The sequence below is a fragment of the Phoenix dactylifera genome, chromosome 11 (genome assembly GCF_009389715.1).
Source record: "Phoenix dactylifera cultivar Barhee BC4 chromosome 11, palm_55x_up_171113_PBpolish2nd_filt_p, whole genome shotgun sequence".
Lineage (NCBI taxonomy): Eukaryota > Viridiplantae > Streptophyta > Magnoliopsida > Arecales > Arecaceae > Phoenix > Phoenix dactylifera.
In genome coordinates, this window is record NC_052402.1 from 4,860,029 (window position 1) to 4,969,143 (window position 109,115).

Genomic DNA, 109,115 nt, shown 5'->3' on the forward strand with positions numbered 1-109,115 from the left:
GCCTTGTATCTCGCCCGTGCGTGGACTCGTGATATTTTAACCTTTTTCGGACTTAGTTGGGTCCGTCGGACTCGTTCGCCAGTGTCTCAACCATGTGAGGTTGAGGTGATGAGAATGAGCCATCCTGATATACGCCCTGGCCTTTGTTTTTGCCCAATAAATGATTAATTTTTATTTTTGTTGCATGCGTAGGATCTGGATTTGCTCAAGTGAAGCAATTCATGAGACTGCTCAATTTAAATATACAAATATATATTAAAAAAACTATGCCTATATTTGAAACAAGTCTTAGATTTTTTTATCAAAAAAAAAAAGAAAAAGAAAAAGAAAAAACTCATATGATCAATCTGATGGTCAAGATAAGGTTGTAGATGCCACATGTGACTCACATGGGAGGTCTGCTAATTGAATATTGATCCAATTGCTCCTTGAAAGCTGAGCTTCCAATTGCAAGAAAGTGATACTCCTGTGCTGCATTGAGTGCATTCCTACTAGTTGTAAACAATCTCTGCTCTTCATTTTTAATTTAAGGGACTCATTTTGAGGTGGCTAATCTTGTAAGTTCGAGGAACCACCAGGGTTTACATTGAAGGGAGAAATAGGTCATCGGCCGGCAGGAGAGGGAACAGTCATAGTCATGGATGCCCTCTCGATCCTCCCCACATCCCGCTCCATGCATCCCTCAACCGTTCGTTCTCCTACGACCCCCAACACCCCATCCTCGATCGGCATCCCCAAACTAACCTTTAGTGTAATTACCATATTGCCCTTGAAATTTTCTCATACACCCCCCCTTCCTCCTCCTCCGTTTCGTTTTGAAAAGAAAAAAAAAAACACCCCTCAAACCCCCCTTAAACCCCTCGATCCATTTACATCGTTTAGGCGATCTTTGAAGGAGATTTAAGCCCCATTCGAAGCATGGACAAGCAACTAGTGATTTGGGACGAAGAATCGGCCGCAAAGGTACGTGTTCCACCTTGTTTCGAAATTTTTTTTTTTTCACGGTTCGTGCTCCGTTCGGCACTGGATCGCCGAACAAAAGGCTTCTGTTCGGCTGAACAGTGCCGAACAGAAGCCTTCTGTTCGGCAACCCTCAACCGAACAGATCTGTTCGGCTGCACAGTGCCGAACAGAAGGCTTCTGTCCGGCACTGTTCAGCCGAACAGAAGCCTTTTGTTCGGCGATCCAGTGCCGAACGGAGCACGAACCGTGAAAAAAAAAATTTCGGAAGAAGCCGGCGAGGTGGTTCCGGGAGAAGCCGGCGAGGTGGTCGGAGATCGGGAGAATGCCGGCGACGAGAGGGAGAAGGGGGAACGGGAGGGTTTTGGGCGTTGGCGAGGTGTTTTGGAGGGGAAGAGCGGGGTGGGGGGGGGGGGGTTTGGGGGGTGTAGAGAGCAATTTAGGTGAGGGGGTGGGGAGGGTGGGGGGTAATTTAGGAATTTTTAATTTTTTAGGGGTGTCCTTAGCAAATGGGGGGGTGTAGAGAGTATTTAATTTTTTTTTAATTTTTGGGGGGTGTCCTGAGCAATAGGGGGGGTGTATATAGAACCACCCTCCACGGCCTCCTCAACAGCTTACCACAATGTCCTCCCTGCCCTTTGTCGCGACTTCCGCTATGTCTAAAAACTTTTATCATAGAATACTTGTAGTGTTAGCAATGCTTACGGTGACAAACCTGACGATGAAAATTTTTCATCTCCAAAAGTTTTAGGCAACAAAATTTGTTGTTAGAGATGATTTTTTTTATAGCTAAAGCTAAAATTGTTGTAATGTACATACTTCACCCCACTTAGAGTGCACATTGTTGTATCAAACATCTAGATATCTTCAATTTCTAGGTCACTAGTCTCACATATTGTACACTGACTAATTGAATAGTGCCTTTCTTTGACAAGGAATTAAATCAATCCCTTTTGGAGCAAATATTGTAAGAACTATCCAGATTCAAAATCCATGTATCATCATAAGTGCCTATATGTTCAGCAACTATGAGAATTTCTCCAACATTACAATCATCGATATGCTTAGAAGCTATCATCGCATCCAAAGAACCATCTCTTCTGTGCATATATACTGCGATATGCATATCTTTCTAATATAAATATGCTTCTTATAGTGATAGAACTGCACCTTTCCTCATCTTTAGATGTATATCTTGATCGTGCACCAATACTACATCCCTTCTCTTATAATTCTTCTCTTGCTGCCAACAAACTACTTGAACACCCGACTACTTTAAGAGTCTCCTTAGCGAATAATACCGATACCACTAAATTCAAGCTAAGAGTCCTCGAATAATTAAAGTTCGTGATTAAACCATTCCATGAATTGCCATTGAACTAAGTAACAATCGACTTTTTCCTCCTCTTTTATCATGATCATAGCCACCGCTAACTAGCTAGCAGTGTATTAAACTAATTCAGTTCATATTGCAATGATACTCCCTCCTACATTCTCAAAATAAACAAATGCCGAAAATCTAATTCAGCATAAACTTTATCCTGCACATTCTCATTAAATTATGCGAGTATCCTTTAGCAATAATCTTTAAGAAAATGGTCAAAAGAATAAACTCGTCAAGCACTAGTCGAAGATCAACCATCGCTATGTTGTCTTTTTTGCAAAACTCTCCATCCATCATAATATTAGATCTCTTTTATTTGCCTATAAGTTCCATATCACATCCATCCTTTCCCAAGACGGCCTACATTATTAACTTCTATAATGCAAAGTTGGCGCTATTAAATCTTGGAATTTTAGATTTCGTCGAACATCCTGCCATCTCAAATAATTTGTTACTTCTTCTCTATCTTAGTTTTTTGCTCTGTTATTGGTTGTTATAACCTTAGGAACAGATGAATAAATTACCACCAAAATAATAAAGAATAAAAAAGGTATGATACACTAAGATTTGACACGATTAATTTAAAATTTGTGTTATGTCTATTTGAGGAGCGAGAGATCCACTATATGATCAAACATATTATATGACTTCTTCCAAAATTCTAGCATATGATCAATAGTATTATAGGATTTCTTACAAGTATCCAATTATATATATAAAAAAACAACAAAATAAAGTCCCCGAGAGAGATCTGCACAAAAAAAAAACTACGTAGAGAACTATCATAAAAGAAACGCTGTACCGAGAAGACGCTGAAATATCAAGACTTAAAGCACGAAATATTTTTCTTCTCTTCTGTTGACCCCCTAATAGATTTTGATGAATACAAAACACTAGAGTAAAATTCCATTATATCTTAACAATTTAATTGAGGAATTCATGTGTCTTATTAAGAATATTGTTAAGAAATGTCTAGGCAAGTTCCCATAATTTTTATGAATTTATTGAAGAATATTTTGAGTTAAAGAAAACAGATCAGGGACAGCCGAGACGTCTCCGGATAGTTTCAGAGACGTCTCTGGCACAAACAGGAAGAACCGGCACACTTGGAGACGTCCCCGACACCTGCCGAGTCGTCCCCGCGTTAGCGGAGTCGACTCTCTCAGTAGCGGAGTCGACTCTCTCAGTGGCGGCAGAAAGGCAGTTTTCAAGAGATATGCGCGAGACGTCCCCACAGTAAGCCGAGTCGTCCCCGCAAGTAAAAAGGAGACTTCCCGAGTCGTTCCCAAGATAGCGGAGACGGCTCTCTCAGGGTTTTTCAGAGAATGGTTTTTTGGGTGATAAGGAAGCGGAGTCGACCCTGAGACAGCGGAGTCGTCCCCATGCATAAAGTGCAGACAACCCGAGACGTCCCCTGAAGGAGCGGAGTCGACTCTCTCAGGAAATACCAGAGGACATGTTCTTCGGAGATAAAGAAGAGGAGTCGTCCCCAGATCAGCGGAGTCGTCCCCATTCAAAAAGTGCAAACAAGCCGAGACGTCCCCTGAAAGTGCCGAGTCGACCCCAGACAACGGAAAAAGTAAAATCTTGTAGCCGAGACGTCTCCCGTTGAAGCGGAGACGTCCCCGGAGTGACTGGGACGCGACTGACAGCTTTTCAGGTTTGGTTTGAATTTCAAATCCTTCTTTCTTTGTCTCTAACGGCTATATTTGCTTTTTGGGCTATAAAAGGGACCTCTTAAGTGCTTCTCAACAACTCTTCACCAACCCAAAGCTAGATCATTCAAGAGAGAAGTAAGAAAGAAAAGTTCAAGGGAGTGAGTGCATTCAAGTGAAGAAATCAAGTGTTTTCAAGCTTCCCAAGTGATTTCAAGCTCAATCACTCTCGTGCGCTTGGGATTCAAAGCTCACACTCAATCCTACGCGCTCCACATCGGAAGAATCAATATCTCCCACGCTTCCAACGGCAAAAGGATTCTTCCGGGTTCTATTGTTCATAATTGCAATATTTGCTTTTTAGAGCTTTTCCTTTCTTTTGTAAACTCTTTTCGTTGTGGTGCTTGTTCCAGTCAAGAGACTTGGAACAAGGGAAAGGCGTCCCAAGCCTAAGTGAAATTGGGGGTTTTAGGGTTTGTTGTGAGCCCGGTGTAAAACAACGAGTTGGGTAGTGAACTCGCAAAACTACCGTACTGTAATCGTGGATTATAGTGAAAATTCCCAAAGGTGATTTGGGGAGTGGATGTAGGAGCAGTGGAAGCTCCGAACCACTATAAAACCTTGTGTTTGCGATTGACCTTTCTCATTCCTCCTTCTTTACTTTAGTGCATATATTCGTGTGTTTTATTTTAATTAGTCAAAAGTTTTTAAAACACCCAATTCACCCCCCTCTTGGGTGACCATCTCTGGGCAACAAGTGGTATCAGAGCTGGTGCTCTGTGTATTTCTTGAAAGACCTAACCGTTTTAGCCAAAGATCTAGATGGCAACACCCTTTAACAATGTCCCTGCCGAGGGGCAAGCAACCAATAGACCTCCACTCTTCAATGGGACAAATTATACCTATTGGAAGACTAGAATGAGAATCTTCATTCAAGCACAAGACTATGCCTTGTGGAGGGTTATAGTCAAGGGACCACAAGAACCATCACATGTGGTTAATGGCATTCGAGTTCCCAAACCTGAGGAGGATTGGGATGAGAATGATGATAGGATGGCTCAACTCAATTCTAGAGCCATGAACTCACTATTTTGTTCTTTAGATGTAAATGAGTTCAATAGAGTCTCTACATGTAGTTCCGCTAAGGAAGTATGGGATAGGCTTGAAGTTACCCACGAGGGTACAAATCAAGTCAAAGAGTCCAAAGTGAACATTCTAGTTCACAAATATGAATTGTTTAAGATGGAACCTAATGAAACCATCACATGCATGTTTACACGTTTTACCGAAATTATTAATGGCCTAAAAAGCTTGGGCAAATCTTACACTAACCCCGAACTTGTGAGTAAAATTCTCAGGTCACTGCCAAAAGCATGGGAAGCAAAGGTCACGGCGATTGTAGAAGCCAAAGACCTCAACACTTTGGGGCTAGACAACTCTTGGGCTCATTGATGACGCATGAGCTCACGATGAAGCAGCATGAAGAAGAGTTGCCAAAGAAAAAGACAATCGCACTCAAGGCTACCTCAAGTGTATGTGAAGAAGAGAGCAGTGAGAGTGAAGAAGAAAGTCAAGATGAGGACTTGGGTTTGATAGTAAGGAAGTTTAAAAAATTCATGAGAAGAAAGAAATCCTTTCCAAGAAAGAAATTTGGAGGGAGAAATGATTGGGAAAAAGAAAAGGAAAAAGAAAGAGACCCAATCGTATGCTATGATTGCAAGAGACCGGGACACATTCGTTCCGAATGCCCTCAACAAAAGAAGTATTTTGGAAAGAAGAAGAAGAAGGCATTGAAGGCAACGTGGGATGATAGTGACACATCATCCTCCGAGGAAGAGAAGGAAGAGACCGCCAATCTATGCTTCATGGCGTTCGAAGACGACGAGGTATGTCAAAACCCAACCATAAATTTTACTTTAGAAGAATTATATGAGGCTTTTCAAGAACTTATGGGTGATTGTAGTATGTTAGGAGCTAAGAATAAAGAATTAAAAGCCTCCAATCAAAAACTAAAGAAAAATATTGAAAACCTATTAATTGAAAAGGAGAGCGTTAAAAATATTCACACTACTAATCTAGAAATCAAAAATTCAAAACTAAGCATTGAAAATGAAAAGGCAAAAACACTAATTAAGGAATTAAGTCTAAAAGTAAAATCCCTACTCGACAATAATACCTCACTTGCTCAAAATGTTGAATCTCTTAAAAAAGATATGGAAGAACTAGTTAAAGAAAATTTGAATCTTAAGAATGAGGTACATAAGTACAAACCAATTGTTGAAAAATTCACACAAAGCTCTGAAAAATTAAATCTTATTCTTTCAAATCAAAGAGTTGTTTTTAATAAAGCCGGATTAGGATATAAAACTAATAAGCAACAAAAATATCTAAAGAATTTCTTTGTAAAAGCAAAAGACGTAAAAACTGAAAAACCAACATGCTTTCTTTGTAGAAAGAATGGACATAAAGCCTACTCTTGTATTCAAAGAAAAATCCAAACTAACAAGAGTACATTTGTAAAAGCTAAAAACATAACTAAAGTATGGGTGCCTAAGGGAACCAACTACACTAACCACGAAGGACCCAAGAAAACTTGGGTACCTAAGAGCTTCACATGATCATTTTGCAGGTATGCCTTGCAGCCGGAAATAAAAAGAGAATGTGGTATCTTGATAGTGGTTGCTCAAGGCATATGACCGGCGACAAGAGTCTCTTCGTCACCTTGGAATCAAAAGAAGGAGGAGTAGTCACATTTGGAGACAATGCTAAAGGCCGAATTATTGGTGTTGGTAAAATCTCCATATCACCCTCCTCATTTATTGACAATGTATTGTTAGTTAATGGACTAAAACATAATTTGTTAAGTATAAGTCAATTTTGTGACAAGGGCTTTAAAGTATCATTTGAATCATCACTATGCATAATTAGTAGTCCATTTGACAATGAGATCATACTCACAGGACATAGGCATGGAAATGTTTACACGGTAGATCTTGATGATCTCACTATGAAGGATGGCCAAAGTCTTGTAGCCATGAATCCCAAAGTCAATGAGACTAGTTGGTTATGGCATCGTAGGTTAGGGCATGCTAGCATGGATTTAATCTCAAAATTAATTGCAAAGGATCTAGTCAAAGGACTACCAAAAATAGACTTTGAAAAGAATAAAATTTGTGCTGCATGTCAATTAGGGAAACAAACAAGAAGTTCTTTCAAGTCTAAGAACATAGTTTCAACATCAAAACCCTTAGAACTAATTCACATGGATTTGTTTGGACCCACTAGAACTGCTAGTCTAGGGGGTAAGAAATTTGGTCTTGTAATTGTTGATGATTTTTCACGTTTTACATAGGTTTCATTTCTTGCACACAAAGATGAGTCCTTTCCCGCTTTTATCAAGTTTCATAATAGGATTTCAAATGAACTCAATCTTAAACTAAAAGCAATTAGGAGTGATCATGGTACCGAGTTTGAAAATCAGTATTTTGAAAAATTTTGTGAAGAAAATGGTATCAATCACAACTTCTCGGCACCTAGGACACCCCAACAAAATGGGGTGGTAGAAAGGAAGAATCGCACACTAGCAGATATGGCTCGTACCATGTTGTGCGAATCGGATCTACCAAAGTATTTTTGGGCTGAAGCAATAAATACTTCATGTTATATCTTAAATCGTGCTTTAGTTAGATCCATCTTAAAGAAAACACCTTATGAGTTGATAAAAAGTAAGAAACCTAATATAAGTTATTTTCATGTTTTCGGTTGTCGATGCTTTATTTTGAACAATGGAAAGGACAATCTAAGTAAATTTAGTGCTAAATCAGATGAGGGGATCTTCTTAGGTTATTCCTCATCTAGTAGAGCATACAGGGTCTTCAACAAGAGAACTCTCGTTGTTGAAGAATCCATTCATGTTGTTTTTGATGAAACTAATGGAGATTCTTCTAGAAAAGAAGAAGATGGTGATGTAGGTATACTTGAAGACCAAATGAAGAAACTCTCCACTCAAGACAAACAACATGAGGATGAGATCAAAGAAGATACAAATCAGCGAGATGAAGAAGACCAACCTCCATCAAGAAATCAAGATCTTCCTAAAGAATGGAGGTATGCACATGGTCATCCAAAGGATCTAATCCTTGGTGATCCTTCACAAGGTATAAGAACTAGATCCTCCTTAAGAAACACTAGTAATTATCTTGCTTTCGTTTCGCAAATAGAGCCTAAATCACTAGAAGAAGCTGAAAAAGATGGTAATTAGATGAATGCTATGCAAGAGGAATTAAACCAATTCGAAAGAAATGAAGTTTGGACTCTAATGAAAAGACCCCCTAATGTTTCAATTATAGGCACCAAGTGGGTGTATAGAAATAAATTAGATGAAGATGGAATAGTAATAAGAAACAAAGCTAGGCTAGTGGCCAAAGGATATAATCAGGAGGAAGGAATAGATTTTGATGAAACTTTTGCTCCTGTTGCTAGGTTAGAGGCTATTAGACTGCTTTTAGCATATGCATGCTTCATGGATTTTAAACTCTATCAAATGGATGTAAAAAGTGCATTCTTAAATGGCTATATAATGGAGGAAGTTTATGTAGGACAACCTCCAGGTTTTGAAAATCACTTACATCCAGATTATGTGTATAAATTGCATAAAGCATTGTATGGACTTAAGCAAGCTCCTAGGGCATGGTATGAAAGATTAAGCAATTTCCTAATTGAGAACAAATTTAAGAGAGGAAATGTAGACAAAACCCTCTTTATTAAAAGAAAAAAAAATGACTTATTGCTTGTACAAATTTATGTGGATGATATAATTTTTGGTGCTACTAATGATAGTCTTTGTCAAGAGTTTGCCAAGCTTATGCAGGGAGAATTTGAAATGAGCATGATGGGTGAGCTCAACTTCTTCCTTGGGCTACAAATAAAACAATCAGAGGAAGGCATCTTCATCAGTCAGTCCAAATACATCAAGGAAATGCTGGAAAAATTCAAGATGAAGGATGCAAAGGAAATCAGCACACCCATGAGCTCAAGTTGCAAGCTTGACAAAGATGAAAAAGGTAAAAGTATAGACTGCAAATTGTACAGAGGTATGATAGGCTCTCTACTTTATCTTACTGCTAGCAGACCAGATATATTATTCAGTGTTTGTATGTGTGCTAGATACCAAGCATGTCCTAAGGAATCACACTTGCAAGCTGTTAAAAGAATATTTAGATATCTAGTAGGGACATCTAATGTAGGTTTATGGTATTCTAAACAATCTGACATAAACTTAATTGCTTATTCCGATGCTGATTTTGCCGGGTGCAAACTCGACAGAAAAAGCACAAGTGGCACATGTCAACTCTTGGGTGCCAATTTGGTTTCTTGGTTTAGCAAGAAACAAAATTCAGTTGCCTTGTCCACAGCTGAGGCTGAGTACATTGCAGCTGGAAGCTGTTGTGCCCAAGTTCTTTGGATTAAGCAACAACTTGAAGACTTCGGTATCAAAATGGATAATATACCAATTAAATGTGATAATACAAGTGCAATTAACTTAACAAAAAAACCTGTCCAACACTCTAAGTCAAAGCATATAGAGATTAGGCATCATTTTATTAGGGATCATGTGCTGAAAAATGATGTGATGATTGAATATGTATGTACTGAAAATCAATTAGCTGATATCTTTACAAAGCCCCTTTGTAAAGAAAGATTCAATTTCTTAAGGAATGCCTTGAGCTTGTATGATCCTAGCAAATGAGTTGAATTTGTATTGCATTGCTTTGCTACTCAAACTAATAATCAACCTCAAGGTAAACATAAGTGAAAACATGAATTCATCTAAGCTAAATGACGAACTGTTTGACTTTCCGGAGGATGGTTACCCTCCCTTGGACTCTTCATGGAGATATTTTCAGAGCCTATTTCATAGGTATTCGAAATTTGGTCAAACACTCCTCATTTCAATATTAATAATTCAAAAATCATTATCAGATTATTATAGGATGTATCATTAAGGGGGAGGATCACAAACAAATTCACTCTAAGTTTATCAAAAAAAATCATGTTGATTAGGGTGATTAAACAAAAATTGGGAGAAGATAGAATTCAGTCTGAAATTTTTCAGTGCCGGAGACGTCTCTGGCAAATCGCAGAGACGTCCCCCCAGGGGAGACGTCTCGCCTTAGTCGCGGAGACGTCTCGGGGACCGAAGGAGGGCTTTTTAAATAGGTCGAAATCGCTCGAGCCGACTCGAGCTTTCTCCTTCATTCCCGACCAAAACGAAAAACCCTAGCCTCCATTTGCTCTCCACCTCAAATCCTAGCCTCCGTTTGCTCTACATCACAAACCCTAGCATCCATGGCACCAAAGAAGGCTAGGACGACCCGTGGAAGGCGACCTAGGGTAGCGGCCGACGGTGAGGAACGACGGAAAGAACCCTCCGCGCCGTCTCCTCCGGTTGCTCCGCCAACCACGACTATTTCCTGTGCAAATCGCACAGTCACGACAGGAAGGTACATAGATTTCTCCTTTTTAGATCATGAGGGGTTCTCTATTGGAGAGAGACTCCGAGCCCAAGGGTGGGAACACTTTTGTACCCTCAATACCTCGACCTACCCCGGCCTAGTTAGAGAACTTTTTAGCAATATGGCCTTAGGGGACCTAGGGTACACTGGATATGTCCAAGGGACATTAGTAGAAGTCAATGAAGATGTCCTATCCACTGTCTTACAAATTTCTAGGGACGGTGAGGCTCCAACCTCACATCCCCAAAGGGAGTCAGCCCTAAATTTACTTTTAGGAAGAGAGGACTGCGGCCCTCTTGATGTTGTCAATTCCCAGGACCTAAATGCAGAGATGAGACTTCTCTTAAGTATTGTCAACCGGGTCCTATTTCCTAAAACCGGTCGCTTCGATTTTGATTCGGAGCGAGACTTAGTTATAATGCACCACATCCTACTAGGGATCCCTCTAAACCTCCCTAGACTCATGCTAAATTACATTGCCCTATGTCATAGGTATTCTAGGTTTAGTATACCCTATGGCATGATCTTTACCTTAATCTTTAAACACTTCAAGGTTCCCATTCCAACAAATGAACCTGCAAAGCCCTTGAGAAACACCGACTATTACAATGAGGGCACAATGAGAAGAATGAAATTTCATAAGATAGATGGATCGTGGGTCAAGGTACCAAAGAGAAAAACCCAAATCCTAGAGCCTGAGATCCCACATCATGAGTCTGACCATCACTCTCCTCCACCTAGCCACATGGATATCCCTGATATTCCCTCCAGCTCAGCTGGACCTTCCACATCCATGCCACCACCTCCTCCAGTTAGTGGGCCCTCCTTTCTGTCAGAAGATCAGATGCGCACCTTAGCATCTGCCATTTGCCAGCAGATGAGGGAGGAGATGAGATCCATGATCTCCACAGAGTTGGCCCCCATCAGAGCTTCACATGAAGGGCTTCTACAAGAGATGAAGGATATTAGAAGTCAAATTGAAGCTACAACACAAGAAATAATTGGTGTGGGTGCCACCCAAACCATCAGATCATTAGAGCTCAAGGACAGCTTGAAGAGCATTTCCAAGAGTCTTAACGAGCTAACAAAACCAGATGGCAATGTGAGCACCTTAGTTGCCCAACTCAGAGGAAGAATTGAAATGGCAACTATAGAGTTTGAGGCACTTGTGGCAGGTTTCCACAAGTCACAGGGAGATCAATTTAAGACCCTCATGGATTCCATCAACACATTCATAGATGCAGCTTGTAAGGTTTATGAACAAAATACAGCTGGTAGGGCCCATGAGCAACGTCGCCGATGATGGATATCTTGTAGGATCTTCTTTTTGTAAATCCTAGGCTATTTTTGAAACACTTTTGTATTAGAAATCAATACTTGTAATGATTTCTTCTTTTTGACTATGACTGACTTCAAAGGTTCACAATGATACATGAATACAATCCCTTTTGAAAACTGTGTACATTGCCAACTCTATGTATGTGTTTCTATGAATGTGAATGTGCCTCTTGATGTGTCATAAGAATCTCATAACATACATTAAGTATTCAGATTTGGCACAACGTATCAAAGCATATGAAACAGGGGGAGCACAACCTGAATATCAAAGGGGGAGTAAAATGAACACTGAATATATTGAATATAGAGATAATTTGTCCCCTTCATTGTTGATGACAAAAAGGGGGAGTAGATATTGAATGTAGAGATAGTGAAAGGGGGGAGCAGTTATATATATGGATATTGAATATGGAATGCAAAATTCATAATCATACTCCAAAGTTGATTTAGAAAAGATAAAATTGAAGAATATTGACCTTAAGATAATTGCCCTTCTGGAAAAGAAAGGAGGAGTCAAAAAGAATCTAGCTTTCAATTATCCTCAGCATCAATACTTCATTTTAACTTGATTCAAATTCAGTTGATATGCTAAAATCATTTAAGAACTATAAAGATCAATCTTATGCACAAGGAAAGAACTGAAAATTGAATACTTTGAGTGATGCACATTGTATCTAGTTCTAATCAAAACATTATACTTGTACATCTGATCAAATACTGTGTATATGTTTAAATCTCAAATTTTGCATATACTCAGTGTTTTGTCATCATCAAAAAGGGGAGATTGTTGACCCCCTAATAGATTTTGATGAATACAAAACACTAGAGTAAAATTCTATTATATCTTAACAATTTAATTGAGGAATTCATGTGTCTTATTAAGAATATTGTTAAGAAATGTCTAGGCAAGTTCCCATAATTTTTATGAATTTATTGAAGAATATTTTGAGTTAAAGAAAACAGATCAGGGACAGCCGAGACGTCTCCGGATAGTTTCAGAGACGTCTCTGGCACAAACAGGAAGAACCGGCACACTTGGAGACGTCCCCGACACCTGCCGAGTCGTCCCCGCGTTAGCGGAGTCGACTCTCTCAGTAGCGGAGTCGACTCTCTCAGTGGCGGCAGAAAGGCAGTTTTCAAAAGATATGCGCGAGACGTCCCAACAGTAAGCCGAGTCGTCCCCGCAAGTAAAAAGGAGACTTCCCGAGTCGTCCCCAAGATAGCGGAGACGGCTCTCTCAGGGTTTTCCAGAGAATGGTTTTTTGGGTGATAAGGAAGCGGAGTCGACCCTGAGACAGCGGAGTCGTCCCCATGCATAAAGTGCAGACAACCCGAGACGTCCCCTGAAGGAGCGGAGTCGACTCTCTCAGGAAATACCAGAGGACATGTTCTTCGGAGATAAAGAAGAGGAGTCGTCTCCAGATCAGCGGAGTCGTCCCCATTCAAAAAGTGCAAACAAGCCGAGACGTCCCCTGAAAGTGCCGAGTCGACCCCAGACAACGGAAAAAGTAAAATCTTGTAGCCGAGACGTCTCCCGTTGAAGCGGAGACGTCCCCGGAGTGACTGGGACGCGACTGACAGCTTTTCAGGTTTGGTTTGAATTTCAAATCCTTCTTTCTTTGTCTCTAACGGCTATATTTGCTTTTTGGGCTATAAAAGGGACCTCTTAAGTGCTTCTCAACAACTCTTCACCAACCCAAAGCTAGATCATTCAAGAGAGAAGTAAGAAAGAAAAGTTCAAGGGAGTGAGTGCATTCAAGTGAAGAAATCAAATGTTTTCAAGCTTCCCAAGTGATTTCAAGCTCAATCACTCTCGTGCGCTTGGGATTCAAAGCTCACACTCAATCCTACGCGCTCCACATCGGAAGAATCAATATCTCCCACGCTTCCAACGGCAAAAGGATTCTTCCGGGTTCTATTGTTCATAATTGCAATATTTGCTTTTTAGAGCTTTTCCTTTCTTTTGTAAACTCTTTTCGTTGTGGTGCTTGTTCCAGTCAAGAGACTTGGAACAAGGGAAAGGCGTCCCAAGCCTAAGTGAAATTGGGGGTTTTAGGGTTTGTTGTGAGCCCGGTGTAAAACAACGAGTTGGGTAGTGAACTCGCAAAACTACCGTACTGTAATCGTGGATTATAGTGAAAATTCCCAAAGGTGATTTGGGGAGTGGATGTAGGAGCAGTGGAAGCTCCGAACCACTATAAAACCTTGTGTTTGCGATTGACCTTTCTCATTCCTCCTTCTTTACTTTAGTGCATATATTCGTGTGTTTTATTTTAATTAGTCAAAAGTTTTTAAAACACCCAATTCACCCCCCTCTTGGGTGACCATCTCTGGGCAACATCTTCTCCTCTCTTTCTTCTTCTTTTCCTCTCACTCTCTCTATCTCTCTCTTCTCTCCTGTGGAACATTTTATTCACGCCTCTAAAAGAAGCCTCAAGACCATCATTGACCTTGTTGCCCCTGGGAATCGATTCAACTCAATTGTTGAGTTGGTGGTGGTCATTGAAGTTTCTTGCTCGTCTGCCGCCTAGATCAGAGAGATTGGATAGCTTCGTTGCATGCTTTCGTGGTGATACTTCGGTGGAGTTGGATGACAGAGAAAGAGCTTCGAACGGCACCTCGATGTTGGGTCTAATCTAAAATAGAAAAAATAAACAAGCCCACCCATCGAAGTATGTCCGACGGAGGATCCTTCAATGCCTAAGTCAAGCATAACTCTCAGAGAATAGGAGGGGCCTGAAAGGGGTAGAAAGGTAGCGCATAAGAGTCAAAAAAAACTTACTTGAGAGCCCTCAGAAACACAATATATAGGTGACGACCGAAACTCGTTGCCGAGTAGTTTGGAGGCTATACACTAGTTGATAATGTAACAAACTATGTATCTCGCCTGTACATCTCTTCCACATTTCTTGATAGTAGGATTTGCTTGAGAATTGCATTTATTAGGAAACAGTTACCGATATAACCAAATTGTTGCTAATTATGGAGAAAGTTTGAGATACATAGGACTTTTCGTACGCCTTTCGATGGGCCACATGGCAAACTTCGAATGGTCAACCGCGATTAAGTGGTAAGCTTCCATTGGTTGGTTCGCCTCGTTAGAATAGGTTGGTTCCAAGGTGTATCACTTGTCTCTACTTTCGAGGTCGAGGTAACTTGTCCGATTCAGACGAAAGAAGTAGCTTTTCTCGAGCGAAATTGATCAACCAAGACGAGTTGCAAAGTCGATCATATGGGGTTGTCTTGTCAATTTTGAAAGTCCTTAGGAGACTACATTTATGATGGAGTGTTGTGCTTGCCTTCCCGACGCGACATCATGAGTGAGAATTTTCAAAGTGACGATTGGATGTTTTGTCGATAGCGATCCTGGAGATAATTCGGAATCGAATGCCTAATTGAGACGTGGTGGAGATTGGATTGATGCCTCAAATGGCCGCATCAATTTGCACCACCCGAGTCTCTATACAATACCTGCAATCTGCATTTATTCTTCGTATCAAAGCATCTGCAACTAGTCGTCTTGAGAGTGGCGAAGGGTGAACCAACGTCGCATCCCCGAACTCCTCCTTCTGCGTCATCTTTGACCAAAGTTTCCTTCAAGGATGGGATCAAGACCCTTCCACTAGCGGTAATCTATTGCCTCTGAAAATTGGTCCGACCCAAGAACCAAGTTGGTGGTTGCCGGAGTTTTCAGCTCGTCTGCTGTCTAGATCGGAGAGATCGGATAGGATTGATTTACGCCTCTGCTTGGCAATACTATGGTGGAGTTGGATGGTGGAGGAACAATTTTGGGCAATGCTCTGACGGCGGCTGAGACTTGAAATAGCAAAACTAAAGAAGTCTACCCATCGGATCATGTCCGACGAGGGATCCTCCAATGTCTAAGTCGAACACAACTCTTAAAGAGCAGAAAGAGATCCCTGAGAGGGGCAGAGGGGTAGCGCACGAGAGTCAAAAAAAGAACTTATCTGGAGGGCTTCAGAGAACGCAATATATAGGCAATGGTCGGAACCCATTGCCGAGTAGTTTTGGGGCTATACATTGGTTGATAAGGCAAAAAATTACCTATCTCGTCCATAAATCTCTCCTGCATTTGTTAGAAAATATTTAGCAAGGTATATGACATCTCTTTCTTCTCTTAACAGGAAATGGGAAGTGCGAACTTTCCCCCTCGAACTTTGTTTATGTGACACGGCAATAAAACAATAATCCCAACACAGATTTACAGCATGACCGATTAATGGTTTGGAAAAAAGATCACACGTTCTATTATCTATGTAAAGATGGCTTTAGTAATTGTATTTGTGGCTCGACCTGAAATTTTTGTTGGAGGATGTTGGTGTAGCAACCCAAATTTAGATTACAATGATCCAATTTTCGTTTTGGGATATGATTAAAAAGAACAATGGTAGTAAGCATGTGAAGTCTGATGAAATGAGTTGTTTGAGCTTGTTAAGTAGCAGTGGCCGTTATAGGACTGCCCAATCAATAAAGTTAAATGATTCGAGGTCGTTGACGGATGTGGGATTGCTGTTGGAGTTGGTTTTGGTTTAATTTCAGAGGACTACAGTTGAACTTAAGGATACAATTGGTGTATGTATAGGTCTTTTGCTTGAGTTGGTGTTGCATGGGAATCTGGTTGGAGTTTAGTATTGGGTATATTACATGGAAGCTATATATTATCAGATGGATATTATACCTTGGCATCACCATGGGACGAGGTGGTAAGTGATCCTCTTATCTCTCTCGCCTGGAAAACCAAAGAGATGATTAGTTTAAATCGAAGTATTAATTGCTTATAAATAGCGTTGAGGACCCCATCAAGAAAGGCTTTCAGAATTTGAGAGATCTTGCTAAAGCGGAATTCTGATTTGACTCGTCGCGCCTTCAAAATTTCCATCGACCTGAAGATGTGGTGCCACCATGATTGATCGATCACTTCCACCTCACGGTTTTCTTGGAGATCCCACAGTCGACGTGTGCATCATCAGAAATGGCTCTCTTGTTGCAGCATGGTGGTCAATTTGGGCCACAGGAATAGGTTACTTCTGCACTTGATCGGAAATGGTAAATAGATTTCAAACTTCAATAATAAGCCTGTTCTATGCGTAATCTAGCGCACCTAGACTCTAGCTAGATATATCTTGTTTACACTAATTTGAGTGTGTGGAAGTTGGAATAGTATACCGTAAATTAGTACTAGATGAAGGAAGGAGGGAGGGAGAGAAGTTTGGCTCTGCATAAGGTCATCACACAATTTGTTTGTTTCAGTTGTCCCATCAACAGCTTGCCCCATATATATGTAGGAATTCAAATCATATTACACAATTACTTGTTGCATCCATTATTCCATCCTCAATAAAGTAGTAGTCGAATAGATGAATAGAAGCTGCAAATGCTTAATTTCTCCATACCCCTTCTTCATCAGTTGTGTATGGGCGATTTCTTTCTTGGAGGGTTGTAATCCACGTCATCTATGCCCTCTCCGTCATTGAAGCTCCGATGCTTTCCTTGATGGGCTTCATCAGGGACCATCCGGGCAAGGCCTATTTTTCCTCCTATCAGTTAACTTCTATTATCGCTGATGCAAATATATGAAAAAATGTATACGAAGCAAATGAACCAATGATCTATTTAGCACAAGTATGAACTTTTCCTTGGTGTCCTTACCTTGAGCTGCGAGCAAACACAAGAAGAGGAAAGCAGCAAGAAGATGACGCATCCTCGTGAGCCTCATCATCCTCATTTCCTATGCAGAGCTTGCTTCCTTCATGCACAAGCGATCGATCGGTCCATATGTCAATTGTCAGATGTGTGCTGAGACTGCTAATCGCCCCACGCTAAATGCCCATCACAGGCCAATATTAATGATCCTCTATAACTACCGTGCTTCCTCGACAACGTCAGTGGTTACGATTGGACGTGACTCGACGGCGATTCTACCCACCCAAGGAAGAGCAGCCAAGCCTGGCCACCTCACCATGACGGTCGGAGTTGGGAGGAAGAGACGGTTGTTTGTAACGACGAAAGCAACGTGCCGTCCTCCGGAACGGGAAATTAGATGGGCTTGCAAGGTCATCTTCGAAGGTGGCATGATCAGATGGAAGCCATGCGGGACGTAGCTAGCTAGCAGAGTCACTCCACCAGGGGGGGCTGCGCGTACTTGTTCTCCTCCCTAACCCTCCCACCATACCGTTGATTGATCCAACGCGTATATATATATACACGCGTGTGTTTGCATGCGTGGGTGAGAGAAACACACACACACACACACACACACACAGAGAGAGAGAGAGAGAGAGAGAGAGAGAGAGAGAGAGAGAGAGCTAATGTAAGACAGAATTATTACATCCTATATAAGAAAGCGAATTGCTTGATTTCTGGCCGGGGAAAGGTGGCAAACTAACCGACCGTGCCGGAACATTACATGCGAATTCTTCAGTACATGAGGCGCTGCATCAGAACCGCCCCTAACGTCGACATATATGCGAGAGCCATGCAGCTAAAATCTCTCGAGAGATTATTAGACTCCGGAAACATGGGTTTGTCTCCCTCTGGATTCCGGTATTGACGCTACCATGCATGCCTAGCTTGTGATCTTTACCGCTATGTAGGCACGTTCCGTGATCGGTGATCCGCTGCTGATCACTGGATCACTACCATAGATGATGTTCCGCACTTCGAACAGGATAATACATGCTGTGCTGTCGTGCTGATTGGATGGTCACATATACTCACACCGAGGTTACCTGTACGTACGACTCCGCTAAGAGACCACGAGCACATGCATGTTATTGTGTGTGCAGTAGTACTGGGACTGTGATGCGGCAAACTGTAATGGCATAAACCATCCCTAGCATATATACTTGATCATCTGGAACGAACTTAAGTATGTATGTATGTCGTCATATATTATTATTTGGTGTACATGCACACAACTCCTTTGATCATATCATATATGCAGGCTGGACAATTGGGCCTATGACTGGATCGAGGGAATACTGGGCCCAGCGCATCTACCGGTTTTAGAGTTGGCCCACCACCAAGTTGGATATCTATATATCTATATCTATATATATATATATATATATATATATATATATATATATATATATATATATATATATATATATATATATATATATATATATAGGCTGGTCGCGACGTCGGGGCCGGTACGGCCGGTTGTCTTCCCTCCAACTCCAAGCGCATACCGTCATCTTGGATCCTCCACCATTCTCAATTTCTCCGCGTACGAAAGAAAACGACCGAGAAAGCAAGCGGGAGAGCAAAGATTTGGCAGCCGGAGGAATAGAAAATCACACGCATCACACTCAAGCAAAGGGAAAGGAAAGAAAAGGAGGGGAAAAAGAAAAGAAATGGGAGATTTTTTCAAGGCCGTCTTGGGACGGCCGAATTTCCATGCTATCGTCTACCCCGCCCCCATGATCATCAACTCCTTTCTTTGGCGTTTCCCCCACACTCCTCCTTCGACGGTCGAAGAAGCCATGGGCTGCGTCCAGGCCAAACCCTCCTCTCCCAGCTCTCCCTCCCACCTCGAGGCGAGGAAACACGTCTACGGGTACGACGCCGGCGGCGGGCCGGCGGCGAAGAGGCAGCAGCACAGGGCCGCCCCGCACCGCCCATACATCAGGGGAAGGGAGGAAAGGACCCTCACGAGGGAAGGGGAGAAGGAAAGCAAGAGCGAGGCAGTCCCGCCTCCGTCGAAGCCGGCCGGCAGGGGCGGTGGGCCGACGGACGAGCAGGTGGACGGCTGGCCTCGCTGGCTCACGGACAATATCCCCCGGGCGGTGCTGGCCGGGTTGGTGCCCAGGAGCGCCGACTCCTACGAGAAGCTCGATAAGGTTTTCCATTTCTTGATCGATTTCCTTTCTTTGTCCGCATCGTTTAACTCTAGTTTGGTAGAATGCTTCTTTTTAAGAATGCTATAATCCGAAAATGATAATTACTTTTGGAGCTACTGATCACGGAGTTTAATTATAGCGTTTCTTTTTTCAGCTATTCATTGATGAAAGAAAAAATTAATGGACTGCTTAAGGCGTTTGCTACTTCATGTTACCTCTCTTTTTGATTTATTGGTTTTTGGCGGACTAACTTCTTTTGATATGGAGCGATTCATATAATTTTCCTCAAAAATTTTGGCATAGTTCTCGTGACATTTCTTTTTTTAAAAGAAGAAGAAGAAGAAGAAGAAGAAGAAGAAGAAAAATAAACCTGCACAGGGAGGGGTATGTCCTGATGTCCGTACATCCTAGAGATCTTTGATTTTTGGGCCTTGTTCTTGTTGGGGCGTGGTCCAGCTCTTCATGAATCATTTTCTTGAAGGTTCTATTAATGATGAATCAAAGATTCTTTATTAAAGGGCGGCTGTTATTGCAGCTTCTGTCCAAGTTTTCAAATTTTCATGCATATCTGCCTCCTCTTTTCAGACACTCGCGCAAAACTGATTTGCTCTTCATACCATAGTGTTTTCCGTCCATACGCACGAAGTAGATGGTGTCAATTCACTTTTTATCTCTTGTTTGTTACTCCCAGATTTGGTAATCTTCAGCACTGCATCTTGGATCCATCCATCATATGCTTATTTATAAATTTTGTCACTTGTAATTGTACTAGCTTATGCTTTCTGCATCTAAGATGAGCAGTTCCTTATGCATGTCATCTTCTCATTTTATCCAGACTCTTTCAAAGCACGTTAGAATTTCAAAGGGTTGTTTCTTGGTTGCATGAACTTGTGTCCATGAAGATGGCCCTACCTGCTTGTGAGCTGGCCTTTGGTGTTTCATGGCAGGTCCCTCTCTTGCCCAATGTCGCGTTGTGTTCATCACCGATTTGTGAGGGTTGGCATCAATTGATTGCTAGTCCTAAAATTCTGCTCAATCATCCAATGTAGCCTTTCCATTTTAGAGCTAAGCTCCATTTATAACCCTGTTTTGATGGAAAAGAAGGCTTAGATGATGATGATGATGATGATGATGATGAGTTTTAGTAGACCGCTTCCTGAAGCTCTGTGAACAATTACGACCACCATCAGTTTGTAGGGTCTCATATTTGAGTTACAATTGGATATAGCTTTTATGATGAGCTTTTTGTATCTCTTTGTAAAACACCCTTACTTTATTAATATAGACCTTGGCTATATAAGAACAACAATTGTTGATATATGTATCATTTCATACCTTTTTTAAAATTTTTCAAAAACAAATACACATGCCATCTGTTACTGTTATTGTTTTTGAATGGACTTTATTGTGCATTTGCTTTTTTAGATGCTGCTTGTTTAAATTAGAACACTGCTCTTGCTGGTTTAGGTAGGCCAGGGGACCTATAGCAACGTGTATAAAGCTCGAGACCGTGATACTGGAAAAATTGTCGCTCTGAAAAAGGTTCGTTTTGATACATCAGAATCTGAGAGTGTGAAATTTATGGCAAGAGAAATTAGGATATTGCAAAAGCTGGATCATCCCAATGTCATTAAGCTTGAAGGGCTGGCTACTTCAAGAATGCAGTATAGCCTTTACTTGGTCTTTGACTTTATGCAATATGACTTGGCAAGGGTTATCTCTCGCACTGGTGGGAGGCTCACTGAACCACAGGTTCTTACATTATCCCAGTTAAAAGTAAATTTTTAATTTTCTTAATCTTACTAGGAGATTTGCTTTATTTTTTCTCAAAAACTTTAATGGAGTTTGCCCTTTTGTGTCCTTGATACACTGAACTCATTTTCACTCAATCTTGTCTCCTTGTCTTTTTTTCCCAATTTTTCTTGCAAAATTATTTCTGAACTTGTATCTTTGAGCTTCTTCTTCAGAAATTCAAGTGATTTTTTTGTTGGATTTTTCTCTATTAACTAGGAAGATGTTGCCTTTTTGAGTGTCTTTCTTATACTTTAAATTTTTTCCTTAAATCATTTTTTCTCTCATGTTTTTACTTTTATTTTTTTCTTGTGAAATTAATCCTGAACTTGCATTATAGGTATCTTTTCTGAAGATTAGTATGTCTTTACTGTTGGATTTTTTCTCAAAATTCTGGATTTTTTTTTTCGAATGCCATTATCTACTTCACCTTCCCAAGCCTTTTCTTCTTATCATTTTACATTTGCTTTTTAAAAAAAAATTGTATCTTGCAAATTTTATCCTGGAATTGCACTTTATGACAATGCTTGCATTTATTGCCTGGTCACTTTCCCTTTAGCTGAATTAAAATTTTAAATCCAAGACAAGTGATAGGTTGCTCTTATATGCTTGATCATTTCTTTGCAGGTTAAGTGCTACATGCAGCAGTTGTTGTCGGGTCTACTGCACTGCCATGAGAGGGGAATTCTACACCGAGATATTAAGGGTTCCAACTTGTTAATAGACAAGCATGGAGTGCTGAAAATTGCTGACTTTGGCCTTGCAAACTATTTCAATCCAAACAACAAACAGCCACTTACAAGCAGAGTAGTGACACTCTGGTATAGGGCACCAGAACTGCTTCTGGGCACTACGGATTATGGCATTGGTATTGATCTCTGGAGTGCAGGTTGCCTTCTTGCTGAGATGTTTGCTGGGAGGCCAATTTTGCCTGGTAGGTCTGAGGTGAGATACCTATCTACTCTTATTAATTATTTGTGTTGATGAATCATTTTCTTTTAGTTATAGTACTTGACAACAAGGCACAAGCAACAAAAGCTTGTTTACACTGCATGTTTATAATTTTTGTTCATGTGGTTTTTGTTCTTAGCATTCGCCATTCCTCAAATTCTCATAACCACAACTAACATTGTCTAAAGTATTTGCATGGGGTTAAATTTATGAATGTTTCTCCACAATTTATGATCCAAACAATCACATGATTACCTTATTATCCATCATCGAAAGCCTTCGCAATTTTTGTGAGAAAAAACTTTTCCTTATTCAGGAGGGAGAGGTTTGAACCTCAGTAAATAGATTTATCATGTCAATGTTACATTGTTTGCTTGACCGAGGCACTAGGTGCTTTCACAATCAGTTTCTTGAAAGCCACGAATAGGGTTCTGTTCTGCTTTGTGAGATGAGAAGACTGATTGTGGAAGATGATAAGTAGGAGATTGGTAGAAGGTGTCTGGATTGAGTGATGAGTAGAATGTGATTGTGATTAGGAAAACTTTACCAATCTGGGAAGATGTTACCAATGTCTTTGATGGTTTTAAAATGCAAATGCTTCAACAAGTAAAGATGATAAAATTAGATTCATGCTCAATTATTGGTGGATACCACTCTCTTGTTCACTTGTCCTTTTTAATTTGTTTGTACCTATGGACTAAAGTTGCCTAGGTTTGGAATGAATGTATGGGGTAATTGAAAATAAGATTCAAGTTCTTGCATTCACCATCTTTGTCCTGATCTTCCCCCCAGTTTATGTTGATTAAGGGTTGGTTATTAGCTCATCACTTGTTATACATTCCATTTTTTGTGTGGGAAATGGTGATATATGGAGGAGTGGGCTTTGTCTTTTTATTTTGTTTCTTAATCGATATTCCTGTTGTTATTTTGATATGCTTTGGGATGTTGTAGAAAACAAGTCTTGGAAAAGCATATCAAAGCACCTCAGTGAGGGGATATTTTGATTAGTAAGTTATACTACATTCTTCTAAGCATTGAGAAAATGCCAGCATTCTTTGTCTTAACAACATTATATATTTTGGCTTTTTTTGTTGGTAGAATGTTATTTATCAGGGAAGTACTGCAAGATATTCATGATATATTTGTAGGTTGTAGTGACTTTTCAGCTTGCAATTTGCATTAGTTCCTTGTTCTTCTATATTCATGGAACTTATGATGTAATAATATGCATGAATAAATTAGGACTTCTGAATACCATGGCTGAGAAAATACCATCAAGTCTTTGTTATATACTATGAACTGGTTCATATGATGATCAAGTATTATAGAATTTCTCTTGATCAATATTTTACCACATTTAGGGTGAGCAACTCGATAGGATATTTAAGCTCTGTGGATCCCCACCAGAGGACTACTCGAGAAAGCTAAAGTTGTCTACTAGCTTCCGACCTGCACAAACTTACAAACCGACTGTCTTGGAAACTTTTAAAGATTTCCCTTCTTCTGCCTTGCGTTTGCTGACCATACTTCTTGCACTGGACCCCTCATGTCGTGGTACTGCAGCTTCTGCTTTGCAAAGTGAGGTAAATTAAAAAGTATAATTCTCAAACTCACTTTTCCTATATATTATACTGTAAAACTGCATTGATAAGTATGAATACATAAACTATTGGACTTTTATCGGGAATTATTTTGCAAGCTCGTCTTTTTTGATAGTGCCGTTGTTGCACATTTCTCATTGACTTGACTATTTGCTGAGCATTTTCTCAGCAATTAAATGCCATCTTCAATCATATCCCAGTTATCTAAGGATAATTGAGCCATATAAACAAATTGATTTCCAATATGTATTATGTTTTATTAGCATTTGGCTACTTGTGTTTCTCTGATTACTGTGCTTAGTGTTTCAAAGAAAGCATGATATTTTGTGTATTAGGCTGATTTTGGTCATACTCACCATGGCACAGCACAGTGTATCTTACTGCACATTGCGAGGTATGGGTGCATAGGATTATGTCACGTATGTTGATAATATAAGGCTTTGCCAATCATTAGATACATCTGAAAATTATTTTAGATTGATTTCTATGATAAATAGAAGTGTTAAAATTTAAAACATATAGACCATAAGTTTGACTCATCTGGTTGATTCAAACACTTATGCCTATGTTAGATTGCTTTACAGGCTGGTGCTCTATTTAGAGAAACATATTTCCATACATTTTTTACAATTTTTAGCAATGAATTCGTCTCTATGTCTCCCACGTGGTTTGCCGAACTGCCCGGTTCGGGCAGTGCCGAGCCGACCCAGTGCGCAACCGGGTTGATTCGCCTTCTATTTTCGATTCTGGCCCGTTGCCGAACTGCCCGGTTCGGACAGTGCAGAGCCGACCTAGTGCGAAACCGGGTCGATTCGCCTTTTATTTTCAGTTTTGGTCCCATATCGGTCAGAACCTGTCCCGAACCTCCCGGAACCCATCCCGAACTCTCCGGAATCCATCCCGAACCGGCCGAAACCTGTCTCGAACCAGTCCCGAACCGACCAAAACCAATTCTAAACCAACCGAAACAAGTCGGAACTGGCCAGTTCAGTCCAGACTTGGTGCAAACTAGCCGGTTCATGCCGAGTCAACTCGCTTTTGAGCCGAGTTATCACTGTGGACTAATCTGATGCTTTTAAAGCATCAAATTCGGGCCTTCCCAACAGCAAATGAAAGCGGTAGAGAGATTTTTGCCGCTTTCCCTTCCCAAACATCAAAAACTCGCCGATTCAGCAGCCTAAAAAAAAGATTCAAGCCTAAATCAGGTGCGCTTCCTCTTCTCTATGCCATTCCCTCAATTTTTTTGGGAGGGCTTGGAAAAATAATTCGAAATTTACAAAATAAAGAGAAATCATGCCAAAATTTTTGATTTGGGATTGATTTTATTATATGCTGTAGATCTATAGACGATTTACACGAAGACATAAAAATTTTTAATTTTCGGATTATATATCATTTTTAAAAATTAAAAATATATTTTTGGATTAAAAAAATAAAAAAATAAAATTAATAAAAATTAAAAAACTGTAAAATCAGAAATGTATTTAAGGGCATGCGACCTATTTTTCATAAAAATTTGGTGTCCATTCATTTAAATTTCTATGCGATTATGTGTACAGTGGCCTATGCCTAAATTTAGAAAAAATTGAAAAATAAAAGCCTTTGATGTATGCTCAAGGGCTTAGAAAAATATATGTATCATCCATTGTTGGGTTCTACATGGATCTTAGCTGAATCAATTTTTTAAAATATTAATATTTAAATATTATTTTTAAATTTAGAAAATAATTAAAAATATATAAACAATACGAAAATTATGAAAAATTAGTAGTATATATTACATAATTCAGAAGTAATTTCTGAGCTAAAAAATCTTATGTTTTTGAATTTATAATATTTAAACATATTTTTAATTTAAAAATTATTAAAAATATATAAATAAATAATATGAAAAATTAGTATTATGTATTAGATAAACCAGATATATTTTTTGAGGTAAAAAAAATATCTTCATCATAACAAAATTTTGTATTTTTTAAATAATTGATAAACTAACGTTCTTGATAAACTTACAAGAATTGAGTCATCAAGAAAAAAGAAGCCAAAGCATGACATTGGCTGGGATTATGGGCAAATACTCTCAGGTCGGCACCATTGGAAGTGCCACTAGTGCAACACAAAATTTAAGAAGGCGTAATTAGGTTGAAGCAGCACTTAGCCGGCAGTTACTCTGATGTATCTATGTGTCGAAATGCCGACAGGAGGTTCGATAGTTAATAAATAAGTATTTCGCTTATTTCAGAGTAGCGAAGAAGAGAATTGCCAAGAAGAAGGCGGAGGTAGACCGCTGAGCTGCAGAGCCACTTTTCTATCACTCTAGAAAGTCAGAGGAGGCATCCGCTCCAAATGATGATGAGGCATAGATCCAAGCAATGTAGGCAGACCTGGATGATCAGTGACAACAGGATGAGGTGGCAAGGCATAGGGCTCAATTTGGATCCTCGTACTACGAGTCGGACGTCGATTCTACGAGCATCAGGGTAGATTCAGAGTTTAGGAGGATCTCTTTAGTCAGGAAGGCCGTCAGTAGAGGCGCTGGCCGAATTGCATCTATATTGGAAGCTTTTGGTGGCAAAAAAATTCATCCAGAGAGATTCCATCAGGAGCAACAATCTATGATTTAGATCTACATGCCTTTGCCAACAGAGATTCGAAGCAGAAGAGGGTTGACTCAATGTTGAAGAAGGATATGTGGCGAGCTATTGGACCCTAGTTCTACTTCAGTCATATCTCAGTGAATGTGGCCGACAATACGTACTATAGGTCTGCCATTTTCACCATCCAGACTGCCAGTCTCAGTATTGATCCTCCAGGCCCGAAGGACATTTACGGTGAGCTTCTTGACAGTAATAAAAAGGAGCTAGAGAAATAAATTGCCTCCTACAAGAGCAAGTGGCCCATATATAGACTGACGGTGTTGTGTAATGGTTAGACTGGTCCTATCAGGTGGAGCATCATCGACTTTCTGATAAATTGTGATACAAAAACTTTCTTTCATAAGTTGATTGATGCTTCTGATCAAGTGCACGACGCCATGTACATCCTTAAACTGATGGAGGAGGTGATTGATCAGGTAGGAGAGGAGAATGTCGTGCAGGTCATTACTGATAATAGTCCACAATATAAGGCTGCCGGAAAGATCTTGATGGAACGGCGGCCACATTTTTTAAACTCCATAAGCTGCAAATTGTATCGACCTCATGTTGACGGACATTACGAAAATTCGTAGGGTGTAACAGACAGTGAAGACAACCCAAACCATCACCAAGTATATTTATAATCATATGTGGGTCCTTTCACTGATGAGGAGGTATGCAAAGAAAGAGAATCTTGAGACCAGGAGATATATAGTTTGCTACCAACTACGTTGTACTTGATAGCCTTCTTGAGAAGAAAGCAGCCCTACGTCAGATGTTTGTCAGTTCCGAGTGACAAAAAAGTAGATATACGAGGGCCGACACTGCTAAAGGGAGCAGTGTCGAGGACTTGGTGATAAGGTAAATATTCTGGTAGCGGGCCACTGCGATAGTGAAGGCTATTAGACACGATGCAGCTGCATATAATATCGCACGTGGAGTAGGATCCATAGTCGTATCAGATTTCGAGTCGTATACTGGATCCTATTATCCATAATCACAGATAGCCTATGACCCATACGGATACGGATATAGTGCGTATGAAACATCTTTCGATGGCTACTATCCTACTCAGCCCGAAGCATCTCACTTGTTGCATTTTGTTGTCAGCATATTCGGATGGGCTCCTCCACAGCCGTATTATCAGCCAAAGAATACCTCTCAAATCCAGAGCTTCAATGAGTGATCTGAAAGTGCTTATAAACTGGCGTGCATTCTTTATGAGATGAATATATAAGACTACAATGCCGCTCGGTTAGAGGAGTGGGTTGATGTACCTTCTAACTATGCTGATGATCTAGATATCTAGGAGAGTCATTGCCACTCGATCTGATTTTAGATATACTTTAAATGTATATAATTGATTGTATTATTTTATAATTTTTATGTCACTACTTGATTTGAGAATATTTTATGTTGTTCTTTGTTAGAATAAGTGACTCATATTAAGTGATATTCTTATTTGAGGGGTACACTGGTATTCTAACGGAGCGGAGCGAAGCGACGGGATATTTTATTTTACCAGAGATGTTGATAGGGATTGGGACTCTAGGGTTAGAGTTTAGCTATAAATATCTTGTAACCCTTGTTATTTGGTGAAAGTGAAAGTTACGGTCGTTTCGCTCCCGTGGACGTAGGCACATTGCCGAACCACGTAAATTCCTGTGTTCAATTTCTTCTTCCTCCCTCTCTTTCAATTCTGTGCATTGTTCTGTTCGCCATTTGGATCCTGTATTCTGCGCAACAATTGGTATCAGAGCTGCAAGGTGTTCACGTCGGTGCCGCGAAGAAAGGAAAAGAGATCTCCCATTGGTGCTGCGGGCGATTTCTGATCCACGTGAAGGAAGGGGGGATTTGTTTTCTCTCTGTTTCACGTGGGGGGCTGAGGGGTTTGTGTCCTCTCTCCCAAGGCTCTCTTCCCAAGCCGTGGGTGTTAATTCTTGTGGGATCTCAGGGTTGTTCCCAAGCCGAGAACAACACAGAACCAAAAAAAAAAAATGAGGAACTTCTTCTTCCCATCGCGTGGGTTCTTTTGGGCGTCTTCTTCCCAAGACAAAATCCCCACGGTGCTGTGGGTGATTTCTGCTTTACGTGAAGGGGGAAACTTTGCTTCACGTGGAAGGCTTATATTTTTTGGGTGTCTTCTCTTCCCAAAACGAGAAGAAGAATAGAGGAAGGAGCGTGAGAGAAGGAACGAAGGTCCAGTGGTTTCTTTTTTGGGCGTTCTGTTTCACAGGAGGGGTTGTTCCAAGCCATGGGAGGTTTGCTTCCCGTGGTGGGTTGTCTCTCCCAAGGCGTCTTCTTCCCAAAATTGAAACCCAAGTTTCTTCTCCCTGTGGTTCTTCCTTGTTTGCGGCGGCTTCCGCGTGGAAGGAAGGAAAAACTCCCTGTTGCAGTCCACGAGCAAGGAAGAAGAAGCCCCTATGCGCCTATGTCTGCCCGCGTCCTTCGGTTGCTGCGCCGTCGTGCACCCACGCCCGTGACCGCGCCGCCTCTGCCGCGTCTCCAACGCCGCGCGTGACAGATCCGGAAGAGGAGTCTCTCCCGTGCGCGCGTTCTGACCTAAGAAGAGGGGCATTTCTGGTATTTTTTATTTTTCATCAGATCCTATTTTTTTCTCTATTTTATTTTGCAAAAAGATAAGGTTGTAGGGATGTCTTCTGCGAAGTTCGATGTGATAAATTTCGATAGAACTGGGAATTTCGGGCTATGACAAAGGAGGGTGAAGGATCTGTTAGTATCGCAGGGTATGGTAAAGGCCCTGTACGGAAAGAAACCAGATGACATGGGTAATGCAGAGTGGAAGGAATTGGAGGCTAAGGCTGTTTCAAATATACGACTTTGTCTGATTGATGACGTGATGTATCATGTCATGAACGAGGAATCGCCGGCAGTAATTTGATCAAAATTGGAGAGTCGGTACATGTCCAAGTTGTTGACGAACAAGCTCTATCTTAAGCAGAAACTGTACGGTCTTAAGATGACAAAGGGTGCTGATTTAAGCCAACATATCAACGTGTTCAATCAGATTATCAGTGATCTGCAGCGAGTTGATGTGAAGTTCGAAGACGAAGACAAAGCGTTGATGTTATTGCATTCTTTACCCGCTTCTCCTACGTACGAAAATTTGGTTACAACTCTGACATGGGAAAAGGAGACCCTAGAGTTAGAGGACGTCATTGGAGCCCTGTTAGGTTTTCATCAGAGGAAGAAAGCCAATGCTGAGAGTTCTCAGGGAGAAGGCTTAGTGGTGAAGGGTAACCAGGAGCGTGGAAGAAGCAACACAAGGAATGGATCAAATCGCAGTAAATCTCGGTCTAAATCCAGAAAAAAGAAGAGCATAACGTGCTACAAGTGTGGAAAACAGGGTCACATAAAACGGAATTGTCCTGAGAAAAAGAAGGGTAAAGATGATGACAGATCTGAAGGGTCCAAGTCTGCAAATATAGTAAAAGAAGACACAGAGAGCAGTGACGATGACATACTTTCAGTTTCGTCCAGTTCAGATCATCCGCTGATTCTTGGATTCTGGATTCAGCATGTTCCTATCACATGATGCCCAATAAAAATTGGTTTGACACCTATAGGTTAGTTAATTCTGGTTCTGTTTTGATGGGTAATGATGCATCTTGCAAAGTCATTAAAATAGGGAATATCAGAATTACTATGTTTGATGGTGTGGTTAGAACGTTGTGTGATGTTAGACATGTTCCAGATTTGAGAAAGAATCTAATTTGATTGGGTACCTTAGACTCTAACAGGTGTTGTTACAAGTCTCAAGGTGGAGTAATGAAGGTTAGTAGAGGTGCTATGACAGTGATGAAGGGGCAGAAAGTAGCAGAGAACATCTACAGGTTGATAGGGACTACTGTTGTAGGTGGAGTTGCTGCTGCAGAGTCTGAGTCTGATAATACAGTCTTGTGGTATATGCGTTTGGGTCATATGAGTGAACGTGGTATGCTGGAATTGCATAAAAGAAATTTTCTGAAGGGTGTTAAAATTTGCAAACTGGATTTCTGCAAGTATTGTGTTCTTGGAAAACAGAACAAGGTTCAATTCAAAACTGCCACGCACAAGACAGAGGGTATTCTTGACTATGTTCATACAGATGTTTGGGGACCAGTCAGAGTAGCATCACGAGGCGGACATACATATTTCGTAACTTTCATTAATGATTTTTTGAGAAAGGTCTAGTTGTACTTCATGCAGCACAAGTCAGAAACGTTTGCCAAGTTTAAGCTGTGGAAAGCTGAAGTAGAGAATCAGACAGGGACAAAGGTCAAATGTCTTATATCAGACAATGGGACTGAGTACACAGACTCAAAGTTCATAGAGTTTTGTGAGCAACATGGGATTAAGAAACACTTCACAGTACGCAAGACACCTCAGCAGAACGGTGTGGCGGAAAGGACAAACAGGACTATAGCTGAAAGAGCACGGTGTCTCAGGTTAAATGCATGGCTTGCAAAGAACTTCTGGGCAGAGGCAGTGAATATGGCATGCTTCTTGATTAACAAGTCACCGAGGGCAGCAGTAGATGGTAAGGTTGCAGAGAAGGTATGGACAGGTAATGAGGTAGACTACTCAGGTTTGAGAGTATTTGGATGTCCTGCCTATGTGCATATTCCCAGTGAGGAGAGGTCAAAGCTAGACCCGAAGTCTAGACAGTGTATCTTTCTGGGATATCAGAAAGGGGTGAAAGGGTACAAACTTTGGGATCCGAAGGCAAACAAGGTGGTGATCAGTAGAGATGTGGTTTTTGATGAGAAAGCCATATTGAAGAGTACTCAGGAAGAAGAGAAGCAGGTGCCAGAAAGTTGCAGCAGCAATAAGCAGGTGATGCAGGTGGAGTTAGAGAGTTCTGTCAAGGAAAGTAAAGTTCAGGATACAGAGACTTCTACCTCAGTAGATCAAGAGCATCACAATATATCCACAGACAGACCCAAGCGCACTATCAAGCCACCAACCAGGTATGGTTTTGAAGATTTGGTTTCCTATGCATTAATCACTAGCAGTGGAGATCCTACTACTTTTTAGGAGGCAGTACACAGCCAGGAGAAGAGTAGATGGATGGGTGCTATGACGGAGGAGATGACATCTTTAAATAAAAATCAGACATGGGAGTTGGTGGAGCTTCCGGAGGGGAAGAGAGCGATAGGATGCAAGTGGGTGTTCAAGAAAAAGAAAGCAGTATTAGAAAAAGAAGGAAAAAAGTTCAAAGTACGTCTGGTAGCAAAGGGATACTCACAGAGAGCTGGGATTGACTATGATGAGATTTTCTCCCCAGTGGTCAGACACACTTCCATCAGGGTAGTGTTGGCATTGGTAACACATTACGATATGGAGTTAGAACAGATGGATGTAAAGACAGCTTTTCTTCATGGTGAGTTGGAGGAGCAGATTTACATGCAGCAGCCAAAAGGGTTTTCAGAACCTGGACAAGAGCACTTAGTCTGTAAATTGAGGAAGTCACTCTATGGGCTAAAGCAGTCTCCGAGGCAGTGGTACAAGCTTTTTGATTCTTACATGATTCGGATTGGCTACAGGAGATGTGAGTGTGACTGTTGTGTTTATGTGAGGAGCCTTGATGATGGTTTTTTTATTTTTCTGTTACTGTATGTGGATGATATGCTGATTGCTGCAAAGAGTATAAATGAAGTTAACAAGTTGAAGACTTTGTTAAGTAGAGAGTTTGACATGAAGGATTTGGGCGCGGCCAAGAAGATTCTTGGGACAGAGATTCCAGAAAATTGTGGTTATCTCAGGGTAGTTATATACAAAAGGTGTTGGAGAGGTTCAGCATGGGTAATGCGAAGCCAGGAAGCACACCTTTAGTGAATCATTTCAGATTGTCTACCTCACAGTGCCCAAAGACAGAAAAAGAAATTGAAGACATGTCAAAGGTTCCATATGCTAGTGCAGTGGGGTGTCTGATGTATGCTATGGTTTGTATTAGGCCAGATTTGGCGCATGCAGTTAGCGCAGTAAGCAAGTTTATGACGAATCCAGGGAGACAGCATTGGGATGCAGTCAAGTGGATTTTCAGATACTTGAGGAGTACTACAGACCATGGTATCATGTTTGTCAGACAGCAAGATGATCCTTCAGTCGTGGGATATGTTGATGCAGATTATGCAGGGGACTTGGATGACAGGAGGTCGACTACAGGCTATGTATTCACTCTTGCAGGAGGGCCTATCAGTTGGAGGTTTATGGTTCAGTCTCTAGTTACACTATCTACGACTGAGTCCGAGTATATGGTAGTGGCTGAGGCTGCCAAGGAAGCATTGTGGTTGACGGGATTAGTCAAAGAGCTGGGTGTTCCGCAAGGTGGAGTTCAGTTGCATTGTGACAGTCAGAGTGCGATGTATTTGGCAAAGAACCAGGTGTATCATGCAAGAACCAAGCACATAGATGTGAGGTATCACAAGATCAGGGAGTTGGTTTCTTCCGGTGACATATTGCTTGAGAAAGTTCATACTTCTGAAAATGCAGCAGACATGTTGACAAAATCCGTTACTGCAGACAAGTTCAAGCATTGCTTGGACTTGGTTAACATCTCTAGGTGCTAGAGAGGATGTGTTCCAACCTATCAGCGTCAGGTGGTGTCCCAGGTTATTTTTTCTCCTAAGGGATGAATATTGGCCAAGGTGGAGATTGTTAGAATAAGTGGCTCATATTAAGTGGTATTCTTATTTGAGTGGTACACTGGTATTCTAACGGAGTGGAGCGAAGCGACGAGATATATTTTTCTTTGGGATAATTATGTAATATTTTATTTTACCAGGGATGCTGATAGGGATTGAGACTCTAGGGTTAGGTTTTAGCTATAAATATCCTGTAACCCTTGTTATTTGGTGAAAGTTACGGTCGTTTCGCTCCCGTGGACGTAGGCACATTGCCGAACCACGTAAATTCCTGTGTTCAATTTCTTCTTCCTCTCTCTCTTTCAATTCTGTGCATTATTCTGTTCGCCGTTTGGATCCTGTATTCTGCGCAACATTCTTTATAGCATGCAACATCTCATTAATTATTTTATAATTTATATTATTTTAAAACAGTAAGATACAACATTTAGGCTAAACCGGGATCATAGAAACATCATAAAAAAAAGTCAAGAAAACATTAAAAAAATCAAATTAGATTTAAAATTAATGAAAAATTTCAAAAAGAGTGATTACCAATTAAATATTACAGAAAACTCTAAAAAAAAATTGGATGTGCCGATACGGAACTAGCATGCCCTACCTGTACCGGGCATGGTATGGTACTAAACTGATACTGAACCATACTGTCCGCCGACCGGTACGGGCCAGTATCAATTCAGCGAAACTTAGTCTCACATGTATTTAGGTTCGAGCATTCATAACTAACTCATGTATAAATATGCACATCTAATTGTTGTTTGATAATCTTGATTTTTTTCCATGTGGTATGATGTTTTTTTTTTTAATTGCAGTTCTTTACCTCAAGCCCGTTGGCTTGTGACATTTCAGGCCTCCCTGTAATTTATAATGAAGAAAATGATGAACCAGCTCAACCACGTGAAAGGCAAAAGTAAGTTACATATTTACTCTTTGATGGTTAAATCAATATTCCTTAATAAGGTAATATTATAATTATATTTTAAAGTCAACATTCTACTTGTGGTAATTATCTAGAAGTTATCATAATATTAAGGTGTGTTAGGTCTGAACAGAGCATTTGTATATCCTATCTTGGTTGTGAAGGAAATTATTGCTATGGTGACACATAAAGAGGAAGCTCCACCTTAGCACAAAAAACAAAAGGTTATCCACTTGATATATATGCGTTTGTATCTAAGATGGAATATGCTCCTTTGAAAGAAGAGAGATAGTGCAAAAGTCCCTTATACTTTTCATTCATATCAAATTTTTTTGTAATTTTTATTTTTATAATGCTCATTCTTTAATATTATAAAAAGAACTCTATCATCTATCTAGCATCCTGATCAAAGTTGTGCTCATCATATGCTGTTGCTACTTGTTAGTGCTTGACATTCCGATCCATTCAATAAGCAGATGCTTGTCTAGATTTCAGATTTTCTTAGTTTCAATTGCATCCATTGATTCAACAACACTGAGAAGTACTGTCTCCTACTTTATCAACTTTTCTATCAAGTGATCCTTTGGACCTCCCGGGACACCCCCCACCCACCCCCAACAAACCAATCAGAAAAAAAAAATTCTCACACTTTGCCCTCAGATTTCATTCTCATCTGTAGAATCTTCATCATAGGATTACAGTTCCCTACTCCCAACATTCCAAAAGGTGCAAGATTGCTGTTCATTTTAAACAACAGAGTTAATAGCCAATTTCATAACATAGAAATTTTAGGTATGAAAAAGTATTTTTTCAACATAAAAATTTTGCAGACAATGGTATCGGCTGCATTAACTTGTCACTTGGCAAGGCCCATGTTAGTTGTGCATATGATTAGTTGCTTACAGTCTGTCTTGTAAAAATTTTAGACTATCATTGCTGCTTCAATTTTGAGTATTTACTTCTATATGTGACAAATACCTTAATTTTGTTATTTGACCAAGTGTGTCCATGTGTTTGATAAATCTAGTTATCCTTCTTATAGGCGCAAAGGTTCCAAACTGAACCATCGGTCTCGCACACAAAAAGACAACCAAAAAAATATGGAACAAACTATTGTCAAAACAAAAGCGGATTCTGGATCTTCCAAAGAGGTATAAGTCTTGTCCAAGATCAATTTGGTGCTTGTTGGTAAGTTAATTTAGTTTAGCATTTTCATTTTGCTTTTTAGCCAGTAGTTTTATTTTTGATTCGATAGCCAGTGAACACTCTACAACTTCTAGCTCAAAATCTTGAGCTTATGGCTCAAACGGAGGCCCTTATATTCTGTACTGTATTAAAAATTTAACCATATTATCACTCATTTTCACTTATAGAACATGCATTTGAATCTTTTTTGGTACAAACTTATGGTCAATGAGTTATAGTTTGTAAAAGGATATAAGAGGTCTCAAAGGTCTAAACCTACCACTCCAATGTGCCAGAAGTCCAGCAGAAATCAGCAAGATTTCCCATTGTAGCAATTAAAAAAACAATATAAAAGAACCTTGTTAAGGAAATAAATATTGGAAAGAAATAAAACAAAAAGGAATGCACTGATTGAAAATTCTGACCATGCTTTTATTTATTTATTTATTTTCTCTGTCCATGGCTGATTTCTTATTTATTTGGTTAGGGCATTCCTTATTTTAATAATCAGCAGTCCAGGATTGGGATCAGAGTGGGACTGGGAACGAAATCTAATTGAGGGACCATTGAATTTTATATTTTTTAAAGCTCAAAATGGTATAGTGAACAGAAGCAATGGAGCAGGGTTTCCAAAATTAGGTTTGCATTAGTTTTGGCTGCGCTTGTTTTGGTATGCCTCCAGAAGTTTTTGCCAGAAAAAATTTAAATATAAAATAAAAATCCAATATATAGAATAATTCCACAAACGAGTTAATCGAATGTACTCCAAATTGTATGTCAATTCGATAGTATATAATGGATGAGTCAGCATGTAACTGTGATTGATCAATAAAAATAAAATAATTTTTACATTGTTTTATAGTGGATATGTTCTTGAGTTGCATGATTACAATCTAAAACAGGACCATATAGAAAAAGGAAATCCATACTTTTCATAAACACTGCAATTCTTTGAGGTACCTTTTCTACTCTTATTAGAATAGTTGGAACTCTCTGATCCATGAGAAGGTGATATTTTTCAATATCTTCTTATATGTATAAGCACAGAATTCTTACTGCTGCGAATTTAAAGAAAAGAAACTGAGTAGAAGCAGATAATTGTGCTCTTTATGAACAGGAAGAAGAAAGTATAGATCACCCATTTTTATCCTCTTCTTCAGAAAACTGATTTGGTTGCACTTCCTCCAGGTTGTTAATATCTATTCTCTACCAGCTGAGATGAATGAACTTTGATTAACTTGGATGGACACCAATATTAGAAGAAAATATCATTTTGGTTAGATAACTTTTATGTCCTCATTTTATTGGTTAATTTGGCTCCAGAGAAATGGGAGACTTCAACAGTATTTTATTTCCTCATAAGCGAGTGGGTCTCTCATTTATTAGACTTTAAGAAACTTGCAACCTCTCTTTGTTTTGTTAAAACTTTTTTTAGATCTTTTGGTCTTGTCTGCTGATTATTCTATGTTCTTTTTCCTTTTTTCTTCTTATTAATCCTCTTTGGATCTTTTGTATGTTTCTCTCTTCCATTTGCTGAATGAAAGTGATTAGACTCTTAGGAAGCGTTTGATGTGGGGTGATCATTCCAAGATCAAGGATGATGTAGGTGGAGGCAACAAGATCACTGCATTTAGTTGCACCATAGTGATTCTACATGGCAGTGATCACAAATCACCCCCACTCCTCAAATCACCGCCCAACCTAGTGATGGAATATCTGTCCTTGAGGTCAAGTATCCAAGATCACCCCATAGCAGTGATCTTGGACTAAAAATTTGAGACAAAAACGCCCCTTAGTCTAGCAAAAATTATATTAATATTATATATATTATATTATATTCATATATTGTATTTATGCTATGTATTATATTATAATATATTATTAATCATATTATTGTCGTATTATTACTCTATGATAATTTAAAATTCTAATAGAAATATATTATTGTATTTTATTCATATAATAAATTTTTTAATATATCACTTCTATTTGCCTTATTTTTCTAATCAAAATAAGTATTAATAATAAAATAATATATTATAAGTATAAATAAAAATATTAGTTCTATAATAACAATTAATGTATCTTTATAGGATTGATAAATATATATTTTTATGGAATATATTAATAATTAATATATTAACAAATATGTTAATATTTATTATAATATATTTTTATATGTTAATAAATATTTTTTTATGAAATATATTAGGGGTAGTTTTGGTATTACATGGTTAGTGTTAATGGATTCTTATGGAATACCAAATAGGTTACTCGTGGATATCTAAAAATTCTTAATCCTTAGAATATAGAATAGCAAATGCAATGATCTTAGATCACCAGAGGTCAGATTACTTTGAGATAAGAATTACCAGTGATTTAAGATTATTTTGGTGATCCCATTTGAGTCACCAAATGCCAGCTAATCTTTTCTTAAAAAGAAAATAAAAAAAAAGCTGCAAGATTTTCTCTAAAAAAATGAATTTTGCATGTATATTCTTGAAAAATTGCCTTTTTGCATTTTGTTCTTTAGCAAATTAATATTTGCATGAACACCCCTAGACCTTTTTCTTGAGAAAATTGAGGATGTTTCTTCATTTAACTTAGATGGTTGCTATTTAACTGACTTACAGTTTCGTTACCAAGGCAAGATGGACCATGACAATAAGTATAATGTTGCCAAATAACCCAAAAGTCAAGGGTTTGAAAAACCCATTTGAAACTTTTCATTGTAGATCCAAAAAATTTGTAGAAAAATATTATTGATATACAAATTTTATGGAAAGAAACTAAGAAATAAATATAACTTATAAAATTTTCAAGCATGACTTGTTACAAAAGAGACTTGAGCTCAAATGTCACAAATCCAAGTTTAGATCTTGCAAAACAACTGTTTAGGAGCTCTGATCTGTTTTCTTAACCTCAATTTTCTTTCCCTCTGAAGAACTATCATAAAACATAAAAAAATCTCTTGAAACTTGAAAAGAAAATATATTCTCCTAAATTTCTTACCACCAAACATTAACGTTCTTCAAGTTTTTCTGGAAACTTGCAAAACCCAAGTCTACTGTTAATAGAATACCGTAAATAAATTAATGACTCAAACAAAAATTGCCATATATTCATTGCATGTGGCCTTAGGTCAGTTTTGATAGAAACTTCGAAATTGATGTCATTTTTGAATAGGTTGCCAGCAAAATTAAAAAGTTCTGGTTTTGGTTCGAGGGTTTCAGCTGAAACTTAAGATCATGAGACAGAGGCAGAGTTCAATTATGGGTTCCATATCATAATTTTGTAGTTCCTGCTTTTAAGATTCTGTTTCATTCTTTCCATGATGTGCATGCGTTTGCATGTTTGTGCATATGTTGATGAATTATGTTGTATGTTTTGGCTTCTGAATAAACTATCATTTCAGTGTGTGATTCAAGATGAGTTGTGTTTTAGGAGAAAGAGAACTAGGGTGCTTCATGTTCTGAACCCCATGCACGATCTTTAAACGCCACAGATGCTCCAAGTATGCTGTGTCTTTTTGTTCGTAAATAAAGATGGGCATTGTTGGCACCCATCTCTCTAAGTGAGAGGTCTCACATTCAAACCTAAGGCGGCGAAAAACCACCATATTTTTTTAAGAAAGAAGTATATGATATGTTTTTGAGGATACCATATTATCATATCCACCTCAAAGTCTGCTGAAAGTGAATGAATTAGAATAACGATAAACTGAAAGCTTGGCATGTTGAGCACATGTGCTACATTTTGAATGACCATTTGTTTACTTTTTGTTTATAGAGATGGAATGGGCATCTCCCTCCTACAGTACTTAAGGATTTGTTTTGCAGTGTCTATGAAATCTGTAGAAAGGCCATCTAAAAAAGAAGTGATCTTTGTGACTGTACTTAAGCATTCCATAAAGCTTAGTCTAATATTACTTTCCACAAAAGGATGATGAGAATTCCCTCAATATTCAATCCTCCACACTGTTACAATTTGGCTATGGGTTCACAAAGATAATGATTGTCAAAAAATAATTATAATCTTTGAATATAGGAGGAGAAGGCTGCAGATCGGACAACACGTAGCCAAGAATTGGATTACAGTACAGGAAGCACTTCCTCTGGTGTAAAGCCCAGAGTCTCTGTGGCTCCACCTGCATCCCTATCACCAGTGACATCGTCAGTCCAAGGACAATCATGCAGAACAGAGGGCCATCCTTCAGCCTCTGGGATTACCAGGAACTTGCCTCCACCACCATCCATGAAGGCAAATGCTGGAGGCGAGAAAGAATGCATTGATGGCATGCACCCATATGGTTCAGAAAAGAGGTCTGCCTCCACTTCAGAATTCCGCAGGTTGGATGGACAAGATACAGCTAAACATTATGTTCTTGTTGATTAGAATGGTGCTACAAAATTTTTCTTGTTTTGCTGCTTCTATGTCATTTCCCTGAGGCAATCTCCCTTATGTGTCATTGCTCAATTGTAGAGACTGGGTTAATAGCAATTAATATGATGTCCAATTAGCATAATTCATTTCCCTAGTAGTTTAGAGGTTGTCCTTAAACTGGAAACGCAAGCAGAATCAGATAAATGATGTATTTAGCAGGATGTTTGCATATCCTCTGATAGGGGTATTCCAGGGAAAAGAAAACGCGCAAACGCAGGGATAAAAATTGGGCAATTTGGAGTTACTAATCAAAGAGCTAATTACTTTGAACTGTTTTGAAAAGATGACCATGGTATGCATGCATCTGCCATGACAATATTTAACACCCCAAGTCATTCATTAGTATAAAAAAATTCTTATGTCAAATTCAGAGCAATCTATAATTATTATTTTCTTTGAACATGCTCACTCTTATAGATTCATTATGCGCTGCATATACTTTTATAAAAATTGATGTTCGCATGAGTGGGTTTAACATCACACGGATGCGGCAGAAAGATGATGGTTCTTTTCCGTGTGAGTATGTCAAATACCTCTCTGGGCTTCGGCACAAACCCTCCGTGTGAGTATGTCAAACCTAGCACCACCGAGGCTACCAGCGGACCAGTAGCCCTTCCAAATTCCGTGTCCGAGTAAGGAGCATCCGGTCTTCACAATTTAATCGACGCCCGCGCGTTTCGAACTCGGAATCATTTGAATGGAAGTAAGGCTCTGTTCCACTGAGCTACCATCTCAATGGCAAGATGATGATAATGATGGTTCTTTTCGGCTGAGTATAGAACACTAGAAAACAAAACAGTTTTTATTATTGGTTACAGAGGGGAAAAAAGGGATACAAAATTATTTGAAAATAAATGGTAGGAATCTACCAAAAAAAATTGAAGAAAAACAATCCTTGAAAAGAAGATGGACCACGATCAAAGGGATTGGCACATATCATGATCTAAGAGTTCTGCGGCAAACCAATTAGATCGTCCATGTTACTTTTACACAGTTTTTGTTTTAAATCATTTTGTGCCATTAAGTCCTTAATACTTTCTACCTTCCAGAGCCCGTGGTATCTTATACTCTTAATTTTGGCATGGATCCTTTTCCGCAGCTGGAGAAGGCTTGCATAAAAAAGGTGCTAGCAGCACTTCCAGTTTTTAATTCAATCCAAAAACCTTTATCAGGGCCGCGAGGAATTTGTGAATTTTGGAGGAAGGCTAAGATATCGGGCAGTCCATATTTTATTTGCTTAGATGTTCTAGTTCATGAAGCTTCAACAGGAAAAAGAAAAAAAGAAGAGAAAAAAAAGAGCCAAAACCTTTGATCCAAAGATATAATCTCACATATGGCATATGCATGCATGATCCTCCAATATTGCAAATTACCGAAACAGATCATTTGATTCACACACACACACACAATTCTATCATCACCATGTCCTGCCGCCACCGTCATCTGAGATCAAGCAAGCACGACTTTAATTAATAAGACCGAGACGGCTGGCTAGCTGGCCTTTGCACCTTCTAAGCATTATTACGGGACAAAGAGCAGCGGCACACGTCACCTCGATATTATGTGAATCCAATTATTTAATTCAAGCCATGTCCGACGAGCACCTGATTCCCTTCAATCAGGAGCCAGCCTCACGACCCCAAAACCATGCACGGACCCCTTCGACAAGAGACAAACACCATATATAGCTAGATTTTAAGACACAAGAGAGAGAGAGAGGCGTAGCTCAGAGGCCGGAGCCGATGTTGGTGAACTTGCTTTTGATCCACTTGAAGCTGTTCCTGACGGAGGACTTGAGCTTAGCCTCCGTGGTGAAGACGTTGTAGGCCGCCACCCGGCGTTTGCGTTTGAGCTCGGGATCGCTGGAGCCGGCGAAGCAGTCGCTCTTCCCGCTCGGCCCGTTGAAGCTGTAGGAGTTGCAGCGGCCCTCGTAGCCGAACCCACCGGAATTCGAGGACGAGTACGAATACTCGGGGATGGACCTGCTCTTCTCCATACGTTTGAGAGAGAGAGAGAGTGTGTGTGTGTGTGTGTGTGTGTGTGTTGAGATCGAGCAAGAGATGGCTTAATTTGAGGTTGCAAGGAAGAATGATGGATGGCTCAATGTGGAGCCTGGACATCGATCGTTAGTGGGGTCGTCCCACGCGCAATGCTGGAAGGGGCTCGCTCTCTTTATATTTCTACTTTCCCCTCGCTGGACCTAGGGTTTTCTTTTCTTTCTTTTTGTTTCCCAGACCACATGCCACCCCTTGATATTTATGTCCGCAGACGTGGGTTCTAACTCAGCATTTAATCTTCAATATTTTTTTTTTCATAAAAAAATATCGACGTCGAGCTTGTAAATCCGGGGTCCCCTTTCATTACCTCAGTAAATTTTGGTGGGGTCCCCTTGCATTACACCTTGAAGATTTTCCAGGTAGAAGCTAGCATTATTGTTCATCGAGAGTAAAGCACCAGGCATCCACCCGTTGGCATGTCATTTCACATGTATGGTGCGCGACATGACTGGCTACCTACTCCACATTCTCTCTCTCTCTCTCTCTCTCTCTAGTCGACCTCCTCAGTTTTTTTTTTTTTGCTGAAGGACCTCTCAGTTCTTCGACACAAAAGACTGTAGAGGAGAGATGGCCCTCACGTTATATTATATAGATATATATATATATATAGTCTGTTCTGAGTACATCGGAGGAATTTTTTTTAAGAAAAGGAAGGAAGAAAGAAAAAAAAATCACCTTTGAGGTCTCGTTGCGAAAAGCCTTATCCAGCCACATTTTGTTTCGCGATCTGCAATGCGTCGCATTATCTAATGCAAGGCGTTGTATGTATTCCGCGAGTTAAAGTATGCAGCAGTAAAGTGGTGGAGGAAAGGAGAATAAGGAAGCGAGGGGGGTGGGGTTTGATGTGATAAGGAACGCATTCAGGATTATCCGAGGAAAAAGAGAGCCTGCCGTATCCCCACCATGCAAGAGAGCTCGATCGGCAGCTGAGGGGGGGCACTGATTGCTTGTCAATTGGCGATGCATGAGTGCGTTCACATGGTGGCGGGCCCTGCACGCATCATCATTTCTTTCTCAATCTCGCACGCACCCACTCCTTCTCCTGCAGATATATATCCGCTCGTATGCATGCGATATCGGACATATTTGGATTAAAATTCTGCTGCCTTTCCTCTCGGTCTTTTGGTGGTGGTGGTGGTGCCCGCTGCCCAGTATCTCAGGCCGAAAAGGAGCACGGATTTAATAACTCGGCGAGTGAGGTCTCCAGCGGCCCACCCCCCGGGGTCCCAACCCAATCGTACCCAACACCCGCACTTCTCTTAGCGATCCCACCAGCGCATGGTCCTCTTTCTAAAATTCTCACCTCTCTCCTAATGGCGTCTAGCTCGCCGGAATCAAGTGACCAAAACTACCAAGATGGACCGCTCCAGACCTGTCATAGTTCCAACATTAGAAGGAGTGTCGCATGGGTCGATAACCCCCAGGTCGATCCTCTCTACCTAGCAGCAGCTTAAGCTTTTGAGTTGAGCATGATACGGGCTTCCAAACACAGGGTCCCACGCACGTTGCCTCCGCTACAAGATTTTATAATTTACGCCGCCTATCTATCAATCTATCTAATGTTTCATCATCAACACAGAAAGAAACCTTTTTAAGGTTCATTATTATCCATTATAATATCTGCAAAATAAAGTTTCGAGGAATACTTTACATTTAAATTGTAACATTTTGTAATACAATACAATAATGTAGATCTTTTTTAAATATTCATGATTAAGAATTAAGTTGCTAGGGCCTAAGCCAAAGCCCTATCATTATATTACCCCTATCATGATTATATTCATGATCCTTTTAACCAACACGTTCTCGTTCATTATGCCCACTGAAATGAACTAGAATACCCACCCAAAGTCCCAAACTCTAACCACCAATGCTGTCAATCAAGGGCTTGAAATGAGGTTGAAATGTTGGGCTTCAATGCATATAAATGAGGTTGAAATGTTGGAAACTACGATTTCAATTATAGGCTTCAAAATGTATAAATCCATTTGGGCATATGTAAGAAATGGAACAACTGAGAAATTGGTCGATTATGGCATGAAATATCTGGCAAGGCTTAGCATCAAAATACAATACGTGGAAAGTCGTTCAATTTAAGCTGTAGCAGAGATTAAAAATGGCCAAATTCCCTAATTTTGGCGTTGTTTGCGAACCATTACTAAGATCCTCTCGTGAATGATGAAAAATCTAGCCTAATATCTATTCTAGGGGAAAGGTAGAAGGCTACTAGCTTGATGGCTACGCAATTTGCCCTATATTTAACAATTCACATGTTCCAAAAGTTCATGAACAGTGGAATGTGCAGTTTGTTAGGTCCCTAGCGCTAGATCCTAGTTGATGTTTCCCTTTACTTTTCCAATTATTGTCAGCAAAAATTGAATTTTTCTTTCTTTTATTATTTTTAAAAATCTGCCAATCAAGGTTGTCGCATTAGTCAAGATGTTTTCTTCTCACCAATAGTTTGAAGATCTTCAATTACAGATTAATTCAAGGACCAAAAACCATTAGGAACACTAGCAACAATTCAAACAAGCCAGCATGAAGCTCAAACTTTTAAGAATTCAATTTTAAAATTACTTTTATCTATAAAACAACTGTTAATTTACTGAATATACCCAGCATATGATACCCTGTGACAGCAATAACTTTTTTGGATTAAAATAAAATAGTTAGTTTTATTCCATAAAGTCTTAATTCTGAAAACAGTTAAAAGGCTAATAGAGATCATTATTATGATCATAATATGTATGATGATCATTATGTACATTCAATTAAACATGTTCATGGCATTGACATTTTGAAGGTAGGAAAAAATTATCACCTGTAATGCAAACCACAGCAAAAACCTGGTCCATTCAATTTAGATCCCATGACAGCCCAGTATCAGCAGCAAAACTGTCATTCATAAATAGAAATACAAAATGACAACACCGAGAAATAATCATGTCTCATAGGCAGGCAGACAAGCAGATAATAGTTAACATCACATTATTAATGGATTTTCGATATTAGTACCTGTTGAAACCTCTCACATGGGAAAAAAACTAGTATTGCTTACAAAGATCTCACAAAGGTACAATTGTCACTTGCCGCGTAATGTGCAGCTCACCATCAGATATGAGCCCAATTATATTTGATATAAAATTTAGCAACAAAGATGTTATGCATCATAATCTCTTCCAGTCAAATATCAGTCAGCAAATGCATTCTTCTAGTAATAGACAGTATAAAACATTGGATCGTAATCGTAAAGGTTGCTTCAGATCAAAATGGAGATACGAAATTAATTAAATAACTCATACTACAATGTTCTTTCCAACAACAAAATGAACGAACAACATCTATGTCTCAGTATTCTAATGGTGACGAGCTATTCATTTTGTCTGTCATTCATAGACAGTTAGCAGCCAAAAAAGTCAGCTCCTTCCTCAACATCTTCAGTTTTGATGCCTCCACTTTGTGCCATGAGTATTCTATACACTCTCTTAGAACAGATCTCACCTAACCTCCTGTCTTCCTTGCCTAAAAGCCCTTCAATCATCAAATCTTTAAGAAGGAATTCTTTCTCGTGCACCTGTTAAATGCAGAGGAAGAGTTCAGCATATTTTCAGTGTAATGCCATTTCTTGTCTTCAAATGGCACTTACCGATTTATTTGGATCCATGTATACATTCAAAAGAGATCTCATAGTTGGATACTTTTTCCAAATGGCAATTGCATATCTTGGTTGCACTTTAGGAATGGATATTAGGGCCTTCAACCTACGTAAGAAGCAGCTGAAAAATGAGCATCATCCTTTATGCTAAGCATTTGGTCGGTAACAAAGAAAATTTACTGGTGCATCAATATGAAGAAACAGTGAACTGAAACGGAAGTATTAACAAAAACAAAATTAAATTGCAAACATTTTGCCAAAGAAGAAAAAAAGGAAGGGCCAAAAAATATTCACTGCTATGTTGACTCCAGTTAGGACATATACAATGATTACCACAATGACAAACTTGAAAGCTGCAGCATTTTATTCATAAATATGAAAGGTGCAGCTTTTAGGCTGAACGTACAAACATAGCCAGAACTCCGAAAAGCATACAACAATGAATGCTGAAGCTGTAGAATTCAAAAATCTTCCAATTTCACAAAGAACTCTGGATACATGATGACAAAATCAATTATTAGGACTTTTAAAAAAAAAAGGAACAGTAAAGACTCTAAAACTGTCAAAAATAAGATGGCATGTTATCATGCCCTCTTACTACAACGATTAAATATGCACCAACAAATACTTTTGATACATGTAAACATGCAAACCTGTATGCATACATCTCAATTTTCAGCCGTCGTCAAGATGTACATGTCTAATAGCACACACCCACATAAATTAACACATACATGTGCATATGCATAGAAAATACATGTCTCTGCATATAGTTGCGCAGACAACCATGCACATACTATATAATTGTACACAAATCTTATACTATCTTATTTTCAGTTTGATATGTTATCAAACTGAAAATAAGATAGTAATTCTGCACTTTTTGGGATCTTTCATTAGAAAAACAATATGACTTCATCCATGAGAAGTTCCAACTCTTATTTAAATTATTTCTGGAAGTTGCCAATTCTTGTCATCTGCATTCTTTCCGTATATATTTAAGCAGACAGAGAGAGGGAGAGAGAGAGACTATATGCTTTTTTGTGGTATAAAAATAGGAGCGTGTTATAAAAAAGTTGTTGCACATCAAAGTTGGCAGACAATTTAAATATTTCACTGCATTTGGAATTTCTTCACAACCTTAACTTTTCTCACGTGGGTGTGCTATTTGTTTTTTATGGGGTTAGTGACTAATTAATATCTTTTTTGAAGAAAAGGATTTTAGTGACTAAATATCAATCAGAACAAATTAACCCTTTGTGTCTCTTTAAAACATCGTTTAAGCATTGCTGCCACTTGAAGGACCTGGTTTGGTACTGTATGCTTACTTTCACTTTGATATCTGTTTGTTGATCTTTCTAATGAATAAACTTATGTCATGGACCTTAGATTTGTACAGGTCTTATAACTGCATTATTTTATCCACAAGTTCACATGACACCCTGATCTTTTCTTTAAAGCACATTTAGAGAAACATACAACCCTATTTTGGTAGGGGGGCCCTCAACTTAGCACGAACAAAATTACACCCAAGGATTGTTGAACCGAGCCGAACCGACCGGTTCAGCACAAATTCGCTATTAGAAAATGGTTTTGGCCACCTAGAGGCTAGAACCTGATTGGATCTGGCCACCTTCCTATCACTTCAGGGAGTCAAAGGAGATATCCGCTCTAGATGACAAGGAGGCACAGATCCAGGCTGCCATGCAGGCGAGCCAGGATGATCAGTGGCAGTAGAAGAAGGTGGCTAGGCATAGGGCTCGATTTGGGTTCTCGTTCTACGAGCAGTAGGACAAATTCAGAGTTTACGAGGACCTCCTCAATCAGAGAGGGCGTCAGCAGAGGCGGTGGCCGGATTGCATCTATACTGGAGGCTTTTGATAGCAAAAAAATGTCATCCAGAGAGATTTCACCAGGAGCGGCAACCCATGATTTAGATTTGCATGCCTTTTCCAGTAAAGAATTGAAGCAGCAAAGGGTTGACTCAACGCTGAAGAAGGATAAGAAGAAGGATATGTGGCGAGTTATTGAATTCCGATTCCACTTTAGCCACATTCCAGCGAATGTGGCAGACAATACATACTACAGGTCTGTCATTTCCTCCATACAGACTGTTAGTCCCGGTGTACATCCTCCAAACCCGAAGAACATTTATGGTGAGCTTATTGACAGCAATAAGAAGCTAGAGAAATAGATTGCTTCCTCCTTTCTTTCTCTCTCTCTCCCTCCCTCTCCCCTAGTTCTAATATGCTTCAAGTCGGTACGATACGTGCTAGTTCTATATGAACCGATGTCAGCTGGTACAATCCCCAATACCAATTCAATGAACCTTGATATATATAGGTAGTTTAATTATCTTCTACCGGCACAAACCCCTTAAGATATAAATGAGAGGCAAGAAAGGTTAGATTCAACGATCGCCAAACCAAACTAACACTAAGCTGAGACGGTTCAACAAGTCAGGTCGATTTAGTTATAATATCCCTCCTTGATTTGATGATTCGAGAACCTCAAGGGCTCTCTCGTTTGCTCTCTCTCTTCTCCACTAGACGCCACTTGCTCCCTCCATCTTTCATGCCACAAAGCCATCACCGGTAAGCCTCCCTCCTCTCTCTCTCTCTCTCCCATCCTCTCTTTCTCAAAAGCTAGGGTTTCTTCTTGTCAAGCAATCAAGGAGGATAAATCCCTCGAATTGTCCAATCCCCTGCAGTGGAGTGCTCTAAGGCCCTACCTGATCGAAGAGGGGTGCTGCGATTCACATTCGGATTCTCCATGATGTCTTACTAGGAGAAGAAGCTCATCAATGGACCCATAACCAATAAGCCTCCCCCCCTCTCTCAACCTTCCTCCCTCCCTCCCTTCCCCTCCCCCCCCTCTCTCTCTCTCTCTCGCCTCCCTCTCTATGTTTCGGTATGCCCCGACATGGCACAATATGAACCCATACTGTACTGAATTGATTGCCAGCCAGAATGAGCCCTGATACCAGTCCGGTGGACCTTGGTTAAACTAATATCAAAAAGAAAAAATTCCTAGCTTCAGAACTAGGTTAACATGTCTCATTATTAGCAGTATGTCAATAGCTATCGCTTAAATGTTCTAGCAACAAACAAAACATTAGACTTTCTTATTCTAATTTAGCAAAAATCCTTTGAGATGATGGAGGTCTAAAAGATAGGAAAATAGAAACAAGGGCAAGTGAAAAGACAAAGCCATCGCCCCTTGGTTATGTGGACCACTTAACCACATTGGGAAGGTTTATCACCTAAAGGAGAAATATTAAACAACTCTCAAGTGTTCATAACTATATGAACCTCACATCCACGCTTGAGCTCCTAAAGTACAATCTCAATTTGATGAACATTTATCCACTTCAAGATAAAGATTAATCAACCGTAAAGTATATATTAACTATATTAACTAATATCCATCCTTGAGTCGTTAATTACAGCCTATTGCATATTAAGAGTTCCCACCTGTAAGCAACACCAAACTAAAAGGTGTTTAGAGAAGGTTGACACTCAAAGTACATAACTAAATAAGAGTCTAGCTGAAATAATTTAGGTACTCAAAAAGACAAAACATTAATTGTCCCTGGCTATTCAGTCATGTACATTCATATATATAAACCGAGACACTTTTTAAGCGTGCATTTATGGTCTATGGATTTGAGCCACCATAATCCTACAGTTGCAAACACACAACATGGCCATGTACATTGAAAATGAACACCATTCATCATGACAAAACAGTCCAAATTGCCCCAAAACCCAAAATCAAATGTCAAAGGTTTATAACCTGTACTTATAATGACCAGAAATGGATAGTTGTCAATCATAGAATAAAAAATTTAAGCTATTTGCGATTTAGAAATGCATGAAATGAGTAAGTTTTGGGGGCTTAAGGGGCAATACTAGTTTCAAACCCTCAATCTGGCCTTCACAAGATAAAGCATGTGGCACTGAAACAGGCTGAAACCAATATTAGATGACTAACTTTTTATCTGTAAGCATTTCACAATGTTGATCATGTTCTACAGAGTACATTCTCAAATTGTAGGACTTACAATGCATTTTCGAATGCCAGCAATGAGTAGAATTTGACTCAATGCTGCATATGCTGAAGAAAAATACATGCACACACACACACAGGAAAAATTTAGATCCCGCATATGTATAAAGGAGTTGACCTATGCACTTTACCCAAATGAATGGATCTTAAATTTTCAAATGCCTCAAATTTTAGTGTAAAATTTAAGGTGCTCAATGATAGTTGAATTGGCTGCAATCATTCCCACCCTTTTCTCTGAAAAAAGAGGCTAGATAATGGTATCTATACACCAGACAATGATGATCATCAGGTAATGTCCAATCTCCATATTTCAAATCCATTAAAAGTTTAATGAACAGACCAACTTTACAAAGTTTACCCTCTTCAGATGTTGCTAAAGCAACAAACAACTAGAACTAATTATTAATATCAAAAGTTGATTATTCAGATACTAGATAAAGATTGACTCACCAGATATTTTTCTTAACAAGATTCCTGTCAATGAAATCCTTAGGAATGATGGACCCATTTGCATTTACAGTTAGCCATGTCAATTTCTTCCTGCAAGTATTGCACAAACAGTCAGGACACAGATAAAATTCAATAAAAAAGGTCAAATTAAAATATTTTCACTTAAAAATATTTTCTCCTTCTCTTGGATTTCTAGTCCAAGTACCCAACTTTGTACTAGTTGGTGTTTGTTGGTAAGTCTTTTTTTTTTTGAACTGCATGTTTGTTGATAGGGCATTTACATAATGCAATACATATGTTTAGATTTCATTCACCAGCAATAATATGTCTTCATTTTCCCTAAGCTACAAAACCAAAGAGTCAAAATTCCTGCTAAGTGTTCAAAAGATTCATACTACGAATACAAAGTAATTACAAGTAGCGCAAATGCCAAAAAGAATCATCAAATCCATTTCCCAATTGATACAAATTTCGGAAATGATTTGTTACAATTTGAGTTTTTGTTTCTGTATCTTAAAGTATCACAGGGTACTTTTCAATAATATTGAATGTCCTTCCACACCGAATCATGCCAAGAATCAATATTGAAATACGCCAGACACGTGTCCCAGTTTCCCTCTCTTCCAATTGGGTGCACAGATGCCCCTTAGAAATCCCCCCTCTCATGTCCTCTCCACGACCCTCCTCTCAGCAATCCCTAATGGGCTCCCAACTCTCACTCTATCTCCCCTCCCCCACCCCCTCTCTCTCACTCATTCATCTCTCTGTCTCTTCTCTCAGCTGGGAACTAAGGCTGGCTTTTGTGAAGAAGAAGAAGAAGGAGATAGGGCCTTAGCAATTGGATATGCCATCTTCAAGGTAAGCTCTTTTTCAATCAAGCAAGGCACAATCCATGCAACTTAAAGCACGGAGCAACTAAAAGGACAAGCTCACAATGCAAAGAATAAACTGAAAAGCTTAGAGTCTTTTGCACCGCTGCCAGTGATCAGTACAAAATCCTTCTCACAGCCCTTGGTGATGATTAGAAGCTGTACATTCATGGATCTCAAATCCTTCCATTTCTTCATTTGACCTCTCGTATGAAAGCTCAATTAAGTCTCTAGCTATCATGATTTGGTGAAGCCCTAATTTTCAAAGATATAGCAAAGGGAGGAAGAGGCAAAATATCATAGAACTTATGGAGGTAATCAAGGTCATAGTCTTCAATTTCAGAACAAAAGAACATGGTTGACAGTTTTCCCACTTCCCAATTTTCCACCATTTTTTTGCACAAGGACCCTCTATTTTTCAGTAAGGTCGTGATGGTGGAAACCTTAATCCTATTGCTTCATATATATAAGAGAAAGAACCACGATACAATGACATGGGACTATCATGACCATGATGATAGAAAAACTGGAGTAGCAACAACCTGTCCTTGGTCATTTGTACAATAACATGCAATTTCCTCTACTTAGACTCAAAGATGAATAGTTAGAGAACACACCAAAAAAATAGGAAATGCAAGTAATCTTTGCTCTTACATTGTTATGGGGGCAAAGAATCTAATGTTAGTTTGTTACTGCAGATATAGCTTTTGGTTCTAGCCAAGGTTCACAACCCCATACCAATACCATGCTGGTACAATATCAGTATGCTGGATGTAGGGGTCAATTCGGCGTACCGAGACTTAGGCCACCCCCCATACCAAAGTCTCGGTTCGGTACCGGCACTGCATGGTATGCCCAGTATGTGATATGCACCGATATGGCAAACCTTAGTTCTATCAAAACCTGATTAGTTTTTTTTTTCATATCAATACATAAAATTTAATGTAATTTAAATTGTCATCCAATTGCCTAAAGAACAATATTTGAACTCTTGAGCATCTTTTGGGTATTTTTTGTTGACAGGCCTAGAAACAGCTGCAAGGTTGTTGGTTCTTATTGCAGTGAACTCTTCGCAAGCACCAACCATAAACCTACAAAGTATAAGAAAAGACTTGGCCACCTAACAACAGTATACAAATTGTTATGCTAGTATATTTTGCAAACATACTTGTACCTTCAATTATATAAAGTGATCTGTGTAGGCAATTCATAGCAATGCCAACTTTAAAAGGTAGATATTCATGTAGTTTAAATAACACTCTACTTCTTACTGAGTATTGCAATATGTATCGGATATCTTCTTCTTCACATATAGAGAAAGTTACACTAAATTTATGGCCAAGAATTACCAATCCTATCAAGTGGTGAACATAAGTTTAACTTTTTACACATGTTAAGAAAATGACTAAAAAGGTTTCAAGGAAAAGCATAATAGAAGCAAATCCATCATATGAACTTAAAAGGTAGCCAGGCAGATCAACAACACTTAAAACATCTTAATTTGCTTTTCACTTGTATCAAGATTCCTCATAGTAATTTTCAGTAGAAAAAAAGCACATGCGCTTGAAAACTAGGTTCAAAAATGTCAGATGGTCAAACTTACTCACCTAAATTGGCAACTGGCAAGGCTAGATGTCAAACCAACAACATGTTCAGCTAGGTCAGCTTCATCTATGCATTGCCTTGAGTGCACTCTAGTATAATGAGTTGTCAATTTTGACAGAATCTGCAAAAGACCAAGTATTAGATATCTATCATATAACTTACTACATTGTGAGCAATTCAGGAGCCAAGATTTCCATAAAGAAACAAACCTCCTCAATTGGTGGACGTTTCCAACAACTAACATTTGATGGATTCTTGTACTGACTTTGTTCACTTAAAAATGAAAACAACTGGTGTTCAAATGACTGTAGCACTCAGACTGAGATCAGGGAAATAAATATAATAGCGCTGTGTAGAACGTGGAATGACGATAAAAGGAAAATTGACATACGTGCAGCTCAGAAAATGGATATCTTTACAAAAATTAAAGACATAGATGATTATTAGATTCGATCTTGCAGCTCATAGAAACAACCAAAATCAATATGAAGCAGTAGATCACAAATGTATTGACTTTCTTACTTCAAAAATCTGAATTATACAGGCACAGGTGACTCTATGTAGCTAGGTACTTTAAAGAAAGAATATTCTATGAAGCATCAGATACTCATAACATGGTATGAATAATACAAAGAATTTCATTAGAAAGTCATTCCATTCCATGACTTAAACATGCATGTGAAGGAGATTAGACGTGAGTTACCGGAATTAATAAAATGTAGGAAAAGTAAATCCATCTTAATTCCTGTAAAATGCACACGGTATGAATTCTGGAGTCAAGAAAGTACTGCTTCAATGGGCTTAGGTGATTCATAAATAAAAACACTAGAAAATTGATATATCAAAAAAAAGAAACCTTAAAAAATCAATATTTTATGCATGCGCACATGCATGTGCGTGCGTACGCATTTGTGTGTGTAGGCATGCATGCATCTGTCTTTGCATGCAGGCAGGCACACACGTGTACAAATATCTGAGTGTGTGTTTAAATATCTATTATGAGTATCTTACCTTGGCACTCCTTTAGATTTATACAGTCCAAAGTTGTTGCCATAACCAAGACAGACAAAGAAACAGATGCGAGAGAGAGAGAGAGAGAGATCGCTAATAAAATTCCACATGTACAAAACAAAAAATATGACAAATTGTACAACATTCTAATTTAAATTACATCAAAGAGGCAGACTGATCTAACTGATACGTTACACATGCAACAAATGAAATAATAATGTTGAGCATATATAAATACCAATGCAAGGTCAAAAATCATAAGCTGCAAAAAGAGAAAGAACAAAATTATAGACAAGTGAACCAAGAATGACTGACCGCTTATTGATGTAACTCATCAATTTGTTTGTCAGGTAGCAAATTGTGAATGATGGATAGTGACTTCGTACTCTATGGATGTGATCAATAAGAGACTCACTAATTACAAGATCACAAAATTCCTCTGCTTGATATACAAATAGTATGTAGGGCACTTCCGATTGCGCCGATGAAATCTGCAATTTATAGTCAGTGCCAAATAAGTGAAAAATGATGTAGTGTGAAATAATTGGCTTCTAAGCCAGGATAATTTAAAAAAAGAAATAGGAAGAAGAATGTAAAGTGTCCAATACCTACTAGAGATAATACTTGGAGAACATAACAACAGTAAGAAAAAAGAGGAATCATTTTTGCAATGTTAAATAATGAATGACTCTATTGGTACCAGGATAAAGCATATGTAAATATGAGATATCAACACAATGAAACAATCAAACATCAAACTAACTAAATAAAATAAATGATTAGTGCAATACAAGCTGCTACCTGATCCGCAAACACAAGGATAATGCAATAAAAGCAGGGTGGAGTACAAAAGCAACTAAATCTACCTGATATTGCTTGCTAAGTTTATTGTAAAAAAAGAAAAAAGAAAAGAAAATCCTAGGTAACCGTAACATATCACTTAATCAAATTTCATTTCAAATAATTGTATTATCAATGCTGCTATTCTAAAAATTCATCAAAGAAAAAGGAAATGATGGTAGAAGAAAGTATAACCAGATATCATGCAAGCAGCAATTTAAGATACACACGAAGCCAAACATCAGCGAGTCCCACTTCATACCAAACCTGTCCCCTTGTATCAACACCAGTCACAATCAGTCCAGTATTTCCTTGCTTATCAATATATATAACAATATAAACTCTTTGTTAAAAAAAAAAAAAATCAGTTCCCAGATGATAACAGAATCTCAGAAAAACCTATAGCCGACCAAGGAATTTACCAGATATAATGCAAACAAAAGTACCACACGATGGAACTAAACACTGGCCAGGATGGCTTCATACAAGTTTGCATTAATACCGATCGTATCCAATCCAGTATTTCACCATGAACCAAAGTTTGACTGATTCATGGGGAAAGGGGGTGTTTAGCTGTGTATGCTGGTCAAAAGACGCTATGAAGGGGTGGTATGGGCCATTTTGACCTGGTATGTATCGGTATAAACTGTTCCAAGCTAATCAGAGTCATTTGAGTGCTATAAGACTCATCTAAGCATATCATTTGAATTTAAAAGTACATATAAAGATTTATGTTAAAATGACTTCTTCACCAGCACTCAAATTCCTCTTTCCAAACCAGTCTCGAAAGTAGAGAGAGAAAGAAAAAGAGAAGAATAGGGAGATATAGTAGAAGACAAATTTAGTAAGGTTCACTTGAAAATGTATTAGCTTTTTCATACCGCCAAGAAGGTATTTTTACGTGTTTATGCATGTGTAACACAATAATCAGAAAAAAATGTTTGTGAAATTGATCATACAAGAACAGTTGATCAAAGGACATCTTAAACGAAGTCAATTTTTTTCATTTTTCCTGATACTTTTCCTCTTCTGTTTTTATTATTTTCAGCTTAACACAAGATGCCCAAACTTGGTTCATAGACTAACGTAACTGACCCATGTACCAGCAAGTACTAGTGCAGGTATTGCAAACCAGCCATGACTGATGCAGCAGCCAGAACTGCATATATATTTATTGGACAAATGATTTCTACGCATGCACAGATGTGCACATAAAGAACATGTAACAGAAAAAAAATAATTAAATAAGATCTAAAAGGTTCAAACTAGCTTGTTCTGCAGCAAAATGGAATCCATTTAGTAGCTAGAAGATGAAATAAAACAAGGTAGAACACAAGCAACTTAGCAAGCTTTTAAGATCAAGTACCTGAGCAATTTTGTCAGGCACATTCATTTTCCACATAATTGACCTTTCGATTGGATTAGAGGTTATACGAAAAGAAAGACCTTTTTCCGCAAACCTGGTGAGAAGATGTCCTGAAGTACACCAAGATAACTAACTTGATGAAATTCATGCAAACATTCAGAGAAGTATCTGATAGTTAAAGGATTTGCCGTACCTCCAACTAGCCCATTTTCAACAACTTTAGCATCAAAATCAGCTACAACAGATTTTAGCGCATATTTCCCCCTTTCCCATTTCTGCTTTTCCTTCACCCATTTTTTCGTCTCCGCCTCTTCAGCTTTCAAAGCTTCTTTCTGTAATTTATCTTGCTGTACAATAAAATCAGCAGTCACTTACCTTGAGCTATGTGATTCATATTCATAATTCCATAGTTCAGCAACAATGCTTAGTCTGCCCGACCTGCCTCTTTCTTTTTCGTTCTTCAATTAAACGAGCTTTTTCTTCTTTCAGTTGCTTCTTCCTCGCAGCTGGTTCATTCTTATTATCTTTAGCAGCACCAACTGCTGCATGATTTCCTTTCCGCTTTGCAGTACTATCTAATTGCCCCAACAAGTTGTGCTCCTCCTCATAGCTTGCAGCCTGCTATAGAGACTCAAGATTCCATGTTGCTTTATTATGTATTATAACTAGGATGTGCTTCCATATGGGGGGAAAACAATCTTTAATTAATAATAATATTTAGAATAATTGATCTAGTCAAACAACAGGTTCGTACACAACCAAGATTCATAATCAATGTGTGCAATTCATAGTCAAGATCCACTAAATGCAAAGGAATTAGGGACATCTTTAAAAAGCGTCCGAGATACACAACCATGACCCACCAAGATCAATGCCAATGAACTCAGAAATATGGTGCCCTATTGATACTAAGAAAAAGGCTGATAGAAAGATAAATTCAGAACTAGTAGCAGGAAACATCTACCTAGCGCAACGCAACTGCTTCAAAAACTCCTTGGAAATTTAAACCTTCGCCTGCTTCCTAAGCGCTTCCCTGCTTCTTCAAGAGTGCTTAAATTAAACACTTCCCTACACCAGCAACCCGCTCCTGATCGCACTCTCAATTCTGGCAACTAAGGTTAAGATTTCGGATGGCCTAAGTGCTTAACTTAAAGTAACATCTGATTCCTTGAATCTTCCAATGGGCTAACTAGTTAGATACCATTTAATGTTGCTTATTTGTTCTCACCTTGATTCATCACCTTTTTGTGAGATTTTTATGGTTCTTTTCTACTAATGCAATACTCACCGTTTGATATATCTCAGTGAAATTTATTCAGTTGACAAAAAAGAAGAAAATTCAAACACCTACATCATTTTGTTTTATGGCTAATATATGCTGTCGAACAGTATTTAACATGTAACGTCATCAGATATTTGTTCATGGTGATGCATATATGTCATAAGAGAAACAAACCAAAATTATCTATCAACATAAGAATCCAAGGTAGAAAATTCTTGAAACCCAAAATTCTGGAGATTTTATAATACTTTCAGCCACTTCTACCATGTTGATCTTGTCCTCTAGCATGCAACTCAACTGAGCTTAAACCCTCAGCACCAAATACACACATGCATGTTTGTGTGTGTGCATGCACGCGCGTGCAGCACAGCCCACAGCAATTGAGTAATTAACTTACCACAATTTTATGCAAGCTGGAGTCTGCTTCATAAGCCTTGGTCACATGCTGCATTTCCTGACTATGAGTGCTGCAAAGGATAAAGATACATCTAACAATTTTCCCTTCAAATGATATATTGAATGGACCTGTGGCTTCCTCGTGATCTTGAATGAAATACTGGCATGATAACATAATATTTATGAAGACCAACAAGAAAGTATCTCAATATGCTCAAAGATTTGTATTCGCGGGTGGGATGTTTAATTGCAGATGTGTATGAGACCCCCCAAAAACCATGTAGTTTCTCAGCCATATTGCAGGCCTGAATAACCTAATGAATCACCAGGTTGCACTTCAAATGTAATTGAATCGTCGACTTATGAATGATAATCTTAATCTAAATACTCAACCTAAAAACACAAATTTGCAACAGGGTGTGACCAAGGGGTTAGTGTTTTCAAAGTCATGAGTTTGTAGGTTGAGTTGAGTCAAACCTAGCTACGTTGGGACAGGTCATCTAATGTACGACTCATTTTAGATCTAAGTTAATACAGGGTATGTTAAACTAGCTGGTAGGCAGAAAATGGCCCAAAACCAACCTAGTTTTTGAAATAATCCATTTTCAAATCTGGACCCAAACTGCTGGTCTGAAAAACTGAGTCAGGTTGGGCCTAAATGGATTTGTCATGTGTTGACATGACTCATTTGGATCAATTTTATAGCTTGACATACTTTTCTTTACCTAATGACCCTCCACTCTTTCTAGAATGACCTAGGATTGGCATTGGCAGTGCTAAAGTGTTAATGCCAGCCCTTGACCCAACTGTGATAAATCAACAGATCATCCATCAAAATTCAAAAAAGTTGACCGATGACTGTTCATGAAGGCGAAGACATCAACTCTCAAATGCAAAGATTTTGATGGTTGCTCAGATAGATTCATAATCGGTATGCTGAATTTGTTGATCAGAACTCACAACCAGCTTTCTAGGTCACTAGGATTCCTTGGCTCCTCCTAACCTCCTTTCTCACACACCATTCTTCCAACGGGATCCACCGACATCTAGAATGTTAAATTCAATTTCGATGGCTCAGTAAGGCAGGGTTCATCCAATGCAAGCTTCATTATTTGTGACAAGCGCAGTCGAATTGTGGTTTGCTGAAGCTGTGCTGCTAACAACTTTGTTCTGAACTCATTATTTACTTGGTTTGAGGGGGGGCTCTGCCATGATTAGTTCTTGGATACTCACCAGAAAAAACCATGAGATACCAACAATCACTTCTTGACTTGCAGCAGGGGTCCTAGCTTGTATCTCCCACAATAGTAGGGAGGGTAACCAACCAAGTGGCTGGCTAGCCTAGGTACCAATGATTGAGGCGAAACCCACAATCTGGATCCACCACTTCCCTCTACGCCTCCTAACCCTGGCAAAGGCTGATGCCATTGTATTTTTGTTCATTCTGCTTAGGGTGCTTAATTTCTAGCCAAGGCAAAACTAGCATCAACCATCTATCTTGGTGACCAGTTACTAGTCAAGGGCAACTCTAGAAAGAAGAACTTGACATGTACCTAGAAGGCCAGTTGATTGATACCTTATTGAACATCCATTTGAAGTTTATATACCCTAGGAGAATCAAATAGAACAGTATTCTGAATCCAAAATAAATGAACTCACAACCAAAATGTTCCTTGTCATATTACGGGACTCAGCTTAGTAAAGTCAATCTAAATGAATGGAAAGAAAAATTATGTGAACAACACCTCCAATGGCCTCATCTCATCATTCAACATCATAATTATAAAGAATGAAGTTTACAGGGACCAGTGAACCCTAACTATAAAGGTCAATTAGTAACTGAATCTGAAATTGGGTGTGTAAATTGGAATCAATTAATAATCCTACCTAAACTCCTTACAACAAATATAATCAATATTTGATGACCAAAATGTCTTATCAGGCATCAACTTACATATACTTAATCGAACAATACAGATAAACATAAATTTCAACATACCAAGCATATGTTTGATCAATGCATAGATTTAGGAAACAACAGAAGTTAATGCAATCAAAAGTGAGATGAGTTGCTAATGCTATTATTGAAAAAGAGAATCTACGCATGGACCATTAATGGAATTATTTAATAGTAGGAATCAGATAGTACTATTCATTAAGATCTTGATATTTCTTTTACAGAACTAGTGTTTCACATTAATGTCTCAGTCTAGCAAAACGAGAGAAGAGAAGCTTCTTATCACTAGCTAAAAAGCAAATACTGAACAATGAACGAAAATGCATTCTCCTAAGTAGTAAACTCTCACTCATGTGAACTCGTTTTTGGGGAAGGGTTTTCAGGGAGAGAAGCAATGCTAGGAGAAGTTATCATTCTTGTAAGTAGTAAAATGGCATAATTATAGCTGTCAGTGATATCATTATTCATTTACTTTTCTTCAATACACAGCTTATACATTCAAAGAGGACAAAATTAACATAAAATTACCTGGAGAGTAGAATCTTCTGCCAAGGTATGACCATGTGGAGGGCTGTCTCCAAGAATCTGTATGAAGTTTGTGGCACCTGACAATTTACAGACCATCGCTAAATCAAAATAACCACCAAGAGACATGATTGAACTACCATTTGCTTTCATCTCAAAACATTTTAGAAAGCTCTAATTTCTAGATTACATACCTCTGCTACCATCAAACGATCCATGGTTAGTAATTCTAGGAATAACTTCATCATTTGTATCATTTCTGCCTGAAACAGCTTCATCTATTGTCAAATACAATCTGGAATGGTCTTTTCCGGAGCCTGTACCTACTGGACTTTCCACCACAGGGAAGTCAGAATTATCTCTGAGTGCTCTGCCACTTCACAAGCTGCAGTCATGGTTCTTAAATTTTTTGGACTTCCCTCATGGGCATTGCCTTCTGACTCATTGTCTGACTCCAAACATATTAAACCAGTAATTCCTGTCAAACATAGTGATGAACGAAGACTGCAAATCAAACAGGGTAATCATCTTTAGATAGAATGGGGCAGAGATATCAAACAAAACATAGAGGGGAACAAGTCTTGTCACCACATGATAATTGATTTACAACCTGATGACATGGGATGCTTCACAACATATAAGTTTTAAGTCTCATTACAGGACCCCGTACCAGTAATGTAGATGTACGGGCCACGTCGATACAGAATATCCCCATATTGACAAATGGTATGCTGTTGGAGTTAGCATAATAGTTGCACCATGTGTCAGTATGCACCACAGTTGGCATGGTATACCCATATTGGGGTGTCATTACACCCCATACCAGATAGATACGGTATGCCCCTAACCAACCAGTACAGGTCAGTACTTAAAACCATGCCAAGAACAATGATCCCCAATGAGGAATGACAACCATCACTATGCTGTAGGGTGCATATCTTGATTTTTTTTTAAAAAAAAAGAATAACTACACTAGAGGAGGAAAACCAAAACGAAGAATGGCATTATTACAATCGTGAGATGGGTCAGTGAGGAAATGAGAACAGCGGCTTACACCGTTTAAGGGTAGGTGGAGATCAAGGTTGTCAATATGGCTACATGGTTTCTAGGCACCTCCACCTCTGATGCAATCAAGTAGACTTTTGTCTAGACAAAGCATGTCATAATTCTAAAAGCATGGAATTTGTAAAGGAATAATTTACTAGTGCATTCATGTCAAAGAAAAAAATATTGTAAACATAAGAAGAAGCATATGCACATTGATTTTAAGAGTAACGCGTTGCATTCTCTGCAGCGCTAAACCATTACAAAACAGTAATATAATGATATTATTTCTTTTAAAGCTGATACATGCTCACTGAGATATTTCTTTGAATGAAATTCCATTTCAGCAGATAACAGTAAAGAAGAGGGGTTAAAATAACAAGTTTTGAAAATATTCAAAAAAGCATTATAACATGGCCATCCTCATGCATGTCAAATTTAAATAAACATCAAATTTTCAGTTAATATAGTCCTAACTTAGCCAGCTAATTATGCATCGCAACAATGCCAAACATTGCTTTTTACACCATACTAAATGGAGGGGAACAAAGAAAAGAAACATATATCAGAGCTAGCCAATGCAGAAAGACCCTTCACACATCCACATGAGTTACCCTTAATGCAAATGCTGACCAACAAATACGCATTGTCTACAAAATTTCAGGTATCATGGTTCTTCCATCAAAGCTTCATATATCAAACCACACTATTAAATGATTGCATATACTTGTGAGCTTAGGCAACCTCGACATCCTCACTGAAGGAAACGGTTCTGCCATGACTATCCTGCTAAAGAACAGCACATGACACCAAAAGAGTAAAGAAAACATCACGATTCTAGGGTGGAAATCTCAATGTGTTTAAAAAGAAAAAAAAGGAAGGAAAGAAAAACATTCTGTAATTATCATGCAACTCTAAGAATTTGGACTTGCCCTGGCTAGCCTATTGCTTAGTGTCCCTAGCATTTTGCAGAGAAGGATTGTCTAAGAAACCATAAGCGTGCACAGACAAGCAAAGCTTGAACGAAATTTTTCTAAAAGTCTGGTATCATTCTGAACACCCGTATGGTCATACTCCAACTTAGATGATTTCTTTCCTCATATTTTCTAACCCAAACCCTTTCTTGGAGGACATGATCTTGGCTAGAAATCACATCCACATCTGAATGCATCAGTGAAAGGAAGATTTAAAAAGAAAAAAGAAACATCAAAATTCTAGATATATTCAATCTTGCCCAAATACTGGCATCTTACTCCAAGAAGTATCCACAGAGCATAAATCTTCAACAAAAACAAATATCGCTACAAGAAAAGAAGATGCGAGCAAGAGGTCCAAGATGTGATCGTTTTCCCAGCACAAACATCGCGTTTGATTCAAACAAGCATAGAGAAGAGAAAAGAGCAGGTCGGTGGACTAACCGGAGAATTTCCCCGACGAACCGCTTGCTGGATTGGAGCGAGCAAGGGTACACCGAACGATGGAGGCATCGGAGTCGAAGTCGTGATCGGCTGGAGAGGGTTTCGGCTACGAAGGAGGGCGTGGGGTCCCGATTGGGCTTCCGAGGGGTGGGATCGTCGTCGATCACAAGAAGGAGTGGAGGCACTCCTCCTCCAACTCCACGGCCACCGGCGCCGCTGCCATGGTCCAACTCTAGCCTCTTCTTGAGAGGAGGAGGGGATGGAGAGAAGATGGTCGCGTCGTCGTCGCGGTCATTGTGGTCGTCATCGGATGGGATCTTGACGGCGAAGGGCGGCGGGCAGTGGTGGCCCATCCCATTCCGACGCTCTGGAACTCTAAAGGGAGTCCCTTGGGGACGGCAACGGGAACGGGAAAAGGGAGGAAGGAAGAGGACTGGCAGAGAGAGAGAGGGAGAGAGGGAGGCGAGCGCCGTTTTAATTTTTCCTTGAAGGCGGTTTAGGGCGGACCCGATTAAGAAAATAAATACCCATCATTATAAATAAATAAATAACACCTATAAATCAAGAACTTTCGTACCAACATAACCGTCAATTTTGTGGATAAAAAAAACAAAAAAAAAAACGCACAATATCATCCTTTTTTTCGGTCCAAGCCTATTCATACGTCCTCTTTCTGTCAAGTAGTCTCTCCCATCTATAAGATCTTTCTTCTTCTTTTCACTGCTCTTTCTCATCCAAAATTTTTCTCTTTTTTAGAATTTTGTACCTACAAGTTCAATGTTATATATATAATTTTTTATATAGAAAAAGCTAGAAAATTATACATTATGTATTAGTATTGATGAACATTATGTTTTATAAATTGTGTATCGATTTACCTAAAAATGTGTATTAGTTTGCCTAAATGACTAATTTACTTATTGTATATCATTGTGATCATATAGTGTGTAGTGGTAAAAAGTATGTTTTTGAAAAATATATATTTGATTTATTCTAGAGGTGTATATTGAATAGCTGATGAATGAATATCAAATAAGCTTGCAGTAATGCATCAGCAAGTCGACAAGTATGTATCATCTAGCCATGTAGTGTGTAATAGGGTTATGATGAAATGCTTAGATTATACTAAAAAAATGGTTGAGCATAGATTGTCAATCAAACTACAAGAAATATGGATTATGGGACCAAGATCATGGGTCGTAGTTGTGCTTTTGGATTCTTGACTTATTGGTATTTTGCCGGAAAAAACTTATAGTTAAGAAGTCTTTCAGTTTTTTTTTTTCATATCCCAATTAAAAATTTTATTTCTTAAAACAATTATTTTTAGGGCACAACTTTAGATCTAGTCCTCTTGTCCTATGCCCAACAGGGTCGAACGAGATGGAGATCGAGATGGGTTAGGTAATTAGGTTTTGAGAAGCACATGGGTACTAGCATCAACACCCTCAACTATTCAATTATGAAGAGTGCTATCAAGTTAGGTTAGGTCTGGGTTTTTTGCTCCACCCAACCAATACTCAAGGTTTTAGGCTTCGACTTTTGTTCCAAACACAGTCTGTTGAATGATCGGATAAAATTCAAGGTTGGGTCATTAAATGTATATTGGTTCGAGTGAGATGGTGATAAGATCTAGGTACCCATTGAGGTATTAAATATTATATTTTTAAAGAGTTTAATCAACCCAAAATAATTTATTTTTTGAGAAATCTATTAATGAAACATCTAATATACACTATAGAAATTAAATCATAGAAACAAGCATTCGATGGTTTACTTAGAAAATAATTGACAAAAATTAAAAAGATACATTTACTTAAGAGTCAAGTGTAACCATCCCAAACATATTCTAGCAGACCATTACCTTTTATTAATAGAACAAAATTTCATATACTAATATAATATGTAGGTATGTACATATGCCTATGCATGCAAGTACATTTATCCCCATATGCTTCACGTGCTCATACTTACCGGACTGGTTTAATTCGTGTTCACGTTGTTCTTGGTTCGGGGATCAGATTTAAACCTTTCAGCGCGAGGGCTTGCTTAGGCGGATTACGTAGGCACCGGGGTTCATTAAGTCTGCGGCCCACCACGCCCGCCCAAAAACCCCATCCCCTGCGGCTGGCGTTACAAAGAGAGGCGGTGCGAAAGCCTCGCTGCCAAATTCCAATACGGTTCGACGCGCACGCCCCCTTCTCCTCTTTGTCCCTCGCGCCTGGAAAAGAGAGAATCTTCTCTCTCCGATGGCATCGTGGTGGTGCCTCTCCGCCGTCGGCCGCCACCCCCCTCGCCTACCCGTCGCCGGCGGCGTTCGGGATCCTGGGCGTTTCGCCGCCAGAGGAGCGGAGGTGGCCTCCCTCTCTCCCCGCTTCTCCAGAGGGTTCAAGAGGAGTCTCGTGGTCTGCATGGCCCCAGAGGAAGAGAAGATAACCCGCCGTTCCCCTCTCGATTTCCCCATCGTACGTCTTCCCCTTCAATTATTCTCACCTTAATCCATTCCATCATTTCAGTTGTTGAAAGTCTTTAAAATTCCATCTTTTATGCCATCATGACATTGATTCTGCTTCTCCTTGGCGAGTATTTTGAAAGTTATTTAGATTTTATTTGCTGAGTTTCTTTTTCCTCCTCTGGACAACTCGTTGCTTGATATTCTGGGAGAATTAACTCCCAGACGTACTGCGTTAGTGAACAATCGGTCAGATTTCTGATTCATTGCCATCACAAATTTAATAGGTCCAATTTATATCGTGGTTGAAGCTGGAGTCCATCTAGTTAGAGTTGTCTTTTTACAATTTCCTTTCTTCTCTTTTGGGCTTTATATATCGACGCTATAATTTGAGTCTTTGCTTTAATTTCACCAAGGAAAGAGATTTATCTATAGTTAGGGTTTTGGGTCAAGAAGAGATTTGTGGTCCTGGGGTTGGATATGCAAGGAATTATGCGGCTTTCATTCCTGACCTGCTCGTAGCTAATGTGAGAGGGCTTCCTCTGCCACTGGACTAACCAGTCTGATGCAGTTAAGAATGCACAGGTTTGATATGGAGATGCAGATTCAAAGAGGAAAGAGAAAAAGGAGTCAAGAGAAAGATCTGGTTTTTAAAGTTTAGTTTATGAGGACTGGATTTCAGGCTTGATATTTTGTCCTTTATCAAAATAACGAAGTCCAAAGAAAAAAAATTCTGAAAGACCATGAGATGCATGGAGTAGTAGGGGGATGCAGTCAGTTTGCCTCAAAGAAATGAAAAAAAGAAGAATTTTACATTCCCTTTACCACCAAGTTTATATGATGCAAGCCAGAATTGATAGAGACTAAAATCTGGCTGTGCAAGATTAGAGTGCACCTGGCGAAGCAAAGGGGTTTGCCTAATTCAAATGTGCAAGCGACCAGGTCAAGGATGCCTGTGAGTGGCACAAGGAGATCCAAGTAGGACCTGAACAATCCTTTCTAGGGTAGGAATTAGGTTTCTTTAATACCGCAAAAAATATAATAAATTATTTTATTATTTTATGATAAACTTTGGAAGCAAGAAAATAAGATAATTCAACTAGAAGGCTAATCTAGAAGCAAAAAGCAACGACAAAAAGCTAAAATAGGATAACTAGCTGGAGTCTCCAACCGATCGATCCTCTCGATACGTCTAGTCGCACTGATCTTTCTTGAGCTTCTCACATATCCATCGACATCTCACATGCTTGTTGCACGGTCTTCCAGAATCATAGAAGAAGGAAGATATCCTTTAAGTTGCATGAAGGTTATCATGGAGTCGCATCACAGCAAGACGAAGTCACACCAGCAAAGAGAACACTCAATGAAAGCTTCAAAATTCAGTAGTACTCAATATAATCCAAAAAAGGAGAATATGATAGAGTGGTACTCTACTAAAGCCTCAGAGTAAAATGCGTTGAGTAGTAGGTCGGTGGGCTTTGACTCAACTCTTCTCAGAGAGCTAAAAAGTTAAGACTATTTTTATAAATGGAGTAAATGGGCCCAAGAAGAGCATTCAAGTGAGATTTCCACTTTAGGGAAAGCTTACTCGCTTATACAAAAAAGGAGACTCTGCATGAACTGAAGGAGTGATGGGATCCACCATTTGCAAGTGAAAAATGGTGCACAAGGACAAAGTAAGATAGGAAGAAATGATAGCGATCACTTGTAGTCCTAGTCTAGATTGACTTCTTCCAGAATCTACAAGGGGTATTTACAATGTATTCTAGGGTTGGTACATTGATAGAAACTCGTGGAATCTCTTGGAACTCAACTAGGACTCAAAAAAATTGCAAAAGAATGTTTCAAGAAACAAAATCTTTGTCTTAAGGGTGTTTTGGATGCTAAAAATCAACCACGAGTGATCTATCTGCCATTGGTTGGGCACACATGGCATACTTGTTATCCAAAGACTCTTAGGTCAACTTAGACTCAAAAGTCATCGATGGTGCACTTGTCACTGTCTATACCCTAATGATGGTAGATTCTGGCCATCAGTTAACAATTTTGGACATACTAGCATAGCTTCAATTTTCTAGGCATAACTTTGTCATCCAATCTCCATTGATGTGATTCAGGATGCGGTGCAAAGCTTGCTTGATGCAGGATGCACTGAAAGTGATTTCATGCTAAAACTTTGTCTATGCGAATTATGGTGATCTTTTGACTAATGTACACTTAACTGCTACTAAAGCTGCAAGTTGACTCAACTTTTAAAACTATAAGCTTGTTGGACACTTGTGAGTCAAGCGTCACCTTCTATCCTTCCCTTAACTAGACTAAGGATGGTCTGAAGGTCATCCAGGGGTCTTATGACAATGAGGGTGTAGGTTCAGCCTTTAGTCGTGTTCTAGTATAATTTTCGTTGTATCTATGTCATCTTCCACCTCCATGTTGATATTTGACCTTGTTCATCCATCCATTGAGGTCCTTTATTTTGAAATTTGATACAATAGGGACTAGGTCTTGTAGCCTTATGATATTGGGTTTCCAACTTGTATCATTATGCTATCATGTTATTGAATTGATTAGAACTAAACTCTAAATGCTTATTTGGAATTTGAATGATTAGCTTCATTAGATTTTGATCCATCCATAAATCACCCTAACGAAACAATTCGCCACCTATATTAATAATTGCTATCTTCTCAACTCAACCTTTTTGAAAGTTGCTTTTTACAACTGCCATTGATGTTACATCTTTTTGTGTAAAATAGTAGGAGATAAGCAGAAGATTGCCCACCCAAACCCTTGTTAAGGAAATGAAAACATTACAACACATTACACGAGGGTGGGACAAAGATGCATCACAAAATATGACCATGTTTACGAACACCAATTTTAACCCTTTGGCCTAGAAATTGAACATCTATTCTTACTTGTTAACATTTGTTGTTTCTCCTTCGCTTAAGCTTTCGTTCATAAAAGTGACATTATTCTCTCTTCTACTTATTTTTAATTGCATACGTCATGGCTTTAGCAAAAAACAACATAAATCCATCATTTTGTAATATATTAGACATTTGATTTGCTTTGGCACTATCTATGCCTATAACAGCCCAATCCATATGACATTGTATGTCTAAATGCACTACTAAAAGCTCATCATCTAGATTGTGTGCAACAACCAGTGACACCCCTTGGTTTTTATCTACTCATTGCTATTCTATTAAACTTGATTTGGTTTGTCTTTTTGTTATTTCTGAAGAATGTGCTCACATATCTAAAATTATCACACTATGGCATTCTTTTGCTTCAATTTGTTGTTGCTTGCTTCCTTTTTAAAGTATGCATGGTTTTTGTCCTTTACCTAATTTTAGCACTTGTTAAGGAAGAAGTAAATCATATTTGCCACTTTGATCACTGGACTCTTAGTATCAGATGATCTAGATAATTTCGATGATGTGGTAACGGAAGTTGAAATGCCATATCACTTACTTATTGCGGGTTCCTCCACTTGAGCTGATCAACAAGAGTGTAATAGTGATCATGTGGTGGACCCCCCCATAGTGATCATGTGGTGACCCACCCCCTCTCTACCGCATCTCTACTATTTCACTGTTATTCCAAAAGATTTACTTTTCTGGCTTTTGGAAAGGTGTCTTTGGGTGAGCAGTGACTTTAGGGATACTTTAGGAATATTGTTAGAGTTCTAATTGTAGAAATTTCTTCTGTTTTATTTGATTATACGATAACTGTTCTTCTTTGCTTGCTTAGCATCTGTCATCTTTGTCTACATTAGGCTCCAGCATGTCTATGATGTTATGGTCATGTCATGACTCTTACTCGACCAAGAAAATTGTCAGGATGAGGATTCTTCATTTTTGAGCTTCATATTGGTGACAATTTCCCATATATCATGTCTTGTAACTCCCAGTGTCGATAATGACCTTGTGAACCTTCTTTATATGGCATACACGGTCCAAAATATCCACTTTTCAATGGTTCTTCTGTGTAATTTTTTTTTTTTTTCTGTTGAAGGCTCTTCCACATCACCAAGTGTATATGGTGTTAAATTATAACCTGCTTTCTCCTTGACCAAAAGTTGTTTGCATCTGTTGTGGCTGGCAGAACACTTCGACAATCTATTTGATATGCATATCTCTTTGCATTTGAGAAGAAATTAAGATCCGTGCTATTGCTTGTTCTCATTAGTTTTGGATAAGTTGTAGACTCCAAAATAAAAGGACAATCCCTCAATATTTGTACCCTTTGATCACATCTGTATTTGAGAGATTCCTATATGAGGCCTAATTTCTACTTCTGGCACAACCCTGTTCCTCCTGCTGATTTATCACCTTTCTCCATTCAAAGCATACCTGTAAGTCCGAGGACATCTAGGACAAATTCTACCTTGGATAAGTTGTCCCAAGCAATTTAATTGGCAAAACTGGTCAGTCTAAATTATAACTAGATCATCCCTTTTGCAAAAGGTGCGAAGATATATTGGATTAAATTGGTTTACTAGCCTATTTATTGAAATTATAAACACTAACAAAATGCTAGATGGTTGGAGAAGTATTGTAGTACCTTTCTATAAGTATAAATGTGATGTACGAAACTTTTCTAATTATCTAAGAATTAAGCTTTTGAGTCACTATACAATTATGGGAAAGTGTAATTGAACAAAGATCAAGAAAAGTAATAACTGTTCCAAGTAACCAATTTGTATGCATGTCTAAAAGATCAACAATAAAAGCTATCTTTTTACTTAGACGATAGAAAAATATAGAAGAAAAGGGAAAAACATTATACATGGTCTTTATTAATTTAGAGAAAGCTTATGATAGGGTGCCAATAAAAGTGATTTGGTAGGCTAGAATTATGTATATAAATGGTACATTGGAATAACCTAGGACATGTATGCTCGGGCAATAACAACTGTTGAGAGTTGTATTTTCCAGTCACAAAATGTTTTACATCAAGGGTCAGCAATATCTCTATCTTTTTGCATTAGTTATAGATGAACTCACAGCTAATATTCAAGAAGGTGTACCATGATGTATGTTATTTGCAGACAATATAGTGTTGCTTGCTGAAAAGAAAATTGGATTAAATATTAAATTGGACTTTCGGAGGAAAACTTTTAAAAGGTAAAGGCTTGAAAATCAGTCAAACAAAGATAGAATATATGGAATGTAAATTTAATGAGAATGAAAATGAAGAAGTAATATTAATTAAGATTGATGGACAAGAGATACCATAGAGTGACCTATCTCATTATTTAGGATCTATGTATAAAATAATCAGGAGATAGATGAAGATATATGTAATGGAACTAGAGCTGGTTCGACAGAGATGAGAGGTGTATTGGGAATATTGTGTGATTGGTGCGTACCTTGGAGACTCAAGGAAAAATTTTATAAAATAATAGTATGGCCTGCAATGTTGTAAGTGTAGGGCAACAAAGAAGCTACATGAAAACAAATTGAGTATGGTAGAAATGAGAATATTAAGATGAATGTTTAGTAAAACTAAAAGGGTAGACTAAGGAAGAATATATTAAAGGAGCTGTAGGGTGCACAAATTAAGGACAAATTGATGGAAAATTGATTGAGATAGTATATGGACATCTAGAATGAAGATCTGTGGATGCTTCTGTAAGAAAAGGTACTTTAGTTTATGTTGAAGGATGTAATAAAAGAGGAGGTAGAACTAAATTAATATTGATGGAGATTGTGAAGAATAATATAGAAAAACTTAAAATAACGTCAGAGATAATTCTAAATAGGAATACTGATGCGGGACAGCTAATTTAGAGAAGAAATTAAGAAGGGGAAGGAGGAGGGAGGAGTTTGGAGTCCACCAGATGCCAAAGCAAAAGTCCTTTTTTAATCCAAAATATTCTGCCCAACAGTAGATAAGGGGGTGCCATATATAGCCCCAATACAACTACCCATGATTCCCACAAATGAGATCATGTAACTACCCATGATCCAACGACATCATGGGCCACTACACTAGCTAAATACAATCAAACAAGCCAGCAACTAATAAAATACGAAAATACATAAGAAATAAATGAAAATACGCATGAAAAATAAAACTAGGGTGGTCAAAGTGCTATGCACGCCGGCGACGCCTGTATACATGCTGGAAACGGTGGTTTGTGTCCCCACCAACTCCCCTCAGCGGAGAAGAGTTCGCCTCTGGCGAAACGGATGTCTGGTAATGCTCCAACAGGTCTGAAGCAAGTCGCTGAAGCTCATCTCTGCTAATCCAAGTATCATCTGACGGAGGTCGACCATGCCATCTGACCAGGTATCGCTGATAACCACCGTTCTGCGTGCTAACAATCTGATCATCCAAAATCTGTTCCACTGTGTCTGTGATCTGCGGAGAAGAAGGTACAGGAGGCAAGGCAGTAGCAGGAGATATGTTCTCAAAATTGGATGTGCAGTCAGTGTCAGGCTCATTGAGTGGGTCTGTAGGAATAGTTGTCGGACCTCGGTAGGCAACTAAGTCTTCTACGTTAAAAACTGGATTAATCCCAAAATCACTTGGAATATCCACCACATATGCATTAGATCCAACCCGTTTCAGAATTTTGTATGGACCCATACTTCGGGCGTGCAATTTCCTAACGGCTCCTGGTGGAAAACCGTTCAGGTCTGATTCTGATCATTACATCATCACCCGCTCGAAATTCTTGTTAACGTCGACGTAAGTCAACGGCCGTTTTATATCTCGCATTGTTGATTTCAATTTTCTTCTTAATCTCTTTATGTAAATTTTGCATGTGTTGCGCAAAGGATTTAGCGGTCTCAGAGATTCTATTGTTAGGGGCTACTGGGATAAGATCAACAGGTTTTCGCGGTACATAGCCTAAGACAATTTCAAAAGGGCTCAAGCCAGTGGTCCTGTTTACAGAGCTATTGTAGGCGAATTCAGCTATGGATAGAAGAAGGTCCCAATTACCGGGGTGGTCACCTACCAAACATCGTAGAAGGTTTCCTAGACTGCGGTTGACCACCTCAGTTTGCCCGTCTGTTTGAGGGTGATAGGCTGTGGAATATTTAAGCTTAGTACCCATAAAGTTCCAGAGGGTCTTCCAAAAATAACTAACAAATTTGACATCTCTATCAGTCACTATCGAAGTTGGAAGCCCGTGGAGCCTAACAACCTCATCAAAGATAATCCTCGCAACTTTGGAGGCATCAGAAGTCTTGGAAGTGGGTAGAAAATGTGCCATCTTAGAGAACCGATCCACTACCACGAGAATGGAATCATGCTTACTTCTAGTCTTTGGCAATCCTAGCACGAAATTCATACTAATGTCCTGCCAAGGACGATCTGGGACAGGAAGGGGAGTATATAAACCAGTGTTTTGTTTGCGCTGTTTGGATAGTTGACAAGTACGACACTGACTAACAATTTTTGCAACATCCCGTTTTAAACTAGGCCAATAAAATCTTTGTTCGACCATATCAATGGTCTTATTTCTACCAAAATAGCCAGCTATTCCTCCCGCATGAAGTTCCCAAACAAGAAAATCTCTAAGGGATGTTTGAGGGATACATAGCTTGTTTCCTCGGAACAGAAAGGCATCAACCACAAGGTAATCACTATTGTCCCTGGTGCGACCATCTAAGACGCTTGCATAGATCTCAGCGAAGTCTGGACAAGTTGCATAGTCGTCAATTATACGTTCAAAACCAGTAACATTTATGCTTACCGACAAAAGTAATGCTACACGTCGGCTTAAGGCATCAGTTGCTTTGTTGTCAATACCTGCTTTGTGACACAACACGAAGGTATATTCTTGAAGAAATTCAGCCCACTTTCCGTGTCGTGAATTCAATCGCTTTTGGGAATTTAAGTACCTCAAAGCTTCATGGTCGGAATATAATACGAATTCCTGAGGTAGCAAATAGTGACGCCAGTGACGCAGCGCTTGTATAACTGCATAAAATTCTTTGTCATAGGTGGAATATTTTCGTTTGGCATCATTCAGCTTTTCACTGAAGTATGCGATAGGATGCTTTTCTTGGCTTAAGACACCACCTATACCTATACCAGATGCATCACAAGAAACTTCGAAAACCTTAGTAAAATCTGGGAGGCGCATCACCGGGGCTTCAGTCATTCTAGTCTTGATCTCTTGGAATGCCCATGAGGCCGCAATGGTCCAATGAAATTCACCTTTCTGGATACAATCCGTAATCGGTGCAGTGATCGTACTAAAATTCTTGATGAACCTTCTATAAAAGGTGGCTAGGCCGTGGAAGCTTCGCACCTCAAATAATGTAGTGGGTTCGGGCCATTCAAGAATAGCTTGGACCTTCTGTGGGTCTGCTGAAACACCCTCAGAAGAAACAACGAATCCTAAGAAGATTACACGATCAGTCATAAATGAACACTTCTTAAGATTCGCATATAGGCTTTCTTTTCTTAGTGAATTGCAAACCAAACGTAGGTGCTCAAGGTGTTGTTCCTTGTTTTTGCTGTAAATTAAGATATCGTCAAAGTAGACTACAAGGAATTTACCCATGAAAGGTCTTAGTACTTTGGGTCATAATTCGCATAAATGTACTAGGTGCATTTGTTAATCCAAAGGGCATGACTTGCCACTCGTATAACCCATCCTTGGTTTTGAAAGCTGTTTTCCATTCATCACCTGGGCGGATACGGATTTGGTGGTAACCACTCTTAAGGTCAATTTTGGAAAAGATAGTGGCACCTGCCATCATATCAAGCATGTCATCCAATCGTGGTATTGGAAACCGATATTTAACCGTTATCTTATTAATTGCCCTGCTATCCACACACATTCTCCAAGTGCCGTCTTTTTTGGGCGTTAGAAGCGCCGGCACCGCACACGGGCTAAGACTTTCTCAGATGAACCCCTTTTGGAGCAGCTCATCAACTTGCCGTTTCAATTCAGCGTGTTCAATCGGATTTAGTCTATAATGAGGCAAGTTCGGGAGAGTCGCCCCTGGAACCAAGTCTATGGCGTGCTGAATGTCACGCATAGGGGGGAGCTCATCAGGAAGGTCCTCAGGAAAGAGATCCTTAAATTCTTCCAGAACATGATGAACTTCCTTCGGAAAATCTATTTGAAAATCAGGAGCAACTTCTTTGGACACTAACACAAGGACTAGGGATCCTTGGGATGCTGCTTTCTCAAATTCCTTAGGGCTAATGATTTGAAGGCGCTTTTCAACCTTCACATCCTTCTTTCCAGCATTAGAAGGTCTAGGTGGTAGAGGGTTTAGTCGAATTTTCTTTCCTTGGTGAACAAAAGAACAGGAATTGGATTTGCCATAAATGGTCACATCCAAATCATAAAGCCATGGTCGACCAAGGATGATGTGTCCAACGTCCATGGGAATAACATCACACCAGACCTTATCATTATATTCAGAAAAGTTGATTTGAACTAGACAACGCTCAGTGACTGGTATAGCAGTTTTATCCACCCATGACACATTATAAGGGTTAGGATGAGGCACTGTCTTTAACTGTAGCTTCTTGACAGTTCTTGTGGATATAACATTGACACTACTCCCACTGTCGATGATTAACCTTACAGCTATGTTCGCCACATTTGATATAAGTGTGAAATATGGATCGACGTCTCCAGTCATCATCTTCTTGCTTAGGTTGTGTAAGGACACACCTAACTACGCCTAAAGGAGTGGAACCCTCAAGTGAGCCGGGTTCCTCACCTTCATCTGACTCTTCGGGTCTATCTCTGGTTCATAGACCAACTCATTTTCTTCATCATTTCTATCTTCTTCGATGACCAGTGTTTTCTTAGTAGGGACATTGACTAGCTCTATGCCCAAAACCAAAACATCTGTAACATGATCTCTAGAAATTTTGGGTGGTTCACTTAAAATTCCCTTATTCTTTTGATCATTATTTTTGGGGGACTCCGGTCGCTTGATTTCTAATATTAGGCTTACTCCAAGTATTAGTTTGACTACCGTGGGTTCTTATAATTGGTCTCCTTAAGATCAAATCGCCTAAAGGTTGTCTTATTAGTATACGCTCAATGTCTTGGACAAGTTGATAAGCATGTTCTAATGAATTGACCTCACGCAGAATAAGCTCTTTTTGTAAATCATCTCGCAATCCGGACCTAAACCTAGAAAGGGTCAATTCCACACTCTCACGTGCATCACATCGCATGAAGAACTCATCAAAGCGAGCGATGTACTCAGACACAGGTTTGTTTCCTTGAATCAGTCGTTGCCACTGATCTAACAGGCGACTCTTATAGGATGTTGGGAGATATTTTTCTTTTAACTTCTCCTTCATTTCATCCCAATGTACCACAGGGGGTTGTCTAGCTCTAGCAAGCATATTTTCTATTGTGTTCCAATGTAATTTTGCAGGACCAATGAGCTTCATTTTTGCAAAACGAACTCTGCGATCGTCAGACAAGCTATACCATTCAAAGTAATGGTCCATATCAGCGAGCCAATCGATGAAGACTTTTGGGTCAAGACGACCATCATAACTTGGTGCATCGATCTTAATACTGCGCATTACATGCTCATCTGGTGTCTCACGTGCTCTTAGATAGTCCCTTTGGTGTTGTGGCCCAAGGCCTCTGGGGCGGGACGGTTCAATCTCACCAAGTTCAGATTCTCCATCGTTGTGAGTCACTTGGAGGTTGGTGATTGAATTTTCAGCTATAGTCAAGCGAGTATTCAGCCTAGTTTCAAGGTCAGTGATTCTTGCTCCTAATCTGGTTTCTAATGCTGCTATGGCATCTAATACCTGTTGGTTTGGGTTGGTCGACATCTCATGTGAGTAAGATGTACCGCTGCGAGTTGTCATACTCTAGAATTCAAAATTCCTAGATATATAATTAACATTCAGAATAAAATCAACAATGTTGAATAAAAGACGACTTTTGACGTAGTCTCGGTTACCTTCGAATTAGCACAGGTGATAACAAAATATCAGGACCTTAGGTACTGCTAACCTTGGTTTGGATCATGCAAAATCTTTGCAGGTTAATCTAATGAAAGTGGGGTCCTTCAAATTGATTTGGGTTTCACCAGATTCAAGTAAAATTTCCTAGTTGCCTTTCGAGGATTTGAAAATAATTTGTAAGGCTCAATATGTGTTTTCAAGGGGCATAGGCTTTTTAAAAGTAAGGTCCTATCTCAAACCGACAACATGAAGTGAAACAATAATAATCTAAAGATAAGCTAGTTTATAGGGAAAGGCTGAAAAATAATTATTTAAAGGAAAGATACGACCTCTTCTTGCAGATCTGAATCAGTGGATGAGTTTGGATGTCAAATGTAGATGCAGAACCGGAACCCGACGATTTGTAGAAAATGCTGCTGGAAGATGGCTGACTGCAGCGTCGTTGTAGAAGTCCAACTCACGGCAGGGTCTGGATCCAGGTGCAGGGCCTTGAAAGCTGGGCCCGCAAGATACTGGGCCAGAGGATTAGCTGGGTCCGCAAGACGCTGAACCGGCCCACTCACCCGAAAGATTAGCTGGGCCCGCAAGGCGCTGAACCGGCCCACTCGCCCGAATGCAGAAGGGACCCGAAGCTTCTGGATGGCTTCGGTCCTTCGGATCCCTCTGTGTGATCGGGAGGGGAGTTGAGGGAGACACCGGGTGAGTCGGAAAGGGAAGGAGCGATGTCGGAGGGTGGATCCCTCGTTCTGGGGAGCGAGGGGGTCGGCGAAGGCGGAGGATGGGTCGGCAGCGGAAGTCGGAGGTGGCGGCACAGAAGAAGAAGGGGTCTTGGTGAGATGAAAGGGAGAAAAAATGGGAGAACTCGAGGGTTGAGGAAACGGAGAAGATGAAAGAGGGGGAAAGGGGAGGGTGGCGGTGTGATTGAAGCAGCGGTGCGTGGTCGCAGAGGAAAGCAGCGGCGGCGAGCGAGAAGGACCTGGCTGCGGAAGGGAGAGGCGGCTCGGCGGCAGCAACAGGGAGCGGCGACAGTGGCGGTGGAGGCGTGGCAGCGAAGCGTCGACGGCGGCAGTGGTGGCGGAACCCTAGATCTAGGGTTCTTCTCCGTCGAGCAACAGGTACGATCTGGTATCTTTCTTCTTTTTTTTTTTTTTTTTTTGCTTGAACAGCACGTGCAAGTCACGTGCTGCGTCTGGGGCGGTCACGTGTGAAATCACGTGCGAGGCTCACGTGAGAGTCATGTGACCTTTTTTTTTTTTTTTTTTGTGGGGCGGATCCGGCTAATGAACTGGTAACGGGTGAGGGACTTACCCGTTAACTGGTGTTTCTGCAACCTCCCGGCGGTTTCGGGAGGTGGTACCGGGCTCTGCGGCTACGGTTGTCAAGTGGTCCCTGTGACCTGCTGCAGTGGATGGCAATTGGTTACAAACCCCCTGACTGGTTGGAGAGATCAGAGGAGAAGAAATTTCTCCTTGCTCCTTCTGGTGATAGCCGATCGAGAGGGAGGTGAACAGAGACGTAAGACTCTTCCTCTTCTTCACACTGCGCGCTGGTCGTCGGCACTCATCATGCTCCGGCGTCCGTGGTGCAAAGTCTTCCGTGAAGAACTCGTGCGGCATACGAAGCAGGGGCAGCCTGTCCATACACCAGGTCTTTGGGGATTAGGACGGCTACTGGTGTACCGAGAGGGAGTCAGGAAGGAAATAGACTGACAGGATCAGGGCGTTGGCACAGAGGCAAAGCCCTGGCTGGCTCTGATACCAAACTGATGCGGGACAGCTAATTTAGAGAAGAAATTAAGAAGGGGAAGGAGGAGGGAGGAGTCTGGAGTCCACCAGATGCCAAAGCAAAAGTCCTTTTTTAATCCAAAATATTCTGCCCAACAGTAGATAAGGGGGTGCCATATATAGCCCCAATACAACTACCCATGATCCCCACAAATGAGATCATGTAACTACCCATGATCCAACGACATCATGGGCCACTACACTAGCTAAATACAATCAAACAAGCCAGCAACTAATAAAATACGAAAATACATAAGAAATAAATGAAAATACGCATGAAAATAAAACTAGGGTGGTCAAAGTGCTATGCACGCCGGCGACGCCTGTATACATGCTGGAAACGGTGGTTTGTTGTCCCCACCAAATACTAGCAAATAAGAATCCATAGTGCCGATCCTAAGTTCGTTAGGGAATGGCTAGATGATTGTGATTGTGACATGTGATGTGCTATATATTTCTAAGAAGAGATAATATAATAGTATATAGGATGGAGGGTAATGCTTCATAAAGGGGCGCCATTGCTATTTCTGCTGCTTCTCTGGAGAACTTAGGACCACTTCAGAGAGAGGCATCTTAACCTTGAATGATACAGCTAAACTTCGACTTCTCCAGTAATGCTGAATGTCCATGAGTCTGTGGTCTGTTAATTTGCTAGTACCCAGCTCTCTGTGATTGTGCTGACATGTCAGAATGTCTATCTTTTCATGATACAATTTAATGGAAATGCTTATATCAACTTCGTTGGCTCAGTGTGCCAATCAAGAAAGCGATTTGTTTGGGCAGCCTTTTCTGTTTATGCTACTTCATTGCAGAACTTAGGATTACTTCAGGTAACCTTGAATGATGCAGCTAAACTTTGGCTTCTCTAGTAATGCTGAAAGTACATGGGTTTGGAATCTGTTAATTTGCCTCAGTAAACCAGATCTATGTGATTAAGCTGACATGCCAGAATGTTATCATTTCATGAGACAATTTAATGGAAAACACTCATATCCTGAACTTTGTTGGCTCAAGGTGCAAAGGTGCTAATCAAACAAGTTATTGTTTCAAGTCTAACAACATTTTATGTGTACTTTGTATAAACAAAATTGATTCTTTATTACCTTCTACAATGTTTTGTTCGTTCATGGGATGGACAATCATCTATTTGTTTGAATACATAATGCAGGAGTGGGAAAGGCCAAAGCCTGGAAGGAGACCCGATATATTCCCCCAATTTAGCCCAATGAAAACTCCATTGCCACCTCCCTTGCCGGCAGACCCTCCTGAAGAGGATGAGGAAGAGGAAGAAGAAAAGAAAGAGGAAGAAGAGGAAGATCCTGATAAGGAAGATCCTGATAAACCGGAGAGCAGCAGCCTTAGAAATAATAGGATATTGGTGCCCAGCAATAGAGTCAGTTTGTGAGGAAGGTTACTTCAAATGTCAATCGGAGGGGAATGCTACATCCGCACCCTTGCACTAGCCAGCCATCTAGTTGCCGACTTTCGGCAATTGTTGGCTATTATTGTGGGTGAAAGTATATTAATATCAAAATTTTGAGGTTATGCTGGTTGACTAAAGATGTATCTTTATAGATTAGATCGATGATGATTTGTTATTTTTTTTTCAGTTTAAATTTTCTTTTTGTCATTACGAGTTGTGTTAAAAGGGCTGCTACCATAACAGACGGTAGTGAATATATTCTGCTTACAATAACTGTGCAACAACTGATCAGGTACAGTCAAATCACAGCAATCTCAGTGGAGACGATACCTAAATGAATCATGCTGTTGGTTTATCACAGTTTAATGTGGAAGGGCTGAACTTCAAAAGTGATTGATATTTTGCTTACCCTCAGAAATATTGAGATACTTGCATTGGGCTATGCATGTTGACCGAGATATATAGAAAGGAGATTGCTTATTGTGTGTGTGTCGGTTTTTGACATCGAGCTATTTAAGAACTCACAGTACGATAGTAAAAATGATAGATCTCAACAGGTAAGCCAATTTCTGTTTTTTGGATGTCAGTTTTATGCCATATTTGCGATCTCCTAATGCTGACAGACACGGTTGTCTAGCAAAAATGAAAGCTTTTGTGCGTGCACATGTATGTGTGTGTTGTTGGGGGTGGGGTTGGGAGGGGGAGGGTGTTGGCTTCAGAGTGAGTGATTTAGATGATGCTTGGTTACCTAATATTATTAGTACATGAAATAACCTGTGATGGTTATGTCATGTTCGCAGGTGATTTTCCAGGTTTCAGTCATACAGAAAATACCTAGCTGGGTAAATTTTTAGCAAACGCAACTCCATAGTTGTTGGCAACATGTTACCAAAGAGTTGTTCCAACCATGCATGACTTTCAAGCAGACACAAACCCAAGCAACCACGCTCTGCTATTAAGACCACCAGATTCTCAGCTATCATACGTTTTACCATCCATGCTATTAAATGCAACTAGCTGAGCCAATATATATCTGAATACCTACCAATCCTATAGCAATAAAGACGTCATCTTCCGGTCATGGAAAAGCAGCACAGTTTCGATTCGATTCTGACCATGAGCTTTGTCGAGTAGGCTGCTAAGAAGAAAGAGCATATAGCCTCATGTCCATACATCGTCTGGCACTTGTATAAAACGTGCGAGGCTTCTAAACCAATCCTGGAGGAATATCTCTTTGATTTGGTTTCTCACTTTCTTTCTTTTGGTGGTAAAGTCTGTCGATCTGCTTGGAAAACAAAAGATTTGATAATACTACGGTCTCCGCAATATTACATATCGGACGAAGCCAATCTTTAGAATTTTAATGTTATTGCAAATTTTCCACAGAAACATGAGTCACCTCCTCACAGGTCGTATCAGCCACACACATCTTAGAGAAGATAATCGGGTACTAGCATTGTTGCATATTACATGACGAGGGAACAGATCTTATTTCTTTCCGCTCTTCTTGAGACCTGCGCCTCCAAATGCTCCCTTCTGAGATGCCTTGGCCCTCATTTCCTTCAGTGCCTGCTTGGGGAAAAGAGGAAACAAAAGAGAGAGGAAAAACAATGATGCCAAATCAATTACCTGTTCTTTCCCGGTGGGCAAGGAAGAAGAGAAATCAGTGCACATCAAATGGTAGAATGCCATTACCTTTTCCTCTTCTTTCTTCTTCTGAAAGATTTGCACGATCCGCCTAAAGAAAGCAGGAAAAAAAAAGAGAAGAAAAATTCAATACAGACATCTGGGCCGAAACAAACAGATAGATAAAACAGCAAATTGTGCCAACTAAGAGCAAGAATGTTGCTCCAGAAGCAGAGAAATCTACATGGCCTAACTTTCTGAAACTACGGAATGATTAAACCAGCCAAACATATTATCAGAACAATGTGTATTCCCACCAAAAACACTGATTCTTCCTCATCTGCTTATGTTTAACAACAAATTACATATCAACCCAGTGCGCAATAAAAAATCTTAATGATCCGAAGGTTTCATAAAGACAACCTGTAAATTGAGTCCTGCTGCAATAACACAAACAATTTCGCACTTTGATTACAAGACCAAAATGACCCTCACAGGAAATTTGTCATCACTTTGACATTAGCAACTAAACCAAGTATCTCATCAGCAAAGTTTTCTACCTGAACCAACAACATTATGTAGGGACATAGAATGAAGCATGAACACCTGCAATACATCTACTCAACAAATGAAGAGCAGCAAAGCAGAATTGACATCATCTGATGTAACCTATAACTCATGTAGGTTGATATTTATCAACTAAATATACCTTCAACTTTTTTTCCTCTCTCGAGAATCCGGTCTAAGATCACTCAATATGACTGCAGCAAATCACCGCAAATCAAATTTGACAATTTTAATAGAACCCAAAAAGGATCACATAGGAGAGCCAAGAACAGATGGTATGTGTTCCAAAATTCTTTAAGGCTCTCACCCTGCAGAATTTAACGGTTAATGATGCCTCATCTCTGTTTGTGCATCATGCGTGGCGCGCAGAGAAAGCACAATCACTTGGTAGAATTTTCATTGGCACAATAGGCTCAAAACACATCCATTTCCCTAAAAGCATAAACATTGGAAGGAAGAAACAAGTTCAAAAACCATCACAAAATAATTCTACATTCTAGAGTGATTCTATGAGTGTCAGGGTTACATTCTTATTATCTATTTCATATTATCTATTTCATGAGGTTTAATGAAAGTCCTCAAGGGATTTTGGTCCACCATTTGGATCGAGAATCAGCAAGAGTCCTGGGTGTTTTGGTTTGAGCCATAACCTATTCCAGCAAACAAATTAATGTCCTATTGCCTAGTGAGGTGCACTGTTTGAGAACTAAGAGAGGTGCACAACCTACTACTCTGATGTGCATAAAGTTTTGGGAACAACAACAGTCGACACTCGAGTGATTCTGTAAGTATCCAGGTCTATATTCCTATGATTTTATGGGGTTTAATGAACCCTGTGTTTTTGGTCAGCCATCTGCGACAGCAGCAACAGCGACAGCACAACAATAAGCAAGAATCGTGGTCTTCATTTGATTTTAGGGGTGGGGGAAGGTGAGGGCAAGGGACAGGGGAAGGAAGTGGGGAGGGGGTTTAGCAGAAACTAGAGAACATAAGAAGCTTGTGTCATCAGTTACCCATAACTAACTACAAGATTATAATGATCTATCTAGGGCATCGTCTGAAATCTAGCAAGTCACTCTGCCCTTTATGAAATGATGTACATTTCAGTTCAACTCTTGTTTTCCAAACCCCAAAATCAAGTCGATTAGCAAATGAGAATTTACATAAACCCCAGACAGATATGGAAGACATGAAAGGACAATATGATGCGAGATCAGAGAGAAGGAGGTCCAGCCAGAGTCAGCCCTGGCAGTAGTTCCACTTTTCTTTCTCATAATTTCCTTCTTGTTTCTTCTTTCTTTTCCTTTCTCTTCTCTGTCTCACTCTTCTACTATCTCTATCTTCTTGTGCTCAATCATCCCATTGCCCATATACCTCTAGGCTGTGATCATAGAAAGGGGAACACAGAATTCTTCTCATCTAAAACCATGGTGATAGTGACCCCTTCATGTAGTTATCACCAATATTCAAAACCCGTTGACCTGGAAAAAGCCCATTTTGGTTGCCAGGTCATAGGTCAGCGATTTGACCACAGGTTGATTGCAAGTTCTACCTAATGATCATAACATCATACAGAAAATAAATAAATAAATATTGTAACACAGTAAATTAAAAAATATATAGGTATAATAAATTCTTATAATAAGACAGTGAAAGTATCCTGGTGGCTGGAGAGGGGCTGCTATGTTAAAGCTTTAGTTTTCTTTTTAAGGCTTTTTATCCAGACCCTGAATGAGTCAAACCGCGTTGACCCAGCTGGGTCGAATGGTTAACCATTCGACAAGATTGGTCAAACTACCCAACCATTTAACACGGCTGGGTCAAATGGTTCAAACCGTTCTACCCCAATATTGTTCTTTCCAAATTCCAGGTCGGTTACTGATCCGACACATCAAGGCTCTTAGGTTGCGGGTCGGGGCAGGTCAACCAGGTCGACCCGTCGGGAATTTTCTCCAAATTTCGGTCATTACCGATCCGACTTGCCAAGGCTCTCGGGTTGCAGGTTAGGCAGGTCAACATGGTTGATTTCGGCTAGGTCATTGGAACACTGATTATCCTAGTCTTGGTTGACTTGGACAGGCTATTACCTCCACAACTTACAGACTACAATAAATTTCTAATCCCAAAACATTTGAGCATCAAGCAAATGTAAACTTACAATTAATCCCCCAGCTCCTAGCTTGCAAAACCTTTTCTTTTCATCACATAAAGAAACATGTAAGGTTCATAAACTTGGAGCCAAGGACAGCTACAAAGCAGAAAAAAGTGACCCTAAAATTATCTAGTCAAAACCATTTCAAAACCTAGGATGTCAACTTGTTTCTACTCCATGGATCTCATCTCGAAAAATCGTCCCTTATTTTATGCTCTGCTATTGGATTGGCAAAATCACATGGCATCATCCAAAATAACTTTTCTTTTCTCCCTTGCAGATGATATGGCAAATAGATGTACTAGTTATTCTGAATCTGATAATATGACAGATCTGATCAACTTTAGGCAAGGCTAATTTAGTCTTGGAAGATGTGATCACACGATACATAAATTGTACATCCAAACCAACAAGTAGACCTTGTGATAGGTGCTTGCAGACTTCATAGGTAGACCTTTCACCAACCAAACTGCAAAATCAACATTTGATTGAAGGGATTTTGTGACCTCTCATCAACGGATCTTTGGATGGTCAATTCTTAAGTCCTCATGTCATCTTCTATGTGATGAAAAGGCAAACAGGTTGCCCATGCTCAAATCTTCAATAGTTTCTTCACTCGATGCCTGAAAGTAAGTCATTCTTCTACAAAACCGCCAAGAAATTATGAAGGTCATTGCATCACTCATTCCATCAATCTTATAAATGAAATCAAATCAAGCAACTAATACATTTCAGGTTGCATCACCTTCTTGAGATATCCAATATGTGCTTCCACACCGAACATTTCCTTCTGAAACCAATTTAATACAGATATCGATCTTGCAATGGGCTAAAAGATCAACAATTTACTTCAGATCTAAAAATAAGGTAGAGGCATGCATATTTTTCAGATTTTATGTAGAAAATTTTGATTCCACTATGAACAGCCATGTTTTTTTTTTGCTGCAAGAACAGCCATGTTTTCACCATGAATCAATTTCAAGTCTTCCAGTCAACTAGATCAGATACACATCAAATTGCCATTAGAGTGAAGCACGACTTCGATATTGTTTCAGAAACAGTACAACAAAATAGAAATGACATATAATCAAGGGACAAATTAGGAAGAACATCTGAAGAACTCAACTTCATCATTTTCTTCCTTATCAGTTAATATAGATTTCATACTTGCCAGTCTAGATCTCCTTGAAAAGAAGGGAGTATAAAGCACTTCAATGAAAGTTGCCCACTCAATGTCAAAAGTAGTCACTTCAATCAACCAAGTGGCAATTAAACTGACCAAGGACCCTAAAAGGGGCTAAAAACAGGGTACATAATCTAAGGGTAACAGTCAGCTTAAATAATTGTCATGAAGAACTATGCTAAAAAAATAAAAGTAAATAATGATATTTTGTTTTCTTGGTTTAAAATTTTCATTAGACCTATTTTCATTTTTTCTTTGGTTTATTTTTGGATTTGAACAATGGCCCGAATGGCCCCTAGTACATGCCAAGGCCTCCCTCACTGCCCTTGAGCACAGGCCAAGGCCAAGTAGCTGGAGAGGGCAGAGCCCAGCTACCAACCACCCAACCATAAAGGACACAAGCACAAGTCCACATACATGGGGCAACATAACAACCCATGACAGAAACTATCAATCAAGTGGAGCAAGACACCAAAGCCTAGCCCAGAGAAACAGAGTGCATCCTGCAAAGGCCCACACAAATGGTCCGCAGAACTGATACCCAAAACCATACCTTCACGTTATCAGTTTGGTACTATGATCGATACAATATAGTATGTACCTCATATTGAGACAAACTCTCAGCACTTTTTTCTCTCCCAACTACGGTACTGCCCGAAATTGGATGATATGGGTCAGTTCCGGAGAGTATGAGATGGCTACATTTGATTCAAACCAGTTTGGACCAATTCAACTCATATACTGAACCAACCCTTGGTACTGTACTAGTACAATATGGTATAATCAGCATGGGACATATGAGTTGGTATGGCAGACCTTGCCTACACCCAGACAACAACTCGTCTAAACAAACACAAAAGAGAAGCATGCGACACTGGTTGGTGGGGGACGTCAACATCCACATCCCAATGCACAACCACTCTTCCTTGAAATTGCTTCTCTTGCCATCAATACTAGAGGATGAAGAGCAACACCATTGTCCAAAGCTCACCATCTACAGTCTACAGACAACCCCTGAAGACATTCAATAGAAGCTATTTCACTTTGACATTCTTTTTATAATCTACCTTACCCCAAAAGCCTTTTCCCTAAAGAATTCTATCTCCCAACCAAAGTATGTAGTCGCCAATTAATGATAGGATTGTCTGCGCTTACCCTATTGACCAAAAGAAATAACAAATGAAATCAATTGTGCAAAGCTATACGACACTTTATAGAGGAACTCTTGATCGCCTAATTCTAGACATTATGTAAATTGCAAAGCATGTTTAGGCTTAGTAACAATGCATTTCTTGGCCACCATAACATTCCAATACAATCTAGCTTGGAGAAAATAGCACGGTTATGGTTGATAACCATATCTAACTCTATCTCATGCCCAAAAGTCAGATGCTAAAAAAGTTCAATGGTATGGATAGTCAAACTGGATCTGCATCGTATATTCCTCAACTTCCTCATGAAGAGTTTGTTCGGTCTTACAACTAGTTTTGCCTTGAAAAATTCATAATTCTTGAATAAGAATCCTGAACATGTCGATGGGACATAATATGTCCCCGTCATGACCAATTTATTTTTACTATCTCAACCTCATTGAACACCTATATTGGCTCCAAATGGCATAGAAATGACTTCTAAAATTATTAGAAGACCATCAACGAACTATATGACTAAAATAAAAAAAGCCCTAGACTCAGGTGTCCTTCTTTCTCTTCCAAGCCAATTGCAGAAGAGCCCAAGGAAAGAAGCAAAACCACTCCAGTCCAGGAAGAACAGTGACCCGGCATTATATTAGATGCACAGAGAGAGATGCGCATACTCGGAGTAAGTCCAATCTTTCAAGTTTATGAGCAATCAAAAAATTAAATCTGGAAATCAACCTAGGATAAATAGGAAGTGCACTGTTTCCATGACAGTTTTAAGTTTGCCATTTCTGCCCAACTGACACTTATTTTAGCGCCAAAAAGAATAAAAAAAATCTCCAAAATTGTCAAAAGACGAAGTCTTCGACAATAACATATGCACAAATTACGAAAAGCAACCAATCCTTCAGGAATCCCCTCTTCCCTTTTCCATGGGGAACGAAGTCCCCGAGAAGACATACTAGATCAAGAACATCGTTCAAGGTTTTGTCGTTTTAAGAAAGATATCATAGGCAATCAAGTAAAACAAAAAAAATAAATAATTAATAATCATCTTAAGAACCAAACAGAAGACAACGACAGCACGGAATCAGATTTACAATGGAAGCCAGCATACCTCGTCGTATTCTTTCTTCTCAGCCTTTGGTTGCTTCAAAGGTTTCGCCTTTCCACCTGAAACAACGATAAGAACCACGTCAATTCCAAATCCCCAAAGAAAAAAAGAAAGATGGGGCCAGAGAGAGAGCGAAACCCTAACCTTGCTTCGACGACATGGCTGCTGGATCGGAGGAGAAGGGAAGAAGCCCAACCCTAACGTCCGTCAACCGAAAGCAAGGAAGGGGCGACAGAGACGGAGCGCCTTTACCTTCGCTCATAACGCCGTTCCTTATATACGGGCCAGGGGAAGGGGCGACGGATTCTGGAGAATGTGTCATGTGTGTGATGTGTTGGCTGGGCTAACAGGCCTCTGTCACGTTGGGCTTCATCTGGCTTCCGTGATGGACCAGAACTACACTGCTGAGCCCAACATCGCTGATCCATTTCCAGCCTATGGTTGTCACTTGTAAGTTGTAACCTTATTAATGAGCCAGCAGTCATGCCTCTGTGGATCACTGCTGCAATCTACATAAAAAACAATCGAAAACCATCCGAATTCCATCTTTGGTTCGGGTTTAGTTAACATTTTAGAATCTTGATCAAGATTAAGTATCATGCAATACCTTGCACCATATTCTTTTGCTAGTTTATCATCCTTGCATCATATGATCCCACTGAATTATGCTTTATACATATCAAATCATGTAGACCTTCAGTTTGCATAGTTTATAGGACTATATATATTTTAGAATCACCTATTCATCTCCAATAAGTGCAATCATATGAGGTTGGCAAGGTCAGTATGACTATGACTTATAAAAATGTAAAAGTAAAAGAAAACGTGGAGTTAATGGAATTAAAGTCAAGAGACAGATCAAATATTTCACAATCATTTGTTACAATCTAATTCCTCTTTTCTACCTAAAGAAATTCAATTGATATGTAAATATCTGGTAACTAGCTTGATGGTTGTCCTATTCACACACTATGTATAATATAATTTATAATGATGAAAAAGTAGATGTCTAATACGTACAAGTTTTTATTTTTAATTCTCCTACTTCATAATGAACTCATCTTGAACTTGCATGTCTTTTTTAGTTCTAATTGGGCTATAATGAACTCAAATTTCGACTTACAACTTCCACTTGTATAAATTCTAATTAGGCTAGCAATCCCATGACCAGGCATTCGGCAACTACTTATCTTACTTTCCTTGGCAATAGTCCCATCTCACGATGAATTAAGAAACAAACCATTATTTCTCGCTCTTATGTCTAAGCAGAATATTGTACCATGGCTAACACCACATGCAAATTTCTATGGTAACGATACTTGCTATTTGATCTTGGTATGTCTCATCCATAGCCGATGCAACTCCATTGTGACTATTAAGCGATCTTACACATCATATCCAATCTGATGTTTCATGATAGAACCAAACATATCCGAGCTAAACTACCATATTATTTGAGAGAAGCTACAAGATGATGTCATCATCACTTCTTTTGTTCAATCTCAACATCAACCAACAGATATCTTCATCAAACCACTTAGTAAAGTATAATTTCATATAATAATACATAAGCAGGATATTTTTTACTCCATGAACACCAACTTATGGAGGAGCATTGGCAATCAAGTCAGGCATGCATGTCCTTATTTCTTGATAATTACTGGGATCCATTTTCATACTTATGTTCTCTACAGTTATAAGAATCTTTTTCTATATCTTTATTAGACAACTTAGACAAATATATGTATTTTCGTCTCTCTATAATTATCGAAATCCATCTCCATATCTATGCACTCTAAAGTTATGGGATCTATTTCTATATCTGTGCTACCTACAATCACGAGCAGTCATTAGGGATGCTATGATCGTGGAATTTATATTTCTAGATATTTTAGAAATTATAAAATTTATATTATATGAGATTATATATATCTAATAAATAGTTTAGACAAGATCAATTCAATCTTCCCACCTATTTTTTTCAAAAAGGAAGGGTAATCCCATATTCAAAGTAGTAAAAAAGCATTTGGTATAGCCTAATAGCCCCCATCATCGTCCGCAAAAAGGAGATCTAATTCTTCAGCATATATTCTAATTGAATATGAGACTTAGGTCAACCACCGTACGTTCTTGCGCCCGCATCTCACGTGCCTGTCGCCGTTGGAAACCGGGTGCTACCGCGCACGGTCCGCACCTACCAAGCTAGGAGGAAAAGATCTGCGTAGAGGAAAGAGAGGAGGAAAAAAAAAAGGAGGTCGCGGAGGACGATGGGCGCCCGCCGTTGTGCCGCCAACTGTTTGCGATCTGCATAGTTCCTACGACCCTGAAAACCGACCATCCGCCTCTCGATCCCCCAGTCTCCGACTGCCTTCTTTTACTTCTCGTATATACATATATTTTTTCCCCCCCAAAGTCACGGCCCAACCCTCCTTAATTTCTTTCTCTAGGAACTCCTCTTTCTCTCTGTGTCTATATATAGTATTATATATATGAATATATGTATGTATGTGTGTGTGTGGTGTATATATAGTTCTCTACGCTCACTCCCCCCTTCCATGCCCAAGAAGACTAGCAGGTCTGAAGATTTGGACCGGCCGGTGGAGGAGAGGAGAGCAACTACTCCAGCTATTAGCCCATAGCCACTCCTCTCCATCCATCCTTATCCCCCAACACAAATCATCTCTCTCACTGCGACTCCTCTCCTCTTCTCCAAACCATGGTACGTATATACCATCTCTCTTCATGACAGGGATATCCTGTATTCATGTGCCATTTTGATTGAGTTTGACATATTCTCTTCATATGGTGCTCCTGGATGCAAGTTTTTTTTTTTTTTTTTTTTAAAAAAAAGATCAGGTAGAATAAGAATAAAATGGAAAAAGAGGCTTGAGGGAGATTTCTCTAAATATTATTGTCTGTGTTTGGGTGCAGACTCTTTCGCCGCTGTTTGTTAAATCTGTGATGAGGCTGTGGTGGGGTTGCTGGTGAGTCGGCCGGCGGCGTCGGTGACGACCATCCTCTACTACAGCCGAGCGCTGCCGAGGAACCGCAGCTTGGAGCGGCTGGTCCGCGTCGATCTGCTCGACGATGAGAACTACCTGTTCCATTTCCTAATCGGCATGCTGAGGTGCTTCTGGTAGAATATTCATCGGTGTCCTCTCCACATCGCATACTGGGAAGCTGGTGGCGATCGACTTAATTGTATTCGTGCGGGATGATGAATTCTTGAGCTTTAATTAAGTTCTTGTTGGGAGATGAAAATCCTGTATTCTTCTATCGTCTTTTCTTGTTTTCAGTCTTCCATACAGATTAAGCTAAATTGATTTCCTGCAAGCATGGCTGCTATGTGGGTTCTCTCCTTATTCTTAATGAGAAAACTGGTTGGTAAAGTGACAGTTTCTTTATTCTTATTTTATTTGCGCTCGTTGGAGAAGTTAAGTAGACTGTGGGCGCCACCGTCAGGTGCCAACTAAAACATGGGGAAGAACCGAGGGACGGCGTTGGATACATCTGAAACCGGATGCGAGAAATTGCATGGCACAAACAACGGGGCTCCAGGAAAAAAAAAAAACATTAAAAAACCATTTCCTCGCCTCGATTTGGACTCCCATTGTAAATTCTTAGGATTTCGTGTGCCGGACTGATCTTGAAACAAGAACACCATTTTTAATTTAGTTACAAATATTCAAGTGGCACTCGTACGTAACAAAATGAGGAAGTCGCTTTTAAAAGTTGTGATTATAGATCCTCACAAAACAAATTAAATTACACGCAAAGTAGTCATTGTTGAAAGAGAGACTGCCTGATGGTAGGTTAATTTGTTTAAATATTTTTCTTTCTTTTAAGAAAAAGATCGTTAACTTTAATGCATCCAAGTAGAAGTCGCTATCCAAAAATTGAGTATTTTGAACAAGTGCACTTGTTACGTATGTACGTACCCAACACCCAAGAAAGGGTGAATACTGGATGTGTTTCTGTGAGGCTGCAGGGCTTGCTGCGGCACATCCTTCTTGATTTGTTGTGCATAATGTCTTAGAGAAATGGAGAATGGACGTATTATGGGGTTATCTAAGAAGCTGAAAATGAAACTATACATTGACCAATGTTATTAAGAAAAGGACGTAAGAAAAAAAATTTATCGGATGTATCACTTTAATCATACGTTGAAACTACTACTATTCATCATATCCAAAAATCATCCGCATGCATTGATCATATGCTTGTTTAGATATCAATTTATAATTATTACTTATTTCCTACTATATATTTATAGCTAACCTACCTAATGCCATATGATATCTCTCACATGTGTCTTCACAGATGAGAGGAGGTCGGTAATATCCAACTTACTAAATCATAAATAGACTGCAATCCAATTTAGAGGAAGTCGCTATCCCCTGTCAGTAATATCCCTCGGCCCTTGGCGAATCCATTTTGAAGTTTGGCTCAAAATTCAAGATGAGCACATCTCTAAGATCTTGGCTTTGATTTTTTTTTTTAATAACCTTCCAAAATAAAGGGTCAGATTTAGTTCACCGGAGAGCAGATATGTCCCATGGATAACCGATCAAATATAGGCAAATTATAATCTATTATACCAAATAAAATGGTAACCAATTCAGATAGATTCTTCTTTGTGCCCTCTCATCATTCTCGTGCTCTCTTCACACCCTTCCTCTCCTCTTTCTCTCAAAGCCTCTTTCCTTTTCTCTCTAATATTCTTGCCTCCCTCCCTCTCTCTACATATATATTGTCTTTCTCTCGCTCTCTCTCACATTCGTTCCCGTTGTCTCATTCCCCCCACGTATTCTCTTTCATTCTCTATCTCCTCTCTTTCTCATGGTCTCTCTCTCTATATATATCTCGCTCCTTTCTCTCTCTACTTGCGTTCTTTTTCTCATTCTCTCTCACACTCTCTCTTTCTTTTCTTCTCTTTCGCTCTCATTTTCTCTTTTCTACTCTCTTGATATTAGTCTGCCAGAACCCATTAACTTGTCTAAAATACATCCTTCAGTTGAAGCGACGAGATATTAGTTCAACTGATACACATTTGGCATTACATGTGGAATGAGAGTCTCCACTTATTATATCATGGAAGAATCCAATTTATTAACTTCTTTTCGCCACTTTAAAAATAATATGTTAACTATGGAATAAAAAAAAAATTCTACATTAATACTGGAGAGATTATCAGCCTTTAGTACTCCTTTGTTGGACGTGTTCATGACTTCTTCAGTTTATTAATGACTCGCTTCTTACCCATTGTAACCATCAAATATTCAGAAATCTCAATGCATTTTTTCTCTCCAAATGAGAGCTGTTGATGTTCCTTCTAACTTTGATGCAGCCATTACTGAACCTATTTCATTCAGAACCTGGAAATGGTTTGTGAATATCTCAAACAGCATGAGCTATTTGGTCTCCTTACAGCTGCACAAAATCCTGTTTATCTGAATGACTGTCGGGGGTTGCTGACCTCCTAAACCCAGCCTAAGCTGACACAAACGGGGTTGGACATGGTTGGGCAGTGCCCAGACCTGACCAGGATGGGTCCGGATGTGATAAATGTGATCCTGAGATCAAATTAAGCCAAATCTATGATTAAGTCCCAAGGAGTCTGAGATATGGCCTGATTATATATGGGTCTTGAGCAGATTCAATGCAGGTTTAAGCATGAACATGGTGTTGTGTGTTTGTGCATGCATACATACATACATACATACATATATATATATATATATAGATCTTCTCATGATGTCAAATTACCATGTGTTCACTACAAGCAGGCTTGTTTACTCAGATATATGATAAAAAGGATTTAAGCATGAAACCTTACTGTCATGCACTATACTGGTATTCTAAGTATTCAAACATTTGAAACTATTGTGTTGTCCTAAGCTATAAACAATGTCCCAAATCACATTTTTTTTTTCAAATTGCTTTTGCTTAATAACTGCATTACATCTTGCACTGGTTGTTGATATTCAGCCAGTTTGACTGAAGATTGCTTGCTAAATATAGGCATTATTCACTAGCGTTCAAGCAAGAAACCTGGGAAACATGGATCTCTCGACTAACCCGATACATTGCATAACATGATAATGTTACTTTACTCTCATCTTTCTCATGAATTGAGTTAAACTCCGATATGATTTTAGCTTCACCTTTTTTTTTTTGTGTATGTATGTGTGTTGATTCATGCAGATTAGTTTCAGATGAAACTCCAAAATTAACTTTGTTTTGAATCGGTTCATGCTGAAGCTGATGTGATTTAGTGTTGGACCCTGTGGAATGAGAATGATTAAATGGTCTTTTATTTTTTTTTCTTTTAATGTGACATCTGATCATGGTTGTTTAAGATATCACCACACCTTTCCTTTTCTCACTTCTTAAGCAGCTAGAGGCATTATTTAGCTTTTGAGGACAGTGCATCTATCATCTTTACGAAATGAACTACGGAAGTCATGGAATTCATGGCCCTTTAATTTTTTTTTAAAAAAAAATATTATGCTATGTTCTCTTACTCAAATCTAATTTGTAATGAGACAAGCAAGGGATGTTCATCTATTCAAAAATTAGGGTAGATAAATTAGTTTGCTTGTGCATATGCAGTGTCCTAATGAAACATCTACAGGTAGTATTTTTATGTCAGATGCCCATGAAATCTCTTCTCAGCAAAACCCATGGTCTCAATACATAAGTTACCTTTTTCTAATTTTGTTTTATTGTTTATCTTTTTAACTTGAAGCAATTGCTGTGGTCCATGCGAATCTGGAGGGTTTGGACCACTAGTAACTCAAGTCTAAGTTGAATGTGTGAAGATCCTCACCCAGGCCTTGCACAAGCCAATACCCTTTCACGTAAACCTAGCTAGCCATTTCCGTCTGGTTCAGTCTATAGTATTGATTGCAAGGTACCATGCTTATATTGTTCTCTGAAATGTCACTAAAATTTGTTCAGGCAAGGTTCATCATATGCAATATCCAATCTCTGGTTCATGTGCAGAGTGAGCTCCATTGACTGGACAATGAGATGGCACTAGAGAGGGCGACGTCAGGGTCACAAGCGAGATCTAAGGAGGAGAAGAGGAGGAAGAGGGTGCATGGCGTCATGATTTGGGTAAGATTCAAGGAGGAGGAGGAGGAGAAAAGTGTGGCATTTGGGTTGCAGGTAAGATCCAAGAGGAAGAGGATGGGTCTAGGGTTGCAGGTGAAATCCAAGGAGAAGAGAAGAGAGTGGTGTCGGGGTCGCAGGTGAGATCCAAGGAGGAGAAAGAGGGTTTCAAAGGAGGGACATATCTTGGGAGAAGGGACGAAGCATGTCGAAGTCGCCGAATGCTGAAAGAGACTCGCGGGCACACACAGAAGGGAAAGATCGATTCAGGAAGGAAGGTTATTCTCGACTCCTCCAATCTAGAGTTCTCCATCGACAGAAGATTCAGATTCCAAAACTCCAACGTCCAACGTCCTCCCTGGCTCCTCCCCCCCGACGACGACGACCACTCCCTCCTCCCTCTCTACCACCCGGAGATGCCCACCCCACTCCGCTCCTTGACCCTCACTCGACGTCTACAGCTTGGTGTCCTCTCCGAGCTCTCGACCAGCAAAACCTCCTTCCACAACCTTGTCGGAGGAGCAGGCGGCCGACATTCCCTGGTGGTCTGCTCAGTGCGCGAGGAGACGGAGAAGGATCCAGTCCCTCGGAGACGAGGCCTTGGAAGTGAGCTGGCGGCCTATGGGCCCCCGATCTAGGGCTGCGGCCTGCGGGTCTAAACGGGTATCAGGTTCGGGCGGATCTTTGGTAAACGATCCAAAACTGACCAAAAATAACGGGTCAGATCGAGATTGGGTGACAGACTCGACCAAAAATAAAACGGGTCCAAATTTAGAATCCGAATTCAGCCTGCAGGTCCTAAAATTCGGGTCGGTGAATCACGGGTCAACCAACCATTTACAGCCTTAGCTTTCGATAGGAACTCCCCAATTTGGTTACTTAATGGAATTATGAACAAGAAGGATGCATTCTAAGTGCCTTATGTTAATTGAACATTTGGGCAAAAATCTTTATAAAACTTCGAGCAGAAATAGATCTTTTGCTGGGAATCAACTTTGCCCGAATTGAGAATCTTAGAAAATAGGCTTAAACTGATTTATCTCTTACAACAACGAAGACTCAGAAAGAAAATCACTTAATAATTTGCCTGTAACGGCATAATTTGAACTTAAACATCAGTTGCTGTAACAGCTGAAAGGAGCGAAACTTTGCACGATGAGTGCGAAAACGTGCAGAGGACTTTTAGGGCTCGTTTGGTTCGCGGGAAGCATTTTCCTTCTTAGGAATATGATTCCTGGAAACAATCTAGGAAGAGGATGCCTAGGAAAGTACTTTTGGCATGTTTGGTTGACCATGGAAAGTGACAAATTTCCAAGGTTTAAGTTGGTTGGCCATCCTTTCCTGGAAGTTATATAATTCTTATTGCCCTTAATAAAAATTAGGTTTTAATGCCTCTTTAATGCTCTTTAATGCTGAAAGGACTTTTTGGAAAAAAGTAAAAATGTAGTGATTCCCGCCTCATGGGAAAGTAACTTTCCCATGTTTCTCATGGAAAAGACTTTTCCAGAAATGTGGGAATCACTTCCCATGAATATACTTTCCTTCTCTCTCCTTTGACAACTCCACCAAACAAAGGTGCATCTCATTACTGTTCCCGTTGACCACACTTTCCCCCCTTCTTTTTCGCGAACCAAACGAGCCCTTAAGCTGCAACATCGTTTATGGTGTCCTCTGTCAAGACTCAAAGCTTCTATGGAGCACTGGCCCAATTTCATTTGTTTGTGCGGTTGCAGCCCAATTTAAGCTTCAACCTTGAGAAATTTATCCTTCCATAGTTTTCTTTCTTTTACTAAAACGAATGATTCATACATTTCTAGTACAGATACATTCAATAAAATTAAAAAATAAAAGTTTCGTAGCACTCTAGGCAGCTTCCTTTCAACCTACAAGATGCCCCCCAAGTGACTAATAGCATATGTGAGGCTATCCAATCCGCGACCCGCTTACCTCTCTGCAATATGTTGGCCTGAAAGGCCACCCTATCATTATCATAGCCCAAATACCCGAAACGGATGTGACCCCATACCTTCGTAATTTCAAAACACCAGGACAAACCTGTGTTTATCGAATGCAGACAATTGGCTAAAACTTGGTTTATTTTGAACAGGTATCTATGATGGCATGAAAACTATTGTTTTCAAATAACAGCATTATAACTATTTTAAAAGTCTGGGGGAAATAAGATTTTTTCCAAGTGACATAAATGCCCCTAAGAAGCGTACAACTTCGACCCCGGACGGCCGATAGTCGGCGTCCGACTTCGGAACGCCCGACCTCGAGACCTCCGGCCTAAGAAAAACCCGATGTCGAGGTCTACTCTTGTCAGCCACCTAACGGCCGTGCGCCTCAGAGGTGGCGAGGACCATACCCTGACGCCCCTCGGATTTACGTATGGTCGTGTAACTCTCCGGCTTACTCCACAATAAATGCGGAATCTCCGGTTACTCCAAATATGCGGATCTCCGGCTTACTCCACAATAAATGGATCTCTGCTTACTCCACAATAAATGCGGATCTCCGGCTTACTCCACAATAAATGCGGATCTCCGGCTTACTCCACAATAAATGCGAATCTCCAGCTTACTCCACCATAAATGCGCATGGCTCCTGTCATCTACGGACTCTCAGCTCTCCACGGCAAATCAGCCCAGCAGAGTCTAGTCAACTATGATAAGTCTCCGATCTCGGCCATACCTCCGACACCAATGCAATAATTCGTCTGACAGCGTGCTAGTTCGGGTTATACGACGCCCTCACCGCCGACATCAGAGCAATGATTCGCCTGACCATGCGCCGACCTGAACAACATGCCGAGCCGTACTACGGCCTCGCCTTGTTACATCGCAGGTAAACCGACCCCGCCTATAAAAGGAAGCCTTGGCCTCTCAGGAGGGGGGAGATGGATACACTCTACAGACATTATTTATCTCCCTTTCTACACTATTTGCCCCCTCCCTGACTTGAGCGTCGGAGGGCCGGCGCCGGAAAACCCGGCCACCGGTTCGTGTGCAGGCACCCGGACGGAGGACGCCGCCAACTGACGGATCGCCGCTTCGCCACGAGGACCTGCCGCCCCTCCTCTCCGACCGCCCCAGACGGAGGACGCCGCTCGCCGACGGACCGCCGCCCCGCCGTGAGAACTCATCGCCGCTCCCTCTCCTCGACCGAAGACTGCCCCCGGGTCCAATTTCCAGCAACAGTTGGCGCTAGAGAAGGGCCCGAGTAGCAGTCATGAAGTTGAGAAGTAAGGGAGCCTCTAACATCTCCCGGCGTCCCCCGCAAAGCCCTGGACACTCTGTCCAGAATTCTCCAACTCCGGCTGACCCAGTTCCTCTGGTCCAGCCGGAACAGTTCGACGCTTTGGTACAGCAAGTCCAGGCCCTGGCCGCCGCCGTTCAGAGTTTGCGGCGCGAGGAAGCCTTACCTACGCTCCCCCCACGGGCTCAGGCCCCGCCGGAGTGTCTCCCCAACGGCCCGGTTTTCCCAAGCCAAAACTTGCATGGCTCTTCTAGAGCCAACAACGGAGAACGAGCTTCTCCCCGGAGGGAGTTACCGGGAGAAGGTTTTGATCGGAGACCCCAACTTTCTGAGGCAGAGTCAGCCCCAGATCACCGTGAGCCGGCGCAAACCACAGCGACAATCCCACGGGTGGGGGAGCTCGACCGGAAAGTTGAGCATCTGGAGCGTCAGATTGCGGCGCTCCACAGCAAGAAGGCAAGACAAGAGGGAGACTTTGAGTTCACCACCAAGTCCCAATTCTCCCGCCAGATCGAGGATGGGCCGGTTCCCGCGAGGTTCAAAATGCCTCAGGTGGAACCCTACAACGGGACGACCGACCCCCTCGACCACCTGGAGAGCTATCGGGTCCTCATGGCCCTACAAGGGTCCTCGGAGGCCATACTCTGCAAGGCCTTCCCAGCGACCCTCCGAGGGACCGCTCGGCTTTGGTTTTCTGGACTGAAGCCGAATACGGTGTCCTCTTTTGAGCAGCTCGGCAGGCAGTTCGCCACCAACTTCGCTGCCAGCCGGCGCCAGCGACGGACGTCAGACTCCCTCCTCGACATCAAACAGAAAGAGGGGGAGCCCCTCAAGGAGTACCTGGACCGCTTCACCGCCGCCACATGGGAGGTTCGCGAGCTAGACCAGTCGATGGCTATGTCGGCTCTGAAGACTGGGGTTCGCTCCTACGATTCTCCTCCATCGAGAAGAGCTTCCCGGCCGACTTCACTGAAATGTTGGCCCGAGCCCGGAAGTATGCCAAGGCCGAGGAGGCAGTTGCATCCAGGGGGGGCAATTGAGCCCGCCTCCAAGAAGCAGAAAGAAAACGCGCGAGGAGCGCGGCCGACAAAGGAGCCGATCCCCCCGCGAGAGAAGAACCTCCCCAGACTGAGAAGCCCGCCCCAACAGCAGAGGCGATCTCAGCAAAGGACCCCCCTCGGCCGAGGTCCCCACCACGGCCTCGGACGTACCCGGGAAGTACGAGAACTACACACCCGTCAACGCTCCCGGGCCGAGATCCTGATGGAAATCGAGGGTCGGACTTCTTCCGACCCCCGCCTCCTATGCAAGACACGGGATTCCCCCAGAATCCCAGGAAGTATTTGCGCTTCCACCGAGATCGTGGGCACGACACGGAGGACTGCTACCAACTCCGGGATGAGATAGAAGCGCTCATCCGACGGGGAGTACTCAACCCGGTTCGTGAGGACCGACCTGAGGAAAGGAGGCCGGCGGAGAATGTCGCACCAACCGAAAATCCGGGCGACAACAGGCCCATCGGCCGGCCCATCAATATGATCGGCGGGCCTCGCAGGAACGGCGCCAGGGAGCACCCCCGAAGCGCCCACGTCTGGTGAAGCCATCTCGTTCTCGGACGAGGACTTAGAAGGGGTCGAAACCCCCCATGATGATGCTGTGGTCATCTCTATGATTGTAAATAGGTTTGATGTAAAGTGTGTCCTAGTTGACAATGGAAGCCAGCCAACATTTGGTATTATCATGCCTACCAGGAAAATGGGATTGACAGAAGGGCATCTCACGGAGAGTCAATGCCCCGTTGGTTGGGTTTACCGGAGATGCAGTCCGGTTGAAGGTGAGGCTAGCTTCCTTGTCACAGTCGGCCTCGCCCCCCGGGGAGAGCACTGTGAGGATGGACCTCCTGGTGGTCCGTTGCCCTCGGTCTACAACGCCATCCTTGGGCGCCCAGGGCTAAATGCCCTTCGAGCCGTGGTTTCAACTCACCATTTGCTCATGCGGTTCCCCACCGACCAAGGAGTAGGCGAGGTCCGCGGAGACCAGCTGGTCGCCAAGCAATGCTACATGGCGGCCCACACAGTAAAGCAACCAGCCGAGGCGCCGGACCACCCGATGGGCCCTTCGCTGCCCATAGAAACCCTCGATGCGAGGGACACCCTCTGGAAGAAGCAAGTAGAGCCCGGTGAGCTCCTTATTCAAATCCCACTACAAGAAAATTTTTCCGAGCTAACTGTGCAGGTCGGCTCCGGCCTCGGCGCCCGCGAGAGGGATTGCCTGTCAGCTTCCTGCGGGACAACGCTGACGTCTTCGCCTGGTCGCCTGCGGACGTGCCAGGAATTGACCCTGAGGTCATGGTCCACCGACTCCAGGTGGACCGACCAGCAGGCCTGTAAAGCAGAAGAAAAGAGGCTCTCCCGGAACGACAACGGCTGCAGCTGAGAGGTGGACAAAGCTCCTGGGCCGGCTTCATCCGGGAGGTCTCCTACCCGGACTGGCTCGCCAACATAGTCCTCGTAAAGAAGGCCAACGGAAATGGCGTATGTGCGTGGACTATACCGACTGAACAAGGCCTGCCCGAAAGACAGCTTCCCCCTCCGAGCATCGACCAGCTCGTCGACTCCACTTCAGGACACCACTGCTAACTTTTATGGACGCCTTTTCAGGTACAATCAAATCCGAATGGCGCCAGAAGACGAGGAGAAGACGGCCTTCATCACCGACAAGGGCACCTACTGCTACAAGGTGATGCCCTTTGGCCTGAAAAACGCTGGGGCCACCTATCAGAGACTGGTCAGCCAAATTTTTTAAAGACCAGATCGGCCGGAACATGGAAGTCTATGTGGACGACATGCTGGTTAAAGAGCCGAGCGGCGGAACACCACATAGCCGATCTCAACGAGACATTCGCCAAGCTCAGAAGGTACCAAATGAAACTCAATCCCGGCGAAGTGCGCGTTCGGGGTCACCTCGGGCAAGTTCCTGGGTTTCATAGTGACCCAGCGCGGAATTGAAGCCAACCCGGAGAAGATCGGGCACTGCAAGAGATGTCGCCTCCTAAGACAGTTAAAGAGGTGCAACGGCTCGCGGGCGGGGTTGCCGCCCTGGGAAGGTTCGTCTCTCGATCAGCCGAGCGATGCCTCCCCTTCTTCAAGAGCCTTAAACGGCCGAAAAACTTCCGGTGGACAGAAGAATGCCAGCAGGCCTTTGAAGAGCTTCGGAGCCTTCTGGCCTCTCCCCCGCTGCTCACCAAGCCCTAGAAAGGCGAGGTCCTTTACTTATATCTGGCCGTCTCCCCAGCTGCAGTAAGCTCAGTCCTCGTCCGGAAAGAGGACAAGCTCCAAAAGCCGGTCTATTACACCAGCCGGGTTCTCAGGGATTCTGAGACCCGATATTCTAAACTTGAGAAGACCATCTTCGCTCTCATCATCTCGGCTCGGAGACTCAGGCCTTACTTCCAAGCCCACACGATAGCCATATTGACCGACCAGCCTATGAAGCAAATATTGCAGAGGTCGGATCGTGCGGGGGAGGATCGCCAAATGGGCGGTCGAGCTCGGGGAATTCGACCTCGAATATCGGCCCAAGCCGGCTATCAAAGCTCAGATACTCGCCGACTTCATCGTGGAATGCACCCTTCCGGACGACCCCGAGAGGCCACCCGAATCCGTAGAGGAGGCCCCGAGGCAGCCATGGGTCCTGCACTCGGACGGGTCTTCGACCTCGGGGGGTAGCGGGGCCGGACTCATCCTCACCAGTCCAGACGGAGTGGTGGCAGAGCAAGCTTTGCGCCTCGAATTCCCGGCCTCGAACAATGAGGCCGAGTATGAGGCTCTCATCGCCGGGCTTAAGCTGGCGAAAGAACTAAAAGTGGAAGACCTGACGGCCTTCAGCGACTCCCAGCTGGTAGTGAACCAGATCCAAGGAGACTTCGAAGCTAAAGAGCCATCCATGCAAAAGTATCTCCAAAAGGTGCGGGAACTCATATCTACCCTGATTCCTTCAATATTCAGTACATTCCCAGAGCGGAGAACCTCAGGGCAGACCAGCTATCCAAATTGGCAACCTCCCGCATGAGCGAGCTTCCCAAAGGAACAGCGCTCGAATATCTTCAGATCCCCAGCACGGAGGAACCCGAGCCCACCATGTGCATCGACTCCGAGCCAAGCTGGATCGATGGGCTCGTCTGCTACCTTCAAGACGGAACCTGCCTCACGACGAGATGGAGGCTCGCCGAATCAAGCGTCAGGCTCCCCGGTATGTCTTGTACGAGAATAAACTCTATCGACGATCATTTACTTCTCCCCTTCTCAGATGCCTCCGCCCCTCCGAGGCGGACTATGCCCTCCGAAGGTCCATGAAGGGATCTGCGGAAATCACCTGGGGGTCGGGCACTAGCCCATAAAGTCCTGCGACAAGATATTATTGGCCACACTCCAGAAGGATGCAACGGATTTCGTCCGGAAGTGCGATCGGTGCCAACGAAACGCCAATGTCCAGCGCCGACCCTCAGCTCTGCTGACCTCCATCATCGCCCCCTGGCCGTTGCCCAATGGGGATCGACATCCTGGGCCCTTTCCCCTGGCCACCGGACAGAGAAAGTTTCTGGTCGTCTCCATTGACTACTTCACCAAATGGGTCGAGGCCGAACCCGTCGCCCGGATCACCGAGCAAAAGATGCGAGACTTCGTGTGGAAGTCCATAATCTGCAGATTCGGACTACCCCGTATCCTTATATCTGACAATGGTCGACAATTTGACAATGTTCGTTTCAGAGAATTTTGCTCTGAGCTCGGCATTGATCACCGTTTCACCTCAGTCGCTCACCCCCAGACAAACGGGGAAACTGAGGTAACTAACCGCACTATTTTGCAGGGGCTCAAGGCTAGGCTTGATCGGTCCAAAGGACAGTGGGTCGAGGACTTGTACAATGTCCTTGGGCATACCGGACCACGTTCCGACTGCCCACGGGAGAGACCCCCTTCAACCTAGCATACGGCACCGAGGCCGTCATCCCGTTGGAGATCGGCCTGCCTTCTTCAAGGGTGGAGCATTACGACCCCGACACCAATTCTTCCCAGCTCAGGAGCAACTTGGACCTCGTCGAAGAGACAAGAGAGGTTGCCCGGGTCCGCATGGCAAGATACCAACAGCGAACGGCCCAATACTACAACTCTAGAGTCAAGCCCAAGCTCTTCAAAGTGGGGACCTCGTCCTCAGGAGAGCCGAGGCTTCTCAACCAACTGAGCAAGGAAAGCTCGCCCCAAATTGGGAGGGGCCGTATCAGATCGCCCGGGTACAACGACCAGGGGCGTATAAATTAAAGTCCCTAGAGGGACCCTGATCCCGCGAAGCTGGAACTCCGAGAATCTACGAATGTACTACCAGTAAAACCCCTAGGGTTCAAGACAATCAGGACAATGGACTCAGCTTCCTTTTCGCAAATAATTCTTTTATCTTGATGCTGTAATTCTCTTCTAATATTGGGTCGTCTGTGATCCTCAGATTTCCCGGCCGAAATCGGGATGCCTCGAGGCTCGACCGTAGAGTCCCAAACTCCCTCGACCTCGGGAAGAATCGCAGGACGACGAAACATCGACTTGGCGCGAAATTCCCTCGACTAAGGTCAGAATGCCCGGTTCGTCGAGATGCCCGAGACGTCGGGATGCCCCGGCCATAGGGATGTTCGAGACGTCAAGATATGAGCACGGTCCTCTCTGACCAGACGAGCTCGGCTCGTTCTCCATCAACTTCCACCTATGAGCACCGGGTCCTCTCTGACCAGACGAGCTCGGCTCGTTCTCCATCAACTTCCACCTATGAGCACGTCCTCTCTGACCAGACGAGCTCGGCTCTGTTCTCCTACACTCGACTAAGGTCGGGATGCCCCGAGGGTCGATCCGTAGAGAACCAGACTCCTCGACCTCGAGAAGGCGCCGTGAGGGGTGGAAAGGGTGGCCTCACCTGGGCGCGCCACAAAATGGACCTCCAAGAGCGGTCGACGATCCCCCGATCCCCGAAGCGAGCGATCCCTCGACTAAGGTCGGATGCCCCAGGGTTCGACCATAGAGAACCAGATCTCCTCGACCTCGGGAAGCGTCGCAGGTCGGTAGAGGCGTGCCCAGACCCGCCGACTTGACGAACGATCCCTCGACTAAGGTCGGGATGCCCCGAGGGTCGACCGTAGAGAACCAGACTTCCTCGACTCGGGAAGGCGCCGTGAGGGGTGGAAAGGGGTGGCTCCACCCGGGGCGCCACAAAGTGGACCCCCAGGAGCGGTCGACGATCCCCGATCCCCGAAGCGAGCGATCCCTCGACTAAGGTCGGGATGCCCCCGAGGGTCGACCGTAGAGAACCAGACTCCCTCGACCTCGGGAAGCGTCGCAGGTCGATAGAGCGTGCCCAGACCCGCCGACTTGACGAACGATCCCTCGACTAAGGTCGGGATGCCCCCGAGGGTCGACCGTAGAGAACCAGACTCCCTCGACCTCGGGAAGGCGCCTTGAGGGGTGAAAGGGTGGTCCCACCCGGGGCGCCACGAAGTGGACCCCGGGAGCGGTCGACGATCCCCGATCCCGAAGCGAAGCGATCCCTCGACTAAGGTCGGGATGCCCCGAGGGTCGACCGTAGAGAACCAGACCCCCTCGACCTCGGAAAGCGTCGCAGGTCGGTTTAGAGCGTCCCAGACCCCGCCGACCTGACGAACGATTCCTCGACTAAGGTCGGGATGCCCCGAGGGTTCGACCGTAGAGTCCCAAACTTCCTCGACCACGGAGGGCACCACAGGTCAGCAAAGCGTCCACGGACTCGCCGACCTGACGCAAGATCCCTCGACCAAGGTTGAGGCGCCCGAGGTCCTACCATGGGGTCTGAAAACTCCCTCGACCTCGCAGAGAGCTACAATTCAATAAAGCCTCGCCAAATCCTCTCAACCTCGGTGGGCGCTGTTGGGTCCGTGAGAAACCCGAGCCCCCCTTTAAGTCAAAATGACTCCGGAGGTCAACGAGGAAAGGAGGCAACCTTACTCCACCATGCGAAGCGTGACTCGAAGAATGCAAGAGGTACATCCAACTAGACGCCCTCCTTGTTAATTTTATCTACATATTGCTGAGCGGAATTCCAACGTTGGAGTCTTATCTCGCCCAAAGTCGGGCCTCTCCAATGGGTCGGCTTAAGATCGACCCCCTAACTACATTATGGCAGGCTCCGTTCGTCAAGTCTCCGCAATCTGTACGAAGGCTTCAATAAATTAGGGCCCAACTCGGCTCTTCTACGTAAACTCCGACATTCTAGCTGAGAAAGTGGTCCCGACCACGAGTGTATCAGCCAAACATGGATACCAAGGCAATTTTTGGAAATCCCAGCCTTGCTCACCGAGATCTCGGCAGAGTCCCGAGAACGATAACTACGAAAACTTCGATGACGACTTACTTATTAGCCCGCGCTCCCTACGAGGGGTTCGGAGTTAAGTTCGGAAACCCGACTAAAATCCCCGAATTAGCAGCAGGCATAGACCTAGTCCGGTCATACTTGAAGGGCTAAGGCCCGACCTCGATGCCTTGGGATTTCCCTAAAGGCTAAGCGTGATGACTTCCACGATTTCTTAGATCCGAGCTATGGGACTTAGAGGAATTTTCTAAAAAATCTAAGACTCGGACCTCCTCTCTGGTCGGAATGACTGGAACCCGAGAAGGCTAAGACATAGCCCGGGAAAAGGAACAACTTCGTTAAGCAACCCGAAAACTAAGATGTGAAGTTAGAGGTCGTCGAGGCAGTTAGCTAAGGCTCTAGCCTCGTTCGTAACAAAAAAGAAAGGCAAAACACATAATGATGAAAGTGTTTTTCATTAACAGAAGCCGAAGGCCGATTACAAAATTGGAGGTCGACCATTTAAGAGACCGGACCTCGGATACAATGAAAAAGAAAGGAAAAAATACGCTAAGTCCTAAAGCGGCGGAGAGCAACGTCCGGGGGGTCGTCCGGCACATTGATAACCTCATGATCTTCATCCGGAACAGGCTCGGGTCGGGGGCAGGAGCTTCGAGCACCGGCTCCGGGACGGCGTCACCTCGGCCGCTGGAGCCGCCTCCACGACACCGACCGCCTCGGCCACCCCCGTCGAAGGCTCGCGGGGTCTTGTTCATATATTCCCACCTCGGATGTCAGGATGGCGGGAAGGCTTCGACATCGGACCCCCAGCCCAGGTCCTCCCTCGGACGGACCGTCGAGAGTCGTACTGAGGGCAGTACCGGCGGCATCTGAGCCCGGAAGTTCTCGAAACCTCGGAGGAAACCCGTCCACTGTCTCCTCCTCCAACATGTCGCGGAACTCTTGCGACTCCTTGAAGAGCTCCACGGCATGTTCGGCTCGCTCGAGTGCCCTCCTCTCCCGGGCCTCAAGTTGCTCGATTCGGAGGCGGGAGACCCCGTCCTCATACCTGAGGGCCGCGACCTCGGCCTCGACCTCCCCTAAGCGCGCCTCCGTGCCGCGCAAGGCCGACCTAGTTAGGGCGTGGGCGGCCTTCTCCTCCCCGAGCCCCTCCGCTATAGCGAGGCGCTCAGCCTCGGTGGCCGCCCACCGAGCCTCGGCCGCGGCCAACGCCGCCTCCAGCTCGGCGACTCTTTTCTTGGCCGGCTTCAGCTGTCGGCCGAGCTGTCGGACTTCTTCCCGACACCCGTGGGCGATGAACGCCAAGGTGTCGAGCTCGAGAATATGCTGAAAGAAAGAAACGAGGGTATTGTGAGTTGAAAAGCACACAAGTACGCTAGTACTCAAGGAAATTAAGAAGGAAGCTTACCCGGGCGGTGTTGCAGTAAGCGCTGCCAACGACCTCCTCCAGCGAAACATTCCGGAACACGGCCCGGTCCGCTGGAAGTACCGCACGCCGCAACATGGAGCGTGCGACCTCGGCATCCTGAAAGGCCGAGCTCCCCTCGGGAATAGGGGAGTCCGGCTCGACCGACTCCTCTCGGAAAGCCCGGGAAGAGCTTGGCACGACCGGGCCCGAGGTCCCGGAGCCGCTCGCTTCGGGGCCTCGAGCAAGCCCGGGTTCTGGCTGCTGCGGGGCCATGGACGACTCCCCCCGCTGGGGCAAGGGGGGCAGGGCAAGGAGGGGCCGATGCGCCCGCATCACTAACGACCCGCTCCCGCCTCGGGTCGGCTGCAGGGGCCCCCGCCTCGGGGCCACTCGTGCCGGCTGAACTGGAGGCGCCGTCCGACCTCGCCCTCTCCGGGGCTGGGGCCTAGCTCCCCCGGCCTCGGCCTCTCGCCTCCTCAGGCGAGAGAAAAGTGATGTGTTGCTGGTCGGCAGGCGGAAAATATCTGAAATCAAAATTTCGTTAAGTGTCAGACCAGTGACAGTAAAAGCAAAGAACGAAGAAAAAATAAAATAATGTAACCACCCTTACCCTCGGGGCGCGCCGAGCTCAGACCTACGCTCGCCAGGGCGTCCTCCTGCAGGAGCTCGGTCAGGTCGTTGCCCCTCCCGAGGGCTCGCACGGAGTCCAGGGTCCTCAGCTCCCTCCTCGAGGGCTCGGAGAGCTTATTGAGGGTCTTCAACCGAGGGTTCCCCCACCTCGGGTCGAACCCCCAAGGCGCCTCGGACGCCAGGAAGAAAAACTTCCCCTTCCACTCATGAATCGAGGAAGGGGCACCCTGGAAGAGTGACATACCGCCCCGAAAGGCGAAGTATAGCCACCCTGCGTCCGCCGGGTTCTTCTTTAACAGAAAACACCGGCGGAAGAGGCCTACCGAGATCGGGATCCCGTGCCCGAGGCACAGGGACAAGAACCCGATTATGGTCCTCCACGAGTTCGGAGCCAACTGCGCCGGGACGAGCTGGTACTCGGCCAGCAGCTGGCTCACGAACTCGTGGGCGGAAAAACGCAGGCCAGCCCAAAATGTCTCGCGGTAGACCGCGATCCGACCTGGGGGCGGCTGCGTCACCCTGTCCTCCGGCCCCGCAGTTTCAAGACGAAACCCGGGCTGGAAGAAGAACCGGGAGCGGATCAGCTCCAACTCCTCCCCCGACAGGCTCGATCCCACTTCCTCAGGACCCAAACCCCATTCCCACAGAAGAACGAAATAAAAGTTAAAAAAAGCGGAAAATAGAAGCTGGGGAGGAGAAGAAAAGAGGAAACCCTAGTGAAAACAGGGTGAAAACCTACTGGACATCGCCGGAAATCGCTCCGGGCACCGACGACAAGGTTCGATTGAGAAAGGAAGCAAGGGAGAAAGGCAACAAAAATAAGAAGCAGCCAAACGAGACCTTTAGGGCAACCTCGAGGGGTTTATATAGACCCCCCTGACGGCCCAGATCGATGGGGTCGGTTTCCATCCCCCGATCGGGTTGCGCCACGTGTCGACCTCGGAAGCCGAGGCACCGTATTCACTCCAGATTAATAAATCGGGTACGAAATCGAAGCGTTGTCCCATCGGATCTCGGGGCCTCATCATGGGTCTGCAAAATCAAATCGTCTTGAGAAACGAGCGGGCGCTGCCCCGCTCCCCTCATTTAATAAGATCTGGGACACGTGGAGCCTCGATGTGGCCTCCACCTCTCCGAAATTGTGATCCAGTAACACGAAATCGGAAGCGTCCGACCTTGGGTCACGCCGCGTGTCCGTTTTAAACCCCGTAACGGCACACTCATTAATGAGCGAGAAGCCTCGATTACGGGATTGAGGCACCGCCTCGACGAGCTCGAGGACCCCCATCATTAATCCGCCGTAAGGCGATCCTGGCGATTCAAGAGACGCCACCTCCGCTTCAAGAAGCGTAATGATGCGAGCTTCATCATAAGCTCACCGAATAAAGCAGCCTCGAGACGCCAAAGGGCGCAGGTTTCACCATGAAAGCTCCGAGAAGCGCAAGGGGGCGGACGAGACTCGCCCCCCAACCTCAGTGACAGACTTTACTTCCCACGTCCGAGCCCACAAGTCGCTCGAACTCGGAAGTCGGGGGGTAGTGTTGGGGGGAATAAGATTTTTTCCCAAGTGACATAAATGCCCCTAAGAAGCCGTACAACTTCCGACCCCGGACGGCCGAAGTCGGCGTCCGACTTCGGAACGCCCGACCTCGAGACCTCCGGCCTAAGAAAAACCCCGATGTTCGAGGTCTACTCTTGTCAGCCACCTACTACGGCCGTGCGCCTCAGAGGTCTGGCCGAGGACCATACCCTGACGCCCCTCTGGCATTTATTACGCATGGTCGCTGTAACTCTCCGGCTTACTCCACAATAAATGCGGATCTCCGGCTTACTCCACAATAAATGCGGATCTCCGGCTTACTCCACAATAAATGCGGATCTCCGGCTTACTCCACAATAAATGCGGATCTCCAGCTTACTCCACAATAAATGCGGATCTCCGGCTTACTCCACAATAAATGCGGATCTCCAGCTTACTCCACCATAAATGCGCATGGCTCCTGTCATCTACGGACTCTCAGCTCTCCACGGCAAATCAGCCCAGCAGAGTCTAGTCAACTATGATAAGTCTCCGATCTCGGCCATACCTCCGACACCAATGCAATAATTCGTCTGACAGCGTGCTAGTTCGGGTTATACGACGCCCTCACCGCCGACATCAGAGCAATGATTCGCCTGACCATGCGCCGACCTGAACAACATGCCGAGCCGTACTACGGCCTCGCCTTGTTACATCGCAGGTAAACCGACCCCCGCCTATAAAAGAGAGCCTTGGCCTCTCAGGAGGGGGGGAAGATGGATACACTCTACAGACATTATTTATCTCCCTTTCTACACTATTTGCCCCCTCCCTGACTTGAGCGTCGGAGGGCCGGCGCCGGAAAACCCGGCCACCGGTTCGTGTGCAGGCACCCGGACGGAGGACGCCGCCAACTGACGGATCGCCGCTTCGCCACGAGGACCTGCCGCCCCTCCTCTCCGACCGCCCCAGACGGAGGACGCCGTTCGCCGACGGACCGCCGCCCCA

The 109,115-nt window shown here is 41.7% G+C and overlaps 5 protein-coding genes and 2 long non-coding RNA genes across 8 annotated transcripts; 3 read left to right on the top strand and 4 right to left on the bottom strand.

Annotated features, from left to right (window-relative positions):
• The first annotated feature begins 19,033 nt into the window (after window positions 1-19,033).
• LOC103713800 (probable serine/threonine-protein kinase At1g54610) lies at window positions 19,034-41,172 on the top strand. Of its 2 annotated transcripts, none has more exons than XM_008800826.4 (7): window positions 19,034-19,717; window positions 21,185-21,469; window positions 22,136-22,453; window positions 23,821-24,042; window positions 34,156-34,253; window positions 35,305-35,413; window positions 39,495-41,172. In XM_008800826.4, exons 1-7 carry the CDS (start codon window positions 19,232-19,234, stop codon window positions 39,840-39,842), a joined length of 1,866 nt encoding a protein of 621 aa, XP_008799048.2. In that variant the 5' UTR covers window positions 19,034-19,231; the 3' UTR covers window positions 39,843-41,172. The 2 variants fall into 2 exon arrangements, with proteins under 2 accessions (XP_008799048.2, XP_026663006.1); XM_026807205.2 differs by having other exon boundaries at window positions 35,305-35,450; window positions 39,495-39,622.
• Window positions 41,173-41,197: 25 nt separating this feature from the next.
• Window positions 41,198-42,087, bottom strand: LOC108511535. The gene has a single exon (XM_017844428.3). It carries the CDS (start codon window positions 41,884-41,886, stop codon window positions 41,617-41,619), a length of 270 nt encoding a protein of 89 aa, XP_017699917.1. The 5' UTR covers window positions 41,887-42,087; the 3' UTR covers window positions 41,198-41,616.
• Window positions 42,088-45,033: 2,946 nt separating this feature from the next.
• Window positions 45,034-62,786, bottom strand: LOC103713770 (crossover junction endonuclease EME1B-like). Its single transcript, XM_039132057.1, has 13 exons — window positions 62,434-62,786; window positions 60,405-60,475; window positions 60,166-60,351; window positions 59,975-60,051; window positions 56,250-56,429; window positions 56,005-56,158; window positions 55,812-55,921; window positions 53,921-54,096; window positions 52,804-52,867; window positions 52,597-52,715; window positions 50,121-50,210; window positions 45,594-45,708; window positions 45,034-45,521 (listed from the first exon to the last, which is right to left on the bottom strand). The coding sequence occupies exons 1-13, from the start codon at window positions 62,784-62,786 to the stop codon at window positions 45,348-45,350; spliced, it is 1,869 nt and encodes a 622-aa protein (XP_038987985.1). The 3' UTR covers window positions 45,034-45,347.
• Window positions 62,787-64,468: 1,682 nt separating this feature from the next.
• On the top strand, window positions 64,469-79,388 carry LOC103713771. The gene is made up of 2 exons (XM_008800796.4): window positions 64,469-64,895; window positions 78,761-79,388. Exons 1-2 carry the CDS (start codon window positions 64,680-64,682, stop codon window positions 78,995-78,997), a joined length of 453 nt encoding a protein of 150 aa, XP_008799018.2. The 5' UTR covers window positions 64,469-64,679; the 3' UTR covers window positions 78,998-79,388.
• A 910-nt stretch (window positions 79,389-80,298) lies between these two features.
• Window positions 80,299-87,087, bottom strand: LOC103713772. Its single transcript, XM_017844427.3, has 4 exons — window positions 86,941-87,087; window positions 86,800-86,855; window positions 80,711-80,753; window positions 80,299-80,584 (listed from the first exon to the last, which is right to left on the bottom strand). Exons 1-4 carry the CDS (start codon window positions 87,056-87,058, stop codon window positions 80,466-80,468), a joined length of 336 nt encoding a protein of 111 aa, XP_017699916.2. The 5' UTR covers window positions 87,059-87,087; the 3' UTR covers window positions 80,299-80,465.
• LOC120112331 lies at window positions 82,267-86,790 on the bottom strand. Its single transcript, XR_005513839.1, has 2 exons — window positions 84,106-86,790; window positions 82,267-84,002 (listed from the first exon to the last, which is right to left on the bottom strand). It is a non-coding gene; the product is annotated as an uncharacterized LOC120112331 (long non-coding RNA).
• A 2,253-nt stretch (window positions 87,088-89,340) lies between the features above and the next one.
• Window positions 89,341-90,200, top strand: LOC103713773. Its single transcript, XR_605100.4, has 2 exons — window positions 89,341-89,515; window positions 89,728-90,200. It is a non-coding gene; the product is annotated as an uncharacterized LOC103713773 (long non-coding RNA).
• Window positions 90,201-109,115: the final 18,915 nt, after the last annotated feature.

Excerpts from the sequence above, each read along its gene's own strand:
- LOC103713771 (XM_008800796.4), top strand. The coding sequence starts at position 64,680 with ATGGCATCGTGGTGGTGCCTCTCCGCCGTCGGCCGCCACCCCCCTCGC. Across the intron at positions 64,896-78,760 it reads CCCCTCTCGATTTCCCCATC|GAGTGGGAAAGGCCAAAGCC; the intron begins GTACGTCTTCCC and ends TACATAATGCAG.
- LOC103713772 (XM_017844427.3), bottom strand. The coding sequence starts at position 87,058 with ATGAGCGAAGGTAAAGGCGCTCCGTCTCTGTCGCCCCTTCCTTGCTTT. Across the intron at positions 86,856-86,940 it reads AGCCATGTCGTCGAAGCAAG|GTGGAAAGGCGAAACCTTTG; the intron begins GTTAGGGTTTCG and ends TCGTTGTTTCAG. Across the intron at positions 80,754-86,799 it reads AGAAGAAAGAATACGACGAG|GCGGATCGTGCAAATCTTTC; the intron begins GTATGCTGGCTT and ends TGCTTTCTTTAG.
- LOC108511535 (XM_017844428.3), bottom strand. The coding sequence starts at position 41,886 with ATGGAGAAGAGCAGGTCCATCCCCGAGTATTCGTACTCGTCCTCGAAT.
- LOC103713800 (XM_008800826.4), top strand. The coding sequence starts at position 19,232 with ATGGGAGATTTTTTCAAGGCCGTCTTGGGACGGCCGAATTTCCATGCT. Across the intron at positions 21,470-22,135 it reads GGAGGCTCACTGAACCACAG|GTTAAGTGCTACATGCAGCA; the intron begins GTTCTTACATTA and ends ATTTCTTTGCAG. Across the intron at positions 24,043-34,155 it reads CTTCTGCTTTGCAAAGTGAG|TTCTTTACCTCAAGCCCGTT; the intron begins GTAAATTAAAAA and ends TTTTAATTGCAG.
- LOC103713770 (XM_039132057.1), bottom strand. The coding sequence starts at position 62,786 with ATGGGCCACCACTGCCCGCCGCCCTTCGCCGTCAAGATCCCATCCGAT. Across the intron at positions 60,352-60,404 it reads GTCAGACAATGAGTCAGAAG|GAAGTGGCAGAGCACTCAGA; the intron begins GCAATGCCCATG and ends ACTGCAGCTTGT. Across the intron at positions 50,211-52,596 it reads CTTGCCAGTTGCCAATTTAG|GAAGAAATTGACATGGCTAA; the intron begins GTGAGTAAGTTT and ends CAATACTTGCAG.